A 132038-nucleotide genomic window follows, 5' to 3' on the forward strand; every position below is an offset into this window, starting at 1 on the left:
TTCTCACATTGCTGAGTCATTGTGATCGCTGTTATTTTTCATTGGATTTTCTTTTCTAGGTTCGGTGCTGAACCAGTTGAGCACAAATGGCCTCTGTGCATGCGCGGAGGCCATGTGTGTGCCGGTGCCATGTGCAGGCTGTTGGGGGCGTACACCGTCACAGGAGGAAGCTGCATGGGGCAGCAGAGGGCAGGTAAGGACCCTGTTTCCCTGAAAGTAAGACCTACCCCGAAAGTAAGACCTAGCAGTAATTTCTGATGTACCGCTAATTGCCCTAGTGCATTTTTTGGGGCTAAAATTAATATAAGACACTGTCTTATTTTCGGGGAAACACGGGATCTGCTGTCCTCCCTTCTAAAAGTGCTGCTTGCCACTCTCCCCCGCCAGCAGTGCCGAACCCTCGCCCGAACCGCTTTGGCACCAAACCTGTGCACAAGTCTTGGATCATGCACATCCCTAGCCTAGATCTACTTTCTTATTTCAACTCCCTTAAGAAAATGCCAGATATATAAGCATGAAGAGACTGAAAATCTGAGATGCTTTTGAAAGGGGGCTGGTCCCACCAGGGCTATGGGGCAAGGCAGCATTTGGCACCTCGCCTCAGGCGCCTCAATACTGCAGTTGTGCAAGGCTAAGATAAACACTCCTGGCTGCTACTAGCACCTGCCTCCCTGCCACTGTTGACTGAAGCACGTGATGCAGGCAGTCGAACCCAAACACCAGTCGGAAAGGTTTTCCAGTGTAGGAGACCTGAACCTAGAATCTCTTTGTTAACTTCAATGAGAACTGAATCTCCAAATGCAAAAAATGGCCACAAGTTCAAAATAAGGAGTTCTACAATCCGGCAGTCAGTTTGTAATTATATTATTGTTCCTAGTGCTGCAGCTTCCTGTATGGTTATATTACGCTTGTTTTTAAATCAGATCTGTATTTTTATATTCTAGCTGATATTTTAATTGTGTAAATTTTGTAGTCTTGTTTTAACTTTTGTGCGAACCGCCCTGAGATTGTTGTAATGAAAGGCGGTATAGAAATTTAACAATAAATAAAATAACAAAAAAAAATTATACAATGAATGGCTTATTTTCCTGGTTTCTTCTCGGCCATGCATCTCTCATTTCTTTAAAAAAAAAAACCCCAAAAAACAGAAATAAGTTAAATAATAAAGTTAGGGCCTGAAACGGAGAGTTAAAAAATAAATAAAATACTGATGAAGCTGAACTGGAAGAGAACCCAAATTTGTAATGCTTCAAATAGTTGGTGTGAAAGAAGAACGCATCACACCCCTCTTCATCTGCCATTTGGGACCCAGGAGATGGTTTAAAGGCATAGGATATTGCCACTTTATTGAAGCTAAGCAGGTCTAGGTCTGGTTAGCACCTGGAGGGGTGACTGCCTTGGAACCTCATGCACATTGCCTTGAATTCCATGATGGAAGAAAAGCTGTGTGTGTGTGTGTGTGTGTGTGTGTGTGTGTGTGTGTGTATGTGTACATGCATTTACACACTCATGGCAGACAGCTTAGCCCTGACAGTTAATGTCATTCAGACATTTTTTTTTAAAAAGGGGAAGATGCTGGAGAGTCCCAAGAAAGCGTTGGCAAGCTCTGCCCTGGCACTAACACACTGAGAAGTCTCATGCAGACATGCTCCTCATACTTATGACATTAGCCTGAAAAGGCAAACACCATAATTGGTGTTACTTCCATGATCAGAAGCCTATGGTAACCCAGTCTTCCATTCACAGAAGCAACCACCATTAGGAGTATGCATGGAACTGGCTGGTCCGGTCCGAGTCCAAACCGGACCAATTTGGCACGACCCAGGCCACGCAGAGGTCCATTGCACAGGCATGGTGATCTCCAAAATGGCCGCTGCGCCAGGGGGAAAGGCGAAGAATGGAACAGGCTGGTTTTGAACAGACGGGAGGCTGGCAGGGGGAGGAGGAGAGGTAGCCTCCGCGGGGACACACACACACACCCTGCCGCCATCACAGAGAACACCCCTGGAGGGGTAAGTTTTAAAAAAACAACTTAAAACACAAACAAGCTCGTGAACCCCCCCGAACAGGCAGGGGGTGGTGGTTTTTGAGATCGGACCAAACAGAGTGTGGTTTGATGTAGAACCCATTTGCACATTCCCTAACCATCATCAAGCTTATAGTGGTTGCCTCTAACAAGCTTATAGTGGTTGCCTCTAACAAATGCCGCAAGTGTGGAGGATGCAGTGGGTGGCGGGGCAGGACATCTCTGAGACTCCTCTGGGTGGTGGGGCAGGACATCAAAGTACACTTTCAAGACACTGGATATGTTTCATCAGGGCTCCTGATGAACAAGAGTTTCTGAAAGTACATGTCTCAAAATATCTACTGTTCAAAAATTTGCTGGAGTGTTTGACCTCTTATGAGGTAAGCTTCACATCCTGAATTTTGAACAGCAGATCAAAACAAAATAGAGATACACTTTCAGAAATCCCTATTAAATTGAGGTGTCTTGATGTGAGAGCATGTAATTTCAGCTTTCTAGCAGGTGTAAGTATCTGAACCATTTGGGGGCACACTTGGCATGCCCTGTTTTGAGGAAGATACATACTACAATGGTCACATTTCCAGATATTCCTAGTGATCAGGATGAGTATCCAATTATGCGCGCATCAAAACTGCAGTTTTCTAGGCAGTGTGGAAGTACCCTAGTAGTTTTGCTAGCACAGGTCTGTCCGTTTTTCAACACTTTCCCTCCTGGTGGGTGCTCTGATGCCGAACAAGAAGTGATCTGTCACTGAAAATTTTACCACAGTCCGAACATCGATACGGCTTCTCTCCTGTGTGGATTCTCATATGCACCCTCAAGTTTGAATTCCCGCCAAAGCTTTTCCCACAGTCGGTGCATGTATACGGTTTCTCTCGCGTGTGGGTTCTCTCATGTACTAGAAGGCCCGAGCTCTGACTGAAGCTTTTCCCACAGTCCCGACACTTATATGGTTTTTCTCCTGTGTGGATTCTCTGGTGCCTGATGAGGACCGGCCTTTCTCTGAAGCTCTTCCCACAGTCTGTGCACTTGTATGGCCTCTCTCCTGTGTGGGTCCTCTTGTGGACTATCAGGTTGGAATTATCGCAGAAGCTTTTCCCGCAGTCGGAGCACTGGTACGGCTTCTCGCCGGTGTGAATCCTCTCGTGAGTGATCAGGTAAGCTCGCGTACTAAACCCTTTCCCACACACAGAGCACTTGTACGGTTTCTCTCCGGTGTGGGTTCTTTCGTGGGCCTGGAGGTTACACTTCAGCTGAAAGTCTTTCCCACAATGAACGCATGACTTTTCTCTCTCATTGCCTGGCTTCTGCATCTCACCCACTGGGAGTGTTAGCTGGACCACATTTCTATCCAGTTCCACGTACCTCCCCTGAGAATTAATGAACTTGTCCCCTTCCTTCTCAGAGTGTGCTACTTCCTGGTTTGCAGAGGCTTCCCCTGAATTCGGCTGTGAGGAAGCATTCTGCCCGAGTCTTCCTGACAACATCCAACGCGGCTCTAGCTTCCTAGAGTTCTCTGGCTGATTTTGCTTCTTCTCATCTCCTGCTGGAATAAGGAGAGAGAAACCCAAGGTGAGTCTTGCTCCAAGTTAGTAAATAGCTACATCTCTTTTTATGGACTTAGCAACTTCTGTGGACATATGTGCAAGAACATTGTTCCCCTTTTGTGCCATGCGGGAAGGAAAGGGAGCCTCAAATCTGATTACACCCTAGGGGGATTACAGGCTGGTTTGCACATCATGCAGAACCCATGGTTTATTTTGTCTAACTGTGGTTAATCTGCATGTTTACTCTCCTTTGGAAGGAGAGGTGGTCTTGTGGTAGCAAGTGTGAACTGTCCCTTTTGGGACACCCTGTTTTGCATTTAAGAACATAAGAACAGACTTGCTGGATCAGGCCCAAGGCCCATCTAGTCCAGCATCCTGTTTTGCACAGTAGCCCACCAGATGCCGCTGGAAGCCACAGGCAGGAGTTGAGGGCATGCCCTCTCCTGCTGTTACTCCCCTGCAACTGGTACAACTGGTCATCTTGCCTTTGAGACTGGAGGTGGTCTTTAGCCATTTGAATGGGAGACTACATGTGTGGGCACTGTAAGATATTCCCCTTAGGGGATGGAGCCACTTTGGGAAGAGCATCTGCCTGCTTGCATGCTGAAGGTTCCAAGTTCCCTCCCTGGCATCTCCAGATTGGGCTGAGAGAGACTCCTGCCTGCAGCCTAGAAGAAGCTGCTGCCGGTAGTGTAGACAATACTGAGCTAGATGGACCAATGGTCTGACTCAGTATATGGCAGCAGTCTATGTAGTCAAACCATGATCTGTACCCAAGGTTTGAAGTTAGTTTGAGTGTCCTAACCATGGGCTCCTGTGATGTCTGAATCCACAATTGTGGCTTGATTTTTGTTTGATCCAATACCTCTCTTTTCACAAGGCTCTCATACAGAGAGAGGCAAGCCTAGATCATGGGAGGCACAGAGAAGAGCAAGGATCCAAACAATCCACAATATGGCAAAACAAACCAAGATCTGGTGATTATCTGTTTCATCAGTCCAGGTCCTATCCATCCCCAGCACAGCATCCCTCTAGTGGCTGTTGCTGTTGTCTATCTTAAGTTTCTTTTTTAGATTGTGAGCCCTTTGAGGACAGGGAGTCATTCTATTTTATGTATATGTAAACCACTCTGGGGACCTTTTGTTGAAAAGCAGTACATAAATATGCATCGTATTAGTTTGCTAAATAAATCTTAGTTAAAATAAGCTGCAGTTGTGTGATGCCTATATCTGTCCGTTTACAGAAAAATTGATTCATTGCAACCAGCATACATTTGTTTACATATCTTTACCATGTTTTGTCAGAAGTTTGTTTGATGTGACTTCATGGTGAATAGCTCTATCATCAGCTATTAACCATAAAAGTAAACGGAACCTCCAGAGTCAGAAGCAGTCTCTCTGAATACCAGCCACTCAGGGAACAAGCAAGAAGGGAGGGTTTTTGTTTTTAAGCCAGGGCTGCACAACTTCAGCCTTCCAGCTGTTTTTTAGATTACAAGTCCCATCATCCTTAGCCACACTGGCCAATAGTGAGGGATGATAGGAGTAGTCGTCCAATAACAACTGGAGGGCTGAAGTTGTGTAGCTCTGCTTTAAGCCCTGCTTGTTGGACTTCCCAAGAGCATCTGATCGGACCAGGATCCTGAAGCAGATAAGACCATAAATCAATTATTCTCAAACGTGGGTCTCCAAATGTTGCTGGACTGCAACTCTCATCATCCCTATTGTTGAAGGCTGGGGGTGATGGGAGTTGTAGTCCAACAACAGATGTGGACCCATATTTGAGAACACCCAACCTACAGTCTTGAAGATCGAAGCAGGGATCTTCTTCGTTATTTTAAATCCAGACCAACAAAACAAAGGTGCTACTTGAGATGCGATGCTGCTACCAAGTTCCTGTTTCGTTTGTTTATTATTAATTTATTACATTTCTATACTGTCCTATCCAAAGGCTGTGTGCGGTGTACAACAACATGATTAAACACTGTCCTGGCACTATTAAAAATATACCCCTGTTTAATTAGGCTTTTAATTATCATCCTTTAATTTTTTATTTTATTTTTAGAGTTTTTATCAATATTTAAAAGTTGTTTTAATTGTGTTAATATTTTGGACTGTTGTGTTTTAGATTGTAAACCACCCAGAGATTTGTATAGCAGGCAGTACAGAAATGTGCTAAAAAAAATGTTCTCCAGATCCAAGGATGGTCCTTTCATGAGGCATGGTGAGGCAGTTGCCTCAATAGTGGATTACTAGGAGAGGAGAGCTGTTCTTTTCTTAGCAAGCATGACTTGTCTCCTTAGCTAAGCAAGGTCTGCCCTGGTTGTATATGAATGGGAGACTAGAAGTGTGAGCACTGTAAGATATTCCCCTCAGGGGATGGAGCCGCTCTGGGAAGAGCATCTAGGTTCCAGGTTCCCTCCCCAGCTTCTCCAAGAGAGGGCTGAGAGATATTCCTGCCTGCAACCTTGGAGAAGCCGCTGCCAGTCTGGGTAGACAATGCTGAGCTAGATAGACTAAGGGTCTGACTCAGTATATGGCAGCTTCCCATGTTTCTATGGTGCTCCAGCAAGGTGGCAAGATACCTTCTGCCATTGGAGGAGCTCTTTGGGACCAACCTAATCCTTGCAAGGGGGCTTCTCCCCACACTTAAAGCTTATCAGGATTGGTTCTGAAAGGAGACTGGCCCCCACCATGGGTGTGGGGGAAGGCAGCATTTGGCCTGCTACAGTACCTTGGGGCACTGTGTCTAAATCCAATTGCTTTCCTGTCCTCCATACCTGTCATGCCATACCAGCTCTCATAACTGCACTCTCTGCTCCATACAGTACAGAACCCTTTGCTAGTGGCAAATCGGAAGTTAATAGCAGAACCCCTTTTGGGCGATGGTTAGAACTCTGTCACAAGGAAGTCTTACCCTGCAAAGTTGCAGCTCCGTCGTTCTCCAGTTTGATCTCCCTGAACAGAGACCTCTGCCAAGTATCGGAAGGAGGTCTCTCCATCTCAGGGAAGCTAGCAGCCCCCTCCTTGAAGACCCCTGGCACCTGAATCAGAAGGACAGATCACATTCAGTGTGGCATGAACACTCAGGGCAAGCAGTACTCAGAACTGGACTTCATCATTCCCTGCCCCTCCTCACTTGGGTTCAATTTGCACATGGCAGGTGAGCAAGAGAGACTTACCTGTGTAATGCTGCAGGCACCTGGCATCTCATTTAAAACTGGGTCCTTAGCAGCACTTGCATACCTGTGCAGTGCAGCCAACCCTACAAGACTGGCCTGGAGACGGCAAAAACATTTAGTCTGTGAGCTCTTTGAGGGACAAGGAACCATCCTGTTTATTTGTTTATATTTTCTGTGTAAACTGCTTTGGCCACCTTAAGTGGCGCAGCGGGGAAATGCTTGACTAACAACCCCTGCTAACTTGGCAAAGAGGCACTTTTTAACTTGGTGATTCTCTTTTATTTAGCAGGGGGAGAGTAACTGGCCCTATCCACCCCCAGCACAGTACCTCCAGTGACTGTTGCTGGTGTCTCTTATGTTTATTTTTAGATTGTGAACCCTTTGGGGACAGGGAGCCATTTTATCTTATTTATTCAGTATTTCTCTGTGTAAACCGCCCTGAGCCATTTTTGGAAGGGCAGTATAGAAATCAACTAACTAACTAAATAAATAAATAACAAGCAGAAAGGTGCCAGTTCAAATCCCCGCTGGTACTATATCGGGCAGCAGCAATATAGGAAGATGCTGAAAGGCATCATCTCACACTGTGTGGGAGGAGGCAATGGTAAACCCCTCCTGTATTCTACCAAAGACAACCACAGGGCTCTGTGGGCGCCAGGAGTCGAAATCGACTTGATGACACACGTTACCGTTACCTAAACATAAAGTTTAGGTATGTTCTTTATCAACAACCTAGATGGCTTTAAGTAGGGTTTGGATAACTTCATGGAGGAGAGGTCTATCAACGGCTACTAGTCGGAGGGCTGTGGGCCACCTCTAGCCTCAAAGGCAGGATGCCTCTGAGTACTAGTTGCAGGGGAGAAACAGCAGGAGAGAGGGCACGCCCTCACTTCCTGCCTGTAGGCTTCCAGAGGCATTTGGTGGGCCACTGTGTGAAAGAGGATGCTGGACTAGATGGGCCTCCTTGGGCCTGATCCAGCAGGGCTGTTCTTATGTTCTTAAACTGCTTTGAGAACTTTTGTTGAACAGTGGTATATAAATATTCCTAGCAGTAGAAATTGGCATCCATTTCCAGGTGACTCTTGAAAGCAATCCTGGAGATCTGAATGGCTTGAGAGGATGAAAAATACTGGGTGGAGGGAAACTCTCCCAGAATGGCTTTGGTCAGATTTGGCAACCCTATTGCAGCGCCTGCTCAGGCTATGGATTCCTGGTGTGCCAAGAGGATGCTCCCCACAACCAAGAGCCCATGTGAAATAGGACACCCCTGCATGGAATGATGCTCACTGCATGGAATGATGACCTTCCCTGGCTGCCTCCTGTTTAAACTGAGCCTCACACTAAGCAGCTCCAGTTTCTAAGAGCAACTTATCCCACCCTTCCTCAAGCTTAATGAGTAGGATAACTATTTGGGCCAAGTGTCTTTCTTTTTTAATTATGTAGTTTTAATTACAGATTTACAACACATACAAATAAGAGGAAGAATAAAAGTCAACGTCAATGCACACCAGACCACTTAACCTTGGGTCCTCAAATGTTGTTAGAATACAGCTCCCATCCAGTGTTCCCTCTAATAGGGATTCCCGGATGCTGTTGACTACAACTCCCATAATACCCAAGCAAAAGCCATGGTAGCTGGGGATTTTGGGAGTTGTAGTCAACAACATCTGGGAATCCCTGTTAGAAGGAACACTGCTCCCATCATCCCCAGTCAGAATGGCTTTTGTGTGAGGATGACAAGAGTTCTAGTCCAACAACATCTAGGAATCCAAGCTTGGGAAACTTTCTATACCGCCCTTCCAGAAGTGGCTCAGGGCGGTTTACACAGAAAAATAATAAATAAATAAGTTGGACTATTATGTAGTCTAGCATGCCCCAATGTTAACTTTATTATTCCTCTCTCTTTTAATTTAGGGGGAAACTCCAACATAACCACTAGGAATCATTAATATTAATTATCTATATATTTATTCCTCTAAAATGTACCCGTGGCTAATCCCATATGTGGCAGCTCTCATGAGAGTTCGTGAGCAGCTGCTGATTAGCCATGGGGATGGGGGAGAAAATGGTGGTGGTGCCGGCCGGGGCGGGGAACAGTGGTGGAGGTTGGCTAGCAGAGAAAACAGCGGCTGGAGAGGGCAAGCGGCAGCCAGGCCAGCTGGCCGCGGAGAGAGAATGAGCTGGGGGGTGGTGGTGGAATGAAATGGGGCTGAAGTGGGTGGGGAGACAGGGAGAACTAGGGGCGCAGATGCTCTGCACCAGGTCAGCTAGTTAAGAATATTTGTACCACATTTCAACCCAAGATGTTCAAAGTGGCTTACAAAGCAGAGAATTGAAAAATGTTTTCCGGCCCCTATTGCATCCTGATTAACAACTAGCTAGCCATTTAATAAAGGTGACCACCAATTTTCTATTATACCTGTGGGGGTGGGGTGGGAGGGATCTCAATTTCAAACATTAGTTCATCATACAAATATGTGCAACTCCATCATAGCCCACAAATCATTAAGTACATGTTAAAATGTCTGAGATGCACGTATGGGCTCAGTTTTGTGTGTAAGCGCCACAGCAGCAATAGGCTGATGGGAAAGCATCCAAATACAGCATCTCCCACCTGCAGCCTGAAATGGCACCATTCACTCTGTAATCTGTCACCTCATTCTCCTGCATGGGTTCAGTTCCAAGTCCATTAGGATTGAGAGGACTCACCTGTTCATCCTGTTTCTCCGCAGGATGCTGTTTAAGCAGGAAGTCTTCAGCCAGGGCCACTGCTTGGGAGCAGGTCTCTGGGCCACCTTTTCGTACCCAAGTCTGCATTTCCTGGGGCAGGACAGTCAGGAACTGCTCCAAGATCACCAGCTCCAGCACCTGCTCCTTGGTGTGCCTCTCTGGCTTCAGCCACCGAAGGCAAAGATCCCAGAGGCGGCTGCAAACTTCTCGGGGCCCCTCCATCACTTGGTAGTGGTACGTCCTGAAGCGCTGGCGTTGCACCTCCATGCTGATGGCTTCCTCCTCCTCCAGGATCTCTTCCTTCACTTTCCTATGTCCTTCCTTGTCTTTGGCCAACAGGCTGTTCTCCATTTGTTGGGTTTCTCTGCTTGGGCCTGGCAGATTCTGAGTCATCCTCTGTACTCTTGGATGTTGTTTGGCATCAGCTGCTCCCGCAAAATAGGGTGGAAAGGCCTGCATATCATCCTTCAACCCCAATCCCAGCTGGGGCAGATTTCTTCCTTCTGAATGGGAAGACTCCATTGCTTTCAGGAACTCCTGCAGTTGGGTTTCCCAAGGCTTTGGCAGTCCCTTCTGTGGCTCACGTTTAACATGATCTGTGGTGTTTATTCCCCATAATTCCCTCATACCCCCAGCCTGCATGAGGTGAGGGTCTTTTCCCACCCCTGGTCCAAATACGGCTAGGTCTGTCTTCTCTGTCTTCACCCCCCGCTGTACACCAGCATCCCACTGGAGTCCCAGAGGCGATGCATTGCTTTGTTCGGCGGCCATTTTATTTTTCAGGCGAAGGTCAGCCTGAATGGATGTTAGCAATTACTCCCACAGATCCAGCAGGTTTTCGTCACCACACTGCAGGATGTCCAGACATGCAAGTGGTTGACAGGAGATGCTTAATATTTGTTCTGATCTCCTAAGAGAAGCTTTTCCCTGGGGAGGAACCAATGACATAAATCAGAGAGAATCCAGAGATCAGAATGGCCAGTATTCTGGAAACCAGAGATGTGGGGTTGGAATTTTTCTGTGTAAAGTTTTCCAAAACAGAATATTTCCTGATATTTTATATTTCTGTGGAAAAATTTCCATTTCTAAACATTCGCTGTTTCATAAGATGTGTTAATTACAGGGAATTGATGCCAAAGCAATATTAGGCAAGCTTGGCAATTTCAAAGCTGTAATTAATGTTTTGCAGATGATTATTCTTAGGAAATGTGTGTGAGTGTGTACATCTTCTATGCTGTGTTGATTTATTCCAAAGATTACTCCCATTGTTGATGATTGTATATGGACTTGGCAACTTTGGCAATTAATGAAAAGATCTATATCCAGGAATATGAAAGGATGGGGAAATTTGAAAGTATTTGGAACGTCATTTTAGCTTTCCAGCCCAAGTGTACAGTTCCAAAAGAACATTTGTGCAGTTCAAAATTCAAGTGATGCAAAAGTTAGACTATGTTAGAGGATGTAAAAAGTGACTGATAGCAATAAGAAAAGGCAAGTAAGTAGTCCAGCCTCCTCTAGAACTCAGACCCTGATTAAATACCCCAGTTTCTGCTCCCCCTGCCAAAGACACTTCCTGCAGATTTTACTGCTACTCCCCAATGAGTGAATACAACACTCTTCTGCAATCGTGCAGAATATCCAGTTCTGAAGATTTTTCTTCCACTCTGTGTAGGCTTCTAAATGTTATGGGATGACGGGATTCTAGGCAACAAAGAATGGGGCACAAAATGAAGATGTACTGGTGCCTGTTTGTAGCAGCACACCCTACACACACAAATTACATTCACTGACTCACATTGTGCAGTTCGAGTTTTCTTTCCCAGCTCAACCTGGAGATATCAAAGATTGGAAATGGGGCCTTCTGCATGCAACACATGTGCTCTGGCACTGAGCTAGGGATGTTCCCAATGAACACAAGGAGCTGCCTTATCCCAGCTCAGTCTGTCTCAGCATTGCCAAGTCTTACAGGCAGATGCTCTCCCAGATGGACAGGGGTCTTTCCCAACCAAGAGATTGAACCTATGGCTCTTCTGCATACAAAACAAATATTCAGACACTGAGCTATGATGTTTTCCTCTAGCCAAGTACTACTGTCTCTTCCTCCTACCTGTCTTTTTTTCTTCTATGCCACCACTATTTGTACAGCAGCATCATTAGTCACAGCTCTTTATGAGCAATACAGGACTCCTTGATCCAAGGTAGGACAAAAGGAAGGGCTGCCACTTTTACACCACAGGCACAGAATCAACTAATACAGCTTTCCCTAGCACAGAAATGCAGGAAAGTGTCACCTGTTTAACTACTACCTGTCACACCGCTACTATACGTCCAACCAATGAAACAAAATTAGCAGTCTTCTTTAGTAGAACGATCTCCTTCGCAACCTTGGCACAAACACACTTCCCCCCACTCACCAAATCCCTCTTTAAAGCACAGAAAATCACTGCAGCCTCTCCTACTACACCGCCTGGGAAATTTAAACCCTACTTTCCCACGATAGGCGGAGCAGGAAGTGAGTTACACTATTCGCGTCCCTCCTTTCCCAAAGCTTCTCTAGGATGGAATGACTCAATGAGATTAACCCCTTACTTAATTGAACAGCAAAGAAGCCGGAAAACCTCCCTGATCTCAGGAACACTGCAATATACATCATTATGGCCATGTGGTGGTGGTGGTGGTGGGTGTCGTTGCGATCCGGAAGGCTTTCTTAGATTCTTACAATCTTATAAAAATGCATGGGGAATAGGTCTAACAACGGCCAACCATTATAACTAAATTGAACTTTATTTAGTTCCATTTGCAGTATTTATTTTTATTTTATTTTTTAATTGTTAAATTTATATACCGCCTTTCATTAAAAGCAATCCCGAGGCAGTTCACAAAAGTTAAAAAACATACAATAAAAATGACAATATAAAAACATTAAGCTAAAAATATAAAACAAATCTAATGTAAAATCTATAAAATACAAACATAAAAACTATACACGAATAAAACACACAGAAGCAGCAATCAAACAATAATGTAAAGGCCTGGATAAAAAGCCAAGATTTAACAAGCTTTCTAAAAACTGTGATGGAGTCCGAGGCGCAAATGGCCACTGGGAGAGCATTCCAAAGTCTGGGGGCAGCAACAGAGAAGGCCCTGTCCTGAGTGCACGATAGCCAAACCTCCCTCATTGTCAGCAGCCGGAGCAGAACCCGCTCAGATGACCTCATCAAGCAGGCAGCAACCCTTGGGAGCAGGCAGTCCCTCAAGTACCACGGGCCCAAATTGTTAAGGGCTTTAAAGGTCAAAACCAGCACCTTGAATTGGACCTGGAAACGAACTGGCAGCCAGTGCAACTCTTTAAGAATGGGTGTGATGTGCTCCCAACGGGCAGCTCCAGATAGAACCCTAGCTTCCGTGTTTTGTACTAGCTGCAGTTTCCAGATAATCTTCGAGGGCAGCCCCACGTAGAGTGCGTTACAGTAATCCAGCTGTGACATGACTATGGCATGGGTAACTGTGGTCAGATCTGCCTTCTTGAGAAAGAGACGCAGCTGGCACACTAGCTGAAGCCGTGCAAAGGTACCCCTGGCCGCCGCCTCCACCTGAGCTTCCAAAAGCAGAGCCGGGTCCAGTAGTACCCCCAAGCTGCGTACTTGCTCCCTCAAGGGGAGTGCAACCCCATCCAGAACCTGTAAAATCTCCTCATCCCAATTGGCTCTCCTACTGACCAACAGTACTTCCGTCTTGTCTGGATTCAATTTCAGTTTATTAGCCCATATCCAACCCATCACGGCCTCCAGCCCCCGATTCAGGACATCCACCGCCTCCCTGGGATCAGGTGACAAGGAGAGATAGAGCTGAGTGTCATCCACATATTGCTGACAACTCAGTCCAAGTCCCCGGATGACCTCTCCCAGAGGTTTCATGTAGATGTTAAACAGCATGGGGGACAAGACCCAACCCTACGGGACCCCAATGGCCACGGGGCCGAGCAGTAGTCCCCCAGCACCACTTTCTGGACCCTCCCCCCAAGAAAGGACTGGAACCACTGCAACACAGTACCTCCGATTCCCATACTCGAGAGGCAATGTTTTTGCCACACGAAACAGCTCTGTCTGCACTGAGCAGATGCAATGGAGGTGGAGAAAAAACATCTCTTCGCCGCCCCCACCGCCACAGAGTAGTCCCTAGGCTCTAGCCCGTGTTTGGTCGGATTTGTCACGACTCTTCCTCCAGCTTCGTTCCAGCTATTGCCCGAGTTGCTTCATCGCCCTAAGCTCCGAGGAAAACCAAGGAGCAGATCGGGCACCACCAAGCTGGAGAGGGTGTGTCAACAGCCCGCGCTGTCTCTCCATTCCAGAGATCAACCAGGGCCTCAACAGGGTCACCAGCTCTGGAGACTGGAAACTCCCCAAGGGCTGTCTGGAATCCAGGTGGCCCCAAGGTGAGCAGCTTCTTATTTCTGAGAAGTTTTTGGTTGAAAAGTAGTATAACTTGAATATGTTCTAAATAATAACAATGCTGGCATTATTCAAGAACATATAATTCAATTACATATACGTCAATGATACTCAGGCTCCTCAGAATACCAGTTGTATGGGACGAGCAACGGGAGAAAAGAGAAATAATAAATAATCCCTGTCCCCAAAGGGCTCACCATCTTTTTACCCTTCTCCTGGCTTCCCAGAAGCATCTGGCTGGACACTTTTGGAGATAAGATATTGAACTAGTTCAGAGGTTCTCAGCCTTGGGTCACCAGATGTTGTTGGTTGGACTACATTGTCAATTCCCATCACCCCCCAGTATAGGGTCTGGGGACCAAATGTTAGGAACTCAACTCCTGGACTAGTGAGTTCATGTCAGAGGCCAGACTTGAAACAGGGAGTCAGACGTTGCCCTAGTCGATGCAAAATGAGTGTCCACACATATATTTGCCATTTGCTATAATTCTCCTTCCATTGCTCATGGGAGGTAGGCAGAGAGCTTTGGAAAGGGCAGAAAAGAGGCACCTTTTACCGTGGTGATTCTCTTTATTTAGCAGGGGGAGAGTAACTGGCCCTATCCACCCCCAGCACAGTACTTCCAGTGACTGTTGCTGGTGTGTGTCTTGTTTCTTTTTAGAATGTGAGCCCTTTGGGGACAGGGAGCCATCTTATTTGTTTGTTATTTCTCTTTGTAAACTGCCCTGAGCCATTTTTGGAAGGGTGGTATAGAAATCAAATTATTATTAATAATAATAATAATAATAATAATAATAATAATAATAATAATAAGTCGTCCAGCCCTTGAGTGCTGGAAATCCTACCAGTTCTTCTCTACTCCCCAGGTTCTTGAGATTTGTGGAAGATTGACCCTGCACTTCCAAACATATATCTGCAGCCTTAAGGGCTAGAAACTTGCCTTAACCTTTCTTAAAAGATACTTTAAAATCTGGAATGCTGAGCCTAGATCAAGTCCAATACAAAAATAATCATAAGATGTGTTATTTCTTAAGCACTTAAAAACAGGGTGCTGCAGCTGTACATACATAAATTGACATATAATGGCCTTTGGCTGAGGATGTTGGGAGTTGTAGTCCAACAGCATCCGGGAACCCAAGTTTGGGAACTTCTGCTCTAAAGGCACACTGAGGCACTGCTCTATTACCTTAATTTGGGCTCTTAAGTAATAGTCCTCTGACAAAAACAGTGCCTGATGTGGGACACTCAAAATACCTTCACAGCCATTAAGCCCCCTGTATGATTTTGGACTAGTCACTGACATTCATTCTAACCTACCATACAGGGTTGTTGTGAGGATATGGAAGGAGGGAGAACAAAGTACACTGCCCTGCGTTTCTTGGGAGAAGGGACAGGTTAAAAATGTAATCATAATCCTCTGTCAGTAGAGCTTGTTTTGTTTTCGGTGGTGAGGCAGGGTGTTGTAGGGGTTTGAGTGTGTGATTATGTTCAAAGAGCCCTTAGTTCAAATTCTCATTCAGCAATTAATCTCATTGGGTGACCTTGGGCCAAGCACTATCTCTCAGCTTTTCCTACCTCACAGGATTTTTGTGAGGGGGAAAACCAGGTATGTTGCCACATTGGTGGGGAAGGGAGGGATAAAAATATAACCCCCCAAAAGAATAATAGAGGCTGAGTGCCTTTAATAGCAGGATTCAGCAGGTGGGTGAAACTTCCTCTAGCATGGAATTGCAGCTGGGGGTGAGAGCTTCCCCTGTTGAATTTCAGCATGCCATGCTGCTTTTAAAGGAAGAGGCAGCTTTAACAACCAGACTGTTAGGCGTGGCTTGGCTAAGTCTCATTGCCATTAATGGGACTTAACTTAGTCAGGAGGACTAATTTGTCTCATTGTTTTCCATGCTCATGACTAGCTTAGTTCGAAAGTTTTTTCAAATCCCTTTAACCAGCCACCTTCTGCCTTATTTTAATTTCCCGAACGCGCTGTACTTCACGGGTGGCCAGCTGATGTCAAACTACAACTCTCAGCATACCCAGCCATAATACGTTGCTGCTGGGAATGCTGGGAGTTGTAGTCCGACAACTGGAGCGCCTCGGACTGACCATCCCTGCTCCGTTTAATGGTTAAGGTGGGTGAGCTCTGAGGCCTAGAGAGACCCGGAAACTTGACAAGGCTTATGTCAACAATGCTACCATATCCGGTGTCCCTTTTGCCCTGTTTTGGAGCTTCCTAGTTTGGGTGGGAGACCCTGGGAGTTATTTCCTGCAAAGCGTTCCCAGAGATTGCAGCTGCAAGGAACTGCAAGGAGTTCGGTGAGTTTAGAGAAGGGACAGAACTGGTTGCAAAGACCTCTTCACTTTCATGTTAGGAGCGGGGAGGTGGAAATAGCAGGAGAAGAAAGGCTCTCCAAGGTTACAGCCAGGAACATCTACCAGCCGTACCTGGAGGTGCCAGGAAGTGAGCTTGGGACCTCCTCAGCAGTTCTTCCACTGAGGCCCCATTCCCTAAGGCAAATCTCTTGCAGCGCTCACATGTGGTCACCCATCCAGATGGAAACCACAGTGGACCTGCTTAGCAAAGGGGACAATTCATGCGGGCTACCACTGAGAGACCTAAAAGGCCAAGCTGAAGACAGATCATCCTGGAGAGAATCTATCTATGTGGTCGCTAAGAGTCGACACCGACTTGACGGCACTTAAACAACCAAACAACCAACCACAAGACCAGCTTTCCTCTCCAAAAGTGGAGTTTGTTACACTGTGGTGTCTCTTGCTGGCAGTGTCAAACATGATTTTAAAATAAAATAAAGGGCATACTGTATTTTATTATAAATTTTGATTTTGAGGTGCTGCCTTTAGTTATGTATTTAATTTTCCAAAAACCACCTGGGTCTATCCATAAACACCAGGTTGTGGTGTTGATGGATAGGCAGCTGAAAGGGGAAGTCAGGAGGGTCAAATCACTCCAGAAAACATATTTTAAACCACGCTAATAGAAGCTCAGTTGGAATGTATACCAAGAAGGAGGAAAGGTACCACCAAGTTCAGGAGGACTCCAGTGTGGCTAACAAGTAGAGTCAGGGAAGCTATAAAAGGGGAAAAGACTTCCTTCAGGAAATGGAAGTCATGCCCAAATGAAGAGAACAGGAAGGAACACAAACTCTGGCAAAAGAAATGCATGGTGACAGTAAGGGAGGTGAAAAGAGAGTTTGAGCAATGTTTAGCTAAAAGCATCAAAGGGAATAACAAAAACTTCTTTAAATATATCAGAGGCAGAAAACCTGCCAGGGAGGTAGCTGGACCCTTAGATGATGAGGGTGTGAAAGAGATCGGAGGATAAGGAGACTGCAGAGAAGCTGAATGAGTTATTTGCATCTGTCCTCTTGGTGGAAGATACTGACCATATTCTTTCCCTGGAACTGAGCTTCTCAGGCTTGGAAGCTGAAGAACTGGGCCAATTTGAGGTGACAAGGGAAGATGTCCTAAACTGTCTTGAAAAACTCAACATTAACAAATCGCCAGGCCAAGATGGCATCCACTGAAGAGTTCTGAAGGAACTCAAATGTGAAATTGCTGATCTCCTAGCAAAATTATGTAACTTGTCCCTACAATCAGGCTCTGTACCAGAGGACTGGAAAGTAGCTTATTTATTTATCATAATTTTATACTGCCTGATATGTACATCTCTAGGTGGTGTACAAAATTTAAAACAATATTTAAAAATCAACACAGATTAAAATACAACACAATTAAAACAGCATAAAAATAATAATATAAAACAATTATTAAAACAAATTATTAAAATTAATTCTAATTAAAAGCCTGTGAGAACAGGTGAGTCCTGAGGGTCTTCCTGAACGGAGAAGGAGATGCTCTTAGTTCAGCAAGGAGCATATTCCAAAGCCTTAAGGCAGCCACAGAGAAAGCCCGGTCCCGGGTGGCCACCAAACGAACCGGTGGCAACCGTAACCAGACCTCTCCAGAAGATTGTAACAATTGGCAAGGTTCATGACAAAGGAGACGCTCTCTTAAATACCCTGGCTATTAAGGGTTTTATAGGTAATAACCAGCACTTTGTATTTCACCTGAAAACATATCGGTAGCCAGTGCAGTTCCCTTAAAATCGGTGTTATGTAGTCCCTTCGAGTTGTCCCAGAGACCAATCTGGCTGCCGCATTCTGTACCAGAGTTAGTTAATGTAACTCTGATTTTCAAAAAGGGATCCAGGGGTATCCAGGAAACTATATGCTGGTTAGCTTAACTTCTGTGCTGGATAAATTGATTGAAAGCATACTTAAGAACAAAATGGTTAAACATATAGAAGAACAGGCCTTGCTGAAAGAGAACCAACAGTTCTGGTCATTATGTCTTAAGGAGGACACTGTAGAACTGGAAAAGGTGCAGAAGAGGGCAACCAAAATGGTCAGAGGCCTGGAGCACCTTCCTTATGAGGCAAGGCTACAACATCTGGGGCTTTTTAGTTTGGAAAAGAGGCAACAATGGGGAGAAATAATCAAGATGTATAAAATTATGCATGGAGTAGAGACAGTGGAAAAAAAATTTTAGGGATGGGACCGGAACTGCTCCTCTGCATTTCGGAGGCGGCAGGGGTGCTCCCTTAAGGGGAGGAGAGGGTGCACTTACCCCTCCCACCACATTTCCCCCCGCCGGCGCTCCGTCCGTTGTAGCAAAGCCCCTCGGGGTGGCAGCATACCTCTCTGCCGCCCCGTTACTGCCCTCGGCCAGAAGTGGCCGGAAGTACTGGGCACACATCCTTAGGGAAGTGCCAAACCGGCTTGGGCGCTGCATCCAAACCAGTTTAGCGGGGCGAGGATCGGTTCCTTAAAAACCAGGGAAGCAGGGCCTTCCCTGCTCCTCTGCCGCCCCACTGCTTTTCCAGGTGTGGTGCTTGCTTTCCAAAAGCCATGCGTGGCAGCCATGTGCATGCTGACACTGGGCGCAGGCTACTGGGAGCAGCGCTGCTGCCACATGCGACTTCCTGGAAAGGGAGCACCGCACCCAAAAAGCGGTGAGCTGGCGGAGGAGCAGGTAAGGCCCTGCTTCCCTGGTTTTTAAAGGAAGCCCTGCTTCCCTGGTTTTTAAAGGAGCTGATCCCTGCCCCCACCCACCTGCAGCTGCTTGAGCCAATTCAGGCACATTCCTAGACTCAAGGTGGTTTACATAAAAAACCAACAAGTATAACCAAGCAATTCATGACACATTTAAGATAGACTTTTATATGAATTATGTGCTCTGATTTGTAAAAGAAAAGATAGTTGATTAAGTGATCCAAGCAATTTTCAAGTGCTCTGAGAAGAAAAAAAGATTGAGATTCTCTGGTTAGGCTGAAAGAGGATCACCTAGGGAGCTTCAAGGCTGAGTTGGGATTTTCCTACCCACAAGTCTGTGTGCTCATCTAGAACTGTTACACAATTAAAAATATTAAATTTGAATATAAAATACAACTCTTACAAAAGTTTAAAAAACATACACAAAAAGACCATAAAAAATACAGAGCAGCAACAACAAAAACAATACTCGTATCAAAGCCTGGGTAAAAACTGTGATAGAGACTGAGGAGCAGATGCCCACCAGCAGAGCATTCCAAAGTCTGGGGCCAGTAACGAAGAAGGCCCTGTCCTGCGTGCTCGACAACCAAGCCTCCCTCTTTGTCAGTGTCTGCATTCAGAGCAGAGCCCCAAACCATTTAAGGGCTTTAAATGGCCCCATTTAAATCTATTATTTATTTATTTATTTATTTATTTATTTATTTATTTATTTTAAAAATATTTTTATACTGCCCAAAACTTACGTCTCTGGGCGGTTTACAATAAATCTATGGGGGCTGTATTCCAAGATCCCCTCGTCAGCTGCATTTGGATGGACTGTGACTGTAGAAAAGGCTCTTTTGGTCATGCCCAGTATTTGGAATGATGCCGCCCCCAGCCCCCGCCCCCCCCCCCCCAAAGCTCACCAGCACCAACTTTGTTGTCTTTTGAGCACCAGGCAACAACTTCCTATTTTCCTAGGCCTATAACTGATTTTTAGTGGGGGGGTTTTAAGGTTCTGCTGGATTATATCACCTGGGGATAGCTGCGCTGCTTCTGTGATTTTATAATGCTTACAGAATGTGTGATTTGCATTGTATTTCTCAGTACAGTATTTATTTTATTTTTTGTCTTTCACCATATGTCATCCTGAAAGTATGATTCTGAAGAGTGGCATCACATTTTCATGATGCTATATAGTGAAAGAAAAAAAATTGCTGAAAGCTTGCTGAAGAGTAGCTGGCAAGCTTTCCCTCATTAAATAAATAGGGTATATAAGGGCTCTTCCGGACACTGATATATTCCAACATCAGCTCAAATTGCTACGAAAAATAAAACCTTGAATTCATGCAAGGAAGAAGGTTGTGTTATAGTGCCATCTGCTGACATTAAATGAAAACAACCTTTCCCCTCCATACAGTATTTCTTTTTTTTCTAACTTGAAAGAGGGTGGTTCTTTTACAGTCATTTTACTGATTGCTGCTGATTGCCAGCAGATGGTACTCAGAATATAGCAAGACCAGGGGCATAAGGTGACAAAACATTTTCTGCCATGTGGCTCAAAACCAATAATTTTGAGATGCTCCCAGGGCATCTGTTGTTGTTTTTATTATTTGATTTAGATACTGCCCTTCATAAAGTGGCTCAGGGAGGTTTACACTAAAATCGTATACATAACAATTCCAATCAGAAACCAATTAAAAGCAGATTAAAACTGCAATTAAAACTAAGAGTCAGGCTAAAATGATGGGTCTTTAAGGGTCTCCTGAAGGCTTCCAAGGAAGATAACCCCCTTATATCAACAGGGAGTGTCTTCCACCACCCAGGGGCGACAACAGAGAAGGCCCAATCCCAGGTCACCACCAGATTAATTGGTGTGGCACCTGAAGACGGACCCCTCCTGATGATCTCAGTGAGCGGTGGGGAGGACCCAGGTCTCACATCCAAAAAATGGTTCAATATTTGAAATGATCCGATTGATCATTTTTATTCAAGGCAGTAAATATAATCATGTAACTCTTGACCCTGGAATTATATTTTATTTCAGTATTTTGGGTTATCACACTGACAAAGGATGCAGTGATTGATATACTGCGCAGCAATATGCATGCAGTGGGACATTTGCACAATCTTGCAAGACCACTGTTGCGCAAGTGTAAAAAAATACACAAATGGATATCCCAATATAACACTGTTGCACAACTCCATTTGTGTCTTTTTTACACTTGCACAGCAGTGTTACTATAAATATATAGGGTTATATATAATGGCTGAACTGTTGTTCAGTCCCATTTGCACAGTGGCTGCGCATGCACAACAGTGGTTTTGTGCCACTGTGCAAATGTTCCATCCTGTATGTAACGTTGCGCAGTATGTCAGAGCGTTTAAAGTGAGGAGAGCTCAAATGAACATTCTGCCCCCAGGCCTCTCGGGGTCTTAAAAAAGGGTCCTAGATGCTCCACATATTTGGTACCTGCAATGGCTGTTCTTCAGACTGGGGACATTGATGTTCTGATGATACATCGTTCTCGCCATAAGAACTCATTGCTAACAAAGCCATCCAAACCTTGCTGCTTTTTTGAAGCCATTTCTTGACTGTCTTTCTGTGACTCTGTTCCTCACCTTTATAGACCCTAAATAAAAATTATGCCCAAAAAGTGTTTTATACCACTTGAGACCAGAGGACGAGGGGAGTTCCTGGTGTGCATTGATAGTGCACAATAACGGAATGGCTGAGGCTTGTAGTGCGTGTAGCACTACTGTAACTACGCCCAGGAACACCACTACCGCTACTTTATTTATAGACCTCTTTTCAACAAAAGTGCTCAAAGTGGTTTTCATAGAAAAATAAATAATAAATGATGGCTCCCTGTCCCTCAAACCGCCTTGGGATTGCTTTAATGAAAGGCGGTATACAAATGTAACAATAAAGTAAATATTGCTTATTATTTTGTAATCTCTTTGTATTCCTTCTTATATCTGTTGGTCTGCCTATCAGCCCAGGCTTAGGACTGTTTGTTATTAGCTTAGTGCCACTGTATATACTTGTCACCACACACACACACACACACACTTCCCCCACTCCCCCCACCAAAAAAAGGGCATTTCTGTTAAATAAACTGATTTAGTGTTAAATTCTGGTTATGCTGTATTTATTTGGTTGTAATAAATTTGTTGGGTTGTACCTCATGTTAGTCCTGTTTAGAGTAGACTCTTTGAAATAATAGTTCTTAGAGTGCAATCCTATGCTGAGAAGTAAGTCTTATTGAATTCAATGGGGTTTACTGCCAAGTTATTATTGGTAGGCTGCATATAGGATTGCAGCCTTTGCCATGACTAACTTGCAGTTATTTCAATGGGTCTACTCTAAGCAGGATTAACATCAGATACATCTTGTTGATTTCTATTGACATCTTTGATTTCTGTTGGCATGCTTTGTGTTCTGAGCCAATTTTGGAAGGGCAGTATAAAAATTTAATAAATAAATAAATAACCCAAATAGGTCCTGGCCTATTCCTAGGAGATCAAATCAGTAGCCATTTTCCCGCTGAATATTTACTTAGGATCTCTAACGGGGATCATCGTAGGGCTCTTTCAGCGGCTAGACTTAACGCCCTTCATACGGCAGTATTGGAAGGACGTTTTGGGAAGGTGCCCTATGATCAAAGATTATGCCCCTGCCAGAACGGTGAAGTGGAGATTACGGAACATCTGATGCTGAAGTGCAGATTTTATACTGAATTAAGGGGAAAGCCTCTCTCCCCACTGCTGACTCATTACAATTCTAATGGCCGTTCTGGCAAGGACAAGGTTCTTTTCCTCGTTGCTGCTAAGTCAGAGTATGCTTACAGGAGGGTAGCAAAATTTTTATTCATAGCAAGCAAGATTTGGTTTAGAATGATTGAGGCACGAGATGCTGGGTTATGTCCTTCAGATTAACTGGTTTTATTTGAATGAAATTAGCTATGTATACGGTATCTGAAGGTATTAATGTTTTATGTATTTTATGTTTTATGTATTTTATCTATTTTATGTATTTACTCCTGTTGTTTCTTTTTCTTTTTGTATTTATGCTGGCCTTGGGCCAAAATAAACACATACATACATACTTACATACATACATACATAAAATAATAAATATCTTTTGCCCCATCACCACCAAAAAAACAACAACCTGCAGAACTCCCATCATCCCCAGCCATAATGGCCAAAAGCAGGGGTTCCCAATCTTAGATCTCCAGATGTTGTTGGACTGCAGCTTCCATCATCCTAAAGGCCGTTGGGGCTGTGGATGATGAGAACTGTAGTCCACCAACATCTGGGTACCCAAAGCTGGGACCCCTTGGGTTAATGGTTGTGATTTGTCTTTCTCACTCTGATTTTTTCGATTCCTTTTGTCTCAGGGAGAAGCCCCTTCTGTTACTTGGGAACATTGCTCTGGTCTCCATGTCACCCTCCTTTTCCAGTTAGAGACCTTGGTGAGAGACTGAGGTTCCGCTTGCATTTGCTGAACCCACGCAGATCTGTGTCCAGCAGCTTCTGAAGGGACAAAATGGCAGCCGAACAGAGGCACAAAATGGCTGCCCCAGAGAGGAGAGATGCGAGAATGGGTTTTCATCACCAGGCTGCCCTTGATCCGAGTGTGCAATCAAGGCTGAAGGCTGAAGAGCCAGTCCTATTCCCCCCTGAAATGGGGGAGTCATCTCAAAGTACTCCTCTTGTTTCTGAAATGGGGAGTATAAGGGACTTATTGAAATGGGCAACACCACAGCAAGTTAAAGAGGAACCACATGAGGGATTGTCTCAGTGTTGGGAAGCCCAATGGCAGGAGTTCCTGAAAGCTGTACAGTCTCCTAATTCAGGGTGGGGGTATCACTTGCCACTCTCCAGTCCAACAGATGAGCCAAAGTTTTTTCCAAAGGGCCCTTCTGAAGAGGGGACCGATCCCAACCACTGGACTAAAGCAACATGGGTAAGCCAACTCCAGTCAGGCCTCAGTGGAGGCCTGGATGTCGCAGACAAGGAGGATTCTGGGAAAATGAAGAAAGAAATCCTGGAGGCTGAGGCTATCAGCTCAGATGCAGAGCGCCAGCACTTCAGGCAGTTTACCTACCAGGAGGCTGAGGGACCCCAAGATGTCTGCAGCCGACTCCAGGAACTTTGCCATCAGTGGCTGAAGCCAGAGAGACACACCAAAGAACAGATCTTAGAGCTGGTGATCTTGGAGCAGTTTTTGGCCATCCTACCCCTGGATATGCAGAGCTGGGTCAAAGAAATTGGTCCAGAGACCTGTGTCCAGGCAGTGTCCATGGCAGAGGATTTCTTGCACAGGCAGCAAAACACTGAGAGACGGGAAGAGCAGGTGAGAAGGAGCTTCCGTTATTTAGGGGTGGGGGTATAGCTCAGTGCCTGAACACTGGCTTTGTGTGCAAAAAGTCCCATATTCAATTCACAGCATGTCCAGCTGAAAAGAGGCTGTTGGGTAAGATGTGTTCATCCACACCTCAAAATCTTGGAGAGTCACCAGCAGTGTTCAGTGTTCCCTCTAAGAGGGATTTCCAGCTGTTGTTGACTACAGTTCCCATAATCCCCAAGCAAAAGCCATTGTAGCTGGTGATTCTGGGAGTTGTAGTCAACAACATTTGGGAATCTCTGTTAGAGGAGTGTTCCCTCTAAGGTATGCACATGCTCACACGTTTTCCTAATGTCCGCACAGTTAATTTTAGATCCTGCTCAGGTTGAATCAGGAAGGTCTCACTCTGAATGCATGTGTCTCCTGCATTCACTGCCTTGATACTGCCACCCAGTATCACAAAACTCATTCCGCACACGGATGAAAAAAAAATTAGAGAGAACACTGGTCACTGGTGGTCAGAGTAAACAGTGTCAAGCTAGATGGGCCAATGGTTTGACTCATTAGATGCCAGCTTCCTAAGTTTGTTTGAGGGAAAGGGCTTTTGCTCAGCAGAAGGGCTCAAGTCCTGTGTACACAAAGTCCTAGGTTCAGTCTGCAGCCTCTTCACTGAAATAAATCTCGGGTGGCAGGGCTGCAGAGGACCCCTCAAACCAGAGTTTTTGGCTTGCTGCTGCCAATCATTGTAACTGGGTTAGACAGGTGAATGATCTAACTTGGTCTAAGGCAACGGTATATTTTTCAGAAATTGAGAGAAGTTATTTCCCGCAGCAGGTTTATTTTATTATTGTTATTATTTTATTTTTTACATTTTATATTCTGCTCTTCCTCCAAGGAGCCCAGAGCGCTGTACTACATACTTAAATTTCTCCTCACAACCACCCTGTGAAGTAGGTTAGGCTGAGAGAGAAGTGACTGGCCCAGAGTCACCCAGCAAGTCTCATGGCTGAATGGGGATTTGAACCCGGGTCTCCTCAGTCCTTGTTCAGCACTCTAACCACTAGCCTTAACTGCTCTGATAGGTGCACAGAAGGCTGCCTTTTACCAAGCCAGACCCTTGGTCCTCTCACTGGCAGCAGCTCTGTAGGGTTTCAGGCAGGAGTCTTTTTCAGCCCTACCCTGGGAATAGTCCGGGATGGAACCTGGGACCTTCCGCATGCAAGGCAGATGCTCTGCCCCTGAGCCATAGTTCTCTTCTCACTGGATAAACTGCACTTAGGGCCAGTAACATTCCCATCCCACCTTTCCTCCAAAGAGTTCGAGATGACATGCAATGTTCTTGCCCCAATTTGCCTCTCGCAACAGCCCCCTGAGATCAGCTTACATTCTGATGTACTCTTAGTCAAGCTCGTCCACCAAAGAGATTCTGATGGTCTTAGCGTAGTGTTCTTTCTTTTCATTTTCAGATACCGATACCGAGGCCTTTAGATAACACAGCTGTGGCCGAGCAGATTCCATCAAGAGCCCAGCTGGGTCAATTTTGCAGTGGAGCCAAGCAGGAGAACGGTTTGCAGGGTAAATTCACCAGATGAATGCAGGTTATTGGATCATCGCAGGGGTTCCCAACCTTGGGTCCCCAGATGTCGTTGGACTACAACCCCCATCATCCCACACCACAACGGTTGCTGTAGCAAGGAGTGATGGGAGTTGTAGTCCAGCAACATCTGGGGACCCAAGGTTGGGAACCCCTGAATTATACTTTTTTCAACTACTTTTGCAGCAGGTTCTGGATGCTCTGGAGTGAGTTCTGCTCAAGCCATTTCCCACTCTGTGGACTGCAAGTTGGCAGCAGTGCTGCCTACATATCTGTGAGCCATAAGGACAAACGTCACTGTTGCAGGATCAGACCAATAGCTCATCCTGTTTCTGATGGTGGCCAATCTGATGTTTCTGGGAAGCCCACAACAACAACAACTGTTTAGTTCCAACTCCAACTTCCACTCGGCAGAGTTTAGTTCCAACTCTGAACTATGTGCTGTACAGAAGAGACAGAAGGTAGGAAACCTGTGTCTAGGCTGGACCATTTCAAACTTCAGGTGTGGCCTTGTGGAGTATTTTTGGTCCTCCAGACAAAAAAAAAAAAAAATCCTCATAGTAAACTAGATACCATGGATTATGGTCCTCCCCATTCTTGGCGTTTTTCCTGACATGCTAATTTTCTATACACAGGGAATTTGTTTGAAATGGAGTCCCATTCACTCATATGGGGCCTCACCTGGATTCCTTCCAGGTGACCAAGCAGTAAAGATATGCAAACTGGAAAATAACGTCCCTGCCGTTTTTTTGGATCATTGATGAGCTATTAATATTATGTACTGTATATACTAAGCCACCTAATGGCACAGTGGGGAAATGACTTGACTAGCAAGCCAGAGGTTGAATCCCTGCTGGTATGTTTCCCAAACGATGGGAAACACCATATATCGGGCAGCAAACGATATAGGAAGATGCTGAAAGGCATAATCTCATACTGTGTGGGAGGAGGCAATGGTAAACCCCTCCTGTATTCTACCAAAGACAACCACATGGCTCTGTGGTCGCCAGGAGTCAACACTAACTCAACGGCACACTTTACCTTTACTGTATATACGATTTTTCAGCAAACAAGTTCTCAAAACAATGTACATAGCAAAAGGAATGAGAAAATCATTCCCTGTCCCCAAAGGGCTCACAATCCAAAAAGAAACACATGGGGGACACTGGTAATAGCCATGGGGAGGGAAGCTATGCTGGGCTGAATAGGGACAGTTGCTTGCTTGCTTGTTCTCTCTCTCTGAATATAAGAGTTTCAGGCAATTCATTCCCTGTCCCAAAGGTGCTCACAATCTTCTACGTCTGCTTTTGCTATTACTATTACTACTTCTATATTGCTGTTCAACAGAAATTCTCGAAGCAGTTTTTATGGAAAAAATAAATAATACACAATAAAATAGTTCTCTGTCCCAAGGGGCTTACATTCTCAAAAGAAGCTCAGGGGAGAAACCAGCAACAGCCAGTGGGAGGGATGCTGTGTTGAGTGAGGTTTAACAGGGCCAGTTGCCCTCCCCCTGCTAAATATGAGAATCACGACTTTCTCTTGGCCCCGTGATCAGGTGCTCAGTTCAACTACAATGACTAGTAGAAGTATGTAGGAACCAGTGAGCACCACAAAGGAGAAAACCCATCAAAATGTGGTCTAGTAACACTAATGGAGTTATTTGCAAGATGGTAGTGTTAAATGACTGTCATCTTGGCTGCAAACTCTCCCTCCATGGTTTATTTCTTTCTGTTCCTGTCAGGTGATGACAGGTGGTTGCCTGAGAACAAGGAAGAAAGATGTCGGCCTCAAGGATCTGCAGGAGTAGAATTAGGCAGCATTTCTTTGGAAAGGAGAGAAGAGAAAATCCCCCAGAATCACAAGAAGGGAGAATCCTCTGAGGATCGGCAGAGGCTGGTCAAGGAGCCTGGAAGTTGTGCTGGTAAAAGTGGGGATGGTTTTGAGGGGATGAATTTAGCTGCAGATTCCTTCCCCCAAAGGACCCACACGGGAGAGAGAGAAAATACACCTTCTGAGCAAGGGAAGAATTTCGGTTCAAACTCAGACGAGAGAGCTGCTGATGAGAAAACCAGCACAGGAGAGAAACCGTATAAATGCCCAGACTGCGGAAAGTGCTTCAGTCAGAGTTCTTCTGTGGTTAATCATCAAAGAATCCACACAGGAGAGAAACCATATTTATGCTTAGAGTGTGGGAAAAGTTTCCGGGTTAGCTCGGACCTTATCAGACATCAGAAAATCCATACCGGCGAGCGCCCTTACAGGTGCTCTGACTGTGGGAAAAGCTTCTGCCGGAGCTCGCACCTGGTTAGGCACCAGAGAATCCACACAGGAGAAAAGCCATATAAGTGCCCACGCTGTGGCAAAAGCTTCAGTGACAGCTCCTATCTCATTACACACGAGAGAATTCACACGGGAGAGAAGCCCTATAAATGCTCAGAATGCGGGAAGAGGTTCAGCAACAACTCAAACCTTACCGTTCATGAGAGAACGCACCTTACGGAAAAACCATTCAAATGCCTGGAGTGTGGGAAAAGATTTAGCAACACCGCTGAGCTCGCAGGGCATGAGAGGATGCATCTGATGGAGAAACCGTATAAATGCTCTGAATGTGGGAAGAGCTTTAATTGGAGCTCAGACCTTACAGTTCATCAGAGAATCCACACACCTGTAGGGGAAATGGTACTCAGTTGATTTGTTGAGAAATATATGATTATATATCTCTCTCTTTCTTTTTAATGGATAATTTTGAGCCCTCCAGTGATTTGCTCTCCTCATTGATTGGATTTTTGTTTCCTTTTTACAAATAAATTAAGATGCTTCTGTTTTAAATTTTTAATTTATCATTGTAATAAAATACATCAAAGCATGAAGGTCTTTTTCTTTACCCGTCGAAGAGTGAATTATTGCAAATGCAAGTGCGTTATTGCTGCCCAGCTGCCTATAGACCAGTATTTTGTACTATTCCCTCATCCAATTAGAGAAGCAAAGACTTGCTCTCTTACATAGAAGGAGGGGGTGTGGCTCAATGATAGAACATCTGCTTTGCATGCACAAGGTCCCAGGATCAATCCCTGGCAGCTCCAGGAAGAGCTGGGAAATATCCCTCTGAAACGATACAAGGAAAATAGGGCAGGGAATAACCCCTGTCTAGAAGTCTGCAGAACTGCTGCCAGTCAGTGCTGACATTACTGAAATAGAGGGATGAATAGTCTTACTCAGTATAAGGCAGCTTTGCATATTTTGGGGAGCAGGCTGAAGCTCTTTTTAGGGCACCTCGTTTGTATGAAGCAGGTCCCAAGTGTGATTCCTGATAGCATGTCCAGGCAGGCATAGGAAAGGCTCCTGTCTGGTGTGCTGCAGACAAGTCAGTGTAGACAGTAATGAGTTAGATGGGCCAAGGATCTGACTCAGTATAAGTCATGGAAACACAGGAAACTGCCTTATACTGAGTCAGACCATTGGGATAGCTAGCTCAGTATGGTCTTACAGGCCTGCTCAACTTAGGCCCCTCGGCTGTTTTTGGACTACAACTCCCATAATCCTCAGCCACAGTGGCCAATAGCCCAGGATTATGGGAGTTGTAGGCCAGCATCTGCAGGAGGGCCAAAGTTGAGCAGCCCTGGTTCTACAGGGACTAGCTGCAGCTCTCCAGGGTTTCAGACAAAGGTTTCCCCCAGCTCTACCTACGGATGGCAAGGATTGAGCCATTTTCAGTGCAAATATTCCTGAATAATTTTGCTATTCTTCAGATGGATTGTGATCTGATTTGGCTTGTTATTTGACCTATACATTTAATTTTTAAACGTCCACAATATTACCCTCCTGTGTACAAATCATTAAAACATATATGTACTCTCTCACATATTGCCTAGGGATAATCACCTGAAAAATCGTAATTACAACTTCGAAACTGACAAGCTTGTCTTATATTGCATTGTCATCCATTCATTGTTATAAATGGATTTTCTGAATCAATGAACTTTTAGAAATGGAAAACTTTCCACAGAAAAATTAAATATGGGATCCCCCCCATTTTCTATGGAAAATGTTCAGCCTCACATTTCTGGCTTTTATATCAGGTTTGGCATGAACCAGAAGCAGGACCTTTTTAGCCTACTTTCCAGTAGGTTTATGAGATCATGCAGCAGTCTGTGTGTGTGTGTGTCCCATCATCTTTGCAACGCCTGGACCAATATGAACCAAATCAGGTACAGTTTTAGGGACACCTCAATGGCATAGTTTGTGATGATGTCCCACCCTGATTCAAGATGGCAGACACAAACTTTTGAGGTGCAAGTGGGCTAACTTGTGAACAGTCTAACCAATCTGAACAAAATTAGGTACAGTTGTAGTGAGTGATACACAAGGACACCTCAGTGGTGTAGTTTGTGATGATGTCATCCACCCCAGTTCGAGATGGCGGACACAAACATTTGAGGTGTATTGGGCTAACTTGTGAACTGCTGAACCAATCTGAACCAAATTTGCTAAGCTGTAGGGTAACATGGGGAAACCACAATGGCATATTCTGTGATGATGTCATCCACCGCAATTAAAGATGTTGGACGCATGAACTTTTGAGGCGCAAGTAGGCTAACTTGTGGACTCTCTAACCGATTTGAACCAAATGAGGTACAGTTGTAGTGAGTGACACACAGGCACACCTCAATGGCATCATTTGTGATGATGTCATCTACCCCAATTCAAGACGGCAGACAAGTAAACTTTTTAGCCACAAGTGGTCTAACTTGTGAACTGCCTAACTGATTTGAACCAAATTTGCTACAGCTGTATGCACACATAGGGATGCCCCAATTGTCTAGTTTGTGATGATGTCATCTACCCCAATTCAAGATGGTGGACACGTGAACATTTGAGTCGCAAGTGATCTAACTTGTAGACCTCGATTTCAACCAAATTTAGCCCAACTGTAGAGATATTGAAGGGCAAGTAGGCAGATTAGTTCTTACAAGAACAACTTGTTTTATTATGGCACTGTGGTTGTGAAATATAAACCATGTCCTTATGTCTTTTTTTTTAAAGTGGGCCTTGAGAATGTTTCCATTTCCCTTGCCTGGTGATAATGAATTTAACCTATGTAGATTCTGGTCTCTGATGTGCTATTAGTGATGGTTTAATATTGTGTTTAATCGTGGCGTGCTTTATTCTGATTTATTAGCTGCCTTTTGAGGTTGATTGTTTTAAAAATGGGATATAAATCCGCTTATCAAAACATATAATGAGATATAGTGGTGCTTGGTGGACACAGGAAGTGGCACCTGGAAGGTCAGGTGAAGATAGCTGTGACTGGTTCCTCCAAGGGAATCCAGATGAATATACATTTATTTGTTTGTTTGTTTGTTTGTTTGTTTACATTTCTATCCTGCTCTTCCTCCAAGGAGCCCAGAGCGGTGTACTACATACTTAGGTTTCTCCTCACAACAACCCTGTGAATTAGGTTAGGCTGAGAGAGAAGTGCTTGGCCCAGAGTCACCCAGCTAGTCTCATGGCTGAATGGGGATTTGAACTCTGGTCTCCTCAGTCCTAGTCCAGCACTCTAACCACTACATACGAACAGCACAAGCTTCCATCAAGTACGGCAAGAAAATAGCTTGCCTCTCCAAGATTCTGGCTCTTGAGGCTTAACGCAGTGGCAGCCCTTCCATGAGGCCTGGTGAGGCAGTTGCCACAAGCAGTGAATTTTTGGGAAACCAGCAGGGCAGCAAGATGGCCTCCACTGCCCGCCCCCCTCACCTGCCTTCCTTTGATGCCCCCTGAGCAGCTCTTTGCTGAGGGTTGGCAAAACCACTCCTTGGCAAACAGCCATCCACCACCACCACTACAACCTTCCCTCATTGCTTCTGCCACCTTCCCTTGTCACTGGCCTGAGAATGAGAAGGGAGAGGAAGCAAAAGAGGAAATCAATAAAGGATAGTGACACAAGACTCACTCAGTGTCTCTCCTAGCCTGTAGGAGATGGGGCAAACAAACTGAACCGTCCCTTTCATGCTGCCTCAGGACTTCCCCATGGAAAAAAAGAACAGAGGCCTTATTGGAGCAGCGGGCCTCCCTTGGCCAGTTCCAGGGCCCCCAGCAAACACACAATCTTGGCACCCTCTCCCTTCTCATTCTCAGGACAGCGGTATATACTGGAACACCTCTTGTACTCTCAGTATCCTTTCGTCATTTCCTCTTCTGTTTCCTCTCCCTTCTCATTCTCAGTCCAGCAGTGAGGGAAGAAGGAGGCAGAGGAAGGTGTGCAGGAGGAAGAGGCAGCTGCAGAACTGAGTGTGTGTGCTTTCACAGAAAACCATACCATGGCAGTGTAGCAGGCAACCCCTCAACAGACCCAGACACTGGTAGGAGGGAGAATTCTGCAAAAGAAAGGTAGTCTGTGATCTGGTGTTTCTGTGGAAGTCCTGCTAAGGACCCAATACCCAAATGCCACTGTGTACTCCCAGCTGGAAACAGCTGTGATGCTGTGCTCAGAGCTTTGACAGGAGTCTTGTTGCACTGTTTGGAGTTGCAGTACAGGGGAAGTTTCAGTAGGGGAAAAGAAAAGTGACTCCCGCCACCGCCTTTTAACCATTCTGGAAATTTCCAGCACTGTGGTTATATAGTGCTATAGGATCTTGATTTAAGGCTTGCTATCAGACCTGAAACTGAGCACTTTAGTTGGGGCAGGAAGAAGATTTCTGAAGAGAGGGAAGGAGGGAAAATGTGTTTTTTATTATTCATTCATTCTTTCATTCATTCATTCATCATATTTCTATACCACCTGATATAGACGTCTCTAGGTGATGTACAAAGTTAAGACATAGTGAATGTAAAACAATATACAAAAGTTAATATTCACAAAACAAGTAAAGAACTAAAAAAAACAAACCAATCTCAACAGATAAAAACATATTATTATTATTTTTAATTTCAGTTAAAAGCCTGGGAAAACAGGTACGTTTTGAGGTTCTTCCTAAAAGCAAGCAGAGAAGGAGATGCTCTTATTTCAAGAGGGAGCATATTCCAGAGTCCCGGGGCAACCACAGAGAAGGCCTGGTCATAAATCATCACCAAATGAACTGGCAACTACTGTAACCAGACCTTCCTAGGTTATCTTTTTAAGTGGCAGGGTTCATGACAGAGAAAGTGCTTTCTTAAGTACCCTGGACCCAAGCAATTAAGGTTTATAGGTAACTAGTATTTTTAAGCCCGTTAAAATAACGGGCGCTAGTAGGGTGCTGCCGTCGCCATTGCCTTCCTTGCGGCTGGGCCGGATCCGCTGCTGCCGCCTCTGGCCTTCCTGTGGGCCAGCCGGACCCGACACCGCCTCCTCTGGCCTCCCGGCTGGGCCAGGCACGTAACAATGATAGGGCAAGGGGAGACAGTTGTCTGGGGGCCCCACTGCCTGGAGGGGCACCCCAGAGGCACCTCATGTGACTCCCCATTGCCCCCTGCCCAGCCCCATAGCCTCTCAGCCACTTGCCCTCTTCGCCCTCTCTCCTGCTTGTTCTGCTGGCCGCAATCGAAGCAGCAGGCAAGCTGCCAAGAGCTCCTTTTCTCCCGCCTCTCAGCTGATCGGCGGGTGGGCGGGGCTTCCACGGAGGCCTCCCTGTAGGCCTCTGTGAAGCCTGAACTCGAGTAGGGCCCAAGCAAGCCAGGAAGGAGGAGGCAGCCAGAGTGTTCTCTGCAGCAGAAGACCTCTTGCTGCCCTGCTTAACCCAGACCAGCATTTGCCAGGTAGAGTGTGAACTCCTTTTTGTGGTTACCTTTCCCGCCCCGCCCCCCATATATAGGGATCTGCTTGCCATAGGGCTTGGATATGGGGGGTGGGGGGTGGGGAGGGACCGAGAAGTCTCTGAATATTTATTTTGAAACAGCTTGGAAAATTTGCTGACTTAAAAAAAACTATCTAAAAATTCCTATAAGTGGCTTGTTTCATGGCAGAAAATTGCAAAAACTTCCGGAACAGTATTTTATTAATTTTATTTATTCATTCATTCATTTATAAATGCACTTATGTTCAAGTTGTTTTGCAACCCAGAAGGTCTGAGTGAGAACTGTGAAGCATGTGTGGTGCTTTTATTTTATTTTTCTTGTGTGTGAACTGCTCCCCAATAACTTGCAGGGACTTCAGGGTAAATCTGGCCAACATGTGAATGCAGCACCTCCATTCCAGAGGAGATGTGTCTTAAAGGGCTTTAAAAGCCTCCTGTGAAAAACCTCCTGCAATCAAACTTGACTGAATTTGTTCAGAATTCTGAAAAAACTAACATAGGTTCACCCTGCATGGTTGAAAGTCTCCTTTGCTAATCTGCAGCGAGGGTCCCATTTTAATAATTCATCTTTCTAGTGTGTTCTAGGCATTAAAAGTAATACAAATGTATAGTACTCAATGTATATCACTATATATTGTGACGTGTGTGTGTGTATTCAGTGAAATGTATTTGCAGGCAGCATACTTATTTTGGAATATCAGACTTAAATCCTTGGGGGCCTGGGGTGTGCGGAGGCCCTGGACTTTGGGGGGGGGCCCATTTTAAAATCTTGTCTCTGGGCCCACTCCAACCTTGCTACACCCCTGGGCTGGGCGGAGAGTTCCGCCGACGCCGCCAAGAGTGCTGCCTGCCGACGCCGCCTTTGGCCTTCTGGCCAGGCAGAGAGTTACGCCGCCGCTGCCTAGAGTGGCGCCTGCTGCCGCCGCCTCTGTTCTCCTTGCGGCTGGGCGGAGAGTTCCGCCGCCGCCGCCAAGAATGCCTTCCACCCCTGCCGTCTTTCCCCTCCCCGTGGCTGGTCCGGACCCGCCACCGCCTCTGTTCTCCTTGCGGCCGGGCCGGACCCGCCACCGCCACCCCTGTCCTTTTTGGCAGGCGGGCCAGACCCGCCACCACCTCTCCTCTCCCCGCGGCCGGGCTGGACCGGCCGCCACCTCTGCCCTCCCCGTGGCTGCCTCTGGCCCTTCTGTGGCCGGGCCAGCCATCCGGCCAACATGGCCGCCTGGTGCCTGCGGCCAAGGGAGACACGGGCGCAGACACCGGAGGACACGGGCGCACACCCAGGTACTTTATTATAGAGGATAACCAGCACTTCATATTTTGTTTGGCAACATAGCAGCAGCCAGTACAATTCTTTCAAAATCAGTGTTATATGGTCCCTTTGGGCTGACCCAGAGACCAGTCTGGCTGCCATATTCTGTACCAGTAGTAGTTTCCAGACTACGTACAAAGGTAGCCCCACATAGAGTGCATAATAGTAATCAAGCCTAGAGTTGACCAGCATATGTACCACTGTTTTAAGGCAATTTGCCTCCAGAAATGGATGTAGCTGTGGTGTAGGCCTGAACCAGACCGAAGCCATGTTACCTTTGATATTCTGTCTGTGTAAGGGGGGCCTAGGGGAATCCTTATAAAGAGTTGCTTTTCTGTACCAAGGAGGGCCAGGAGAGACTAGATAAGAAGGTGATGAGGTATTCACCTAAAAGAGTACATGCGCAGAAGTTAGCTGGAAATTTACTGAGAGTCCAGACAAAGGAAAGGGGCAGTATCTCCTAGGTTATAAATATGTCATGCTTGTAAATGAACGGCAACTTGAGCGAGAGCTATCCAAGACCTTTGCTACTATAGACCAAAATAAAGCCTTTTACATCCTTCTCGGCTGGTGAAGTGTTTGGCTACTGACCCAGAAAAGAACCTCTCTTTCTTGGGGTACAGCAATCTTGGTGCCATTGCGACTCGGATTGGGGCCACATTCCCTACACGGGAGTAGGGCACTACTGGCTCCCACTGGGCGGAAGGATCCCCGGCGAATCCGGACCGAATCGACGCAAGCCGGCTACACCTGCATCTTGCGGGACGTCGCATCGTGTCCGGACCGCCTGAGCTCCTCCACAAGCAGTGTGCCAGACAAAAGAGAAGGAAGGCATTGGTGAGGAAGAAGCGTGCAAGGGTTAGAGTCCCAAGGAGCGGGTGAGTGTTGTGCAAGCCTGGACACTAGATGGACCAATGGTCTGACAGGCTCACTTTGAAAATGTACACATATATAGCCATTCCTGGAAAAACATATACTTACTGTATGTACAGACATCTCTATGTACATAAAACATAATGTTTAAATAGGGCTTCTGCCTTTAAATAAAAAGCTTCCTCCTTGCAGCTTCAGTCCTTGTGGTTGTTTCCTGCTGAGGCAGCAACCTACCTCTGAATATCAGCTGCTAGGGAGAAACTGGGAGGCTAATTATTGTAATTTATTTTATTTAACAAATTTAAATACTGCCCACTACCAAAGTCTCTAGGCGGTTTATAACAACAAAACAGACACAAAATTTAACACATTTAAAACATATATAAAATGTGAAGTTAAAACAATCAATAAAATTCAACTAATAAACCTCAACTAAAAAGCCGAGCTGGAGGGCTGCACTGGGGGTCAGACAAATGAAAAGAGAAGAAGACTATTGGTAGTAATTAGTAATTATGGGTAAATGGAACCTCCAGTTTCAAAGGCAGTGTACCTTTGAATATTAGTTGCTGGGTGACAACACTGGGGAAGGGCTGTTGTCTTTATGTACTATTTGTGGGCTTCCTCAAAACATCGGACTGTCCAGAATGTTGGACCAGATGGACTCATTTGATCCAGCAGAGGTGTTCTGATGTTCTGATGTGTGAAAGTGTGAGTGGAGTGTAAACTCCATAGTACCAACATGTGTTTTTAGTGATGGTATGGTAATACCAATATCTTCGAAACTTGCTTCAAAACAAAACAAAACAAAACAAAACAAAACATTGAGCTGCATTTGTTGAGTGTGATCAATCAATGGAGATGTGGGCAAGTCTTAATTTTTAAGAAGATGCCAGCCAGATTATTCTGGGAAGCCTATGAGCAAGATACGCTGGCAATAGCATCCTATAACAAGCAAGATATGATGGCAATTTAAGAGAACACCTTCTTTGTTATGAACCCTGCCGCCTATTAAGATCATCAGGGGAGGTTTGTCTGAGGGTGCCACCGCTCTGTCTGGTGGTGACTCAGAGGCAAACCTTCTCCTGCCCCAGGGCTGTGGAATGCACTTCCTGCTGAGATTAGAGCTGCTCCAGCCATGGTAGCAGGCGCGTAACAATGATAGGGCAAGGGGAGACAGTTGTCTGGGGGCCCCACTGCCTGGAGGGGCACCCCAGGGGCACCTCATGTGACTCCCCATTGCCCCCTGCCCAGCCCCATAGCCTCTCAGCCACTTGCCCTCTTCGCCGTCTCTCCTGCTTGTTCTGCTGGCCCGCAATCAAAGCAGCAGGCAAGCTGCAAAGAGCTCCTTTTCTCCCGCCTCTCAGCTGATCGGCGGGTGGGCGGGGCTTCCACGGAGGCCTCCCTGTAGGCCTCTGTGAAGCCTGAACTCCAGTAGGGCCCAAGCCAGCCAGGAAGGAGGAGGCAGCCAGAGTGTTCTCTGCAGCAGAAGACCTCTTGCTGCCCTGCTTAACCCAGACCAGCATTTGCCAGGTAGAGTGTGAACTCCTTTTTGTGGTTACCTTTCCCGCCCGCCCCCATATATAGGGATCTGCTTGCCATAGGGCTTGGATATGGGGGGGGGGGAGGGACCGAGAAGTCTCTGAATATTTATTTTGAAACAGCTTGGAAAATTTGCTGACTTAAAAAAAACTATCTAAAAAGTCCTATAAGTGGCTTGTTTCATGGCAGAAAATTGCAAAAACTTCTGGAACAGTATTTTATTAATTTTATTTATTCATTCATTCATTTATAAATGCACTTATGTTCAAGTTGTTTTGCAACCCAGAAGGTCTGAGTGAGAACTGTGAAGCATGTCTTGTGCTTTTATTTTATTTTTCTTGTGTGTGAACTGCTCCCCAATAACTTGCAGGGACTTCAGGGTCAATCTGGCCAACATGTGAATGCAGCACCTCCATTCCAGAGGAGATGTGTCTTAAAGGGCTTTAAAAGCCTCCTGTGAAAAACCTCCTGCAATCAAACTTGACTGAATTTGTTCAGAATTCTGAGAAAACAAACATAGGTTCACCCTGCATGGTTGAAAGTCTCCTTTGCTAATCTGCAGCGAGGGGCCCATTTTAATAATTCATCTTTCTAGTGTGTTCTAGGCATTAAAAGTAATACAAATGTATAGTACTCAATGTATATCACTATATATTGTGACGTGTGTGTGTGTATTCAGTGAAATGTATTTGCAGGCAGCATACTTATTTTGGAATATCAGACTTAAATCCTTGGGGGCCTGGGGTGTGCGGAGGCCCTGGACTTTGGGGGGGGGCCCATTTTAAAATCTTGTCTCTGGGCCCACTCCAACCTTGCTACGCCCCTGCCTGGTAGATTTTAGGAAACAACTGAAGCCACCTCTCTTCAACTTATTGTGGCTGTGGCTGATGGGAGTTGTAGTTCAGCAACATTTGGAGGGCCGCAGGTTGGGGGACCCCTGCCCTAGAGTCATCAAAGCTAGAGGCCATAACCTCTTAGAGTGGTCTGGAAACCAAGTCCTATGACACAGGAGTTCTCAGCCTTGAATCCCTGGATATTGGACTACAAGTTCCATCATCCAATCTGGCTATTGTGGCTGCGGGTGATGGGAGTTGGGAGTATGTAGGAGCCAGCGTGGAGTAGTGGTTAGAGTGCTGGACTAGGACCGGGGAGACCCAAGTTCAAATCCCCATTCAGCCATGAAGCTAGCTGGGTGACTCTGGGCCAGTCACTTCTCTCTCAGCCTAACCTACTTCACAGGGTTGTTGTGAGGAGAAACTTTATTACATTTATATCCCACTCTTCCTCCAAGGAGCCCAGAGAGGTTGTTGTGAGAAGAAACCTCTCTGGGCTCCTTGGAGGAAGAGCGGGATATAAATGTAATAAATAAAATAAATAATATCATCATCCGGGAATCTAAGGTTGAAAACCCCTGCTCTGTGAAAAACGGTAGAAAGGGCTGAGGATGTTTAGCCTGGAGAAGAGAAGACTAAAGGGAGACATGATAGCTGTCTTTAAATATCTCAGTGGCTGCCACAATGTGACATTTCTTTGTCAGAATGAGGGACACAAGTTTTTTTTGGGGGGGGGGGCTGGCGGGGGGGGAGGAGGTGTATGCAGTGGTAATCAAGAGCCTGAGTATCCCTGACGTATATGTAATTGAATTATATGATATTGAATAAATGAGGGACAAATGCTATCCCTACAGGGACCAACATTTCATCCCTGAAATGAGGGATATCCTGCATAATGAGGGACAGTTGGCAACCCTATGCCACATAGAAGGAGGGGAATGATTGTTCTCTTGAGGGCAGAATCAAATTATATGGAAGCCGATTCAGGCTAGCTATTAGGAGGAATTTCCTAACTGTCAGAGCTGCTGAGTCAGCGGAACAGGCTGCCTCATGCTGGGGTGTGATTCTTCTCCCTCACTGGAGGCTTTCAGACAGAGACTGGTCAGCCGTCTGTAAAGGATGCTGTTGCAGTTTCTGCCCTGAGCTGGACTAAAAGATCTCCAAGGTCCCTTCCCACTTCAATATTCTCTGTCTCGATGCACTGAGTTCCATTAGGTAATTATGTGCTGTGTGAAGAAGTTCCTTTCTTTTGTCACGAATCTCCTGCCAGTCAACTGCATTTGGTGACCTGCGTTCTTGCATTGTGAGAGAAGAACCTTTCTCTTTTGCCACTTTCTCCACACTGCTCGTTATCTTAGAAAACGCCTCTATAGTCCAAGGAAAGAAAGGTTTATGAAGAGGAAGTGGGAATAAACACAACATTTGAGAGAGGTTAGAGTGCTGGACTAGGACCGGGGAGACCTGAGTTCAAATCCCCATTCAGCCATGAGACTTGCTGGGTGACTCTGGGCCAGTCACTTCTCTCTCAGACTAACCTACTTCACAAGGTTGTTGTGAAAGAGAAACTTAAGTATGTAGTACACCGCTCTGAGCTCCTTGGAGGAAGAGCGGGATATAAAATGTTAATTATTAATAATAATGATGATGATGATGATGATACCAGCATTTTAAAAACTGTACATAAACATCTGTTGAATGTGTTATGGGTGGGATGAGCAGCTCGGGGCTGGACTGAGGGCATGTTGCTTGGTTACTCCCCTTGGTTCCATGCTTTCCCCCCTAAGCTGAATGTGGATGATCCATTGTTCTGTAATCACAATGTTCCTTGCTTTTCTCCTCCATTATCCAAGACCAATCTTATTAGGGGCAATCCCAGATAAGGATGAGGTTATAGCTCAGTGTAGAACATCCACTTAGCATGCTGAAGAGCCTAAATTCAATCCCTGCCATCCCCAGCATTCCCAGATGGCAATTTTACCACGGAAACAAGGCAAGTGTGCATTCACATATTGTCTAAATTTACATCAAAGTCCCTGCGAGCTATTGGGGAGCACTCCACACACTATTTGGGTTTTTAATTACACGTTGGAACATTTCTCAACTTACGTCCGAGGTAAAAAAAGAATCAACTTTTTTGCATCTGTGTTTTTTGGCAAATTTGAACTTGCAGTAAAACCTCACTTTATACCTGCAGTAAAGCCTGCTGTCTGGGAAAGCTCCAGGTCTGGCTTGGAAAGACCCTTGCCTGAAACATGGGAGAACTGCTGCCAGCCAGTGTATGTAATACTGATCTAGATGGACCAATGATCTGACTCAGTAGATGGCAACTTTCTATGTTCCTATAAATAAGGCCTCTAAATCTTAGAACTGGCTTCTTTTCTGGAATAATAGCTCCTGAATTCTTTTAACTGTGTGCATAAATGTATTTTCTACTCAAATTTACACATAGCAGAGAGAAGCTCCCTAAATTAGGCAGAACATTTCATTCTGTACAAAGAGACCACTTCCCACTGACATTGCTAGAGAAAGATATATGTACATGTTATGTCATTACAAATCTTGATTTAGCATTATTGATTGTTATAAAAGGGGGTTTCGGTCACGTGGATTCTCTGATGTCTTCAATCAAGTAGATTCTTAGTGGTGTGCACAGAGGAAGCAGGTGAGAGAACAGTGGAGGAGAAAAAGGAGTCCAGTGTACCACTCCTAGACTGATTAAGGCTAGACTCTGAGAGGGAGCTCAATAAGATGCAGCTGAATGAAGTGAGTTTTCCTTCTTGCTAAATTTTGTTCTTTCCTCTTTAATTTCCAAGCCTAATGTTTTCAAATAAACAAATGTGTACACAGTTTTATTCTAGATCTAGCTAGATGGCAGGTTATTCCAATGTGAACACAAACTGCAATGGACGATTTTATGGGGCTTCGACTTAAACTTAAACAACTTAAAGCACACTATGTAATTTTTTAGTGCCATCTGCTGACAATCCATGAAAAACCAAGACCATTTCAATACTACTATTTTTAGGGCCCTTTGAGATACTTATATATTCCAAGATCAGTGTTAATTGCCATGAAAAAAATCACAGGGGATCCACACTAAGAAGAAGGAGGTCACATTATACCACATTTACCCAAATCCAAGATGACAAAATTTAAGATGATCCCCGTATATATGGTTTACCTGTATTTATCCAAAAGAAAGAGGACCCTGAATTTAAGACAACTCTGCTTCTTCAAAAAAGGGAAACTTATACTGGACACAAAAAGCTTTTTATTACATACAGTAACTGTAATAAGTATACAATAAAGATATAAATGTTTCAGTAATGATTTGCCTGGTTAACCAATTTTCTTATCTGGAGGTTTTTTTACTATAGGCCTTTCAGTTTTTCCATTTCACACCTCTTCATCATTTCCACTGTCTTCTTCATCTTCAACTTCTTCCTCACTTTTACAGTCTTCACTATTCTCTACTTTTTCTTCAAATGCAAACAAATCATCTTTGGTTCTACCCATAACATTTGAAAGTAAGCCTTTAGTAAACCCTTTAACTATAAGTTCTGGTGTTATCCCCTCCCAGGCTGTATTTATCCACTGGCAAAGCAGTGTCACACTGCTCTTTCTTTATTTTCCCTGAAGGGGATAGAGCAAGAGTCCTGCCAAGAGTCATGAATCTAAATATTTCAAGCAGTCTTTAAAGAGATGCCACTTCTCCTGAATGACCACAATATCAGTATTCATTTCTCTGATGGGATCCTGCACTTCTGGTGTTAGGTATCCTTTTAATGCATCTAGGACAAGCAGTCCTCTTTTCCCTTTTCTTAGCTGCACACCTGGTCTCCTATTCCAAACGAGGTTCATCTAATCCTTCATTAAGTCTATAGACATCCATTGTTTGCTTTGACACCTAACAATTATTTCAGTAAGCGGCTGTTCCTTTGGCATTGTTTTACACTTCAGAATCACATAGGGTGGCAATTTTGTACCACTGGCGAATACTGCTGCCATTATTGTAATGTGCAGGGATGAAGAAATGTTGGGTCTCTTTACCAGCCAGACAAAAATTTTACTCGTTGAGCTATGTTGGTACATTACTCGTCAGGATTTTTTTCACTTGTCAGGCATCATTTTTCACTTGTCACAGACAAGTAGACTAGTGGATTTCCTCAATGCACATTGTTTCATTCCCTGATGTTTTTTAGAATGACAGGTGTCACACCTTTTTCTGCAACTGTGTAACTAGATGGCATGTCAAAGTTAACTGGTGTCTCGTTTGCATTACCCACTTGGCTCAGCAGATAATTGTGATCTTGGAGTAATCCAATCACGTATTTCTAGAAGGCAATCAGTTTCTCGGTGTAGTCAGAAGGAAGATGCTGGCAAAGAGAAGTTCTTTGCCGGAGGCAAAAACCGAAACGGCGCATCATTCTTACGCACCAGCCATTACTGGCCTTGAAATCTTGCTGTGAAATGTTTTGTGCTCGCGCTATTTCTTGAGCTTTCAGTTTAATGATTTGCCGTGTGACTGGTTTCCCATCTCTTCTCTGAGTGCGCACAAATTCTACAACTTGTTCTTCTATGCCATGAAAACGCCCTATTTTGGGCCCACTGAATGATTTCCGCGTTGAGGCAGCATGTGCAAGTTTCTGTTTTGACTGTCTCCATCTTCGCACATTTGCCTCCGTCACATGGTACTTCCGCCCGGCCTCACAATTGTTAGTTTCTTCTGCATACAGTGCCACCATGAGTTTAAAATGTGCATCGTAAGTTCTTCGTATACCTTGGGTTACTTTCCCTTTTGCATTTGTGCCTTTTTTCTCCACATGATCTGCCATCTCAAAATTCATTGGTCCGCTTTGCAGCTCTCTGTGAACTATGGTACTGGGCCACAAACTTCCTTCATGGGAGGTAAACATGAACACAACAGAATCAGATATATTAGATCTAGTGGACAATTGTATTCAGCACAAGAGCTACTTAAATAAAGGCACTGCCATCATTCCTTTACTTCGGCCTTACTGCAACTTGAGATCTTTTCAATCACAGGCTAACCCAATTATGGTACCTAAAGTCTCCCTATAAAGTCCCATGCCTGTGTGATTGACAGTGCTTTCAAGAAGCATAAATGCTTCTCATGCTGCATCTCACTGGTTCCCTGTGTGAGATGGGAATGTGTGTTCACGAGTACCTTTCTAATTTTTTTTTTAAAGAGCTACTTTAACTAACTTATGTTAGCTCTATTTGTGTGGTACTGGTATGTTGCAGCATTTGCAGTACATAACTCAGTGGTAGAGCATCTGCTTCGCATGCAGAAAGTACCAGGTTCAGTCCCTGGCATGTCTAGGTAGGGCTGGGAAAGGCTCCTGCCTGAAACCTTAGAGAGCCGCTGCCAGTCAGTGTAGACCAGGAGTTCCCAGTCTGTGGTACTCCAATAAATTGGAGCTGGAGGTGATGGGAGTTATAGTTCAGCAAGACCTGGAGTACCACAGGTTGGGAGCCCCTGATGTAGACAATACTGAGCTACAGATGGACCAATGGTTTGACTCAGCAAAAGGCAGCTTCCTATATGTTCCTCTGTTATTGATCAAGATCATCTCTACAGTTACAATCACTGCACCAGTGACGCTTGGAATAGCATGCGGACTGTGGCAGGTGGTGTGAGCACTAGGAAGCTACACTGTGAGCTTCTGGTCATGGGGGCAGGGAGTCCTTAAAGGGAGGCCAAGCCTCATACTGGTCCTTCCCTGGAGATGGTTGGGATGGTGGGACATGTGTGAGGTGAGCGCTGAGAGGGATGCTGAGTGCTTCAGGTGCGGGACCCCTCACAGGTTGTTAAAGGGAAGCCCATAAAGGGTTGCCCATACTTCTCTGGCAACAGCTGTGGCAGGCAGGGTATAGCAGGAGAGGCGTGAGGTGAGCACTGAGAGGAATTCTGAGTGCTTCAGGTGCAGGGCCCCTCACGGACTGTTAAAGGGAAGCAGAGGCCCATCCTTCTCTGGCCATGGCTGTGGCTGGCATGGCAGGAGGAAGATGTGTGAGGCGAGTTTTGGGAGGCACAGCGAGCGTTTCACTGACCGCTGAAAATGCACTCACTGCCCACACTGCCTGCCACCCCAACTGTTGCCAGAGCAGTAAGGGATGTGGCTTCCTTTAAAGCCAAGCTTCCCCCAGTGACTGCCGAGGGAGTGGGTGATGTGTGCGGGGAACCCCTCTCGGCGCTCACCGTGCCATCCCACCTGCCGTCTCAATAGTTGCTGAGGAACGTTTGGCCTTAAGGGAAGCCAAGTCCCGTACTTCTCTGGCAACCACTGGGGTGGCGGGAGGCATGTGTGCAGTGAGCACTGGTAAGGGGATTCCTTCCCAGTGTTCACCTCCCACCATATCCTGACTGATCCCAACATCCCAGCCATTGCCAGAGAAGCACAGGGCTTGGCTTCCTTTAAAGTCGAGCTTTTCCCAGTGACTGTTGAGACGGAGGGGCCGGGGTGGGGATGTTGCCTGTGAGTGAATTGCCAGGTAAATGTGGGGTTTGGCTTCCCTATAAGCAGCTGCAGAGGGTGGGGGCACCAGTACCGCACAGGCTGCAAGCATCTCTGTGTAACCACATGCTATCAGCCACTGCCCGAGTTTAAGATGATCTCCGGCTTATGTTGTTAAAGAGCTTGGGTGGCGGGGTGGGGGCGGGGTCATCTTGGATTCAGGTAACTATGATATTCTTAGTGAAGTCTGCAGGCAAAATGCAGCAATCTGTGAAACAACTGTCTCCCCAGCCCCAGTATAAAGAACATGGGGTGAGGGGAAATCACCAGCAGGAGATACTAAGAATATAGTGCAACCTCCTTTTTCTAAGTGTGGATTCCCCACATGGTAATTTGTGCTGATGTTGGAATACATACGCATCTGGAAGGGTCTTGAAAAGGGCATGGGTCTTTCACAGATTGTCAGAAGCTGGCCAGTAAATGGCACTAAGAAATTACACAACCTGTTTAAATATTATATAGATGCCTCATAACATCTCCCCTCATAATTTGTGCGCTTGTTGGAATTTAGTACATTAGTACTAATTCCAACAACAGTGTTGGAATTAGTAGCTGGGGTGATTGGTAGCACTTGCGGGGATGAATGCTCATTGTGATTTTTGACTACAGCCCTATAGATGGAAAATAGGTGATAGAATTGCAATATTTTCAGCTTTCTGTGTGTTATGCTTTTATTTTCCTGACCATCGGGCCTGCAACAGCCAAATTTGCAATGGGTGTTTGAAAACTTTTTTAAAAAACGCACACTTCTATTGATGTTGTCAGAGGAATGGAAATGCAAATTGGCAGGAATGTCCTGCAAAGATTACTCCATGGAGAGAGTATAACAATTTGTTCATTGTTACCCTAACCTTGACCCTACCCTACCCCTTTCCTCTGTGCAAAAACAACTTCAACCTAATTGTCTGAGAGCAGGGATAAAGAAGGGCTGATAACACAGAGAAAGAAGTAAGTGCCACACTGCTATCACCTATTCCCCACCCTAGAGGGGTAGGCGTTGCCAGAAATCACGATGGGCATTCATCCTCTGGGATGGTACCACTGATCAAAATCTGAGGGCCTCGCTCAATAGATTAAATACATTGCCGCCTAGATAGACTTTAACCTCTTAATATGTCCTGCAAAGTGAACTTGAACTTTACTCTGGGCAAATTAGCCATTGATCAGGGGGACCCCAGCCAACAGGAAATTTAAACATGTGTGACCATGCCGAGGAAGCAGCAAACCTATCACAGACCCTCCACTCTGTTCTCGGCAGACTCAGAGGCAATCCTGTCATGAGGCGAGGCGGAGCAGTCAGCTCAAGTGGCATATTACTGGATGCCAGCAGGGCAGCAAGGGACCTCACATGGGCAGTTCTTTGGGGCCAAGCTGACCCTGGCAAGCTTTGCAAGGAGCACCTATCCTCACACGCCTTGCCAAGCTTGCAAGAAGCTTGAGGCGGGAAGAGGAGGCTGCTGGCAAGCTTCCCTCCTCCCTGCACCACTTCCAAAGGTTACAAATGTCTGTTTTGAAAAGGGGCTGCCCCCCAGCAGGGGTGTGGGGCAAGGCAGCCTTTGGTGCCTTGCTTCAGGTACCGTAGCACCCTGGGCCGCCCTGGACAGACCAATCATAGGATTCCATCATTCATGTGGATTCTCTGATGTTTGGTGAAGTTTGAAATGTAATGGAAGATTCTGCCACAGTCCTGGCACTCAAAGGATCGGTCTCCTGTGTGGACGCGCTGGTGTTTGGCGAGGCTCTGCTTGCTACAGAAGCGCCTCCGACACTCCAGGCACTCAAACGGCTTCTCCCCCGTGTGGATCCGGTGGTGGGAGACCAAGTGGGCTTTGCTAATAAAGGTTTTCCTGCAGTGGCAGCATTCGTAAGGTCTTTCCCCCGTGTGGATTCTCAGGTGTTTAACAAACTCTTCTTTCCACCGGTAGGTTTTCTCACACACTGGGCAGGTGTAGGGCTTCTCACCTGTGTGAATTCTCTGGTGGTTGATCAGCTTGCCTCTCTCGCGGAAGCGTTTCCCGCACTCTGGGCATTCGTGGGGTTTCTGCCCTGTGTGTATTCTCTGGTGTCTAATCAGTTTATCCCTCCGCCGGAAGGTTTTCCCACACTCCAGGCACACGTGGGGCTTTTCCCCAGTGTGCATCTTCTGGTGTCTAATTAAAGTTGATTTGTGCTGGAAATTCCTCCCACACTCGGGGCATAGGTGCTTGATCTCTTTCCCATGAAGCACTGCTTCTGTCACAGCCTCATTACCTTCCGCATGCATCACGGCTTCATCCCATATCATCACTGGCGGCTGATCCTGCTGACTCTTTGATCCGCAACCTTCCTCAAAGCTCTCGCTCTGTAATGGGAGGGGCCCTTGGGATCTCCTGGGGAAGATCTGGCACAATTCCGATGGCTCCGAACCGCCCCCTCGCTGCTCCTCTTCCGCGTTCTCAGACTCTCTGCTGCCACCTGGAGGAGAAGACAGGCAATGCATGGAGGAGTCATGACGGAAAGAGGTGGCAGGAAAACTGAAGGAGAAGCCGGGGAGAGAACACACACATGCACATATGCCCCCCCAAAATAAGGACAATGGACAGTTCCTTAGGAACATTATTCTCTACCTCAGGGGTGGGCATTAGGTAGTTCCCTGGCTAAGCTGAAGTAGCTCTTCACGCATTTGGGCCTGCTCTAATGGGCGACAGAACTAGCTGGGCAAAGAGGCGCCTGTCAAAATGGGTAGCTCTTACATTTAGCAGGCAGGGAGCAACCAGTCCTATTCCACCCCAGCATAGCATCCTTCCAGCGGCTGTTGCTGGTGTCTCCCTGGGGTTTCTGTTTAGACAGTGAGCTTTTGGGGGACAGGGAACCATCACCAAAATTCTTTCCCCATGTACATGGCTTTGCGAACTTTTTATTGAAAAGTGGCGTATAAATAATAGTGGTAGTAGAAGGAGGTGGAGGACAACTTGCCACCTCATGGAGGGCCCCCCCCCCAAATCCGCCACTTAAGGAGACTGCCCCATCTGACCTCATGGGAGAATCACCCCTGGGGTGGGGGGCTGGGCTGGGCTACCTGAAGTCACCCCACCCCCGCCACCCCACTCTCTGATTCTAAGATCCAAAGACCACATTTGGAAAGTGAGATTTATGAGTTGGACGCCAATGCCTATGTAGACCTTTTCTGCTCACAGTCCTTCTCTTGATTTCTTGCATCGGGCACAGGATTGGCAATGGCGACCAAAGACCTTGGTGGGTCAGAGGCAGGTTGCCAAATGCTTCTCACCCTGGGCTCCTCTTCTTTCTTGTTGCAAGACAAACACCCCCAACCACCTCCTCCACCGTTTCTTTATCCTCCTTTGCATCAAGAATTCCTCTCAGTTGCACTTCCCTACCTCTCTCACATGCCGCTGGCAAGATAGTATAAAACAAGGGAAGCTGAAGAGTAATTGCTGTAAGGGCAGTAGAGTACAGGAGCTGCTCTATCGAGGGTCACTGTACTCTACTGCCCTTTCATCATTTCCTCTTCTGCTTCGCTTCCTTCTGGTTTTTTACTAGCCTGGGGAGGGAAGCTGGAAGGTGTATGCTGGGCTCAGAGGAGGTGGGTCCAGCAGAAGACTTCTTTGGGAAGTGCCCTTGCTCCGCAAAGAGACACTCAGAGACAAACAGAAGGAGTGGGGAGAGCAGGGGATTCCTTACCTCTCCCATGGTGCCCCCCAAATGCCCCCTCCCACCTCACAAGAGATCCCTAACACTCCAACTCTATGATTCTAAGGGATGTGATTGATGAATTGGATGCTGGCGCCAAATTAGACCTTTTCTACTTGCAGTACGTCTCTCAGGGGCTTAGTCTGTTTAAAACAGATGGTTGCAAGCAAGAGGGCATTTGTGATTTAACACGGTCTGCTTTTAGGTGGCCTTGACTGGAGAGATTCCAAACAAAAGAAAAATGAAAAACACGCCCGCCTGCCCTGCCCCCCCCCCCGCTAAAGTGGTATATCTTAGGAAATGTTTTCTCGCTTGATTCTGCTGAACATACAAACTGGCCTTGAGTCACTGAGAAGCTAGTTGCTAACATGATGAAGGAAAATTATGCAAAGCAGTCCTGATGAAATTAAAAAAGACAAGTTAGGCAACACAGCTTTATATTGTATTCAGATGCATGTTTCGTTGGGGGTAAGTCCCACTGAACTCAGCGGGACTTGCTTCTGAGTAAACAGGCACAGGATTGAGCAGTCAATTACTCCAGCAGAATGACTCCCTACCTATGGAACCTGCGTCTCCATTCTCTTCCTGCTTGATTTCCTTGGAGAGTGGCCCCTGCCAGGTATCTGATGGAACATGTTCTCCCTCAGGGGAATCCACTGTTACCTCCACGAAGGTCCCCGGCGCCTACAATGAGAGCAAGGTAGTTCCATTCAGAGCAGAGGCAGAAAGAGGTTGGCAGAATGGACTGTACCTTTTCAGACTGCAGATGGGAGATACCAATTGGAAATGCCTCTCCATTAAAACAAAACACTCGCTACAAACAGGAACATGGGAAGCTGCCTTATACTGAGTCAGACCCTTGGTCCATCTGGCTTAGTATTGTTGACACTGCCTGGCAGCAGCTCTCCAAGTTTTCAGGCAGGAGTTTCTCCCAGTCCTACCTGGAGATGCCAGAGATTGAACCTGGAAGCTTCTGCATGCAAGCATACCCTCTTTATTGAGCTATACTCAGTACATTATTATTATTGTTGTTGTTGTTTTATTTTTTATTACTGAACTATAGCTCGATCCCCTAAGGCAGGCCTGCTCAACTTAGGCCCCCCCAGCTGTTTTTGAACTACAACTCCCACAATTCCCAGCCACAGTGGCCAATAGCCAGGGATTATGGGAATTGTAGGCCAACATCTGCAGGAAGGCCGAAGTTGAGCAGCCCTGCCCTAAAGGGAATATTTTACAGCAGCTAGTGCTCACATGTAATCACTCATCCAAATGCAAACCATGGCAAACCCTGCTTAGCAAAGGGGACAATTAATGTTCACTACCACAAGACCGGCACTCCACCCCTAAAGACAGCTAGCTCATCCAGGAGAAAGGTTCCAGCCCATGGCTGTCAGGGATGCATCGCTCTGGGGTAGAGCATCTGCTTTGCATGCAGAAGGACCCATTTTCAATCCCTAGTATCGCCAGGCAGCGTTAGGAAAGAGCCACTGCCAGTTGGAGTAGACAGTACTGAGCTAGATGGACCCTGGGTCTGACCCAGTAGAAGGCCGCTTCCTCTGTTCAATAGTGGATGTTTAATAGCTCTTTGCCTACTGCTGACCTACGAACCTAGGAAGCTGCTATATACTGAGTCCATCTAGCTCAGTATTGTCTACCCAGTGAGTGAGAGAGAGAGCAAAGTTTCAGGAAATCTGAAAGGATAGGAACATAGGAAGCTGCCCTATACTGAGTCAGACCATTGGTCTATCTAGCTCAGTATGATCTACCCAGACTGGCAGCGGCATCTCCAAGGTTGCAGGCAGGAATCTCTCTCAGTCCTATCTTGGAGATGCTGCCAGGGAGGGAACTTGGAACCTTCTGCTCTTCCCAGAGCAGTTCCATCCCCTGAGGGCAATCTCCTCCAGTGCTCACACTTCTAGTCTCCCTTTCATATGCAACCAGGGTGGACCCTGCTTAGCTAAGGGGACAAGTCATGCTTGCTACCACAAGACCAGCTCTCCTCTCCTTTTGAAGAGGAGCTAGCTTTTGAAGACCTAGCCTTCTATTTGCACCAAGCTTTGAGATGAGACCATAGCTCAGTGATAGAGCATCTGCTCTGCATGCAGAAGGTCCCAGGTTCAATCCCTGGCCTATCCAGGTAGGGCTGGGAGAGACTCCTGCCTGCAACCTTGGAGAGCTGCTTCCAGTCAGCGTAGACAATACTGAGCTAGATAGACCAAGAGTTGATTCAGTATAAGGCAGCTTCCTATATTCCTACATGGGGAGGAGCATTCAAAAAACAGCATTCATGATTTAACCTCATGGTTTCTCAGCAGAGTTGGGCATTCCACACACACCCCGCCAACTCCCCTCTGAACCCCAAGACTTCCTGGCTGGAATCTGGTCACCTCTTGCTCCCAGTGCTCTGCCTCTTGTTGCCTCATCAGGAAATCTTCAGCCAGCGCAATCACGTGGGCACAAGTTTCCGGGTCCCGTTCCCGGACCCAGCTCTGCACCTCCTGGGGCAGGACAGTCATAAACTGCTCCAGGATCACCAGTTCCAGAATCTCCTCCTTGCTGCGTCTCTCAGGCTGCAGCCACTGGTGGCAAAGTTCCCGGAGTCGGCTGTAGACTTGACGCAACCCTCTGGTCTCAGGGAAGCAGAAATGGCGGAACTGCTGGCGCTGGGCCTCCGCTCCGACCCCTTCCTTCAGAAGAATGGCATTCTTCCCTCTTCTGCGGCCTTTCCCGGCGCTGCTGCTCTTGGGCCTACCAGAGGGCTGCTGAGCTCCCCCGTCGAAGACCGACGTCTGCTGAGTCGCCCACTCGCCTGTCAGCCATTTGGAAGAATTATCTGCTCCCTCAAAGGAAGCGGGGAAAGCCTTGGTATCGTCCCACAGTATGGCCTCTCTGAACGGCGAGTGTCCCCACCCTGAGTGAGGGAGCTGTGCTACCTTCAGGAGCTCCCGCTTCTGTTGGGCCTCCCAATGCTCCTCTTCTGGCTCCTGCTTGATATGTGCTGAGGCTGCCCATGCCAGGGGCTCTCCAATGCACACCGCCTGGATATCATGAGTGTCAGTGAGGTCCCCGGCCTCCATTTTTATCCCCCTCTGCTGTTTGAGGGCAGCCTGGAACTGAAATCCCAGAGATGGCAAGGTTGTGCTGTCCTCAGCAGCCATTTTGTCACAAAGTTGACCTGACTCCTGGTATGGCTCTCAGGCTCATATTCTTTAGCACAACCTGAAGAAAACACCACGTCCCTTTTTGTGAGCAGAAATCAGTAAAAAAGACAGATCAATGGAGTGTTCTCAGCAGCAAGATAGGAGTCTTTGGCCACAGCAGGGACAACTGAGCCTTCTCCCTGAAACAGAAAGAGACAAATGTTTTGAAGGCCTTGCTAGCCACTAGGCTGAAGATTGGCCTCCCCAACCAAGTCCCTTTCATTATGGATGTCACAGCATCTTGTACCCTACCATAATTCTGCTCAGCGTTTCCAACTTGTAATGTGGGTGGACACATTTACAATATGATGGGGGCAAATCACATGATGGGTAGTTGCCAGTCTTGGGGCTGGGATGGAGCTGGTTTGCAACACGGAGGCCATCACCAGGAGTCGACACCTCGATGGCGCAACCTTTACCTTTACACAACACAGAGGCTATTTTGAACTCTCTCCTTGTTTGCAACATGGAAACCATTTTTGAAGGCATTGTCATTCAGATTTGCAAACAGATATTTGGTCGCTTGTGGCAAACAAAATTGCTTCTAGGTCACCAGGCCTAGATGTGTGTTTTTAAAAAATGTTTTTTTTTCCTTCCCCATTTAGACTACAAACAAAACTTTGTTCTTGGTAACTTTTTTCTCTTTTGAGAAAGAGATAGCTAACTGGGTAAAGAGTCAAAGTTGCAATTGTCTTTATATTTATTTATATTTATATTTCTTCTTCATGAACCCCACTGCCTATGGATCATCGGTAAAGGTCAAGTTGCAGTTGCCACCAGCTCGCTCATTGGTGACCCATAACCGGGCCTTTTTTAGGGTTTTCTGGGGCTCGGGAACACACTCCCAAATGACATCAGAATCTCCCCATGTCTGATGGCTTTTGAAAACTTTTTTGATAAATTTTGATAACTTTTTTGATAACACACCAGTTCTATCAGGCCTTTAGCTTAAGAAGTTTCATTTATGGTAATTTTAACCTGTTTTATAAGATGTTTAGGTTTTACTTGCTGTTTGTTTAAATTGTAAACCCAGAGGCACTCTGAGCTGAGGTCCAGGGCCTCCACACCCCCTGGGGGCCCCCGAATCCTTTTTAGTCTCTCCTGGGTGATGTGGTCAAGCTAAAAATGTGTTAAAAATACTGGGAGGGTGGGTGGGGAGCCTCCAAAATCCTATAGGTCCAGCCTACAAAATTACCTAGGTGCACCTCTGTGTAAACTGCCCTGAGATTTTATATAGGGCAGTATATAAATGTGACAAGTAATTAAGTAAACAAACAAACAGTGGCTGTTGCTGGTCTCGTGTGTGTGTGTGTGTGTGTGTGTGTGTGTGTGTGTGTGTGTGTGTGTGTGTGTGTTTAAATTGTGAACCCTTTGCGGACGGGATCATTTTATTATTATTGCTATTTTTTTCAATGTAAACCATTCTGAGAAATTTTTGCGCTGAAAAGTGGTATAACTAATCATAGCAATGTTTGTAAAGGACTGAGAATCAGGAGGAAACCCCACCTCCCCACAAAAAGCTCACTTTTAGTAGAGTTAAGTGTATGAAATGAAGGAATCTATCCAACAAGATGGAGCAGAGAAAGCAGAAGAGATTGGGACAAAAGAGGAAAGAGAAAGATCAGGGAAATATTGATAAGAGATTGCATGAAGAGAGTATTATTGAAAACCAATTGAATAATAATACAAATATGTTACTGATCTCCAGTAGGGGTTTTCAAGGACCATGGTTTGGGTCATGGTCTGAATTTGGATCGGTCCGTGGTCTGGCCGAACTGCGAACCGGTCCAGTGATTCGAGGTAGCACCGGTGGGGGTGGCAAGTGGCACTTTTAAAAGTCTTTGCAGGTCCTTACAGTGTGACTGCCACTCCAGGCAGCTTCCTGCTGCTGCGGAACAACCCCCAGGCCAGTAGCCCATGCAGTGGTGGTGCGGCTCCGTCACTCACCTGGCCTCCGCGTATGCGCAGAGGCCAGGTGAGTGATAGAGCCATGTCACCATCATGCTGGTAAGGCCCAGCAGCTTTACTTTTAAAGGTTCCACTGGCCGCCACCCCTCCCCTGGCACCACCTCGAACCACTGGACTGGTTCGCGGGTCGGCCGAACTGGGTCAAACTGGTCCACTGGACCATGGAACAATCCAAATTCGGACCATGACCCAAACTACAGTCTGTGCACACCCCTAATCTTTCAGCTACCCTCTTTTAAAAAGAGAGAGAATTGTTCAAAGTTATACAAGCTGGTGGCATGGCTAAAAGACTGAGCTGTGAACTGGAACTTCACTTCGGCCACAAACCTACTGCATGGGCATACACTAGCCACTCCCTCTCAGCGGCAATTTGGGGAAAATAATACTGTCCTACCTTACATGGCTCTTTTAAGGATTACAAGATGATACATTCTGAACATCTCAAAATACTATGTACATACCAAGTAATTATTATTGCATAAGAGCAATATCATATCATCTTATCAATTGAGAAAAATTGAAGTTGCATATTAAAAAAATGTTTAGCCAGAGGTTGGGGGGAAAATATGAACTCTTTTTAAAATTGTTAATGAGAGTATTCTATTTCACCTTTCTTTCCCAACATGGAATCCACAAATAAGCATCACTACAGCAGCAACACTTCAGCACTGATGCAATTCTATGCATGTATACTAGAAGCCCCACTGTGTCCAACAGGGCTTGCTCCCAGGTAAATATGTATTGGAACACAGACTGATGATTGTCATTTTCTCTTTGGATTAAGACAAGAGCAACAATTTAATCTGGAATTCTGGAAGATAATTCTCTCAGTCTACCCTACTTCCTTGCAAGAAAGCAATCCCCGTTTCTACTGATAAAATCTGAATTAGGATCATTTTAGTTGCTCCTAATAAAATGTTTCCCAGTCTGGGGCTTTTGGATTTTAACAGACCAATAAGGATCTTCTCCTTGAAAGAAAGCAATTCCCATTTCTACGGATAAAACCTGAATTAGGACATTTTAGTTGCTCCTAATAAAGGTGTTTACCAGAACTGGGGTTTTGGGACATTAACAGATCAATAAGGATCTCTACAATCGATCTCCCCTTTTGATGCTTCTTTCTCCTCCACCCCTTGCAACTCCCCCCCCTTTTCTTAAATGCCATCTTCATCAGTCATCTCCTCCTCCTCCTCCTCCTCCTCCAAGTCACTCACGTATCCAGCTTCTGCTCCGCAAGCCCGTGAGACTTTTCTGCAAACCTCCGTTTATCTCTTAAACCGGGAGAAATCCAGGAACCACTTTCAAAGAAAGGAAGCAGAGGCCTTCCCCTTCCTGCGTCTTATATTTCCAGACCTCTCTAGGAAGTCGAGAATGATGCGGTGTTTTTTTTCTTTCTTAACCCTTATAGTCATTTGTATCTACGCTTATAGCAGGGGTGGGCAACCCGATACTCCAGAGCTGTTGAACTACCATCGCTCCCAGCTGTCATTTATTATGGCAGTGGATGATGGGTTTTTTTTAGTCCAACCACGGCTGGAGCGCCTCAGGTTGGTCATCCCTGGCTTATAGCACCACAGAAGTGAAACCATCATTACCCGTTGGAGAGGAATGATACTTTTATTTTCCCTGGGCCACAAATAGAAGCTTTGCAGCTAGCCACACAACTGGACTGCCATGCCAGAGTTACTGCGGGTTTTCTGCAAGGCTTTATTGTGACCTTGAAGTTGCCCCTAAAAAGGGATGCAAAAAGGCGCGGGCGGGGGGGGGGTTTAACCCCAGATATAAATTGGGCTACACTCTAACGTGCAGTGAGAAACCCGAATTGTGTGTGAACTGCTCCCCGATAGCTCGCAGGGAGTTCCGGGTAAATCTGCCCGATATGTGAACGCACCCCCTCAGTTCTGGAGGAGATGCGAGCTAAAGGGCTTTAAAAGCCTTGTGTGTTAAAAGCCCTGAATTTCTCACTGTCATAAATGCACAAGAGTCCCACTAGGAGCAGGGGGTGGGGGAATGGTGGCAGCCAGCCCCCATAAAGAGCCTTGAATTATGTGGATGTTCTCTCAGTTTTTTTCTGCTAGTGCAGGGCTGGGTAAACCTGGCCCTCCAGATGTTGTTGTTGTTAGGAACATAGGAAACTGCCATATACTGAGTCAGACCATTGGTCTATCTAGCTCAGTATTGTCTTCACAGACTGGCAGCTGCTTCTCCAAGGTTGCAGGCAGGAATCTCTCTCAGCCCTTTCTTGGAGAAGCCAGGGAGGGAACTTGAAACCTTCTGCTCTTCCCAGAGTGGCTTCATCCCCTGAGGGGAAGATTGTTGTGGCTGTTGTTGCTGGTGTCTATCTTGTTTCTTTTTTAGATTGTGAGCCCTTTGGGGAGAGGGAGCCATCTTTATTATTTGTTTATATCTATGTAAACTCCCATCATCTCCAGCCATAGGGATGATGGGCGTTGTAGTTCAAGAACATCTGGAGAGCCAAGTTTGCCCAGCCCTGCCCTAGTGGGACTTATGTGCATCATAACAGCTGGAATTCAGCGGGTGAAGCTTTTCTCCAGGAGTGGCAATATGGTGGTGTGGCTAGCTGACACATCAGCATTTTATACATGTTTGGTTTTTTTTAATCATGTTTTTATACCACCTGATATGTACATGTTGGTTTTCTACATAGATAACCCAATTCCATTTGGCGGGGGGGGGGGGACACGGCCCTGCATGATACACCTTCATATGAAGTTGCCCCATATGAGTCAGACCATTGGTCCATCTAAATCAGAATTGCCTACTCTGACTGGCAGCAGCTCTCCAGGGTGGGTCTCAAGCTGAGGGAAATCTTTCCCAGCTTCACTACAAAAGATCATTTTAATGGGACGTGGCAGGAAGTGAACCTGGGACATCCTTTATGTAAAGCACCCTCTTCTCTATTGAGAGATGACATCCACACATGTTCAGAAACTACTGCCAACTGAGGTTTGCTGCATATACATAGAGCAGCATAGTTTACATGTATGTGCTCATCATGTTTGATGATATGTACATATCTGATGTACAGATGGTTTAACTACACAGAAAAAGGAAGGTGTGTGGGGGGGTGTCATGAGATGTAGATGCATCTTAAGACATGGGTCTACAAGGTGAGGGTTGTATTCTGGTGGCTTAGCATTTTTCTGCAATGAGCAGGGGGTTGGGCTTGCAAAAGCACCAAGATTCTTTGCTAATTGAGCAAGGAGGTACCTCTTAAAAGTGATGATTCTCTTTATTGAGCAGGGGGAGAGCAACTGGCCCTATCCATCCCCAGCACAGCATCCCTCCAGTGGCTGTTGTTGCTGGTGTCTATTTTGTTTCTTTTTTTTAGATTGTGAGCCCTTTGGGGAGAGGGAGCCATCTTTATTTATATGTTTGTATCTATGTAAACTGTTTTGGAAACTTTTGTTGAAAAGTGGTATATAAATATTCATCATACATATTTGTAACTCTAAAATTCTATATTTCTGTACAATAAAGTGTTTATGTGCACTTAGAATACTGTGTCCAGTTTGTGTGTACACCGTATTAAGATTGTACAGGCATTGAATATAATGTGGGTGACCAGGGCTGTAGTCCCACTCTGTACTGCAATAGTCAGACCTCACTTGAGTACTGCAATAGTCAGACCTCACTTACTGTACCCCACATTTGTTAAGGATGTTGATAAACTGGAATAGCTTTAGAGGAAGGCAACAAAGATGATGAAAGCAGGGGCGTAACTAGTATTAGGCAAGGGGAGGCAGTATTAGGCAAGGGGAGGCAGCTAGTAACTAGTATTAGGCAAGGGGAGGCTGCTGCCTGCAGGCCCCCACGCCTCAAGGGAACCCCCAGAGGCAAGTTACATAATAATAATAATCTTTATTACGGTCGTTGACCAGCACAGGCAAGTTACATGTGAAGTGTGTGTGTGTATCAGCGAGGGGCCCATTTTAAAATTTTGTCTCTGGGCCCACTCCAGCCTTGTTACGCCCCTGGATGAAAGGTCTGGAAACTAAGTCCTAGGAGGAACGGTTGAGGAAGTGAAGTATGTTTAAGCTAGAGAAGGGAAGACTAAGTGAAGATCAGGGGACAGGGGCGGAGCTACTGTTGGGCAAACGGGTTCAAAGAACCCGGGCCACCACCCCTCAGGGGCAGTGCCTCGTGGCCCCAGACATGCTCCCTGTACCTGACGTCAGACGCGGGTGTGTGTGTGTGATTTCGCTCCCAAATGGGGCCATGCAGCCCCGTTTGGGAGTTAGATTGACCAGCACTGCATTCGCAGCATAGCCAGAGCTGCCTTTAAAAGGCAGGGAGAGTCGCTCCGGCTGTGCTGCAAATGCAGCACTGGCCGACTGAGCTCTAAATGGGGCCGTGCGGCCCCGTTTGCGAGTGATACCATGCTTCCGTGTCAGACACCAGACGCAGGAGGCATGGCTAAATGCTCCCTGTGTCTGATGTCAGATGCAGGTGTTGGGGTGAGGGTGGGCACGGTGGAGGCAGCACCTGGGCCGCCACGGGCCTTGCTCCGTGCCTGGCGAAGATAGGATAGCCGGCATCTTCAAAGAACTGAAAGGCTGTCGCACTGGAATGGGCTTGTTCTGTGTTGCTCCTGAGGGCAGGACTAGAACTAATGGAAATGATCAGGATGCAGATAAAGGCTAGTCATTTGGAAGAATTTCCTAATCATAGGAGTTTCTGGTTTGACAGTGGAACAGTCTGCCTTGAGCAGTGGTGGGCTCTCTTTATCGGTTTTCAAGCAGAGGCTGTGTGCCCATTTCTCAGGGAGAGGGAGAATGTAGCAGTTTCTTGTACAGAGAGTGGGAGGCTCCTATGATCCTGTAATGAAAGTGGGCAGCATTTGCAGTGTCCCCACCATAAAGGTAAAGTTGTACCATCCAGTCGACGTCAACTCCTGGCAACCACAGAGCCCTGTGGTTGTCTTTGGTAGAATGCAGGAGGGGTTTACCATTGCCATCATGAGATGATGCCTTTCAGCACCTTCCTATATTGCTGCTGCCTGATATAGGAGTTTCCCATAGTCTGGGAAACATACCAGTGGGGATTCGAACCAGCAACCTCTTGCTCCCTAGGCAAGTTACTTCCCCACTGCATCATACAGAGACAGAAAAGGACAGAAAAGGACTCGAATGCCCCACAGCCTGAATTTCTACTAAATTTCTACTAAATACTGCACTGAACCTTGGCACTGACTATAATTCTCTCCGACAGGGGTTCCCACTCTTGGGCCCCCAGCTGTTATTTGGACTACAACTCTCGTCATTCATGGCCACAGTGACTGCCATACTGCCAACGTTTTGCGGAGGAAAAAAGGGGTAGACTTGTAGCAACCACTTCTCATGCCAAAGATTACTGCTCAAGTCCACCACCCATTATTCTGCATTGCTGGATTCCATCCAACAGATGCTGTGCATTGCAGAATGCCTTCCTCTTGTGTACCCATCTACAAGCAGGTCCACTGGAGACAAGATGCATTCACCTACTCACCTGGAGACTGAATTTCTAGAGATTCTGAGGCGGGAGCTCAATCCTGACCAACAGCAACTCTAGCAACGTGTGTGTACGCGCAGGGGGTGGGATTAAACAAGGTCTCCCCAAGAGGCAAAAATAAGGACGGTGATTGCTGTATGGTGGGCAGCAATTCTTCAGGTGAAGCTTTCCTCATTCCTCACATCCATGCAGATGGTTCTTGCACTTCTTGAGTGTCCAGAATAAACTCTGTGTGTGTGTGAGAGAGAGAGAGAGGGGCGGGGTCTGGATTGCAAACAGCGTTGCATACCTTTTGTGCTTTAGAAGCTGCGTGACAGGCAAAAAATCAGTAAGTGAAGCTTTTCCTGGCATGGAGTTAAGTAAGGGACAAGGTAGGCAATAGGGTTGCTACTTTCCTGCTGTTACAGGAGGTATCTCGTGCTGCATGACAAGCAGAAGATAGCAGGTGAAACTCTCCTCCATGCTTTGTCTCTCTACAAGTCAGAACAAGACTCAGCAAGACCAGGAACTTGGGGGCAGGCACGTATCTCCAGAAGGCAGCTCCAGCAGGCTTTGGCATCTGTTATAAAGACTCTCGATACCTCCAAAGAGTTAAATCAATAGAGCTTCGGGTTGCCAGAGGGGGCCGGAAATCTCAGAATGGGAATGGGAAGCCATGCAAGTCGCTTTCCTGCTCCACCTTCCCCAGGAGGGAATCTGCCTTTTGAATTTTTTTTTTCCCCAGCCGTAGAGACGGCAGGAATTGGTAAACCTGCAAAAGTGTTTTCTCTGCTCCCCTGTTTTGGTTTTTGCTGCAGCTGTCAGGTGGAGGTGAGTTAAAAAGAGGGTCTTGCAGCAGGTGAGAAGGAGGGCAAGAAAGGCGGGTGGGGGGGAGAAAGAGAGGGGTTTGCAGTACCCCGTCGCCCCGCCAATGCCAGATGCGGGGCGGGGGGGGGGCGGGGTGAGAGGGGGCTTCCTGCAGTGTCCCCACAACCAAATTTCCTTGGCTTATCGTTCCCCCTTTGCAATCATTTTAGGTCTTTTAATTTGGACAGTAGATACTCAGAACGAAGTAATCCTCAATTTACTCACAAGTAAACACGTGTATGTATTTGCTAGCTGGTCGAACATTCTTTGGACGCTGTGCTAGGTTTCGAAATACCTAAAAGGCATAGCGTACGATCTAATCCATGCTCTCTATGTGTACAACACAATCCCAAGCAAAATCATGTGTTTTGATTTTTTGTGGTGTGTTTTTTTTAAGTCCCCCAAAACCCCCAATATTTGCTCAAAAGCAATCCTCAGTAAGTTCAATTTGCTCACAAGGAAGCATGGGTAAAAGTAATACAACTGCAGTAAAATTTCTTATCGGACCAGGTGTAGAAGTCAGAAGCCGAAATTTCCTGCTTTATATAATCTAGACTTCTGTTATGCTAATGACTGTTAATAAAGACTCTGTGTGTGAGTGTGATTAACTATTTCTCTTGTGTGTGTGTGTGTGTCTATAGCAGAACTGCTTTATGTAAAACTGCATTTAAATTAAGGATATTTATATTCTACCATTCAAGAAAAGCTTCCCAAAGTGGTTTTCATAGAATAAACCTAAACTGTATATTGATCTAGGAGCCAGCCCAAAAATGTAGGAGCCAGACAATGGACACTTGACAAAATTACCAGAATTCGTGATGGACATGGTGGAGGGGGAGGGTACATGGGCTGCCTGGGACAAATCAACATTTTAAATTAAATAATTCTATCTCTGAATATCCTAGTCTAGGCACCATGACTCCCTGGCACTTGGGATTTGTCAAGGTCTGTAACAGAAAAATAAGATGGTTCCGTTTTCCAAAAGGACTCACAATTTAGCAAATAGACCGACAAGAGGAAGCACCTTTTCACACAAGATGTGGTGATGGCCACTAGTTTGAATGGTTTTAAAAGAGACTTAGACAAAGTCATGGAGGACAGGTCTATCAATGGCTACTAGTCTGGTGGCTTTGGCCACCTCCAGCCTCAGAGGCAAGGTGCCACTAAATACCAGTTGCAGTGGAGCAACAATAGGAGAGAAGGCATGCCCTCACCCCCTGCCTGTGGGCTTCTCAGAGGCATCTGGGGGGCCACTGTATGAAACAGGATGCTGGACTAGATAGGCCTTGGGCCTGATCCAGCAGGGTTGTTCTTATGTTCTTAGTTCCAAGTTTAACTAATGAAGCCTACTTCTTGATCCTACTTCATGATGGCTCTTACCTAGGACCCCTCCTGTGTGCTGTGAATTTGCCTTATGTCTAATTGTCTGGACATGGGGTACAGAGGGGTGTGGCCTATTATTTGAGTGGCTGCCATCTTGAACCAACATGGCATATTGCGTGTGTGTATGTGTGGAAATGAGGTGCCTTAGAATGCCCTTCCATGTGCTGTGAATTTGGTTTATATCTAATCAGTGCTTACTCTAACAGGGATTCCCAGATATTGTTGACTACAGCTCCCATAATCCCCAAGCAAAAGCTATTTCAGCTGGGGATTCTGGGAGTTGTAGTCAACAACATCCGGGAATCTCTGTTGGAAGGAACACTGCATCTCACTATAAATACAAAAGTTATTAGCGGGACGGAGACACAGTTGCAGACATATACATGAAGATCATATAAGCCTTCTTTCATTCAAGAAGCAGACTAAAAATAAATACAATGGAGACATCAGCAACTGCCACTGAAGAGATACTGTGCTGGGGTTGGGCAAGGACAGTTGTTCACCCCTGACTAAATATCAGCCAACCACCACTTTAAAAGTGGCGCCCAGTTATCAGGTGCTGCTTCAAAGGGTGCAGATCTCTCTCTAAACATCTTTGAGGAGTTCCTCCTCTCACCACTCAACCTATCCTTAGCTTCAGTCCCCAAAACATATTTTTCTTTCCTCCCCTCATGAAAAAATTGCAGTTGCTCCTCAAGCTTTCCCTCTGTCTGCACCCCACTGCTTCTTTGCCCGTTTGTGTTCTGCAGGATGTTCCCTGCTGTCAAGCATGGTGTGATTAGCTCCCGAGGTCCACAGAGCTCATGTGCAGAATGACTGCTGCATCTGGGTTCAGAAAGGAATTGAGTATATCTTCCTTTCCAGCACGTGGCTTGGCTCATTTGCACAGTCTGGAGGTATATTGATCTGTAATTGTCTTCCTCCGCGGCATCTTTCCTCTGCTTGTGGCATATAAGGATTTGCATTGCCTGGGCTGATCAGGGAGAGAAGTTTTTTTGGGATTCCCTCCGTTTTCATAATACAGTAGTTTAATTCAATTTCTGTGTTCTCTTCTCCAGAAAGGCCTCAGGCATCCCTAGGAGGACCGTGTCGGTTCCCAGACCAACCTGTTTGAAGAACCCGCCCCAAGGCTGAAAGCTGCAGAGAAGACTGCACGTTTGTGGTTAAGGAGAAGAATTGTGGAGACGGCCTGGATAAGAGCGTCCCTTAGTCTGGGAAAGAAAATGGCTGACAAGCAAAGGATTGTGGGAGGCCAGGTTTCTGTGGATCAAGGGGAACAGCCAGGAGAACAAATGGACAAGCACAGCCCAGCAAGCCCCAAACAAGAAGAGGGATTGGAAAGCGTGGGGAAAGTACCTCATAAAACCCTCCATTCAGGGAGTGTGAGGAGAATTCTGAAAAGGGTAACAGCCTCGCAGGTCAAAGAGGAACCAAAGGAGAGTCGGCCCCAGAGTCAGGAACCCCTGTCTCAGGCGCCTCCAACGAGAAAGCAGGCAACCCATTCAAGCTGGAGCAACCCAGAGCTGACAGAGCCCACCGTGCCATGGGGGGATATTAAGGCCTTTCTGGCCCATTTTGAGGGGGCTGATGAGGCCAGCCATTGGGTAACGCGCCTGGGCCCTGGCCTTGGGGAAGCCGAGGAGGCCTTAGGCAGCCTTGACATCCGAGATAGCTATGGGAAAATGAAAGCCGCCATCTTGCGAGGGGAAGCCAGCTGTCGAGAGTGGCAGCGCCAGCGTTTCAGGCTCTTCTGTTACGAGGAGGCTGAAGGGCCCCGAGAGGCTTGCGGCCAGCTCCGGGAATTTTGCCACCAGTGGCTGAAGCCAGAGAGACGCACCAAGGAGCAGATCCTGGAGTTGGTGATCCTGGAGCAGTTCCAGGCCATCCTGCCTCAGGAAATGCAGAGCTGGGTCAGGGAAGTGGGACCGGAGACCTGTGGCCAAGCAGTGGCCCTAGCAGAGGAGTTCCTGCTGAGGCAGGGAGAGGATGAGAGGCAGGAGGAGCAGGTGAGACTTATGTGTGGGCAAATGGAGGTGTAAGCAGGGCTGAATTAAAAAAACCAAAAAACCCACTAATGTGCGTATACACACACACACACACACACACACACACACACACACACACCCCTGAATTGTGCACTGGGGAAAGCTGAATAGAATTGCATTGGAAGCTGCCTTGTACTGAGTCAGATCTTTGGTCTACACTGACTGGTAGCACCTTTTGAAAGTTTCAGATGGGTCTTTCCCAGCCCTACATGGAGATGCTGAGGATTTAACTTGAGACCTTCGGCATGCAAAGCAGATGCTCTTCCACTGAGCTATGGTCCTCCTCCCCCCACCAGTAGTGTATTCCTTGTTGTGACCTGTGTACATGCTTTATTAATGTAACAAATTCTTATCCCGACCTTCCTCCAAGGAACTTGTGACCTGTGTACATTATTTACTAACTAGCTGGGCCAGGCACAGAGCATCTGCACCTCTAGTTCGTTGCCTATTGCTGCACGCCCCCTGCTGTCGCTGTTTTGTCGCCTGCCTGTTTCCGCCTCCTTCTTCTCCCCCGCCTGTTGCTGCCTCCTCCTTCCCCCACCCATCTGTTGCTGCCTCCTTCTTCCCCTGTCCCCGCCGCCGCCACTGCCATTTTCTTGTTGCTGCCCCCCCAACCCTGGCCGGCCAACTGGCCGGTTGCTACCACTGCCGCCATTTCCCCCTCTCCCATGTCCCACCCGTCCTGTGGCTAGCTTATCCAGCAGCTCTCTAAACTCTCGCAGGAGCTGCCACGCATGGGATTAGCCATGTGTATGCCTTAGAGGATTAAATATATAGAAGATGTAACAAACTCTTATCCTGCCCTTCCTCCAAGGAACTAGGGATGGTGTGCATAACTGCTCCCCATTTTATCCTCACAGCAACCCTGCAAGATAAGTTAGGCTGAGAGAGAGTGACTGGCCCATGGTAACCCAAACTGTGTTTATGACTGTGTGAGAATTGGAACTTGGGTCCCACAAGCCCTAGTGGGGCATGCTAGCCATTACACCTTTACTATAATTTCTCTCCTTTCTCTCATAATTTCTCTTACCCAGTTAAAATAATTAAGGAATGTGAACAATTATAATAAAAACAAACCACAGCACAGAGCAGCAACCAATACATATGAAAGTATGGCTGCCTTATACTCAGGTGCTTTGGACCCAAGCCGTTTAAGGTTGGGGTGGCCTGTAGCCCTCAAGACAAATAGCCAGTGATAGATTTGTCCTTCATGGATTTGTCTAAGCCCCACTTAAAGCTATCCAAGCTGGTGGCCACTACTACTACATCCTGTGGCAAAGAATTCCATAGTTTAATGACGCACTGTGTGAAAAAGTACTTCCTTTTGTCATTCCTAAATTTCCTGACAATCAGTTGCAGGGATGACCCCTGGTTATAGTGTTGTGGGGAGATTCTGACTATTGGAGCCCTCCTCAGACATTTTAAAAAAAAATGTGGTAGGGGGAGGAACACTGTACTCATATACAGCATCTCAGAGCGCACCCAGAAGCCCTGCCCTGACACTGATATACTTAGAAACCTCTCCAGTTATGCCATTTGTCTGAAGAGGTACATGCCATAAACATGATGGCATCCGTTTCAGTGATCAGAAGCCTAAAGTGCCCCAGCCTTCAGATCACGGAACCAATCACCCTCACACTTATGGGGCTGGACTTCTGCGTGTGCACTGAGACACTGTACACAAGATCAGTGTCTGGTCTTTCCTGTAACAGGGATTCCCAGATGTTGTTGACTACAGTTCCCATCATCCCCAGCCAAAGGCCATTGCAACAGAGGAGGATGGGAGCTGTAGTTAACAATATCTGGGAATCCCTGTTACAGGAACCCTGGCTGTGCCCCTCTGTGCCCTCGCCCTTGTCTTTAAACAGGACTTGGGAAGACACCTATAGTTGAATTTAAGATCTGGTTCGTTCTCTCTCTCTCTCTCTCTGTTCAGTCGTGTCCGACTCTCGGTCACGCCGTGGATCACTGCACTCCATGCCGTCTGCCATGGTCATTCTAGTGTCATTTTTCATAATATCCAGCCACTGAGTACAAGGCTGTCCCTGTCTCCTTCTCCCGCTGATCATCCCCAGCATAATTGTCTTTTCGAGTGAGTCAGCTCGCATGACATGACGAAAATATGTCAGTCTATGTCTGGTAATCTTAGCTTCTAGAGATATTATTTGTTTAACTCGATCTAAAACGTCCTTATTTGTAATTCTTGCTGTCCATGGGATACGCAACAGTCACCTCCAACACCACATCTCAAAAGCCTCCATCCTTCTCCTATCTGCCTTCTTCAAAGTCCAAGTTTCACAGCCATATGTGGCTATTGGAAATATTATTGTATTAACCAATCTGCATTTGGTTAGGAGACTAATATCTTTGCTCTTCCAAATTTTACTCATGCTGATCATTGCGGTTCTTCCAGATGTTATGTGCCTTCTGATCTCAGGGCTACAGTCACCACATTGATTGATTTTAGAGCCAAGAAAAATAAATTCCTTTACTACCTCAATTATCTCATTATTGATCTTCACTCTGACTTGTGTATTCTCTGCAGTCGTCACTATCTTTGTTTTCTTGATATTAAGGTGCAATCCAAATTTTTCACTTTCTTCTTTAACTTTTAAAATTAACCATTCTAGATCTTTCTTGCTTTCCGTGAGCAATGTCGTATCATCTGCGTAATGAAGGTTGTTAATATTCCTACCACCAATTTTCACTCCAATAGCAGATTCTTCAAAATGTGCATTTCTCATAACCATTTCTGCGTACATATTAAATAGTATGGGAGACAGGATTCAACCTTGACGAGTGCCTTTCCCAATCTTGAACCACTCCGTATCTCCATATGCCGTTCTTACCGTGACTTCTTGATCAGAGTACGGCGACTGTACAAGCTGGATGAGATGTGATGATCTTCCCATTTCTCTGAGGCAATTCCAGAGCTTATCATGATCAACACAATCAAAAGCCTTTGTATAGTTGATGTAGATCTGGTTCTAACAGCAGATTTATACAGGAAATCAATGATGTCTTACTAAATGGAGACATTGCTACAATGCCATCATATAAGTGATCTCTTGGCAGTATTGCAACATCAGCAGAGGGGTGAGATGATCATAGTCAACCTACTCTCTGGCCTGTAGTGTCCACCTTCTCAAGTGTTCCTTGTCCTTATAGTGGGGTCCTTGTTGTTTCAGGTGCTGGGGCTGTTTGAGGAGGGAGCTGTGAATTCTTCCAAAGATGAGCAGATTCTCTTGGATTCCAGACAGACGCAACTTAACAGAGGAGCTGAGCAAGCAAGCTACAGAGAAAACTGCATGATTGGTAAGTTGGGAAAGAGGGGGAATGCTCCTTTCTGAATAGGGGAGGGACTGTAGCTCAGTGGAAAAACATCTGCTTTGCATGCAGAAGGTCCCAGTTTCAATCCCAGGCATTTCCAGGTAGGGCTGGGAAAGACCATTGTGACAAAACGGGGGTGACTCTGTGCTTTCCAGGGATCTACCCTCAGTAGAGAGATTGCTCTGATCCCAAATCTAGGAGCAATGCCGCTCCTTCGAGGTAAACTGCCACCAGTTGAAGATTGATCTAAAGCCACTGACCAGGCTTAGATGCGGCTTCAACAACCTAGAACTCTCTGGCTTGGGACTTACAGACACTGTACAGCCAGAGTCCACACAACCCAGTTCTAGACAATATATTATTCAGAAACAACTCAATATTAGCAAACATTCCTTACAAGCACATGGGGAAGAGTTTTGCAAGTAACCCTCCAGAACCTGTTAAATCAGACTGAAGCCAATTCGAAGTATATGAACTTTATTAAGAAAGAGGCATTTATTTTATTTATTTGTTTATTCTGGGTTATACAAAATATATATATATACTAGCTGACCCGTGCGGCCGCCGCTGCCCTGCGGGGGCCGAGTGCGGCCGCTGCCGCCTCGCCTCCGCGGCCGGGCCCAGCCAGTCCCGCCGCCTCGCCTCCGCGGCCCGGCCAGTCCCGCCGCCTTGCTTCCGCAGCCGGGCCCGGCCAGGCCAGGCTACCTCTCTCTCTCCTCCCGCCCCCCGTCTCCGGCGGGGCAGAGTGCAGCCGCCGCCGCCAGCGGGCCTGGCCGGCCCCAGAGTGCCGCCGCCGATGCCGCGGCCGGCCCCAGAGTGCCGCCATTAGGCCCGCCGCCTTGCCTCCGCGGCCGGGCCCAGCCTGGCCAGTCCCGCCGCCTCGCCTCCGTGGCCCGGCCAGTCCCGCCGCCTCGCTTCCGTGGCCGGGCCCGGCCCCGCCACCTCGCTGGGCCCGCCGCTCGCTGGGCCCCGCCACCACGGCCTGGCCCGCCGCCATCGCGCTGGGCCCGCCGCCTCGCCCCGCCTCACGGCCGGGGCCGCCACCACCTTGCTGGGCCCACCGCCTCGCTGGGCTCCGCCGCCGCGGCCCTGGGCCCGCCGCCTTGCCTCCGCAGCCACCCAGCAAGCGAATTCTCCTGGGTGTGCTGCCAGCCAATCAGGCGCCCCCTGCAGCCCAGCCAATCAGCTGGGCTGCCGGGACGCATTTCTCCTGGGCACACCCAGGAGAATTTTTAATATATATATATATATATATTAGAGCTGAGAAAGACTTCTGTCTGCCTGAGATGTTAAAAGAGAGGCTGCCAGTCATTGTGAATATGGACTCAGAGGTGGCAGTTGAGTTCAGACTGATAATTAATTAATTTGGGCAGGGGAGGAGCCATAACTCCATGGGCAAGCTTTGATTGCCCACAGAGAAAGCCAACAATTCTAGGGGTTCGCATATCTGGGTCCTCAGATGATGTTGGACTACAACTCCCATCATCCTTGGCCACAGTGGCTTTTGGTCCAACATATGTAGTCTGGGAGTGTTCCTGCACCCACAACTCTCTCGTTTCTCAGGTTGAGGCAGTGGCCAGGAGTGCTTTTTATCAGCTTCGGCTGATAGCCAGCTGCATCCATTTCTGGAGGTAAATGACCTCAGTACAGTGGTACATATGCTGGTCACCTCTAGGCTTGACTACTGTAATGCACTCTATATGGGGCTGCCCTTGCACATAGTTTGGAAACTACAACTGGTACAGATAGCAGCAGCCAGATTGGTTCCTGGGTCAACCCAAAGGGACCATATAACACCAATTTTAAAAGAATTGCACTGGCTTCTGATATGTTTCCGTACAAAATATGAAGTGCTGGTTATTACCCACAAAGCTCTCAACAGCTTGGGTCCAGAGTATTTAAGAGAGCGCCTTCTCTGTCATGAACCCTGCCGCCCATTAAGATCATTGGGAGAGGTCCAGTTATCTGGAGAACGCTGGCTCATTTGGTAGTGACCTGGGACTGGGCCTTCTTTGTGGCTGCCCCAGGGCTCAGGGATATGCTCCCTGTTGAAATAAGAGCATCTCCTCTGCTTGCTTTTAGGAAGATCCTCAAGACTCACCTCTTTTCCCAGGCTTTTAACTGATTTTTTAAAAAAATTCATATGTTTTTATCTACTGAAATTGTTTTTACTTGTTTTGTGAATTTCAGCTGTTTTACATGTGTTATGTTTTAACTTTGTACACTGCTTAGAGATGTCTATATCAGGTGGTATAGAGATATGATAAATAAATAAACAAAAAACATCTGGGCACCTGCAGAAGCATGGAAAGGGACAACAATCAGATGAGTGGCAAAGATGCTCCTCATCAGCCATCTGGCTTTTGGGACTGGTAGTGCTCTGTGTAAGTTCATTAGGATAGGGAGCACCATGCTCAGTCATGGCACAATGTTAGTAAAACAGGATAGATAGATTTTCTACTGGTAAGCAGAAAGGGTCCCAGCAGGCCATGACCCTCACTTATCCCTCTCTCATTGTTTGCGTTTTTACAGATCATGATGAGGGACCAAGTGAAAATGAGGAGGCTTCTTTGCTAGGAAATTCTAAGCCAGCAGACACTGATGGACAAAAAAGAACAAAAAGCACACCTCTGTGTCTGAAGCTGGGAAGAGTCTCCAAGAAGCAGCACAAGCCAAAGAGGAAGCAGGAAAGCAAAAGAGTAGGGAAGCCTATCTTGGGAGAGAGTGGGGCAGTCGAACCCGACAACGTGTTGGCCGGACCCCCGTTGGAGAGCCCCCGACCCTGTGAAGAGGATGGGAGCGATTTCGAAGATGACTCGGAGTTCTTAATCGATGCAGAGGGTAAACCTCATAAACGTACGGACTCTGGGGAAACATCCAGCCGGAGTGCTGACCTTGCTGGGACCTTGCACGGAGCCCACGTGGGTGAGCAGTTGTGCCGCTGTTTGAGCTGTGGAAAAAGCTTCCGTCGTGGCACAAGCCCCGCTGAGGGTGAGCAGAGCTACGCAGGGGAGGAGCTTTACAAATGCTCCGATTGTGGAGAAAACGCTGATGAAGAGCCGAAACGCAAAAAAACATGTGCAGCAGAGCAGCTTTACACCTGTTTAACCTGTGGGGAGGCCTTCAGTCTTTACTCGAGTCTTATGAAACATGAGCGAACCCACACTGGAGAGGAGCTGTATATGCCCTTCGAGTGTGGGAAAAGATTCCGCCAGGGCTGCAGCCCTCCCGCCCCGGAACAGAGAACCCACCCCCCGGAGAAGCCTCATCAGTGCCCGACCTGTGGGAAGACCTTTAGTAAGAGCTCGGGCCTTCGCTTCCACAAGAGAATCCACACAGGCGAGAGGCCGTACGAGTGTGCAGACTGTGGGAAAAGCTTCAGCCAGAGGTCCAACCTTATCCTGCACGAGAGAACCCACACTGGAGTGAAGCCGTTCCGGTGCTCCAACTGCGGGAAGAGCTTCCTTCGCAGCTCGGACCTTGTGAGGCACGAAATCACTCATACGGGAGAGAAACCGTACACCTGTTCAGAATGCGGGAGGTCCTTCGGCCACAACTCAACTCTCATTGCACATGAGAGAACTCACACGGGCGAGAAGCCTTACAAGTGCTCGGTTTGTGGGAGAAGTTTCAGGCACCACTCGGGCCTTATCAAGCACGAGAGGACCCACACTGGAGAGAGGCCTTACGCTTGTCCAGCCTGTGGGAAAGGCTTCAGTCAGAGTTCGGGGCTAACATTACATATGAGAACTCACACTGGAGAGAAGCCATACCAGTGCTCAGCGTGTGGGAAAAGCTACAGTCAGAGATCAAAGCTCACGAAGCATGAGAGAACCCATATGGCTGAAAAACTTTAACTTTTCTAATTGGAAGAGGTTAAACCTTAACTTCTGGTTTTCAGGTTTCCCCTTAGAAACAGAAAAAATACAGAGGCAGCAGAACGTTGGATTCGATTAACCAAACTTGTTTGTTTTTCTCAGGGCTTGACCAAGGATCACAGACAGTCCCCTTACCACAGACAGCAAAGTGTTTCCCAGCTGAAAATTTGTTTCACAATATGATATGTTGTTTTGTGAGCTTTTTTTGTTCCGGAAATCGGAGTGTTTGGTTTGTATTCTGATTTTGTGTGTTCTGAATTTCCCCTCTATCTCACACCCTGCTACCCGGTGTGTATATAGATCACCCATACTTTCTTGGAATCCAATCCTATGTAGGGTTTACTCCAGAAGTCATTCCCACTTTGTTCAATAGGACTTCCTTGCAAAGTACTTGGAAAGCGCATCGCCTTTTAGCCTGAACCTCTGCATGTTTACTCAGAAATAACTCCTGCTGTGTTCAATGGGACTTACTCCCAAGTAAAAATGCATAGGTTTGCAGCTGACATCCATAATCCCTGACATTGAACAGGGATTTTCAACTAGGAGTACTAGAATCCCTGGGGGTTCTTTGAAGCCTCGTAAGGGGTTTTGCAGAGTCCTCCCACCTCCCTTATTAAGCATTCTATGCTGTTGGCTTCCAATCAGAGGATTCTTCTCTCAGGCTGAGACCTCTCCAGGAAGAGAGGGAGAGGCATGTCAATCAGCACCCCTGCCTCCTCCATGTGACTGCCTGGCTGTGTGCTCAAACCTGGCTCAGCCAGGCTCAGTCAGGCTCAGTAGTGTCAGTCAGACTCGGTGTCGGCCTTGCCCTTGCTGCTGAGCCTATCAGCCAGGCTGAATCTGAGCACCTAGCCAGCCAATCATGTGGAGAGGAACGGGGAGAGGCCAGGTCAGGTCAGGCGTATGCTATAGAATACAGGCCATGAAGTTCCAGATGATGGGAGGAGGAAGGAAGCCACACTGTAGAGTTGCGGGAAGAGTTGCCTGATTTCAGGGTAAATTCACTTAGCTTGTATTTTATTTCCCACCAACTTTGGGAAGATTTACTTCCGGGGAGTCACAGTTCTTGGCTGCTTATATGGGGTCCTGGAGCTAGTGCTACGAGACAGAATGGGTACACTTGTGTGCTTGTTTTTAAAGGTTGACAACCGTCGTCCTAGAGCAGGGCTGCTCAACTTTGGCCCTCTTGCAGATGTTGACCTACAACTCCCATAATCCCTGGCTATTGGCCAGTGTGGATGGCTGGGGACAAAAACAGCTCGGGAACCCAAAGCTGAGCAGGTCTGTCCTAGAGGAAGCAGTTGCTTGTCCATGAGCAGGAATATATCTATACTTTGCACTTACAAGGAATACCTTTTCTAATTCCAAAAAGGAGTATGTCACCAAAGCATGCTGAATTCTGGGCCTAGGATACATTATGCAAGTGAGCACAGTTGCAAAATTGTCTTAATTTGCTTAATACATTCTGGTTTTACTAATCATAGGAAGGGAAAAGACACTGTGCCCTCACCCCATTCATTGAAAATCTTATACCACTCAGTCTGGCTTCTGAAACTCAAGCAGGCATTTCCTTATGCTTTCAAGTTTAGTTTCACACAATATAGGCTAGAAACTTTGGTGGTGTTTTTACAAAACAAAACTAAAGCAGAACTTTGCAGGAAGCTGATTTTTATGCCCTCTACCACAGTCTGAGCTCCTGCTAACTCAGAATACACACACACACACACACACACACACACACACACACACACACACACACAGAGCCCTCTGAATATAGCAGGGCTCTTGACCAATTTAAAAAATCTTATCAATTAAATGACTTCTAATCTGTATACATTTGTATATAGATAAAACAATAGTTTTTCGGGGGGGGGGGATACTTGGTTTTCAGCTGATGTATGCCTATGTTGGAGCAGGAGCCATCTTAGAAGAAGCATTCCGAAGAGGCATCCCCTCCATGGGAGAGGGAAGGGGTAATGACTCTTCTAAACTGGTACCCCCTCATCTATAGTTTTCATAAGCACCACTGTTAGAAACAATAATGGTGTTCACACGACCTCAGCACATGGCTCAGGAAGGCTGCGGGGAAGACAGGAGCTTGGGTGCCTTCCACTGCAAACGAGTGGTGGCTGTCTCGGTCTCAGCTGCTCGCCCACATGAGTGGTGCCATGGCGGAATCCAGAGCTCAGATCGGGAGGAGGAAGTCCTCCCACATCCCAGTGTGCTCCGCGCCAGCAGTGGAGCAGCTGCTTTCAGTAGAACAGCTGTTCTGCTCGGCATGGCCACTCCTCCCACCAGCCTGGCTTGCTGCCCCAAATGGCAGCAGGCTGGGTGGAAGCCCAGCTACCCACTGGCGATCACACACACAACCGGCAGGAGCTTCCCCAGACAGCAGGCTTTACTGCGAGGCTTTACTTTGAGTTTGAAGTTGCCCAAAAAGACCGACGCAAAAAGTGGATTTTTTTGCCCCTGATATAAATTGGGCTGCATTCTAATGCACAATAAAACACCCGAATCGTCTGGAGTGCTCCCTGATAGCTCGCGGGGACTTCAGGGTAAATTGGGTCGATATGTGAACGTACATCCTCCATTCCGAAGCAGTGTCCCCTCTAACAGGGATTCCCAGATGTTGACGATAACTCCCATAATCTTCAAACAAAAGCCATTGTAGCTGGGGATTCTGGGAGATGTAGTCAACAACATCCGGGAATCCCTGTTAGAGCGAGGACTGTTCCGGAGGAGATGCAAACCAAATGCCGGGTGTGAAAAACTTCCTGCCGAGGTAGAATGAAGCCAGAATTCATTCTACCTCGGTAAACTGCCAGGTAAAAAAAGTCGGGCTCTGTAGGAAGTTGCGTTTCTAGTCTATGCTGTGTGCTTTTAAAACAAGGAGTTGCAAAACTCTGCCAAATCATGCACCAGGCCAAGTTGAATTCTGTGACCAGCATAAATCCTGCAAACAGGTGTACATCTGCTTAGTTCTGCATGGCTTTACTATGCTCCTGCTATTTTTTCTAAAATGTTTTTATTAAAAACAAAAACATGTTCATACAATTTTTAGAAGAAAAGGGACAATGTACAGGAATGGGACAGCATAATCATGGTGGAAAAGATACAAAGGGCAGGTTCAGTTGACCCATGGAAAGTATGTAGGAGGGAACTGGAAGTTCCCATTGAGTGCACGTTCTCGGTGGGAGCCAGCCCTTCTGGTCATTTCTGTGTCATATAAACCTAGAAATGTCCGGTAGACGATGTTGGGTTCCCTCTGCTGCCCATCACGCAACATTCACCCGACACATGTAAGCAAAAGTTGAAGTTAAGAACACAAGAACAGCCCTGCTTGATCAGGCCCAAGGCCCATCTAGTCCAGCATCCTGTTTCGCATAGTGGCCCACCAGATGCCGCTGGAAGCCTACAGGCAGGAGTTGAGGGCATGCCCTCTCTCCTGCTGTTACTCCCCTGCAACTGGTACTCGGAGGTATCCTGCCTTTGAGGCTGGAGGTGGCCTATATAGCCCTCTGACTAGTAGCCATTGATAGACCTCTCCTCCATGAAGTTATCTAAACCCTTCTTAAAGCCATCCACATTGTTAGCTGTCACCACATCTTGTGGCAAAGAATTCCACAAGTTGATTATGCGTTAACTGAAAAAGTACCTCCGTTTGCTGGTTCTAAATTTCCCAGCATTCAATTTCATGGGATGACCCCTGGTTCTAGTGTTATCTGAGAGGGAGAAGAATTTCTCTCTCTCCACTTTCTCCACACCATGCATGATTTTATAGACCTCTATCATGTCTCACCGCAGTCGTCTTTTTTCTAAACTATATAGCCCCAGGTCTTGTAGCCTTGCCTCATAAGGAAGGTGCTCTAGGCCCCTGATCATCTTGGGCACAGAATGTCAGAGTTGGGCAGAGAATTTCAGGCAGCAGAGGGAACCCAACACTGTCCACCTGACATGGAAATGGCTGGAGGTGCTGACTTGCGCCAGGAGCATGCACTCGCTGGGAACCCCAGATTCCCATCTACTTACTTTTTGCAGGTTGTCTGACCCTACCTAGAGTTGGCATATTTACCTTATTGGGGTTTCATGTAAAAATCAGTCCTGTAACACTAACAAGGGGTACTACACTGGAATCAAATCTGACCAGATAGGTGTTTCTCTGAAAGGCACGTGAAATTATTTACAAGTAAGATGAATGGGTGCTGATAAAATAGGCTAAGTTGTCTTGGTTATTACAACCATGTGTTTCTTTTGTTAGTGCACAACTTTGGCCCTCCTGCAGATGTTGGACTATAACTCCCATCACTCCTGACTATTGACCACTGTGACTGGAAACAATGGGAGTTGCAGTTCAACACAGCTGGAGGGCCAAAGTTGTGCAGCTCCTGAGTTAATGTTTCCATTCATGCCAAGGACCATAGCTCTTGATACCAATGCTCTAATGTGGGGGGATCCTGACTTTTCCACTTGCATGTTATTTCTAATCTTTTGCTGGCAGCAAGAGAAAGGGAAGAAGCTTCTTCGAATGACGGTTAGGAGTGCACACAGCTCCTGAAGGTCACACGCCTTTGGGAGCTGTGCACACTCCTGATTTAGCATAACATAAGAACAGCCCAGCTGGATCAGGCCCAAGGCCCATCTAGTCCAGCATCCTGTTTCACACAGTGGCCCACCAGATGCTCCAGTCATATCAAGGTAGGAGCTGGGGAGCAGTGTTCCCTGTAACAGAGATTCCCAGATGTTGCTGACAACTCCCTTAATCCCCAAGCAAAGGCTATTGCAGCTGGGGATGCTGGGAGTTGTAGTCAACAGCTCCTGGGAATCCCTGTTAGAGGGAACACGAGTTGGGAGCATGCTCACCTGCTAAGCCTCAGCTAGCTAGGCTGAGCATGCCCTGCCCAGATTCCATCCCCAGCTTCTGAATGGGGTGGGAGGAAAAACCTTCCTACCAAGCTGAGGCTTAGGAGGACACTGGCTTTCCAAAACAATCGAACCATTCACGAGCCCTGTAGAGTGCAAGGTTATGTAGCCACATTTCAAAGCAACGACTCCCAACACTTGACGCAATGTGGCTTAGCTTCCACGTGCCATGACACCACTGTCTTCTTCCATAGCCTTGCTGCTTTCCATCACAGCTACCAATAAAAATAAAATCATTATTTTATGTGAGATGTGTGGCTTTTTATTTTAAATATTATAGATACAAAGCAGAGGCAGAGAAGGTCTTTATGGATATCCGCAGCCACGTGGATTGTTTTCACTGGAATGTATCACATGGGCTCATAGCTCACTGGTAGAGCATCTGCTCTGCATGCAGAAGAACCTAGTTTCAATCCCTGACATCTCCAGGTAGGGCTAGGAAACACCCACTTGAAATGCGGGAGAACTGCAGACACACTGTCGAAAAACTAGATAGACCAAGGGTCTGACCTGCATAAGGCAACGTGCTATGAACCTACCATCATTGCCCAGAAGGACTGTGGCTTGAAATCTGAAGCTGCCTTCTACTGGGCATGCCCAGGCGCCATGCAGAATCAGTGTTTTTTATTTAGCAAACCTGGATTGGCTCTACTGACAATAACCAAATCTTGGTTTGTTTCACCTTGATGTGGTTTATTTGGTACCTGCCTCTTCTTACGTCCCATGATCAAGGCTTGCCTCTCTCCATGGGTACAGAGCTACTGAAAGAAACCAAGATTAAACCACAATTGCAGGTTCAGACATCACATGAAGTAATTGTTTGTTTAACTACAGATAAAAACAAAAGGAAAGCCCTGCTGGACCAGGCCTCAGGTCTATGTAGCCTTGTGTTCTGCCCCAGCAATGGTCAGTGTTATGCTTCCAGGTTGCTCGCAAGCCCTCCCTTGCTGTTGCCCCTAGGGATGTGCATGGAACCAGGTGGGGGCGTTTTGATGGCGCTGGGGATGCTGCTTTAAGAGCAGGGGAGGGTGCACTCACCCCTCCCTCCGCTCTTTCCCTGCTGGCACGCCTTTATTTTGAAGTTAATCGGGGTGGCACAGTACCTCCCTGCTGCCCCGTTGTCCAGATATAACCGGAAGTATCCACTGTGCCCATGCCAGTGTGTGCAGGTGCAGCGGATACTCCCAGTTGTATCTGGGCAATGGGGCAGCAGGGAGGTACTCTGCTGCCCCGCTTAACTTCGGAATAAAGGAGCGCCAGGAGGGGAAGAGCGGAGGGAGGAGGAAGGGCATCCTCCCCCATTCTTAAAGCAGCACCCACGGCGCCATCGAACTGGCAGAACCTGCCACCTTTCGAACCACTTTGCAGGCCCATAAAGGGCCTTCGAACCGGTTCTGTGCACATCCCTAGTTGCCCCCCAGCAACAGATATTCAGAGGTTTCCTGCTCTGAACATGGGCGTTCCATAAAGCCATCATGATTAGCATCCATCAGTAGAACGATGGCATGTGTCATTCCATGGCTCTGCCCATCCTTACAGTTCTGCTCTCCTGTCCCAACACATCCCTTCCTGTATAACCTTTATTGCTTCATCACCTTCAGTCACGGGGACGTTTTTTGCTCAGGGGTGTGCAAATGTCCCTGAGGGAAGGGCCTGCTGACTTGATGACGGCTTGCTCTTTGCTCTCTCCTCTCATGGGGGGCAAAGGGAAAGGGGCTCGTATTCATTTTTTGTCCCAGGGCCCGCTACAACCTTGCTTCTGCTCCTCCAAACTAAACTCTTGCTCCCTTATGGTCACCATGCCTGGAACTCCCTCCCAGATGCCTCATCTTCTACCTCCTTCATATCTATCTATCTGTCTGTCTTATCTATCTATACCTCCTGATATATACATCTCTAGGTGGTGTACAAATTAGAAAATACAACAGAATTTTTTTTTAAAGTTAAAATTCACAAAACACATAAAACAAGATCACAGATAAAAACACATTAAATAGGTTTAAAAAAAAATCCAGTTAGAAGCCTGAGAGAACAAGTATGTCTTGAGAGTCCTCCTGAAAGCAGACAAAGAGATGCTCTTATTTAAACGGGGAGCATATTCCAAAGCCTCAGAATATCCCTCCTCAAGACCTGACTCTTCTGTACAGCCTTGGCCCAACTCTTGGTCTGTACTGTAATTAAGCCCAAGTAAGCCACCTAATGGCACAGCGGGGAAATGACTTGACTAGCAAGCCAGAGGTTGCCAGTTCATATCCCCGCTGGTATGTTTCGTAAACTATGGAAAACACCTATATCAGGCGGCAGCAATAGAGGAAGATGCTGAAAGGCATCATCTCATACTGCGCAAGAGATGGCAATGGTAAAACCCTCCTGTATTCTACCAAAGACAACAACAGGGCTCTGTGGTCGCCAGGAGTCGACATTGACTCGACAGCACACTTTACTGCTGCCTTGCAGTCCTTGCAGTCTAAATTTTAGGCTCCTCAAGGCAGTGACTAATACTCTTAAAGTGCTATGCAGATCGATGGGTACACACACATGCATACATATGCATACTGATAAACTAACCGCATGATGAGTTTATCAGTGTTTCTCTCTCTCTCAAGTTCAGTGAAGGCAGTACATTCAACTAACAGCAAGTCACCAAGCTCAGCTCGGCACCCTCCTCATATAGTCACACTCAGGGGTGTAGTTATAACTGAGCAAAATGGTTCAAGGAACCCAGGGCCCCCCAGCTCCAGCCCTCCCTATATTCTTCATTATCTCCCTCACACCACTGGAGACATAGGACATAGGAAGCTGCCGTATATTGAGTCAGACCACTGGTCTATCTAGCTCAGTATTGTCTTCACAGACTGGGAGCAGCTTCTCCAAGGTTGCAGGCAGGAATCTCTCTCAGCCCGATCTTGGAGATGCTGCCAGGGAGGGAACTTGGAACCTTCTTCTCTTCCCAGAGTGGCTTCATCCCCTGAGGGGAATATCTGACAGTGCTCACACATCAAGTCTCCCATTCATATGCAACCAGGGCGGACCCTGCTTAGCTATGGGGACAAGTCATGCTTGCTACCACAAGACCAGCTCTCCTCTGGGGTGAACACAGCTCCCCCCTTTCCTTTAGCTATAGCCCTGTACCCTGATCTGCCTCATCCACCCCTATGGCTAGATCTGTATGTACACATAAAAGAAGAAGCAGCCAGGACAATAGCATGTAATGTCTTACATACTGTGCAGGGAACATGGGCAGCTTGAGCACTGCCCCAGTGAGTGTGTAAGCCAGGACTGCTCAACTTTGGACCTCCTGCAAATGTTGGCCTACAACTCCCATCATCCCTGACTCCTGGCCACAGTGTCTGGGGATGCTGGGAGCTGTAGTCCAAAAACATCTGGAGGGACGCAAGTGCAGCAACACTGGTGTAAGCACTGAAGATGGGAGGGTGGCAGCACTCCCTCCTAAGGGCTTCGTTCGTTGTGTGAGATCTTGGAAATTGGTGCAGGTGGTGCTCAAGCCACCCACAATCCCCTGAGCAGTATGTAAGCCATTGCATGCCAATGACTATTATCAATATTTAAAACCATTTCTAAAAAACCCAACATTAAAATATTAAAACTATAAATCTAATTAAAAGCCTGGGTGAATAAATATGTCTACAGTGCCTTTTAAAAAATTGCCAGAGATGGAGAGGCTCTTATTTCAATAGGGAGCATATTCCAAAGTCCAGGAGAAGGCCCGTTCCCAAGAAGCCACCAAATGAGTTGGTGGCAACCACAAACGAACCTCTCCAGATGATCTTAACAGGCGTTGGGGCTCATGATGAAGAAGATGTTCTTTTAAATACCCAGGGCCTAAGCTGTTTAGGGCTTGATAGGTAATAACCAGCACCTTGTATTTTGCCCGTAAACGTATCAACAGCCAGTGTAGTTCTTTCAACACAGGAGTAATATGCTCTCCTCTAGATGACCCAGAGACCAACCTGGCCGCTGCATTCTGGACCAACTACAGTTTCTGGACTACATACAAAGGCAGCCCCAGATAGAGTGCATTGCAGTAATCCAGCTTGGAGGTTACCAGCATATGTACCACTGTTTTGAGGTCATTCATCTCAAGAAACGGGCGCAGCTGGTGTATCAGTCAAAGCTGATAAAAAGCATCTCTGGCCACCGCCTCAACCTGGGACACCAGGGAGAGGTTCAGATCCAGAAGCACCCCAGACTGCGTACCTGCTCCTTCTGGGGGAGCTTGACCCCATCCAGAACTGGCAGATCAAAATCGTCTCCCGAGTTCTGACCTCACACAATAAGTACCTCCGTCTTATCTGGATTCAGCCTCAGTTTGTTATCCCTCATCCAGCCGATTACTGCTTCCAGGCAGGCATTTAGGGAGGTTATGCCTTCTCCTGATGATATTGACATGGAGAAATAGATGTGGGTGTCATCAGTATATTGATAACATCCCACACCAAATCTTTTGATGATTCCTCCCAGAAGTTCCATGTAGATGTTAAACAATATCGGAGACAATATGGAGCCCTGAGGGACACCATAAGAGAGTTCAGATTTATTTATTTTTTAAACATTTTCTATCCCGCTCTTCCTCCAAGGAGCCCAGAGCACTGTGCTACATACTTAAGTTCCTCCTCACAACAACCCTGTGAAGTAGGTTAGGCTGAGAGAGAAGTGACTGGCCAAGAGTCATCCAGCAAGTACCATGGCTGAATGGGGATTTGAACTCGGGTCTCCCTGGTCCTAGTCCGGCACTCTAACCACCATCTGGAATCTTCCTGTGAGGTAGGATCAGAGCCACTGCAAAGCAATGCCTCCCAATCCCAATTCTCTCTAACATTCCAGAAGGATACCATGGTCAATAGTATCGAAGGCCACTGAAAGATCCAAAAGGACCAACAGAGTCACACTCCCTCTGTCAGTTCCCAATTGGAGATCATCCATCAAGCTGACCAAGGCAGTCTTCACTCCATAGCCCATCTGAAAGCCAGTTTGAAATGGGTCTAGAATAGATTATCAGTTTCCTCCAAGACCGCCTGGAGATGGGAGGCCACCACCTTCTCAATCACCTTGCCCAGCCATGGAAGGTTGGAGACAGGCCTGTAGTTGCTTAACTCTGAGGGATCCAAGGCAGGTTTCTTCAGAAGCGGTCTAATGATTGCCTCCTTAAGACAAGAAGACAATATTTAATGATTTTCAACAACAAAAAATCCTCAAAGTTGATGTGAATTTGGTTCATCCCTGGGTCCGCCTTTTAGCCAATCAAACAGACTCAGTGGGAATATTTAGAGGCTTTTATTGCACTGCAGTTGCAACAGGTAATGAGTGGGCTTTACGCTCTCAAACTGATTACAGTTTGGTTACAGGTGCATCTTACATTTATACAAACAATCTGAATGATGCTGACACCCTAGACATAGTATACGTGGCAATAAAATGGTGGACTAAGTATCTAGTACGCATGCGAATGATTCATTGTTCATCTGGTAATTACTCCTTATTTGGTTACATCCTGTTTTCTTTAACTGTCAGCAAAGAACAGTGAGAATCCTGTAAAAACCAAGTTTCCTTAGATACAATTTAGTGGAGAGAGATAAGACGTTGATCATGAGAGGCCATGATGGCCCTGAGCTGGGCTGGGGTTACTTTAAGTCAGACTGAGGTTTTCTAAGTAAAATGGAGTCACTTTGGTTTTCTAAAACACATCAAAGTGACTTACACAGCAAAATGATGTGGGGTGTGGGCAAGAAAGAAAATGGTTTATAGAAAGCACACGTTTATAATATCTTTGCCTGGCAGAAATAAATAAACAAACAGACAGATAAATAGATTAAATAATATTTAAAAACATACTTCTGTTCATAACATATTTGTCTGGTTTCTTCTTTGCTTTAGAAACCAGGTGAAAACTAATATATCAAAGCCTTTGGTGAATTTTAATTGTGGCTGTCCATTTGGTTGTTTTTCTTTTATTTTCATCTGTTTATAGCGCTGTGGGGGAGGGTTGCTTTATGTTTTGTACTTGTGTGACATGTGCAGCATTAATAGAAAGCTGCTTTGTAATTGCTTTGTAGAAAGTGTGTTTGAAATTCAGTGCCTCTGTGAGATGGAGAAGTACAGGCCAGAGAAAGTGATAAGTTGGCTATCTGCCCAGAGCAGAACAAGTGGGGGTTTGCAGCAGCGGGGAGAGATAGGCTCCCCTGAATAGTAACTGCATTGTTCTAGGAATGTGAAGGCTTCTCCTATTAATTAATTATCTCTCTGCTGTGAAATAGAAACTCAGAAACTTAGAGCGCAAAGTCCAGCCTCTATGCAAGCATATGTACAAATGTAATGAACTGATTGGTTCTTTGGGGCTGAATGTTGATGCCTAGGGGTGGAGGAAAATCTTTATAAACTCTTGTTAGTCTGTAAGAGGTACGCTCCTTGGACTTTTGCCAAAAGGCACCAGGGGTCGTCCTCAGCGCTGAGAAATAAACCTTTGTCTCTTTCACTATCCGTGTCAATGGTCATTTGCTCAGGTAACACTTGCATTGGCATCTGCGATATGTTTTGATTTCGGTGTTAATCCTTTGCTTCATATTCATGTTCAGTTTTTGTTAGGATCCTCAGACTTCACTTCGATGGAAAAGGAGAGTAAATATTTTTAAAATAAATAAAATAAGCTGGTTTTTTTTTTTAAGTACAGTAAATTAAAAGCGACATGAACAAATCACATTTTCATACCTGAAAGAGTTAACTAGAGAGAGTCTTCCTTCCTAGAGAGGGCTGGGGAATGAGTGTGTATCGACTCTGCAAATTGTGCTGAAGGTTCCTTCCTGTCCCACCTTTCTCTCTCTCCCCCCACCACCATGCCAAGGTGGGAAAGTGGCATCGGGAGATTAGGTCCTCGCCATCACAGGAGGTAAGGAGGTCACTTTTGTTGAGTTAGGAAAATGATCTGGGAATACTCAGGCCTGGGGAAATGAGGGTTGCAGGTACCCATTCTATGAGGCTCCAAAAGATTTGCAGATGTGCGCTATTTTCCTTGCTTGATAGCCAGAAGAAATAAGAAGTTATAAAAACGGGAAGAAAACAAGAGTGGTTACTATTAGGAGACCTGTGAAGCGCGTGGTTTCCTCTCCCACTGCTTTTGAGCTCATATAGAAGAGAAAAGTATGGAGGGAGAGCAAACCTCTGATACCACATTTGCAAAGGGAATCATATCCATAGTGCGATTCTAAGAATGTTTATCCAAAAGTAAATCTTATTGAGCCTGTTCCCTAGTACAGGAGTTCCCAACCTTGGGTCCCCAGCTGTTGTGGGACTACAGTTCCCATCATCCCCAGCCTAAATGGTAGGGGATGATGGCAGTTGTAATCCAACAACAGCTGGAGACCTAAGGTCAGGAACCCTCACACTACTAAAGTGCTTGTTACCTGTTACTAGTGGGGCTGTCAGATCTGTTTTAAAAATACTGCTGGATCTTAAGCATATTTATTGTGGGGATGCATAACTCAGTGGTAGGGCACATATTTTGGATGGGGTATGTTTTAGATTCGATCCCTGACGTTGCCTATAGTTAGTGGTGGGAAAGATCCCCTTTCACAAGCTTCATGTGCTCACAGTGAAGCCTCCCTGTACTGAGTGAGCATGCTTAAGAATGTTTTGTGGAAGCAGTTATGAATTGTCCCCTTTGCTAAGCAGGGTCCACCCTGATTTGCATTTGAATGGGAGACTCTGTGTGAACACTGTAAGATATTCTCCTCAGGGGATGGGGCCACTCTGGGAAGAGCACCTTCATGCTTGCATGTAGAAGGTTCCAAGTTCCCTCCCTGGCATCTCCAAGATCCGGCTGGAAGAGATTCCTGCCTGTAACCTTGGAGAAGCCGCTGCCTGTCTGTGTAGACAACACTGAGCTAGATGGACCAATGGTGTGACTTGGTAGAGGGCAGCTTCCTATGTTCCTAAGAAGGGAGCAGTGCAACTTTTAAAATTTCCACTATTGCTTTCATCAAAATGTAGATATATAATTATATACATACTCTTGGAAAAGATGTTTACCTTTTTGTATTTATCAGCTTTTAAATCTCGAGTGTATGATTCCATGTCGTAACTGATTTGCAGTACAACAATCTGCACAGTATACACTACAGTTTTAGTAAATAAGCAGCTGTTTATTGTTTAGGCCAGAGTTGCACAGCTCTAGCCTCCTGCAGATGTTGGACTACAACTCCCATCATCCCTGACTTTTGGCCACCGTGGCAGGGGAAGATGAGAGTTGCAGCCCAACAGCAGCTGGAGCACCAAAGTTATGCAGCCCTGGTTTAGACCACTGATCATCAAAAGGTTTGATTGGCATGACAAATAATAAATAATAAAAACATTTTAATTTGACAAATATTTATAATTAAAATAATCTGCCGCATTCTTCTCAAATAATTGTTGCTGTGCTCTCTCTGCAACAGAAGCAAACAAGGCCACCTTTTCACTGATTTGTCTGTTTCTTTTAGGAAAAAAATAAATTTTTACAAAAGCAATGAGCAGTTTTCTCTGTCGTATTTTGGGAAACTTCTAAAGCTGTGATTAGAAGGGCTTTCATACAGAAAGCTCCATTTATGAAGAAGAGGGACAGGAATATACAAGAATTAACCATTCAGATAAGATAATTAGGTAATTAACCATTCAGATGTGGTAATTAAAATAAAATTAATTTGTCAAGCTGCGAGAAATCTTGAAAGTTTATATTTTATAGTTATTTACTATATATATATATATATATATATATATATATATATATATATTCTCTGTGTAAACAACAGATTGAAACAGGAACTTAACATTTATCATGTATGAGTCTATATCTTACACTATAAATGAAAAGATGTTTAAAATGTGAGAGGGGGAAAATGGTTGTGCTTCTTGTCAACAGAACTGATCTCATGACGGGGTGAAGATCTTGCTACAGCATTCCTTCCTTCCTTTAGTCTCCAAACCCCAGCACTGTGGAACATTTTATCAACTGCACAGGATCCCTGTTGAACAGATTAAATAATAAGTATCAGTCAAATGGAATGTGGGATATGTAGCCAGGTTGTTTGGTCTGCCAGGTGAAGTTTTGGGAGCTGAGGTTTGGAAATTGTAAACAAGACCCATAATGAATGGATAAGAAATGCCTCGTCTTGCAAAGGAAAAGATGGCATCGGAATAGGGCTTGACAGGAGGACAGATTCAGGCGGTGACTGGAAAGGAGACAGGGCTAGGAGCTGAAATGGAGGAGCTGCATTCAAAAGGTCATGGCTCAGGAGATGGACTGAAGGTAGAGGAGGAGGAAGACGAAAACTCTCAGGTTGCCCAGTGTGGAGCTACTGAGGACTTGCGAAGATGGTCAGCGTCTCCTCAGGTGAAACAGGAACCAGACGATGAACTGGGGGATCATTGGGAAGCCCAGTGGCAAGAATTCTTGAAAGCCACACCATCCCTTCGCTTGAGACTTGAAGACTCACCAACCCCAGACCGCCCACTGTGGAGTGACACAAAAGCCTTGCTAGCCTCATTTGAAGGAGCAGCTGACGCCTGCCGGTGGAGTCGAGGAGAGTGGGTGACTCATCTTATGCCAGCCTTTGGCAGAGGAGCAGAGCGGGCCATGAGCAATGCCGATACCTGTGAGATGGGGTCCTCCAGGAAGGCCAGAGAAGACTCTGTTGGTACAGAAAGGCAGGACCAGCAGCTGTGCTCCCAGAAGGCCGAGGGACCCCATGAGGTATGCTGCAGGCTCCGGGAACTTTGCCACCAGTGGCTGAAGCCAAAGACACCCATGGAGGAGCAGGTCTTGGAGTTGGTGATTTTGGAGCAGTTCTTGACCATCCTACCACTGGATATGCAGAGCTGGATCAGAGAGCACCATCCAGAGACATGTACCCAAGCTGTATCCCTGGCAGAGGACTTCCTGTTGAGGTGGCAGGAAGCTGAGAGACGGGACTTGGAGGTAGGAGAGTTGGGCCCAGAGGAGAGACACCCAGAGTTAGTAACGGGCTACTGCAGAGGTTCCCAACCTGTGCTACTCCAAATGTTGCTGAACTACAACTCCCATCATCCTCAGCCACATCATCCTCAGCCACAATAAATTGTAGCTGGGGATGATGGGGGTTATAGTTCTGCAACATCTGGAATATCACAGGTTGGGCACTCTAGACTACTGTGTAGGTCAGAAACCAGGCTACCCAATGTGACAGGCAAAGAGCAAGGATTTGTATCCCCACTGCAATCATATTCACCTTTCTCCATGCAACACTCTTCTTTTTCAGTAAGAGTGAATGGCAGCCATTCAGTTTTATGAGGTGAAGATGAAGCCTGTCCTACACAACCCCATTTGCTTGTGTGTAGTCTGTTGATTTTGCCCCATTTTGCTTAATTAGAACCATAGAGCAATCAAGCTCACTGCCTGGATGCATAGCCCTCCCTCCATTGGTTTTTGGTCTCATGGTCACGCTAATATGTGACAAAGCAGAAATTGAGGGATTGGCCTTTATAGGTGAATTAGCAAAGGGGCAGGGAAATTTTGAAGTGGAACACCAGCCCCTTGCCCCATGCTTTTTGTTGTCCCAACCCTCCCCTCCAGCTTTCCTTCTACACTCTCATTTCTCCCCAGGAAATGGGAGCAGTTGCCATGTGGCTTGGTCACAAGATGGACTGCTTTGTTTACTCTAGGGTGGTGCCACTATATTTCCGGATGGCACCCTAGAATGCTGCTGCTCTGGCCACTCAATGACATCTCTACTGCTCTGCCTTATTGCAGTGCTAGAGATGATGGGGCAGACGCCACTGTTCTGTTTAGCATTGTTAACTTGAAATATTTCTGGTCTTGGACCTGGGTGAGTGGGGCTATGCAGATGAAGAGGTGGGGCTGTGCAGACAGCCACTGGCTCCTCCTGCAACCAGAGCCGTTGAAGAAGGGAGCCCACAGTTATCTGCATAGCTTCCCTCTCCATTTGCATAGCCCCCCACCCACCACAGGTTTCTCTCTCTCTCTCTCTCTCTCTCTCTGTACAGTGTTATGATAGAGCATGATTCTATATCTATCTATTTATCTATATCTATCTATTTATTTATTTATTTATTGCATTTATTTATTTATTGCATTTATATGCTGCTTTTCAGGCGAACCTCCCAAAGCGGTCTACAAAAACTTGAATAAAGAACAATAGCTCAAGCCACACGTTGACATCTTTACATGGGCCTTGGTCTTACTCCTCCCCTCCCCTCCGAGCAAGATAGTCCCTGGTTGCTCTGTGGTGGCAGTTGGGGTGGAGGAGGAGCCACCAGCTGTTGTTGGACTACAGCTCCCGTCATCCCTAGCTATTGGCCAGTGTGGCTGGGGATGATGGGAGCTGTCGTCTAGCAACATCTGGAGGGCTGAAGTTGTGCGACCCTGTCCTATGGCAAAGAACACATTCTTGCTCAATACTTGGCAGCGGGGTTGCTTGTAAAGGCCCTGCGGTGGGCAGATGTGGAAAATGACAGGAAGGGGGTGCAGAATCCCGCCCTGGTCTGTAGTTTTTACCTTTTCAGCCCCGCCACCCTGCCCTGAACGCGATCCTCACTGCTGCTGTTGCAGGTCCCAGGGCTCTTGGGGATGATGGCCGCCAACTTCCCCACAGTGGAGTGGACACTCTCCAACATCTGGCAGAGGCATCTCAGCAGAAGGGGCAAGCAGGAGGTCGGCGGGAGTGACAGTTTGCTCGGTAAGGATACATGTACAAAATCTGCCACCAGGCGCAGCATGTGGCTTCATAAGAATTTCAGTTTTATTCAGAAACACACATTTTTGGTGGTAGATGAATGCGCCAATTACACACACACACACACACACACACACACACACTGACTGCTGCCAGTCCAAGAGGGAGGTTTGCTTGCTGCTTCAGAGCCACTCTGCACCCCGCTGGTGCTGTTTGCGAAGACGGGGCTGTTCTGTGGTACTAAGGAGTACACCATTGCACTTGCAATGCTACTGCCATCATTTGCAATGGGAGCACTGTCACTAGTGCATTTACACACTCTTCAGGAATATAGGAAGCTGCCTTCTACTGAGTCAGACCATTCTTCCATCTAGCTCAGTATTGTCTACCAGTGTTCCCTGTAACAGGGATTCCCAGATGTTGTTGACTACAACTCCCAGCAATCCCAGCTGCAGTGGCCTTTGGCTGAGGATTCTGGGGGTTGTAGTCGACAACATCTGGGAATCCCTGTTATAGGGAATACTGTTGTCTACACAAGTTACTGGAAAGTTCCAAGGTTACTGGAAGGAGTCTCTTCCCATCTGGAGATGCCAGGGAGGTAACTTGGAGCCGTCTGCAGACAAGCACGCAGATGCTCTTCCCAGAGTGGCCCAGTCCTCTAAGGGGAATCTCTTACAGGGCTCGCATGTAGATTTTATTCACACGAGCAGGCTTACCTGGGCTTGCACAGCCTTACCTGTGTAGGGCTGCTCGCGTGGAGCACCAGGATCAGTCCTGATCTTGGCGATCTTCATCGGGGTAGCCCTTTAAAAGAAATCCAGGCTTAAACTGGGGTTGAAGGGTGCAAGCACATCTGCAGCCGGAGCATTCATAGAGTCAGGTGGCTAGAGTGCCTGGCAGTAGGGAAATCTACCAGTGCACCATGCTCCTCACATGGTGCATTGTGGGATTTCTGGAGGCCAGGCTGTGTTTCCCTGGCCTCTAGATGGCTGCGCTGCTTGCTGTAGCACAGCTTGTGTGGGCGCGCAAGCAGTGCGGCTGAAGAAGATGGCTGGATCGTCTGGAGGGAATGTAGGTGAGATCCTGCCTCCCCCCCACCAGTGTTTCCTCTAACAGGGATTTCCAGATGTTGCTGACGACAACTCCCATAATCCCAAGTCAAAGGCCATTGCAGCTGGGAATGCTGAGAGTTGTAGTGAACATCTGGAAATCCCTCTTAGAGGGAACACTGTCTCCCACCCTCCTCAGCCCCCAGCAATTAGCAATAGCACTTACATTTATATACCGTTCTATAGCTGGAAGCTCTCTAAGCAGTTTACAATGATTTAGCATATTGTCCCCCAACATTCTGGGTACTCATTTTACCGACCTCGGAAGGATGGAAGGCTGAGTCAACCTTGAGCCCCTGGTCAGGATCGAACTTGCAACCTTCTGGTTACAGGGCGGCAGTTTTACCACTGCACCACCAGGGGCTCAATTAGGTTGTGTGAATGACCTTACTATCTCCCATTCACATGCAAGGCACAGCGGATCCTGCTTAGCAAAGGGGACAAGTCATTGTCCATTTTGATCGACGTGGGGTTGTTTTGTTCCAAGCTCAAAACAGGCCCTTTAATTTTACAGGGTGTATTATTTTGAGCTTGAAACACTTGAAACGACCTGTTTCGAGTCGAAAAGTTTTGCCGTTGAAATGTTCTGCACATTCAGACTGTTTGAAGACAAGTTTGAAAATGTCCAGTGACTTCTCAGACTATAGAAGGATGAAGGAGGAGGAGCAGGTTTTCGCAGTGGCCATCAGTGCCCTGCATAACTTTTGATTTGCTAGGAGTGGCAAAAAGCCAAATTCATTCATTTATTTAAAAGATTTATAATCCACGTTTCCTTTGATGGGGTTAGCTCCAAGTGGCTTACATCAATAATCTTGAATAGTTATTGTATTTATTTTAGAGTTTCATTGCAAGCAGAATATTAGAGTAATAGTTTTAAAGTTTAAAGTTTTAATCTATATTTTAAATTATTTTAATTGTGTTAATGTTTTAATTGTTCTTGTGTTTAAATTGTAAGCCACCCAGAGGTTTGTATATGGGGTGGCAGATTCTCTGTAGCTGCCCCAGGGCTTTGGAACATGCTCCCTGCTGAAATAAGAGCATCTCCTTCTCTGTTTGTTTTCAGGAAGACCCTCAAGATCCTCCTGTTCTCACAAGCTTTTAATTAGAATTAATTTTAACAATTTTAATTTTTTTATACTATTGTTTTTATTGTGTTTCACGTATTTTAATCTGTGATTTTTAATATCTTAAATTTTGTACACCGCCTAGAGATGTACATATCAGGCGGTATAAAACTATGATAATAAATAAATAAATAAATATATGCCAACTATTATATTAAAAAGAGTTTTCTATTGTTCTATAATTATTCTATAATATGAAATGTATCTAAACCATTTCAAAACCACTTCAGAGGCTCAGAACTAGTTACTGAATTACATTTTAAAGTTAGCATCTGAACTGGAGATTTTAAAAATACTGATGAACCTGAACTGGAATTGAACCCAATTTTTTAATGGTTCTACTCATGATTGGACTCACCTAGTGAGTTTCATGGCTGAATGGGAATTTGAACTTGGGTCTTCCTGGCTCTAGTCCGGCACTCTAACCACTACACCACTCTTCTTCTGTTTAATTTGAACCCTGAAATTGCCTTTGAAAAAGTATATTATCTGAAACATGTTGGGCTCAATAAAGAATTATGTGAGGCACCTGAGGATCTCCTCTCTTGTGTTTTGATGGTGCCCACTTTTTTTGGTCTGGTGACCTTTCCCATGGTACAAAGAATAATTAATGTGATGACTCTGTTTTGTTCTAGATGGGTGGAGAAGTGAGAATGAGAAGAATTCCACACTCAAAATAAGCGAGCTAGTGTCATCACTGAGGCAATCCAAGGAGAACGTGATCCAGGGTTGTAATAGCAAGGGGGAGCCCTCTAAGAATCTGGGTAGATCAGAGAGGAAGCAGGAATCCCACAGAGAGATAAGACTGAATACATTGGCCAATTGTGCAGGAGGTAACAACGCTGCTGACCTTGGCTCATCCATGGTTCAGAGGAGACTTTGTGATGATGAGAGGGAAGGAATCTTGGATACGTTTTCTGACCTGGCTGTGCATGAGGGAATGAGTCCTGGCATTAAACTGTATGATTGCTCGGACTGTGGGAAAAGCTTCTCCCGGAGTTCGAACCTTATTAGCCACCAGAGGACCCACGCAGGTGAGAAGCCGTACAAATGCTCAGAATGTGGGAAAGGCTTCACCCGCAGCTCAAACCTCATCAACCACCAGAGAACCCACACAGGAGAGAAACCGTACAAATGTTTAGACTGTGGGGAGAGCTTCTCCCGCAGCTCGCAGCTCATCAGCCACCGGCGAATCCACACAGGGGAGAAGCCGTACCAGTGCCCTGAGTGTTGGAAATCCTTCAGCTTGCGCTCGCTCCTGATTAGGCATCAGAAAATCCACACTGGGGAGAAGCCCTACCAATGTGCCGAGTGTGGGAAACGGTTCATCGAGAGCTCTGAACTCATTACGCACGAGAGGACCCACACGGGCGAAAAGCCATACAAATGCGGCGTCTGTGGGATCAGCTTCTGTCAGAGTTCTAATCTCCTTGCACATACCAGAACCCACACTGGAGAAAAGCCCTACCGGTGCGCCAGCTGTGGGAAGAGTTTCAGTCGGAGCTCAAACCTCATCGTGCATGAGCGGACGCACACAGGGGAGAAACCGTACGAGTGCTCCTTCTGTGGGAAAGGCTTCAGCCAGAACTCACGCCTTATTAGTCACAAGAGAATCCACACCAGAGAAAGCATGTGATCTACCTCAGCAAAGATTCCTGCAGTCAGCTAGGGAAGGGGGCATGGCCATCAAGGCAAGATGGCAGCCTAATCTAATAATTAGATTAACAAGGCACCTACAAAAACATCCAACATTGTACCAAACAGGCAGATTTTAGCAAATAATACAAAATTCACCCAGGGGAATGGCCCTTGATGTACAAGTAGTCGGCCAGTAATGCAGTTCTGAGAATGAAGCTGTGTGTGCTTTTGGCAAGTGGAGAAGCTGCACATGAGAGTATAAATATAGAAGAACATTTTAAAAAGACTTCATGGGGTGAAGTGAGTGGTCTGGGAGCCCCTAGTATGGCCATGAAGTTTGAAATTAAGCAGGCATGGGCCTGGTCAGTTCCTTGGATGGGAGACCACAGCAAGCTCCATGTGAGAATAGGATAGTAGGGTTTTTTGTTTTTTGTTTACATCAATAAATTTTAAAAGAGGCTTCTGAAATTGTAGGCCTCTATCAAAGTTGGCCTCTTTCTCCTTCTCCTCACCTAGATAGGTTTATCTGTACCCCAAGTTAAGTGTACATTAAGGTGGAAGTTCTACAGATGTTCTGGTTATTCATTTTAGCTAGTTAACTGTTCTTCGATAGAGTAACTTTTTCTTTACAGAGCAGTGGCGACGTTATCCTGCTTTCCACTCCACTCCCTTCATTGCTAGATTTTATAAGCCTTGTTTCAACACTTGTACAAATGTACAGTATACAGATGTACATCTGTACACAGGTACAGATTTGGGCACAGGTACAGTTATTCACACATTATGTCAAACACAAGTACAGCAGGACATTTCCTGTCTGAATCATGCATTTGAGAGACCTATACACAGGTTCACTTTCAAAATGAATGCAGGTATAGTCATTCACACAAGAACATGGATGAGTGTACAGAATGTAGTTGAATAACATAATGTCTGAAGCTAGAATTGGATCCCTGCATAGCAAAAAGGAGCAATCACTGGCATTGCTACAGCTGTCTTTTTCCTTACTTCCGCTGAGAAATGTGAGAGAGGAGAAAGGTTATTTGTGCCGGACAAGTTGGAGAAGAAGGCTAGATTGGAATGGCTGAGAGGAACTGTGTTTCCTTTGGCTTTCATTATGGCTCAGCTCAGGGCCATAATGTTTCCCAATCTGTGGTACTCCAGATGCTGTTAAACTACAACTTCCATCATTCCCAGCCACCATAAATTATAGCTGAGGATGATGGGAATCGTAGTTCAGTAACATCTGGAGTACCTGGATTGGCTGATCTGGTCTCAAGAGCTCCCAGAATCCTCTGCAAAAGGAAGCAGGAAGTAAAATCAGTTGCCATGCTGATTTTTCTGGCCTGTTTGGTTTTTTCCTGACAGGAGTCTTGTGATTAGATTTTTTTTTTCTTTTAGCCCCTGTATGGTAGGTTTCCTCAGCTATGAAGATACAATTTCCAGTGCTCCCCAGCCCCATGGGGAAAGCAGCCCTGACTTAGAGGGAAAGAGAGCCATTAACACCAGTGTGAAACCAGTTGTGATAAGTACTTTGGGTCATTGATCTTAAGCTACTAGTTTGTGGCTTGGCCTAAAGTGGGCCATACTATGGCACCAAAATATGGGGACGGGATCAGCTTATTCCTTTTTCTATGTAAACCACTATGAGAACTTTTTTTTTTGGAGAAGCAGTATATAAATATCCTTATTACTACTCTAAAATATTTGCCTTTTTGAAAAGAAAAGAAGGAAGATTCCAGTGAGGGCGGGGATTATGTCTACACTACAAATCGATACCACATCTATACTAGTTCAACTGTTATGCTCATCCACCTAAATCTTGGGAACGATAGTTTGATAGGGCTGCTAAGAATTCTCTTTTGGAGATCTGTAGCACAGACCTACAGTTCCCAGAATTCTCTAGCAAAAAAGCCCGTTAAGCCTCTATGTTTGCAGTGCCGATGTACCCTGAGAAAGACAGAGGCTTTCTCAGGGTACAGAGACAGAGAAATTTGGAAGGAGAAAGAGGGACACAGCCGTTTACAATTAAAACGAAGTCATGTGTTGCAGGTCAAGTTAGGGCCCCCAAATCTGATAAAGTTGAAAAATATTGGTGTAGATAACCTTTTGATTAATCCAGGGGTTGCCAACCTTGAGTCCCCAAATTTTGGCCTACAACTCCTATCATCCCCACCATGTTGTGGAGAGTTGCAGTCCAACAACTTCTGGGGATCTCTGGATTGGGAATATCTGGATTAATCCATTGTGACCTGTGAGGCTGCAAACTACCCTGATTCAAACAACTATATGGATAAATAAATTCTTAACTACTTCAAGGGAACTTGCTTTCACAAAAGACAAATAGGAAGATGAAACATAATGAGTCTGGTTGGAAAAGTCACAAACGAATATTGTGAACTCTGTTAGCAGATTCCGCCCTCTTCTGAGTTGTTTGTGGAATTGGTTTTCAGTTTTTCAAACATTGCCTTTATTGATGATTTCATAGGACCTACTGGGACTACTTGAAAAATCCCATCATGACTTTGGGTTTTTGTTTTGTTTTGTTTTTGCTTCTTCCATGTGTTCACTTGTTTGGAAAAAGAATGGAAAGAGAATTTCTTATCATAATCTAATAAATTGCCAATGGTCAATAAAGTAAGTAATGAGGGTTCAAAACCATCAGGAGAAAGAGAGACTTCTAATAATTAAATTATGTCTTGTTCTGAACTTGGGCCTCTCTGAAATGATTGAAAAACAGCTTTCAATCAAATAAGGAGACGGAAGAAGATAAAATGGAAACAAGAGGTGGCAACAGAGTGGAAATATGCTCCTGATAAATTGGAATTGGCTGGGAAATGAAAAACAGATAATTGGTCCATCTACTCATATGGTCTTCGGGCTCACTAGGATTTCAGGCAGGGCTTTCTGGTGTGCTCCAAGAACTGGCAATTTGCCATTTCCTGTGTAGTGTGAGCCCACCCACAATCTCATGTTATTGCCCATAAGGATCTTTTCACACCAAATGGTTGACATGGAGCAGGGAGGTATGGAACTTTGTCCAGAAGGAACATTTCAATGTTCTGAGTTCAGCCCATTTGATAAATATTGCCCATACCTAGCCCAGTACCGGCCCAATCCTAATGCTGGATTAGCCCACCAGTGTGGAGAAACCCAAGCAAGCATACAGGAAGTGTGCAAAGGTCAGCAAGAGGAGGAGAGGTGAATCCAACCAGCACTGGTGTTGGAATATGCTTCCGGGCCAGGGGCTCTCAATCTCGTGGCCTCAGATGTTGTTGGACTACATAGGAAGCTGCCTTATACTGAGTCAGGCCACTGGTCCATCTAGCTCAGTATTGTCTACCCTGACTAGCAGTAACTCTCCACATTTTCAGGCAAGAATCTTTCCCAGTCCTACTTAGATATGCCAGGGATTGAAACTGGGAACTTCTGCATGCAAAGCAGATGCTGTACCTTTGAGTTATGGCTGCATCTCCACAATGGTCTTTGGGATCTTTGGCCATTGTGGCTGGGAATGTTAGGAGTTGTAGTCTAACAACATCTGGAGACCCAGCTGCCTGTTCTTGGCAGTTTTCACATGTGAACATTCCTCAATGTGATGACTTGCATCTATGTGAACAAAGCAACCTTGCAGGGTGAGATTGAAGGTTGATTTAGTCCAGCATCCTATTTCTCAGGGTGACCAACCAGACACTTCCAAGAAACCCAAAACCAGGACATGAAGGCAAGAGCTCAGTACCGTTGTTCTCCCCCAGTGACTGGTCTTTACAGGTAAACTGCTGCTGAATCTGGAAGTTCCAGTTAGCCATCAAGGCAGAAACCTGCTGATAGACCACTCCTTTGCTGCTTACTCTGTGGTTCTCATTCTTGTGTAAAGGGGCCATAAAAGAAAGGAAACACACACACTTTGCATGCAGAAAGTCATAAGTTCAATTTTGGCCTCTTAAATTGAAACAGGGATTCCCCAGCTTGGGTCCCCAGATATTAGACTACAACACCCATCATCCCCAGCCACAATGACCTGTGGTTGAGGATGACTGGTGTTGTAGTGCAACATCTGGGGATACACACTTGGAAACTCCTGAGTTTAAAGAATCTCAGAGTACACACAAATATATTAAGATGCCTCTTTGTCTTATGGAGGCTATTATTAGACCACCGTTGAAGAAAACGACACTGGATCCCTCAGAGTTAGCTAATTATAGATCTGTTTCTAATCTTCCATGGTTAGGCAAGGTGGTTGAGCGGGTGGTGGCCTCTCAGCTCCAGGCAGTTTTGGATGATGCAGATTATCTAGACCAGTGATTCTCAAACTTGGGTCCTCAGGTGTTATTGGACTTCAACTCCCATAATCCTCAAGCAAAGGCCACTGAGGCTGGGGATTATGGGAGTTGAAGTCCAATAACACCTGAGGACCCAAGTTTGAGAATCCCTGATCTAGACTCATTTCAAAGTGGCTTTCATGTGGGCTATGGGGTTGAAACTGCCTTGATCGGCCTGATGGATGATCTCAAACTGACAGAGGGAGTGTGACTCTGCTGATCCTTTTGGATCTCTCTGCAGTTTTCAGTACTATCAACCATGTTATCCTTCTGGACTGCCTGAGGGAGGTGGGATTGGGTGGCACTGTTTTCCAGTAGTTCCATTAATACCTCTCTGGCAGCTTCCAGATGGTGTCGCTTGGATATTGTTCTGCTTAGCGACAAATGAGGTGTGGAGTTCCACAAGGCTCCATAATGTCTCCAATGTGCTTTAACATCTACGTGAAACCACTGGGAAAGATCATCAGGAGGTTTGGTGCTGGGTGTCATCAATATGCTGTTGACACCCAGATCTACTTCTCCATGCCAACCACATCAGGAAATGGCATATCTTTGCCAAATGCCTGCCTGGAGGCAGTAATGGGCTGGATGAGGGATAACAAACTGAAGTTGAATCCAAATAAGACAGAGGTACTGACTTTGCGGGGACAGGACCTGAGAGATGGTTTAGATCTGCCTGTTCTGGATGGGGTTACACTCCCCCTTGAAGATCAGGTACATAGCTTGGGAGTGCTCTTGGACCCAAAGCCTGGTTTCTCAGGTTGAGGCAGTGGCCAGGAGCACTTTTTATCAGCTTTGGCTGATACGTCAGCTATGTCAATTTCTAGAGGCAAATGACCTTAAAACAGTGGTACATATGCTGTTTAACCTCCAGACTTGACTGCTGTAATGCGCACTACGTGGGGCTGCCTTTGTACATAATCCAGAAACTACAATTGGTACAGAATGCGGTAGCCAGATTGGTCTATGGGACAACACGAAGGGACCACATAACACCAGTTTTGAAAGAACTGCACTGGCTGCTGATATTTTTCCAGGTGAAATACAAAGTACTGGTTCTTACCTATAAAGCCCTTAACAGCTTGGTTCCAGGCTATGTAGGAGAGCACCTCCTTTGTCATAAGCCCGGCCGCCTGTTAGGATCTTCTGGAGAGGTCTGGTTATGGATGCCACCGGCCCATTTGGTGGCAACCCATGACCAGGTTTTCTCTGTGGCTGCCCCAGGGCTTTGGAATATACTCCCTGCTGAAATAAGAGCATCTCCTTCTCTTTGTTTTCAGGAAGAACCTCAAGGCTCTCCTGTTTCCACAGGCTTTTAATTAGAATTAATTTTAATAATTAAAAAATCTTATTTTAATATCTATTTTATTATATTGTTTTTATTGTCATGTATTTTAATTTGTAACTTGTAAATTTTAAATTTTGTACACCGCCTAGAGATGTACATATGACGTGGTATAGAAATATCATAAATAAACTAAATAAAACATCTAATCAGCTAATTAGCAATGAGGCCTCTTATCACCCCTGGCCACAGCAGTCAAATGTCATGTAGGGGTACCAAGTTCCAGGACTGGCCTAAAGCCTCTGTTTTTGGCTGGGGATGCTGGGAGTTGTAGCCCAACATCTGGGAACCCGAGGTTTGAAATCTCTGTCCTAGATGGACCAATGGTCTGGCTCTGTACAAAACAGCTTCATATGAGCTATGTTGCCACACACACACGGAGAGCTCCTGTGCCCCCCCCCCCCAGCTTCTTAACTGCTTAAAGAACAAAAGGTCCTTCTGGATTAGAAGAAGGGCCCCTTATTGTCCAGCATCCTATTAATAACTGTCACTGGTGAGATGGCTCAGGGAAGTCCATAAGTAGGACATGAAATCACTATCCTTTCACAGTTTCCCAGCACCTAGTATTCGGAAGGTATAGAGCACCTAGTATTCGGAAGGTATAGAGCTTTTCAACATGGAAGTACCGTCCAACTATCGTGGTTAATAGCCATGGCAAACAGATCTATCCCCTTTTAAATCCCTCTTTGCCAGTGAATTAGCTCCACTTAAAAGCACCAGCTGACATCCAGACATGTGCTTGAGCAATGAATAAAATTGCACTCATGCAAGATGGTGCCGCTATGCAAAGTCATAGGAACATAGGAAGCTGCTGTATACTGAGTCAGACCATTGGTCTATCTTGCTCAGTATTATCTACACAGACTAGCAGCAGCTTCTCCAAGGTTGCAGGCAGGAATCTCTCTCAGTCCTATCTGGAAATGCCAAGGAGGGAACTTGAAACCTTCTGCTCTTTCCAGAGCGGCTCCATCCCCTGCGGGGAATATCTTACAGAGCACACACATCAAGTCTCCCATTCCAATGCAACCATGGTGGACCCTGCTTAGCTAGGGGGACAAGTCATGCTTGCTACCACAAGACCGGCTCTCCTCTCCCATCCCCAGTCACGGGGATGCTCGAAACTGATCTTGCACAAAAGCTCCCTGCAAAACATATGGGGTGTGCCAAGGGTTGGGCATTCCCCTGCGTAAATGCAAACATGTTTATGCATGTGCCCCTTTAATTTCCTGACTCTGGCAACAAAATGTCACAACCTGGTGTGTGTTTTTTTGGAGCCAAGTTCACACATTCTGCTATAAGTTCTCAAATGTTTTGTGTTGTGAACCATCTCTTAGACCAGTGATTCCCAGCCTGAGCACCACTGGAAGAGGAGTGCAGCATTGATCTACTTGGGCAGTGACATCATCATGAGGGAATCCCCAACACAACCCCTCTTACAGCTGAACTGTGGGGAAATCCTGGAAGCATCTCTATTGGTGGGAAAACACAATCCTATTCCTGGGCCCTGGCTAGCAAGGGTTTTTGGTCAGTCATTATTTGGACATCAACATCATTTTGAGCCATGGAAAGGAGCGGGGATAGTAGCCCAGTTCATATGTCACGAGTAACCATGGTTAAAGTCTGGTTTCACATACTGTCCCCAAACCTTGAGAGCACACTTCTGCCTGCATGAGCCTCCCGGAAATCCCACTTCCAAGACAGGTCAGAAAGAAATCAAGATCAGCCACTTCAGATGTGACGTGAGCTTCCCAGAAATTCTACTTCCAATAAAGGCTAGGAATAAACCAAGATTGGTCATTTCAAACATCACAACGAATCTTGATTTATTTGTAACCTAAACTGGAAATAGAATTTGAGGGAGGCTTGTGTGATACCCAAACCAACCAACTGTGTTTTTTTCTGACCAACTTGCTTGAAATAAACCTAGATAAGTAAGCCACTTCGAACCTTGGGTTCATTAGGTTTATTTTGAGCAAACCATTTAGAGCAAACCAAACTTGGTTGGTTCAGATGTCACAGCATTTTTGGTTTTTCCCTAACCTAAATTGGAGGTAGAATTCTTCGGAGGTTCTCTCAGGCAGAGGAAGAGAGTGTGCACTTTCAAGGTTCTGGACATAGTGCAGAGTCAGGCTTTAAACTGTGAAGATAAGAACAGCCTGCTGGATCAGTCCCAAGGCCTGTCTAGTCCAGCATCTTGTTTCACACTAAATGCCTCTGGGAAGCCCACCAGTGGCCCACTGGATGCCTCTGGGAAGGCTTTCTCCTGCTGTTGCTCGCTTGCAACTGGTTATTCGGATGCATTCTGCCTCTGAGTCTGGAGGTAGCCTCTAGTCATTGACTAGTAGCCAGGATAGACCTGTTCTCTATAAATTTGTCTGAGCCCCTTTTAAGGCCACCCAAGCTGGTGGCCATCACCACATCCCATGGTAGGGCCTCCAGATCTGGAACTACATCATCCCCTTCCACAATGATCTTTGGTCATTGTGGTTGGGGATGATGGGATGGGAGTCATAGTCCAAATATATCTGTGGACTTAAGGCTGCTAATCCCTGCTTTAGAATGTTTATTTATTGCTTTTCAAGGGGGGGTGGGTAATCAAAGCAGAGAGAGAGAGAGAGAGAGAGAGAGAGAGAGAGAGAGAGAGAGAGAATGATTACTTGCTCCTGGGAGGCGAGCTATGCTGTTTTGATTAGGGACAGCAGCTCTTCTCCTGCTAAATATAAGAGATTCACCACTCGAAAAGATGCCTCCTTGCTCAATAGAAGGGAGAACTGATTCCCTGTCACCAAAGGGATCACAATCTAAAAGGAACATGAGGAAGACACCACCAAGAACCACAGGAGAGTGACTTCAATTACCCTCACAGACTGGCCAAATTCATGCATGGGTATTGACAGGCCAAATTTTTAGACATGCTAAATGACTGTGCCTCAGAACAGTTAGTTGTGGAACCAACCAGAGAGAAGGTGACCTTGGACTTAATCCTGAGTGGTGCCCAGGACCTGTTGCGAGATGTCAGAGTTGCAGAACCATTGAGGAACAGTGACCATAATGTGACCCAATTCAGCTTATATGCGAGTGGAGCATTGTCAAGGAAGTCTAACATAGATCCGTTGGACTTCAGAAGAGCAAACTTCTAAAAAATGAGGGGACTGGGGGAAAAGAAGCTGAAAGAGAAAGTCAGGAAGGTCAAATCACTCCAGAAAGCATGGAACTAATTTAAAACCACAATCATAGAAGCTCAGTTGGAATGTGTACCAAAAAGGAGGAAAGGTACCACCAAGTTCAGGAGGACGCCAGCATGGCTAACAAGTAGAGTCAGGGAAGCTCTAAAAGGGAAGAAGAACTTCAGGAAAAGAAAGTCATACCCAAATGTGGAAAACAGAAACTCTGGCAAAAGAAATGCAGGGAGACAATAAGGGATGCAAAAAGAGAGTTTGAGGAGCACATAGCTAGGAGTGTAAAGAGGAATAACAAAAACTTATTTAAATATATCAGAAGCACAAAACCTGTCAGGGAGACAGTTGGGCCCTTAGATGATGAGGGCATGAAAGGGATTATTAGGGAGGATAAGGAGATTGCAGAGAAGCCGAATGAGTTCTTTGCATCTGTCTTCACAGTGGAGGATACTGACCATATACCCATTCAGGAACTGAGCTTCTTAGGCTAGGAGGCCAAAGAAGTGTGCCAATTTGAGGTGAGGAGAGAGGATGTTCTGAACTGTCAGAAAAAACTAAAAATTAACAAATCAACAGGGCCCAAGAGTTCTGAAGGAACTCACATGTGAAATTGCTGATCTCCTAGCAAAACTATGTAACGTGTCCCTACAATCAGGCTCTGTACCAGAGGACTGGAAAGTAGCCAATGCTTTTCTATTTCCGGTTCTCAAAAAGGGATTGCGGGATGTGGGAAATTACAGGCCGTTTAGCTTCTGTGCCGAGTAAATTGATGGAAAGCATACTTAAGGACAAAATTATTAAACATATAGAAGAACAGGCCTTGCTGAAGGAGAACCAGCATGGCTTCTTCAAGGGCAAGTCTTGCCTCACTAACCTTTTGGAGTTCTTTGGGAGTGTCAACAGGCATGTGGATAAAGGTGATCTGGCTGAGATAGTATACTTGGACTTCTAAAAGGCTTTTGACAAAGTTCCTCATCAAAAACTCTTGAGTAAACTTAGCAATCATGGGATAAGGGGACAGGTTTATGTGTAGATTGGTAACTGGTTGAAGGACAGAAAACAGAAGGTAGGCATAAATGGGCAGTTCTCTAAACAGAGGGAAGTAAGAAGTGGGGTACCTCTGGGATCTGAACTTGGACCAGTGCTTTTAACTTGTTCATAAATGATCTAGAAATGGGGGTAAGCAGTGAAGTGGCAACATTTGCAGATGATACTAAACTATTTAGGGTAGTAAAATCCAAAACAGATTGTGAGCAGTTCCAACAGGATCTCTCCAAACTGAGGGAGTGGGTGACAAAATGGAAAAATGTGATTCAGTGTAAGCAAGTGTCAAGTGATGCAGATTGGAGCAAAAAAACCCAATATGGGATCACATATTCACATATACACTGATGGGATCTGAGCTGTCAGTGACTGACCAGGAGAGATGTCTTGGGATCATGGTGGACAGCTCATTGAAACTGTTGGCAGTGCACGGTAGCTGTGAAAAAAGCAAATTCCATGCTAGAGATCAATAAGAAGGGGAATGAAAATAAAAATACTCATATTATAACGCCCTTATACAAATTTATGGTGTGGCCACTTCTGGAGTACTCATACAGTTCTGGTCACCATATCTTAAGAAGGACACTGCAGAACTGGAAAAGGTACAGAAGTGGGCGATCAAGAGGATCAGGGGCCTGGAGCACCTTCTTTATGAGGCAAGGCTACAACATCTGGGGCTTTTTAGTTTGGAAAAGAGGTGACTATGGGGAGACATGATTGAGGTGTATAAAATTATGCATGGAGTAGAGAGTGGACAGAGAGAAATTTTTCTCCCTCTCTCACACTAGAACCCGGGATCAGGAACCGAAGAGCAGGAAATTTAGAACCGACAAAAAAAAGAGAACTTTTTCAAGTACTTTTTCACAATTCATAGAGGACAGGTCTATCAATGGCTACAAGTCTGGTGGCTATAGGCCACTTCCAGCCTCAGAGGCAGGATGCCTCTAAATACCAGTTGCAGTGGAGCAACAGCAGGATAGAAGGCATGTCCTCACTTCTTGCCTGTGGGCTTCTCAGAGGCATCTGGTGGGCCACTGTGTGAAACAGGATACTGGACCAGATGCGCCTTGGGCCTGATCCAGCAGGGCTGTTCTTATATTCTTTTAGTATGCTGGGTTGAATAGGGATAGTTGTTCTCCTCCTGCTAAACGTAAGACAGCCACCACTTTCAAAGGTGCTTCTTTGCCCAGTTACCAGGGCTAATTCCCAAACTCTGTGCCATAAGAGGGCCTGAAGATGGTTTCCTGTCCCCAAAGGGGCTCACAGATTAAAAATAAACCCAAAGGAGCCACTAGCAACAGCCACTGAAAAGACGCTTTTCTGAGCAGAATAGGGACAGTTGCTCTCCCCTTCCTAAATAAGAGAGAGCCACTACAGTACTTTTAAAGATGCCTTTGCCCAGTTATCAGGGTATGTATGTACATGTGTGCACAAAAATCTAAAAACATGCATTTTTCTTCAGGAATATTGCCTGTTCCTATGCAGAAGCAATCAGCTGATTGATTAAAAGACAATTACATGACTCAGATTTCTTTAATTGGGTGACAGTCCTAGAAAATATATATGTATTTTTGTCTCCAATTTTAATATCCAGAAAAAACAAAAACAAACAAAAAAACAAAACACACCCTTTTGATGTCCCTGGCATCCAAAATTTGGGAAACACTGCCATCTTGTGTTTTGCTTTGTCCCTCACAAAAGGTGACTTAGGACTTTTCCAGGCATGAATTTATTGTGGTGTTTTTTTAAGCTTCCACAGTCGGTTGTCGCACACAGTCCACATGCTTGCATTGTCTTCTGTAGATTCTTGTGCCTCCTCATAGCCACGCTCTGGCCACACTCTGACCACAGTTCTTCTGCTATTTTCACAGCACCAGCTGCTGGCCAAGGCGTACGAATCCACACACATGAAAGCCAGTGTGGTGTAGTGGCTGGAGTAGGACTGGCGGGACCCAAGTTCAAATCCCCATTCAGCCATGAAACTCATTGGGTGACTGGGCCAGTCACTTACCTCTTAGCCTAACATACCTCACAAGGTTGTTGTGAGGATAAACATAACCATGTTTCACCATTCAGCGAGACTGATGTGCAAATAAATAAATACCCTTTATTACAACTTAAAGTAATAATAAAGTAATGCAAAGGGACAGATTTGCAAGTGCTGGCCAGCAGATGGCGCTGTAAAAATAGCAGGAGGGCCATGGTTAGAGTGTGGCCCAAGTGCTGAAATCCGCTAGGAGGGAGCACAAGAATCTACAGAAGGTGATGAAAAGGACTGGACTGTGCGTGAGGTCCCATAACTACTGCAGAGGCTTTAAAAAGTCTGCAATATACTTCACTCCTTGAATTTATGTTTTTAAAACAAACCATTCCCTTTAGTACAAGAGGTGACTCGGTTTCTCCTCTGGCTGATAGCAGGAAAGAAAGCAGTCAGAGAGTCTCTTCTTCGACAACACAGGAGAGGATATCGAAGCTCGTCCCATAGTCTGGGCCTTCATGTGGTTTCTCTTTCCGGTGGGTTCTCTCGTGTTTGAGAACGCCGGTCCTGTTACTGAAGCGCTTCCCACAATCGGAGCACTGATACGGCTTCTCTCCAGTGTGGACCCGTTCATGCTTAATGAGGACTGACCTGTTGCTGAAGCTTTTTTCACAAACTGAGCATTTGTATGGCTTCTCCCCCGTATGAGTCCTCTTGTGCGCGATGAACGTCGAGTGGTGGGCGAAGCTCTTCCCACATGCCAGGCAGATGTAGGGTTTCTCCCCTGTATGGGTTCTCTGGTGCCCAAGGAGTTGAGACCTCTGGCAGAAGCTTTTCCCACAGTCAAAGCATTTGTGCGGCTTCTCACCTGTGTGGATCCTCTGATGCCTAATAAGGTCTGATCTCCGGCTGAAGCTTTTCCCACACTCAGAGCATATATGCAGTTTCTCTCCCATTTCCATTCTCTTGTGCTTAATCAAATCTGACCCAGGCCCAAAGTTCTCTCTGCTCTCAGCGTAGATTTCCAAGGTGGTTTCCCTAGGGATTTTTCGCCAGATTGCAGTTTCGTCCTGATTTGCACCAAAAATAAATCCACCTACCATCGACTCCGAGTTCATTTCTTGAGGTATCTCTGCTCCTTGCTGATTTCCAGAGAGTCGTTTCAGCGCCTGGCACTGGCAGAGTTTCTTCTGTCTTTCCAGGAGCATCCCAGGTCGTTCTGTGGACTCAGGATTTTCCAAATGTGAAATCTTTTCAGCATCTCCCACCTGCACATCATTTGCTGGGGGGATGGGGGGGGGGAGGACAAATTCCAAGATAAAGTGTTTGTTTTAACTCAGGCTGTCACCCAGTTCAAGAAATCTTAGTCACTTAAGCCTGATTCAAACATTATGCTGTGTGAGTGTACAGATGTCTGCACACTCGTACATGTGTTTGTGTGAATGACTATGTTCATTTTAAAAGTGAACAAGAAACAGTAAGATCCCCACCATACTATGCATAAACCATGCGATAAAGAGCGTGCAACAACTTGGTCCCGTATAATTTTATAATCAAAGATATTCTCAACTTAAGATAAAACAAAAGATAACAATTAGAAATCACATAGATGAAACTGAATATATTACATTGGAGAAGTGATGAAGTCCATTGTGTGGAGAGTAATGTGGTCTGTTACAAACAAATCTACAAATCCACAACGGTGACACGGTGACCTCTGCTTCAATGTTAGTCTTTGTCAAGTGGAAAATATTCTTAGAAAAGTGACAACACTGGTCCAAATGCTCCAAATTCAATAATGTGTACAGCCACCTCGGTTACCTCTAGAAGATTCACTAAGAGAACAACATTATTGTAACACAAGTGATTTTAGGCCCGTTAAATAACGGGCGCTAGTAAGCGCTCCGGTCCCCCTCCCTCCGCCGCCAGCCTCCATGCCGCGGCCGGTCTCCCCGGCCAGGCAAGGGCCCCAAAGTCTCCCCCCGGCCCGGCTTCGGCGGCGCTGCCAGGCCTCGGCGGCAGCTCCACCACCACCTCGGCCAGCTTCCCCCGCCGCCTCTTCCCCCCGCCTGGCTTCGGCGGCGCGGCCAGGCTTCGGCCATGGCTCCACCGCCACCTTGGCCGCGCCGCGTTCTCGGCCGCTGGGTCCGGGGCCATGTGGGGCAGGGAGCCGCCGCCACCAGCAGCACCACCATCCCGGGGTGGCAGCGGCAGGGGGCTCCGGGCCTGAGTCGGCAGCAGCGGCGGTGTCCGGGCCGAGGCGAGGCGGCAGCGCTCTCGGGTTGTTCCCCGCATGGCAGCTGGGGAGGCACGTCACTGAGCGGCCCGCAGGAGCTGGGGAGCTGGCGGCGTCGGGCATGGCATCGGGCGTCAGCTACTCGCCGCCCTAGTGGGTGAGCCTCCTGCACCGCCTGCCCCACTTCAGCCTGCACTGGGAGGCCGTGGCCGACGACTTCCGACCCGAGGAGTCCCAGTACCAGCAGGTGAGGCTCGCTGGCTCGCTTGCAGGCTGGGGGGCTTCTCCAGGAGGTGCGCGCGCCCCCTGCGCTCTCCATCTCTCCGGCTGCATTTCTCTCTCTCCCACCCCGACAATCTCCCCCGCCGCCTCTTCCCCGGCTTCGCGGCGGCCACTTCTGGCCTTTCCGTGGCCGGGCAAGCCACTGCGCAACATGGCCGCCTGGTGTCGGCGGTCGTGTCTCCCTTGGACTGTTCTGGGCCTGCGCTTCGCGCAGGCCCAGAAGAACCCATGGAGACATGGCCACAGATCCCCAATGTTCAAAAGGCACGGACACTCACTTAGCTCTTTATTATAGAGGATTCCAATAAGGTACAATGTTACAATAACTTGGTTAGTGAATTTTCTAGAAGTAACAGAGGTGTTTGTATACATTATAGAATTTGGTTCACCGTTATGGATGTGTAGCCTTGTTTGTAACAGATTACATTACATTACTCTCCACACAGTAGATTTCATCATTTCTCCAATGCAATATATTTAGTTCCATCTATATGCTTTCAAATTGTTATCTTTTGTTTTATCTTAGAGTGAGAATAACTTTGATTCTAAAATTATATTGGACCAAGTTGTTGCATGCTTTTTATAGTATGCTTTGTGCATAATTGTAATTGTTTTGTTTTAATGTAAACCACCCTGAGCCATTTTTGGAAGGGCGGTATAGAAATCGAATTAATTAATATGGTGAGGATCTTATTGTTTCTTGTTTGCTTGATTTAAGAGATCCCAGTACGCAGTATTTATCTTTCATTTAAAAAGTGAACCTGGCTTTTCAAATACAGGCGCCTGGCCCTTCAAATGCATGGTACTGATAGAAAGTGTACTTCTGTACCTGCGTTCAGCATAACATGTGAATGACTGTGTACAGATCTATACCTGGGTACACTGTCAATGTTCCCTCTAATAGGGATTCCCAGATGTTGTTGACTACAACTCCCAGAATCCTCAAGCAAAGCTATTGCAGCTGGGGGATTCTGGAAGTCAACAACTTCCCTGTTAGAGGGAACACAGTAAACACCAGTTGTACGAGTGTTGAACATAATGTGTGAATGGGGCTTTAGTCACATGAATTTTAATCAACTAATCCGGGGGTTTCAACCTTTTTAAACAAGTGTACCCTTTCTGACTCAAAGCCTTAGTTCAGGTATGCCATATAAGCAGCCAAGAATCGTGACCCCCAGAAGTAAATTTTGCCAAAGTTGCTGAGAAATAAAACACAAGTGAGGTGAATCTGCCCTGGAATCAGGCAGCTGTCCCTCCCCAACTCCTAACTCCATACTGTGGCTTCTTTCCTCTTCCTGCCCTCGAGAGTCTCCTGGCCAGGGCTCTACTGCCCAGCCCTGACCTGGCCCCACTCCTTCTCCTCTCCATGTTACTGGCTGGCCTCCATGCTGAGGCTCAGCCTGGGCAGACTGTTCCACTTCTGAACAGCCGTTGTGGTTAGGAGATTCTGATTTCTAGCCTAAATCTGCTTCCTTGCCATTTCAACCTATCTATCTATATAATTATCCTGGGTGTGCCTTTCGAACGTGCATCCCGGCAGCCCAGCTGATTGGCTGGGCTGCGGAGGCGCCTGATTGGCTAAGGCGCACCCAGGAGAATTGACTGGCTGGGCAGATGCGAGGCGGTGGCTGGTGGGCCCGGCCAGGCCGCTGGCGGCCGCCGCACTTGGCCCGCTGGCGGCGGCAGCTGCACTCGGCCCCGCAGGAGACGGGGGGGTGGAGAGAGAGAGGGGTAGCCGGCCCCAAAGAGCGAACAGATGCTCTGTGCGGGGTTGGCTTGTTGGTTCTAATCCTGCCCTCTGGAGCAACAGAGAACCAGTCTACTCCTCCTTCTATGTGAAGCCCTTCAGATATTTGACGATGGCAATCAAATGATCTCTTAGTCTTCTCTTCCAGTTCCTCTTAGGACTTGATTTCTAGACCCCACACCATCTTTGTTGCTCTCCTCTGAATTCCAGTTCCAGTTTATCAATGTCATTCTTAAAATGTAGGGCTCAGAATTAGACACAGTCCTCCAGTATTCCCAGTGAGTTCTGACCAGTGCAGAACAGAATGGAACAATTAGAATGTAACAATCTTGTGAACTGGACATTACGCTTCTGTTCATTCAGCCTAAAACTGCAGTAGCGTATATTGCATACCAATGTGTTTCGAGCAAATTAAATAGCTCTAGATGGAGGGAATCTACTGTAATTTCTTACAAAATGAATTGCTCCAAAATGAAACAATAACTGATTGCTTATAACCCTCCCTAGCATGGCCTCTTCCGCCAACCCCACCCAACATGAGAACCATAGGGGAATACTACCAGATCTATCAGAAATCTCTCCACAAACATCAAGGCACCCAAGAAATCCAGGGAAGTCTTACTTAGCAAGCCAACATCCCCACAAACTTCTAGCATGGGCTCTGATGGCCTCCGCTCTGTCGTGTGGGAATTTGGAGCTAACTCTGCAGATGGGTCCAGCACCTGAAACAGCAAAGGATCTTAGTCAGGTCAAGAAAAAACGGGCAAGGAAGGAGACTACTAGAGATAACGATTTCCAGTGTTAGTCGGTTCCAGCAAAAACAAAGAGTCTTGGGCAGGGCTTGACAAATTCCAGATGCCAGGAAGTCTCGAAATTTAACCGGGGCGCTTAGACCAGCTATTCAGAGGTAGAGTTATTTAATAAAATCTTGATTTGTCCCAGGCAGACCAGTTTCTGTTCTAAGGATGTTACTTGTAAAAGGGATAAAATGCAGCCCATCTATCTCCCCACTCCACAATGTCCGTCACTGAGTCTTGGTAATTTTGTCAAGTGTCCATTTTCTGGCTCTTACATTTCTGGATTGGAAAATGTGTCAAGACCTGTTCTTAGGGTATCTGAAAGACTAATACATATGAACCCTGCTTGATAAGAACCATCCTTCTGAAAACAAACCTAGATATCTTAGTGGCAGGTCAGTTATGCCTGCGTGCTTGGAGGCTTCATTCGTGTGTGTGTGTTGTGTGTGTGTGTGTATGGTGTAGGGGTGATGAAGGACCATTCACAAGTGTCTTGTACTTACTGACAGACAGGTCCTCCTCCATGAATTTATGGGAGCCCTTTAAAAAAAAAGTAATCTATGCTAGTGACCACCACCACACTGGGGCAGTGATTCCATAAGTTCATCATGCGTTGTGTGAAGCAGTACTGGCCGATATCCAGAATAACACTGCGCTTGCACAAATATGTTAGGCAAATGCAAGGATATAGCTGGTTACACTACTGTGGGAGCTTGCATTCCAGACTAGTGTTGCACTAGCACAGACTTCCTTGCACAACAAGGTGCGCAACCCGTGGTGTGCTTCCTGCTGAGAAACCGCTTCCTCCGTCCTTTAACACTGCAAGGAATGTTTGTGCATGGGCACACCTTTGGGATTTGCACAGTGATAATCTGAATGTTGGCCACTTTCTTTTGTCTGTCCTGAATCTACTGCCAATTAATTGCACTGGGTGATCTTAAGGTCTCGTGTGATGAGGGAAAGCCAGCATAGCATAGTGGTTAGAGTGTTGGACTAGGACTGGGAAGACCCGAGTTCGAATCCCCCTTCAACCATGAAACTCACTGGGTGACTCTGGGCCAGTCATGTATCTCTCAGCCTACCTACCTCACAGGGTTGTTGTGAGGATAAAAATAACCATGTCCACCACTCTGAGCTCCTCGGAGGAAGGGCGGAATATAAGTGTAGGAAGAAAAAAAACATCTTTGGCCACTCTCTTGTAACATGACAAGTGTGTGTGTGTGTGGGGGGGCATCGTATTTCCGTGGCTTCCTAAACCCTCCCTCCAGCCAGCAGCATCAGGATAAATTGTGTGCAAAAACAGTGCAAAAGTAAGACTGTTCTCCTGAATACTCCTTACTGCAGGAGTTATCTAACTTGGGTTCCTGGGTGTTTTTGGACCACAACTACCATCATGCAGAAGGTCCCAGGTTCAATCCCTGGCATCTCCAGGTAGGGCTAAAAAAGATTTCCTATATGAAACCTTGGAGAAGTCGCTGCCAGTCAGTACAAATAATACTGAGCTAGATGGATCAATGATCTGACTTGTTATAAGGCTGCTTCCTATGATCACCAGCCAGAATGGCCAAGGGTCATTGTGGCTGGGGATCATGGGATCTGTAGTCCAACAACATCTGGGGACCCAAATATGAGAATCCCCACCTTACTGAAATACCAAAGAGTGTTTCCTCTTAGCTTTGTGAAAACTGACTCTATCAGATCACTGACTACAGGAATAATTCACTGGAATTATTCAGAGAGGTAGGATTGAAATTCTTCTTGAATTTCCTCTTTACTTTATTTTTCTGTGAAAAAATTTCTATTTCTAAATTTCTTTCCACATAAATCTTTGAATTTGGTTCAGTATGACATTTAAATCACATTAAGTGTATTTACTGACCCCTGCAGCCCGCAACCAAATATTTTTTGAACTACTTGGCTACCCAAAAAGCTTTAATGTGGTGGGGTGTTCTTATTAAATATTATTAAAAATATGGGCCAAATAACATGCCAAATCAGATGACAATTTATGTAGGGCATCTGGAAAATTTGCACAGTAACGTTTTCTGAGGAAAAACATTATGCAATATCTATGCAAAAAAAAATTGCATATGGAAATTCCCCTCAGAAACTTTGCCTTTTTTTTTCTGGAAAAGCCCCATCTCTGGAATTAATTATGTCTGTCACCTGCTTTTCTGGTCTCTCTGGCTGCCTCAACTGGAAATCCTCAGCCAGGGCCACCGCCTGGGTGCATGTCTCTGGGCCCCGTTCCCTAACCCAGCTCTGCATTCCCCGAGGTAGGATGGTCAGGAACTGCTCCAAGATCACCAGCTCCAAGATCTGCTCCTTGGTGTGTCTCTCCGGCTTCAGCCACTGATGACAGAGCTTCCAGAGTTGGTAACAAACCTCTTGGGGCCCCTCAGCCTCCTGGTAGCGGAACTCCCTGAAACGTTGGCATTGCCTCTCTGCAGTGGCAGGAACTTTGCCAAAGTTTTCTTCTTTCACCTTCCTGTCTTCTTCTCCATCCTCCTCTGCTCCATGGAGGCCTTCCAACCGTTTCACTTCCTCCTCTTCTTGAATGGACTGGCCAGCATGGGCCTCTTCCTTGCTGGGGACTGGAAATATCTTTGTATCTCCCCACAATGTGGGCTCTGGCAGCCGTGGGTTGCCCCACTCTGAACGGGGACACTCCACCGCTCTCAGGAACTCCTGCCATTGGGCTTCCCAGCGCTGTGGCAAAACCTCCTCTGGTTCCTGCTTCACCTGAGGTGGTGTCATCCGCTGGATAAATTCCTGGATGCTCCCAGCTTGGACAACATGCGGAGATTTTCTGCTTGTCTCCAATTCTTCCCCTCCTTCAGGGAATGCTGGATCCTGCTCCTCCAGTTTGATCCCGGGAGAAAGCCCAGGTTCAGGTATAGCCTGTAACTCTGTGGCCATCACACTAAAATGAGTTCAGGTGTAACCCTGAGCTCTGTGGCCATCACACTAACATTGGTTCACTTCAGCTCAGGCCTATGGCCTACCACTCAGTTCACTTGTATATGTCTGGAGAATGAGCTGTCTCAATAGGTCCACCTCACAGCCTTACATTCCACAATGGCGCCATCCCATAATGATACTTCAACTTGCCAGCATTTCCAGACTGTCAGTCATTTTGTGGAAGCTTACCATACTGTTTACAGAGAAAGTCTTTGCCCTGGGGGTGTGGGTGGAGAGAGAGAGAGAGAGAGAGAGAGAGAGAGAGAGAGAGAGAGAGATGATCAAATGCCAAAGAAAATAAATAGGAATTAAGAAGAATATCATGAACTGCCATAGACTGAATCAAGCCATTAATTAATCATCATTACTCTGATGGGCAACACCCTGCTCTGGAGGGCAGAACTTACAGTTGAAACTAGACCCTATGGTTGAAATTATAAGGAAGCAGATTCAGGCGAGACATCTTGGAGGAAAGGCCTTTGTAGATTTCATTGGAACGTCACTTCCATTTAAGTGCAGTAAGACCACAGCCTGACTGAGCAAGTTCACCTGTTTTGAACGGCCTTGTCAGACTGTTGGTCCATGCAGGCCAGGATGTCTACTTGGCTCACAGTGGCTGCCCAGCAGGAGTCTTTCCCTGATCAGCTGCTGGAGCACCTTTCAATAGGAGATGCTAGGCATTAAAAATGCAATCTTCTACTTGCAATGCATGTAGTTTCCCAAGGAGCGGTTGACTGTACTCACGGGAAGAGAAGGCTCAGATGCAATTTTGCAAGTATGATATTCTACGTTTCCCTTGTCAGGGGCAAGAGAGAGAAAAGAATATTCTACATTTTCACTCCCTAAATGTTTCCCTCTCTTCTGTGAGTTTTTAGCTTTAAGAACATAAGAACAGCCCTGCTGGCTCAGGCCCAAGGCCCATCCAGTCCAGCATCCTGTTTCACACAGTGGTCCACCAGATACCTCTGAGAAATGCCTTTGCGTTTCTAAATAGCCTGCTCCATGTTGAAGGTGAACACATGAAGCTGCCTTCTGCTGAGTCAGACTCTTGGTTCGTCTAGCTGAGTAATGCCTACACTGGCTGGCAGCAGCTGTCCAGGGGGCAGATTTCCCAGCCCCTGGAGACTGATGCAGAGAGCATGCACTCTCTGCATGCTTAGCAGGCTCTACCACTGAGCTACGGATGCTCCTGATGAACATGTGATGCTGCCTTCTACTGAGTCAGCACCTTGATCCATCTGAGTACTGCCTACTCAGTGGCAGCAGCTCTTCAGGGTTTCAGGCAGTTGTTCTTCCCAGCTATACTTGGAGATGCCAGGGCCTGAGCCTAGAACATACTGTCTGCAAAGCAGGTACTCTACCAGTGAACTACAAATGGACATATGAAGCTGCCATCTGAGTCAGACCACTGGTCTAGCTAGTTCAGTATCGCCGGCTCTGACTGGCAGCAGCTCTCCAAGGTATCCAACAGAGGTCTTTCCTAGCCCTACCTGAAGATGCCAGGGATTGAACCTGCAAAGCAGGTGCTCCAACACTAAGCAAAGTTCCCATCCAAATGGTATTCCACTGGGATCAGCTACCCTGCCCTCCTTGACTCTGATGGAATTAAGTTAGGGAGGGTGCCGTGCTCCTCACCTTTTTCCTCACTTCCCTGCCACTCCTCCCTGCCCTGTGAGGTTTCCCCCTCCCTGTCACCAAAAAGCCCCTTGAAACTGACCTCCACTGGAGAGCTTCAGCAAAGACTCCGCAAGACTGCACCAAGCAGCTCTTACACACACGCCTGGGAAATTCAAAAGGCAGATGCTCTGAACAGAGAGGGAGGAGCAGGAAGGGAACTGCAATCATAGTTTCCCCCACCTTGCCCAAGGGCCTCTCTGGGAACCACTTTGCTGTCACTTTAACCCTTCCATCACAGGATTAGATATGCCTGCCACTTCTCATTTATCACATCCTTCCTCCATGAAGATTACCATGGAATGGTTTTTCCCTAGAGTTGCCAACTCTGACTGAAGCCGTTTTAAGGGATTCTCTCCTCACCACACACACACACACACACACACACACACACACACACACACACACTTCCCCCCCAATAATGTGGGTATTGTTCACAATACCCATCCATTAAAATCTCCAGGATTGTTTTCAAGAGTCACCTAAAGATTGATGCCAATTTCTAGAGACTCTCTAGGCTAATTCTTGAGAGTTGGAAACCCTACCTCCTCCCTCACCCGACCCGCACCCACACACCCCATTTCATCCTCATGCCAATCCTGTGAGGTAGGTTAGACTGAACTATCTTGACTGTCTAGGGTTGCCAACCCTTATAGGATTAATCTGGAGTCTCCAGAAAATGGCTGGATGACTTGTGAAAGCAATCCTGCAGAACTGAATGGCTCAATATCGTGAAAAATTGTATGTGTGTGTGTGTGTGTAAATCTCTAGGAATACCTTCAGTCAAGAGCTGGCAACCCTTTGCATATAGCAAGCTGTCTTCTACTGAGTCAGATTCTTAGTCCATCTAGCTCAGTATTATCGACTCAGTCTGGTAGCAGGTTTCAGGCAGAGCTCTTTCTCAGCCTTACCTGGAGATGGCAGAGATTGAATCCGGGACCTTCTGCATGCAAAGGAGATGCTGTACTACCGAACTATGGATATGCTTGATGTGAACAGATGAAGCTTTCTTTTACTGAGTTAGACCCTCGGTCTGTCAAGCTCAGAATTGTCTGCTTTCACTGGCAGTGACTCTACAAGGTTTCAGATGGGTATCTTCTACCTGGAGATACCAGGGATTGGACCGGGGGCCTTCTCCATGCAAAGCATGCACTCTGCCAATGCGCTCCGGATGAAAGCATGACATTGCTAGCTTTGTACTGAGTCAAACCCTTGGTCCATTTAGCTCAGGATAGTCTACTCTGATGGGCAGCAACCCTCCAGGATTTCAGGAAAGAGTCCTTCTTAGCCCTACCTGGAGATACCAGGTACTGAACCTGGGATCTTCTGCATGCAAAGCATAAGAAAAGCCCGGCTGGATCAGGCCCAAGGTCAATCTAGCCCAGCATCCTGTTTCCCACAGTGGCCTGCCAGATCTTCTAGTAAGCCCACAAGCAGGAGATGAAGGCAGTCCCCTTCTCCTGCTCTAGCTTCCTTGAAACTGGTATCCAGAGGCATACTGCAAGAAGCATAAAGCCGGTGTTCCATTGGTGAGCTTTGCAGCCCTTCTAGAAGGGATTTGAAATCAGGACCTAGGGACCATGGAAGTCTTCTAATCCAACCCTCTGCTCAGTGCAGGAAACTACTACACCATCTCTGAGAGATGGCTGTCCAGCCTCCATATGAAAACCTCACAGGAACATAGGAAGCTGCTACCTTCTACTGAGTCACACCATTGGTCCATCTAGCTCAGTATTGTCTACACTGACTGGCAGCAGCTTCTCCAAGGTTGTAGGCAGGAATCTCTCTCGGCCCTATCTTGGAGATGCCTGGGAAGGAACTTGGAACCTTGTATGCACTGCAAGCAAGCAAATGCTCTTCCCAGAGCAGCCCCATTCCCTAAGGGGAATCTCTTACAGTGCTCACATACATCTTCTCCCATTCAAAGGCAAACCAGGGTGGACCCTGCTTAGCAAAGGGGGCAATCCATGCTGGCCACCACAGGCCCAGCTCTCCTCTCCTCCAGTAAAGCAGAGCTTGCCAGAGTGCATGAGGCAGACAGTTCCAAGGTTGAACAGCTTTTACCGTTAGGAAAGTCTTCCTATTGCAGGGGCGTGGCTATAATTGCACGGGGAGGGAGCGAATGTCCCTGGGCTCCTGAGGGAGGGGGCCCACAAGCTGAGCTTCGCTCTCCCCACTTCTGCCTCTCTGGGTGGGGAGGGCAGGGGTCCGTCTTCATTTTTTGTCCCAAGAGGCAGACTAACCTGGCTATCCCTCTGTCCAAATGCCTAGCCTAAAGCTGCTTCCTTATAATCTCAAAAACAGCAGTGCCAAATGATGAGAAGTTTTCGTGTGTCTTGATGAAGTGGATTCTCGTCCGCACAGAGACTGCTGCAAGAGATCTGTTGATCCTTCCGGTTTCACAGGACTCTGCTGTTTTCCCTTTTCCCCTTTTTTTGAGGATGGTTCTGAAGAGTTAAAGCCATAGAGCGTGGATTCTTAGACAGGCCCCTTGAAGGGATCGGACTGTAAATAGTGCAAAGTCCCTTCCTGCTCTAGTTCCCTGATATAAGCTTGTGCAGTGCTTCTATTGTTGCATCCGACTTGGAAGCCTTTGCTGCCGGCGGGGGTGAGTTTAAAGGGGTTACAATGTAAAGAGTTAGCAGGCAGGCTGTTTTGCGTTCTCGAGGGAAAAGAGCAGGATTTGAGGGTGTGGAGGTGGAATCCTGGCAATGGGTTCGAGAAGAGCCCCTCCACTCGCGCGAGTATTTGAGGGGCACTGAACTATTCGTAGGTAGGGTTGCCAGCTCTGACTGAAGGTATTCCTGGAGACCTTTTGACCGTCCACACTCTTTGCGATATTTTTCACAATGTCAGGCCATTAAAAAGCTCCAGGAATGCTTTTCAGCTGATTCTTGGAAAGGCTGGGCAAACTCCCTGCTAGCTGGGCAAAGAGGCACCTTTTCAAGTTGTCGCTGACTAATATTAAGCAGGTGGAAAACAGCTGGCCATCCCATCCCAGCATCTTTCCAGTGGTTGTTTCTGGCATCTATCTTACGTTTCTTTTTCTACTGTGAGCTCTTCGGAGACAGAAAGGGAACCATCTTTTTCTTACTATACTTTTTTTTCTATGTAGACTACTTTGAGAGCTGCTTTGTTGAAATGTGATATATTCTTCATCATCATCATCATCATCATCATCATCATCTGGGACTGTTGGCAACCTTACTAACCACGTGTTCTTTAAATAGCTCTCTTTCCATGCTGCTCACAGTTACAGACACAAATGCTGCTATAGTGTTGATGAGCATTTCCATGGGGCTCACCAGCCACCCAATCATAGAAACGCCTGCCATCATTCTCTTACAACATTCTCTTCTTGAATACTGCTGTAACTGTGAACAGTGAGTGATGCACTGGAGTGGGGCTTCTGGGCCCGCTTTTGGCCCCATGCACAATTACAGCAGGGAGTGGGTGGGTTGTTATATCTGAATAGGACCTCAATAGGTAGGATATGAAGAGGTTACAATATGATTCTGATATCTAGTCACAAAATTTAGCTTCTCCAGATGCTGAATTTGGTTTACCTTAATGCAATAAGAATAATATATTTTAGTACAGTTTGCCAAAGGTTTGGTTCTGTAATTTCTCTGTCACTTAGACCTGTATTTGTGTCTTTTCCTCCCCTCTACAGAGAGGCATCACTCACACCAGTCTCCTACATTAAAAGTTTTTTAATCTAATCTAATCACTCCTGTGAAATCTTTTGGCAGATTTAGCCTGTGTGAAGACTGCAAGTCAGAACAGAAGTAAGATACTCCCCAAAGGCTCGAGTGGGAAAGAGAGAAGAAAAAGGGCAAGCTTGGAGAAGGCCATTCTTGGAGAAAATGGCTGCTGAGAAAGGGATTGTGAGAGAGCCTTTTCCCCTGTTCCAAGCTGGAGGGCAAAGAGAAGAACAGGGCCTAATAAGCCCCAAAGCAGAGGAAGAATTGGAGGAGACGAGAGAAACTCCTCCCAGCATCCAGACTGGGAGTACTGGGGAATTTCCAAAAAGGCTAGCATCTTCACAGATCAAAGAAGAGACAGATGATGGACTGACAGATTCCTGGGATCCTCAGTGGCAGGCTTTCCCAAAAGAACTGCAATCCTTTCACTCGGGATGGGGGAACTCACAGTTCACAGAGCCTTCCCCCTGGGACAATCCTGAGGCCTTCCCACCATCTTTTGTGGGAGCAGCGAACTCCAGCCATCAGCCTAGAGGAGAGCGGGTGGGCCAGCTCCTGCCTAGCCCTAACCACGATGCCCAAGAGACAGACGGCAGACTGTTTGCTAAAACTGAAGCAGACTGTGGGAAGGTTGAGAAGATCCCGGATGAGGAGGCCATTGGCACAGAGATGCACCGCCAGCACTTCAGGCAGTTTCGCTACCTGGAAGCGGAGGGTCCCCGCGAGGTTTGCAGTCGGCTCTGGTTCCTTTGCTATCAGTGGCTGAAACCAGAGAAGCGCAGCAAGGAGCAGATCCTGGAGCTGCTGATCCTGGAGCAGTTCCTGACCGTCCTGCCACCAGATATCCAGAGCTGGGTGAAGGAACGAGGCCCTGAGACGTGTGCCCAAGCGGTGGCCCTGGCAGAGGATTTCCTGCAGAGGCAGGAAGAGCCCCTGAGAATACACTGTGAGGCCTCCGAGCCTCTTGGGGCAGGAGAGAGAAACTTCGGGTCATTGTTACCTCTGCAACATATGGAAAAAGTGGTAAGAGTTGCATCGCCACCACCACTGCTGCACGTGCCACCATCTTGATTCAGCCAGTTGATCTCTCCCTCTTGGCTGACTGCCATTTTATTATTTTATTTATTTGATTTCCATTGACCCACTCCTTTCCATTGATTTCTATTGATCTACTTTACATTGAAATTCCATTGTTTTCGATTGATCCACACTTTTTCCATTGATCCACTCCTCCAAAAAAGTACTTCTTCATACAACACGTTAACCACTTGCAGAATTCACTGCCAGAAACCCTATTCACATGTTGCGTTCAATGCACATATTGTCTCTGTACAGTGTATGCACATGCAGATCTGTACCAGTGTTCCCTGTAACAGAGGTTCCCAGATGTTGTTGACCACAACTCCCAACATCCCCAGCCGCAGTGGGAATTCACTATACATGCGCGTGCGCACACACGCACACTACAGGGGACACTGATCCGTACACATGTACAGTTATTCACACATTATATTCAGCGCATCTAGAGCAGTGAATTTCCTGTCCGTGTCCTGCATTTGAGAGGCTCTGAATCTAGGTTCATTTTTGAAATGAACACACATACAGTTCACACAAACACATGCACCTGTGTACTGATGTCTATATGCACATACAACATAAAGTCTGAATGGGGCTTCTGTATATACATACAGATATGTATATACAGTGTATATACTATATACATACAGTGTATATACATACAGATCTGTACGCATTTGGAGTTATTCACCCATTATAGCCCTATTCGGACATTACGCTATATGTGTGTTTAGGTGTCTGTACACATTTATGTGTGTTTGTATGAATGACGGGACATCAGTGTCCCCTCTAACAGAGATTCCCAGATATTGTTGACTACAACTCCCATAATTCCCTGTCAGAGGCCACTGCAGCTGGGAATGCTGGGAGCTGTAGTCAACAACATCTGGGAATCCCTGTTAAAGGGAATGGTGCTGGACCTGTGTTCATTTAGTAGCAAACCTGGGCATAGAAACTGCAACTAATGGTACAATTAGGAGGTCTACTGCTGTATGTGCATTGAACTTCATATGTGAACATACGTATGAGTCTCTACATGTGTACAGGGTATGCAGATTATACGTGCATTAAACATAGTGGGAATAGGGCTCATGTTCTACACACATCCAATAGTACACTTCCTGTCTGTACACTGCATTTGAGGGAGCCTGTATCCAGGTTTACTTTTAAAACACACACATGTATTGTTATTTACACAGAACCATATACATGTGTACAGACACCTGTTTGCTCATAAAACATAATGTCTGAATAGGACTTTTGTGAAGAGTATATGCGCACAGAGATCTGTATACACATACAACAGTGTTTCCTGTAAGAGGGATTCCCAGATGTTGACAACTCCCATCATCTCTAGCTGCAGTGGCTTTTGGCTGGGGTTGATGGGAGCTGTAGTCAAAAACATCAGATGGGAAGCCCTGTGACAGGGGACATAGAGTTATTCAATGGATATCATTCACAGAAATATACTGAGTCACACCATTGGTCCACCCAGCCCAGTATTTTCTTCTCTGACTTTCAGGGGCTCTCCATGGTTCTTTCCCAGCCCTGCAACCTGAAATCCTTCTAACTAGAGATTCTGGAGGTTGAATCTGGGGTCATCTCCATCATGTGTTTGAATCCTGAGCTATAGCCCTCTTCCTGATGCTCTCATCCTGTCTTAATTAAACTCTTCACCACGTTTCAGGTATCTGGGCTGTTGGCTGAAGTGGGCCTGTATTCATCCAAAACAAAGGGAACTCCCCAGGGTGCTTGCAGACGGGACAAGCAGGAAGGCAACAAGGACGTTGCTTCACTGGGTAAGCCTTCAGTGTCCTGGCATCATTGGCATGGCCGTGGGAATCCTGGGATTTTGTGGGAACACAGAAGGACAGAATTCGGCTTCTCAAGGATTCTTGAGCTCAGTTGGCTCATTTGAACCTCTGCTCTGACCATCCTATCAGGCTTGAAGTGAACCACTCTCCTAGTCACCTGTGGTGAGTTAAGCATTGCCTGCTGGGCGCTTTCCAGATTAAACCCTGCAACAGGGGTAAAATAGGAACATAGGAAGCTGCCATATACTGAGTCAGACCATAGGTCTATCTAGCTCAGTATTGTCTACACAGACTGGCAGCGGCTTCTCCAAGGTTGCAGGCAGGAATCTCTCTCAGCCCTATCCTGGAGATGCCAGGGAAGGAACTTGGAACCTAGATGCTCTTCCCAGATTGGCTCCATGCCTTAAAGGGAAAATCTTACAGTGCTCACACATCAAGTCTCCCATTCATATGCAACCAGGGTGGACCCTGCTTAGCTAAGGGGACAAGTCATGCTTGCTTGCTACCACAAGACCAGCTCTCCTCTTGCTTCAGCTTGGCAGGATCGTATTGAAAACGAACCCCAGAATCGCAAACTCCTACAACGGGAAAATACAGCTACTTTTTTGCGATGCACATGCAACATTGTAGCACTATATCACAAAGATAAAACCCAAAAGAAGGCATCGGAAATGTAAACGGCACCTTACTGTCAGCGCAGGGACTGTGGTGTCAGAACACAGCAAGTATGGAAGCACACTAGGGGTGTGCATGGTCCAGATTCCCCCCCGGTCTGGCACGGGGGGGACTGTTACTTTAAGCGGGGCGTGGTAGTACTTACCCCCCGCCGCCGCTCTTCCCCCTCCGGCGCTGGTCGTTTTAAACATCTTCTTGGGGCGGCAGAGTTCCTCCCTGCCGCCTCTGCCCCCGTCGTTGTTCCTTAAGGATTAAAAGAGACTAGTGCTAGCGGCACGCATGCGCCCTGCTCGGTGCGCGCGCCCGTCTCTGACGCTGGCGTGCGCGCGCTGCATGCGCTAGTCTCTTTTAAGCCTTAAGGAACAACGACGGGGGCAGGGGCGGCAGGGAGGAACTCTGCCTCCCCAAGAAGATGTTTAAAAGGACCAGCGCCGGAGGGGGAAGAGCAGCCGCGGGGGGTAAGTACTACCACCCCCCCACTTAAAGCTACATGCCCCCGCCCATCCGAACCTCTGGACTGCCGGACTGCCGAATCGGTCCGGAGGTCTGTAACAGTGTGCCCGAACCGAACCATGCACACTACTACAGCACACTTAGCAGATCTGTAGTGACACTGTTGTAAGGTTTAATTCGGAGAGCGCCCAGGCGGCCAAAGTGGGAAGGAAGCATTTGCTTTCTTTTATATTTATCAAAGGGAAAGCAACTGGCCCTGATCAGCCCCAGCACAGCATATCTCCAGTGGCTGTTGCTGATTTCATTTTTGACTGTGAGCTTTTTTGAGGACAGGGAATTGTTGTCTTTTCCTGTGTAAACCACTTTGAGAACTTTTTGTTGAAAAGTGGTATATAAATAATAGTAAGTTTGCAAACTGGAAACAATTGGCATTTTTCTGTGTGTGTGTGTGTCTATGTGTCTATTTATATATGTGTGTGTGTGTGTGTGTATATATATATAAATACATATATACACACACACACTCCCTTGACAAGGGATCCTCACCCTTGGGTCCCCAGATGCTGTTGGACTACAACTCCCATCATCCCTTTAACTCTTGATTTAACTTGGTAGGGAATTGCCCATCCTTCCCTGTTTTATTTTTGTTCCTCTTTCTTCACAGCTTTTTCTTAGTATTGAAATTTATATGTATATGTGATGGATAAGGTAAAGGGTACACATCCAGACTGGTGCAAGCATGTTGCACTAGCTAGTTATGTTGATATGAAGCTTGAGTTCCAGACTAGTGTTGCACTGGTGCAACAGGGGGCAGTCCTGCAACCTGTGGCATGTCTCCTGCTGTGAAATCTCTTTCTCAGTTCCTATATGTTCCATAGAATGATGCAAAGCTCTTCACTCTCCTTGTTGCACAAGCAGAGCAAGAGACTGAGCAACTCTGAACATCCACTCAGCTACACCCTCTTCTTTTGGGGGTGCATTTTTGTTCAATGCACTAGCGCTGTTAAAGTCTGGATGTCAGCCATAGTATTTTAAAGATAGTTACCTTTTTATTTTTATTTTTCTTAACTTGCTTTTGGCTGTGTTTAGACAGTCACAAAGATCCTGGTTAAACCGTTAATCAGGATTAGTGAGGAATCCTGGTTATCTGTCCTGGTTAAATCCTGGTTAACTGGAGCAGTTTGACCAGTATTGCCCTGAAGTTCTTCATTCACACAATCAGCTCTGTTAGGCTCACTAATCCTGATTAACTTTTTAACCAGGATCCTTGTGATTGTGTGAATGCAGCCTTCAAGTTACTGAATGTAAGTAAAGATAGCCTTTCAATCTTGATTTTTTAAAAAAAGTGATATCTGTACAACGTTTTTCCTGTAAGTCTTTGAGATATGGCTTTTAAAAATCTTTATGTAACTCTGTGGAAATGATTATTTAAGTTTGTTTTAATTTTGCAGTGTCATAGTACATCTTAAATTCTTTTATTCATTTAACTGTGCTAATATTTCACAATTTTATTAGCATAGTCTTAAAATGGCTTAAAATTGGCTTAATAATTATAATTTTGGCTTATTTTGTTTGTGCCCCATGACTTTGTTAATTTAAAAAACTGGGGAGGAGGGGGAGGTTGGAGATGGATAATGTTTTTGTTTTGTTTTGTTTTAGAAAGTTAAAGGTCTTTTGAAAGGTCATTTGAAAGGTCTTGTTGCTTGTGGTGTGTGCATTTATCTCACTTCTACTCCAGTCAAACAGCATTGCAGAGTTTTGTAGTTCTCCAAAGACAGCCAGATCTCTTTGGCCAGAAACAACAGTGGGACACAAGAAATATATCTGTGCATTGTGAGAAGTGCAACACCCCTCAATCCCTTTTCAGCTCTTTAAAACTATTGTCTGTCTCTGACTTTAAAAAATTATCAGAATTTGTTAGAATTCAACTGCAAACCCAGTTAAGTTCAGTTTGTCACTTTATTCCTGCAGATAATGGACAGATGAGAGAGAACACAGCAGGTTCTCAGCTGGAAAGTTCTAAAAAAGATGAGCCATCAGAAGATCAAGGGAAAGACTTTGGTACTAGTTCAGAAGTTGCTGAATGTGAAAAAACACCCCCAGGCTTGAAACCTCATAAATGCTCAGAGTGTGGGAAACGGTTCCATCAGATTTCACACCTTAATAGGCACTTGAGAATCCACACTGGAGAGAAACCTTACAAGTGTTTGGATTGTGGGAAAAGCTTCACCCAAGGGTCTTGCCTCCTGGGGCACCAAAGAATCCACACAGGGGAGAAAGCGTATTCGTGCTCCTACTGCGACAAGAGCTTCATCTGGAGCTCCGGTCTACACCAGCATGAAAAGATCCACTTGGGAGAGAAACCCTACAAGTGCCTTGAGTGCGGGAAAAGCTTCCACCGCAGCTCGGCCCTCACTGACCACGTGCGATCTCACACGGGAGAGAAACCATACACCTGCTCTGACTGTGGGAAAGGCTTCAGCCAGCACTCAAACCTCATTGTGCACCGGAGGGTTCACACCGGAGAGAAGCCATACACATGTTCCATCTGTGGGAAAAGCTTCACCCGTACTGCGTTACTGATGGCGCACCTGAGGATCCACACAGGGGAGAAACCTTACAAATGTCTGGTCTGTGAAAGGAGCTTCAGGGAGAGACCAGCACTCACTAAACATAAGAAAATCCACATGAGAGAAAATCTGTAGCAGGCATGGACTTGAGGGAAAGCCTCTTGTGTTTGTTCCTCTTTTATAGCTATAATTGGCTGCTGTTTGTTTATCATCAGTTTATGTACTTATGATTGGCTATTATTTGAAAGTCCCTCACACTGCCATAGGCTGGAACCGACATGATGTCATTGTGCATGCTAACATTCCGAGTGTTCGGGGGGAAGTGGTCAGCGACTGACAAGTGTAGCCCCGTTGAAAGGAAGAGACTAGTATGACTGTAGGGGGAAGTCACACAGGGCCAGAAAACCAGTGGGCATGAGCAAGAGAACTTTTGGGGTTGAGTTGGGGAAAAGGTGGGCCCGGGAGTCATGGGGCAGTGAGGCCAAATTGTTAGGGGTGGGAACTTAATTTCACATAACTGGTGGTAAAATAACTTGTCACTAATTTGGATGCAGGTCTCCTGGGCAAGAACAGAAAATCTAACACTGAAGAGGCTAGTCTTTTTTCCATTTGAATAGCCCATGTGCCTTGTTTCCCAGCAAGAACACCCAGCCCCTGTGGAAATGATTCTTTTGGACCTCCCTTTCACATTCCACCCTGCTTGTCAACTGTTGCCTAGCAACCATTGCCTGGGCTTTTCTTCCTTCCTTCCTAGCATTCCATTTCCCCAGGTAACCGTTGTCATTGTCCATACTCCCAGCCCTGGAATCAGACACAGTTGTTGCACAGCTAGCTCACAGCACTTAATATAGAGCGGTATTATGCAGCGATGCCATTTCCCATGGCTTTACAATGTCTACTGACAAGTACCACTGAATAAAGATCCTTTCCAATGTTAACTGAAAACTTCTTGTTTGCAGGTCCTAGCTGATTTATTGCAGATCTTGTTCATTGCAGCTCGGGAATTAGTGATGAATTTGCCCTTATTGATTAGCTTCTGGGGAAGGGGCTTTAATTACTGTCTTCCTTGGATTATTTATTATTATTATTTTGTTCTGTTTTGTAGCAAAATAGAGCTATTTTGATTTGAAATAACAATTCAAGGAAAGCAGTGAAAATGCCCCCCCCCCAAACAAAACAAAACAAAACAAAAAACAGAAGGTAGAAACTGCTGGGAGAGAAGAAAAGCAGAGCTGGTCTTGTGGTAGCAAGCATGAATTGTCCCCTTTGCTAAGCAGGGTCTGCCCTGGTTGCATTTGAATGGGAGACTACATGTGAGCACTGTAAGATATTCCCCTTAGGGGATGGGGCTGCTCTAGGAAGAGCACCTGCATGCTTGCATGCAGAAGGTTTCAGGTTCCCTTCTTGGCATCTCCGAGATAGGGTTGAGAGAGACTCCGGCCTGTAACCTTGGAGAAGCCACTGCCAGACTGTGCAGATGATACTGAGCTAGATGGACCAGTGGTCTGACTCAGTATGGCAGCTCTTCCTATATTCCTAACTGACTCTAACTCTACCACTGTTCCAAGGCCTCCTGCTATCTCAAAAGACGCCACCTTTTCTTTCTTGCTGCCCCTTATTCCTAGAGTGACTTCCTTGACCACTTTATCATGTTAACACCCTGGGGGCATCATCAGGACTGAATTGGGCCCTGGCCAAAGGCCTGCAGCCGATTGTGAGGCCTCAGGGCCTATGTGTGGAGTGGGGGGGGGGGCGTGCTGAGAAGAGAGAGTGGCCTGCTCAGGGGCATTCCTGTTTGTGGTTGGTGAGCAGGTGGGCAAAGGCCTTGATAACCCAAGAGACTTGTGGTGGCACTGCTTCCTTCCGTTCCCTCTTGGCAAAGGGACTTCCTCCCAGATTTCTCTGCAATGACACAAGATATATGGGACGAAGACCCACTTGCCAAGGGGGAGGGAGGAGGAAGAGCCAGTGCTGGCTGACTCCTTTTCTCTCCCACCGACCTCCTTGGCCAACATGGGAGGGGAATCTGGCAGTGGTGGCAGCTCCTCTTTCTCTCACCCTCCAGTGCTGAAAAAGAGTCTCACAGAGCGCCCACCCCAACCCATTGTTCCTCCATCCGCCCAGAGGGAGAGTGGGAGGAGCCATCTACTACCTATTCTCCATCTCTTCCCATTCAGGTAAGCTGGGGGGGGGACACACACCAGGGACTGGAGAAACAAGGGCTGGGGTGGGGAGTCTGGTGCAGGGCTTTACCCAAGGAGCCCTTCAGCTTGGGGCTGCCCCTGTGTTGCAACCTCCCTTATTTCCTTCAAAACTCACCTTTGCCCCAAAGCCTGAGGCTTACATCCTATCAGTCTTCTGCCCACTGCTTTTGCAAACATTCAGAAACGGCCAAGCTTACTGAAGTGTTAAGGTTTAAAGAAGGGAGACTGAAGAGGTTGGCCGTTGTTTATCACTGAATTTTGGAGGGGTAATGACTATGTTGATTTGTAAATGAACAGTGTTTTTGGTTTGTTTTTGTAAAACATTTTGTTTGTTCTTTCTGCCTTTTTGTTGTGGAAGGAAGCAATGGTTCATCATGTTGGTTTTTAATGGTATAAGTCAATAACAAGATTTAAAATGAAATTTGAATTGTATGCGGGGACCTGTTTGGGGTTGCCTTTTTTGTACATTGATGGCACAATATTAATAATAATTTAAAACCATGCTGAAGAACATTGGCTGATTAATAGAATTTTTAAAAGCGGAGAGAGAACACACAATGTTCTCTAGTTCTCTCAGAAATCAACATTTTGCAAAATGTTTTGTTTTTATTTTAGATATTTATATCCCACCTTTCCATCACAAAAGCACAATGTCTGAAGCAGCAGGCAACAATGAAAGCCACAACATACAAGCAACAAATTAAGAATGTGTGAGCATTATTAGCTGCTTTTCAGATTTTCTGGAAACAATCATGATGGCTGTTCTTTTTTCAAAGAGAAAATCTCTGCTTTCCCCCTAAATTTGTATTACACTTGCATAGGCAGGGCAGGGAAGATCTCTGGCAGCGTGGTATAGTGGCTAGAGTGCTGGACTAGGACCGGGGAGACCCGAGTTCAAATCCCCATTCAGCCATGAAACTAGCTGGGTGACTCTGGGCCAGTCACTTCTCTCTCAGCCTAACCTACTTCACAGGGTTGTTGTGAGGAGAAACCTAAGTATGTAGTACAGCGCTCTGGGCTCCTTGGAGGAAGAGCGGGATATAAAATGGAAATAAATAAATAAAAATCTCCAAGTTGGGCTGGGCAAGAAATCGCTGCCTGAATTCATTCATTCATTCGTTCGTTCGTTCGATTTCTATTCCACCCATCCGAAAATGGCTCAGGGTGCTTTACACAGAGAAATAATAAATAAATAAGATGGAAATCCTGGAAAGCTGCTGCCAGTCAGTGTAAGAAACACTAAACCAGATGGACCAAGAATCTGTCTTGCTATAAAGCAGCTTCCTATGCACCTCTGTGCTCATAGCATTTTAAAGTATGGGGCTGTAGCTCAGTGGCAGAGCATCTGCTTTGCATGCAGAAGGTCCCAGGTTCAATCCTTGGCGTCTCCAGGCAGGGCTGGGAAAGACCCTTGCCTAAAACCCTGGACAGCTGTTGCCAGCAGTGGCTGACATTCTGTGCAAGAGTACCTCAGCCTTGTAACTGCTGCAGTCGCACAATAGCATGAAATTTGCACAAACTGTTACACAAGGGTAAGCCTTATGAGGATATTTGCCCCAATCTGCAACAGTTTACATCAGGTCTGCACAACCTTGGCCCTCCTGCAGATGTTGAGACTACAATTTCCATATTCCCTGAATAGTGGCCACTGTGGTTGGACATGATGGGAGAATTTAAAAAAAAAACAGCCAGGGGGTCAAAGTTGTGCAGCCCTGGTTTACACATATATTGAAACTCATTTGCTAGCTTGCTGTCCAGTGACCGACCCCATTGGAGAGATCCTTTTGCATCTCTTTGACGTTTGCTTGGGTTTTTTGCCAACCTGAAACATTTGGTGTCATCTGCAAATGTCACCAACACACTGCTGCCTAACATAGTGCCCCAATAGTGTCCCATACCTCTCCTCACCTTTGTTTTCTATTAAGATCTTCTCCAGTTCTTTTAGTCTTTCAAATCTCTATCCCTCCCTTCCTTTTTATAAATATATATTTACATTTATATCCCATTCTTTCTCCAAGAAGCCCAGAGCAGTGTACATGGTTATGTTTATCTCCACAACAACCCTGTGAGGTAGGTTAAGCTGAGAAAGATGGCTGGCCTAGAGTCACCCAGTGAGTTTCATGGTTTGAATGGGGATTTGCACTCGGGTCTCCCTGATCCTAGTTCAACACTCTAACCACTGCAGCATGCTGGCTTACTTTTCCATTGGGAAGAAAAGAGGAATAACAGCATGGTATCATTTCACCTTTTGTCCTCTGCTGGCCATCTACAGGTGTGGGTGGGCTGCCATGCTGCCCCACCCCGGCAAACTTGTCCAGTCTGTAGGGTGAAGCAGCCTGCTTTGCTCTGCTTCACGGTAGGGCTGGCCCTGTTACATAGCACTGGTCTTGGCAGATATCCTTGGGAGACCCCACTTCCTGTTTCCTGCTCCATTGTGAGAACTGTACTGGTAGTGCATGTTTAGGGGCCTTTCAGAGGAGCGGGCCCTACACACAATCAAAAGATATGCTAGGAGGATGTCAAGATGCCTGTGAATGATGTCCTGATCAGCATGCTCTTGGTCCCACCACTCTTCATGTTTGCTGGGCTGGTATTGATGTGAATACCGGTTCGTCCCTGGGTCCGCCTTTTAGCCAATCAAACAGACTCAGTGGGGATCAATTAGAGGCAATTTTATTTGCTGCTGCAGCCAGCAAGGTAAATCAATGGGCTATTGCTCTGCATTGAAATACAAATTGGTTATAGGTGCATCTTACATTTATACAGACAATCTGAATGATGTTGACACCCTAGACATAGTATACTTGGCAACAAATTGGTGGACTAAGTATCTAGTACGCATGCGAAAGAGTCATTGTTCATCTGGTGATCACCCCTTATTTGGTTACATCCTGTTTTCTTTAACTGTCAGCAAAGAACGGTGAGAACCAAGTTTCTTTAGAAACATTTTAGTGGAGAGAGATAATTACGTTGATCATGAGAGGCCTTGTCCTTGAGCTGGCCTGAGCTGGGCTGGGGTTACTTTAAGTTAGAGTGAGGTATTCTAAGTAAAATGGAGTTACTTTGGTTTTCTAAAACACATCAGTATCATTTGAACCAGCCCTTCGCATCTCTGATTAGGGCTATTGTCTGAATAAACATACATGTGTACAGATCTGTACGATTCTACACTGCACACAGAAGCCTTATTCATACATTATGTTGTAGATGTGTTCAGGTGTCTATACACATGCGCATGTGTATGTGTGTACATTTCCGCAGTGAACCTGGGTACAGACCCTCTCAAATGCAAGCACAGATCGGATGCCTACTGCTCTATGTGCATCTGATATAATATGTGAATAACTCAGACTATAGGAAACACCTATATCGGGCAGCAGCGATATAGGAAGATGCTGAAAGGCATAATCTCTTACAGCGTGGGAGATGGCAATGGTAAACCCCTCCTGTATTCTACCAAAGACAACCACAGGGCTCTCTGGTTGCCAGGAGTCGGCACCGATTCAACGGCACACTTTACCTTTACTTTGTACACTTTACCTTTGTACTTTGTACACAGACTGTATGTGTGCCCAATTTAACGTGCAACTAGGATAAGACTGTACATGCATTGAAAGTAACGAGCGAATGGGGCTTATGTTATTACCAAAAACCATGGATTTGTCCCATTAAAAATATGGGCTCATTTTTGGTTCAAGTTAATCAGTTTTATTTAATTCTCCAATTCAGTTCCAGTTCAGAGAATAACTTTAAAAAGTGATTTAGTAAGTGGCTCAGATGCTGTGAACAGTTTTTGAACCAGTTTCAATACAGTTTCTGCAGAGTAAAATCAAACTCTTTTGCTTGCCATGTAACTCTATATAATAAATACAATGATAACAATTTAGCTTGAGAAAAACTATGTATTTGTTTTCTTTAAAAGGCAAACAAACAAAATCCATACAAGATTTAAAACAAAAACAAAAAACCAACCACACAGCAGGACAACAAACCATTAATCCTACAACTGAGCGCTGAATGTCTGATTATTTGAGATTGACAAAAGGGCCAGCCAATCAATGATGTGGAAACCTTGCATCTGCTCAAAGGACGTAATTGGGTCCTCCCTTGTGTTCAGCCCAGGGAAGAAAATGCTTCATGCATGTAGCCTGTGCAAACACACTACCCACTCCTGAAACTGTATATGTTTCACAGCACCCCAAAACTGCCGCTCATCATTTGAAGGGAAAAGCTATCCTTTTTCATTCTCCATTATCAGACCAGAACCAAAATGGGCTAATAAATAAACATGCACATGAACTTGACCTTAACTTGCATGTCCACCGATTGACAGTGGCCTCCAGCAACTAACCAAACGCCGCAGGGACAGACGTTAGGGAGCTCAAGCAGGGGCATAGCAAGGTTGAAGTGGGCTCTGAGGCATGAAATGAAGATGGGCCCATGTGGGCCCTCTGTATTCCTTTCCCCCCACCCCCATTATACACCCTGAGGAAATTCTCACAACCCACCAAAAGTGGGCTCCCGGCACCAATCCCCCTAATTCCCCCTCCCCTTAGATGAGGTGAGTGGAGCCAGCGCTCCACTAACCCCGTCTATTTGATCGTGTATTGCTGCGGCTCCGTGCCACAGCAAAACACGAGGAGACCCCCGCCGGGAGGCTGAAACAAGCCTCCCAGCCCTGGGGGTCTCTTCAGGATGCCCTGTTCACTCACGCAGGGCATCCTGGAATTTTTTTTTTTAAAATTAAAAAATTCACGGGTGGGGGCCGGACCGAACTTGGCTGGTCTGGTTTGAGTCCAGTCTGGACTTAAACCGAACCAGGCCAGCCGGTTCCGTGCACACCCCTACTGCTGGATCAGGCCCAAGGCTATCTAGTCCAGCATCTTGTTTCACACAGTGACCCACCAGATGCCTCTGAGAAGCCCACAGGAAAGAGCTGAGGGCATGCACAAAAGCAAGTACCTTTTCATGCAGCACATAACTAATTTATGGAATTTTCTGCCATAGGAGTGGTGATGCCCCATTGCTTGGGTGGCTTTAAAAGGGGCTCAGACAGATTCATGGAGGTCAGGTCTATCAATGGCGACTAGTCTGCTGTTGCCCCCCTGCAACTGCTATTTAAAGGTCTCTTGCCTCTGAGGCTGGAGGTGGCCAAAGCCACCAGACTAGTAGCCACTGATAGACTTGACCTCCATGAATCTGTCTGAGCCCCTTTTAAAGCCATCCAAGCAAAGGGGCATCACCACTCCTATGGCAGAAAATTCCATAAATTGGTTATGTGCTGCATGAAAAGGTACTTGCTTTTGTTGGTCCTTAATTTTTCTGGCATTCAGTTGGTCCCAGTATTACAAAAGAGCAAGAAAACTTTCTCTCTGTCCACACTCTCTACCCCATGCATAATTTTAAACAGTTTAAAAGGGGTTAATTTCACATGTCGGCGGTACTGGGGTGGCTGGAAATGATCTCCAAGGTTATTTCTGGCCACCATTTTGTGGCTCATTTTTAAAGAAAAAAAACTTTCCCCCACAATTTTCCATGGAAAAATGTGGTACTTGGGGGGCATTCCTGGATAGCTGAGACCCACAGAGCATGGTAGGGCACTCCCACCCCACCCCCCAATTTTTGCCCCTTTTCCAGCTTCCAGGAACCTAAACCCCACCTCCCATTGCCTTAATGCCCCATTATGTGCAGTTCTGTTATCCACGGTTGTAGCTGATATTGGAACCCGCGTGGATAATAGGGTTCATCTGTATACTTGCTTACACTGAACCACATTTGCCATTTTTTCACCCACTCAGACAGTTTGGAGATCCTTTTGGAGCCCCTCACAATCTGTTGTGGATTTCACTACCCTAAATAATTTAGTGTCATGTACAAATTTGGCCACTTCGCTGCTCACCCCAACTTCTACATCATTTATGAGCAAGTTAAAGAGCACTGGTCCCAGTACAGTTCCTTGGGGGACACCACTTCTTACTTCTCTCCATTGTGAAAACTGTCCTATCCTCTGTTTCCTGTCTTTCAACCAGTTACTAATCCACACATGAACCTGTCCCCTTATCCCATGACTGACTTTGGTGGGGAACTTTGTCAAAAATCATAAGAACATAGGAACAGCCCTGCTGGATCAGGCCAAAGGCCCATCTAGTCCAGCATCCTGTTTCACACAGTGGCCCACCAGATGTCGCTGGAAGCCCACAGGCAGGAGTTGAGGGCATGCCCTCCCTCCTGCTGTTACTCCCCTGCAACTAGTACTCAGAGGCAATCCTGCCTTTGACGCTGGAGGTGGCCTGTAGCCCTCTGACTAGTAGCCGATGACAGACCTCTCCTCCCTGAAGTTTTCCAAACACCTCTTAAAGCCATCCAGGTTGTTGGCTGTCACCACATCTTGCGGCAGAGAATTCCACAAGTTGATTATGCGTTCTGTGAAAAAATACTTCCGTTTGTTGGTCCTAGATTTCCTGGCAATCAATTTCATGGAATGACCCCTGATTCTAGTGTTGTGAGAGGGAGAAGAATTTCTCTCTTTCTCACTTTCTCACTTTCTCCACACCATGCATGATTTTATAGACCTCTATCATGTCTCCCCGCAGTCGTCTTTTTTTCTAAACTAACAAGCCCCAGGTGTTGTAGCCTTGCCTTATAAGAAAGGTGCTCCATGCCCCTGATCATCTTGGTTGCCCTCTTCTGCACCTTTTCCAGTTCTACAATGTCCTTTAAAAAATGTGACCAGAATTGTACACAGTACTCCAAATGTGGCTGCACCATAGTTTTGTATAAGAGCACTAGAGTATTAGCCTTTTATTTTCAATCCTCTTC

The 132038-nt window shown here is 46.3% G+C and overlaps 6 protein-coding genes across 19 annotated transcripts; 3 read left to right on the forward strand and 3 right to left on the reverse strand.

Moving 5' to 3' along the window:
- Positions 1-1989: 1989 nt before the first annotated feature.
- Positions 1990-14908, reverse strand: LOC128342643 (zinc finger and SCAN domain-containing protein 21-like). 5 transcript variants are annotated; one of them, XM_053290254.1, is made up of 4 exons: positions 14781-14908; positions 9464-10411; positions 6490-6616; positions 1990-3572 (listed from the first exon to the last, which is right to left on the reverse strand). In XM_053290254.1, exons 2-4 carry the CDS (start codon positions 10253-10255, stop codon positions 2722-2724), a joined length of 1770 nt encoding a protein of 589 aa, XP_053146229.1. In that variant the 5' UTR covers positions 10256-10411; positions 14781-14908; the 3' UTR covers positions 1990-2721. The 5 variants fall into 5 exon arrangements, with proteins under 5 accessions (XP_053146229.1, XP_053146227.1, XP_053146230.1 ...); XM_053290252.1 differs by lacking the exon at positions 14781-14908 and adding an exon at positions 11899-12031; XM_053290255.1 differs by lacking the exon at positions 14781-14908 and adding an exon at positions 11791-11959 and having other exon boundaries at positions 1990-3569.
- A 1200-nt stretch (positions 14909-16108) lies between these two features.
- Positions 16109-28796, forward strand: LOC128342639 (zinc finger protein 397-like). The gene is made up of 4 exons (XM_053290243.1): positions 16109-16245; positions 23384-24342; positions 25800-25908; positions 27672-28796. Exons 2-4 carry the CDS (start codon positions 23533-23535, stop codon positions 28619-28621), a joined length of 1869 nt encoding a protein of 622 aa, XP_053146218.1. The 5' UTR covers positions 16109-16245; positions 23384-23532; the 3' UTR covers positions 28622-28796.
- An 8496-nt stretch (positions 28797-37292) lies between these two features.
- Positions 37293-70882, forward strand: LOC128342602 (zinc finger and SCAN domain-containing protein 2-like). Of its 3 annotated transcripts, XM_053290090.1 has the most exons (5): positions 37293-37414; positions 40846-41019; positions 62452-63399; positions 66627-66753; positions 69301-70882. In XM_053290090.1, the coding sequence occupies exons 3-5, from the start codon at positions 62617-62619 to the stop codon at positions 70623-70625; spliced, it is 2235 nt and encodes a 744-aa protein (XP_053146065.1). In that variant the 5' UTR covers positions 37293-37414; positions 40846-41019; positions 62452-62616; the 3' UTR covers positions 70626-70882. The 3 variants fall into 3 exon arrangements, with proteins under 3 accessions (XP_053146065.1, XP_053146066.1, XP_053146064.1); XM_053290091.1 differs by lacking the exons at positions 37293-37414; positions 40846-41019 and adding an exon at positions 59746-60002; XM_053290089.1 differs by lacking the exons at positions 37293-37414; positions 40846-41019 and adding an exon at positions 59746-59974.
- LOC128342625 (zinc finger and SCAN domain-containing protein 31-like) lies at positions 41511-59826 on the reverse strand. 4 transcript variants are annotated; one of them, XM_053290182.1, is made up of 5 exons: positions 59162-59826; positions 50873-51825; positions 49043-49169; positions 46758-47249; positions 41511-43153 (listed from the first exon to the last, which is right to left on the reverse strand). In XM_053290182.1, the coding sequence occupies exons 2-5, from the start codon at positions 51641-51643 to the stop codon at positions 42591-42593; spliced, it is 1953 nt and encodes a 650-aa protein (XP_053146157.1). In that variant the 5' UTR covers positions 51644-51825; positions 59162-59826; the 3' UTR covers positions 41511-42590. The 4 variants fall into 4 exon arrangements, with proteins under 4 accessions (XP_053146157.1, XP_053146156.1, XP_053146159.1 ...); XM_053290181.1 differs by lacking the exon at positions 59162-59826 and adding an exon at positions 54868-55129; XM_053290184.1 differs by lacking the exon at positions 59162-59826 and adding an exon at positions 54868-55120 and having other exon boundaries at positions 47046-47249.
- Positions 70883-81668: 10786 nt separating the features above from the next.
- LOC128343930 (uncharacterized) lies at positions 81669-125732 on the forward strand. Its single transcript, XM_053293362.1, has 8 exons — positions 81669-82087; positions 84478-85533; positions 87163-87289; positions 90155-91154; positions 105451-105508; positions 116490-117449; positions 119191-119302; positions 122417-125732. The coding sequence occupies exons 2-8, from the start codon at positions 84817-84819 to the stop codon at positions 123148-123150; spliced, it is 3708 nt and encodes a 1235-aa protein (XP_053149337.1). The 5' UTR covers positions 81669-82087; positions 84478-84816; the 3' UTR covers positions 123151-125732.
- Positions 102562-115157, reverse strand: LOC128342649 (zinc finger and SCAN domain-containing protein 23-like). 5 transcript variants are annotated; one of them, XM_053290271.1, is made up of 4 exons: positions 114966-115157; positions 110254-111265; positions 107913-108012; positions 102562-104307 (listed from the first exon to the last, which is right to left on the reverse strand). In XM_053290271.1, the coding sequence occupies exons 2-4, from the start codon at positions 111004-111006 to the stop codon at positions 103478-103480; spliced, it is 1683 nt and encodes a 560-aa protein (XP_053146246.1). In that variant the 5' UTR covers positions 111007-111265; positions 114966-115157; the 3' UTR covers positions 102562-103477. The 5 variants fall into 5 exon arrangements, with proteins under 5 accessions (XP_053146246.1, XP_053146244.1, XP_053146245.1 ...); XM_053290269.1 differs by having other exon boundaries at positions 113634-115157; XM_053290270.1 differs by lacking the exon at positions 114966-115157 and adding an exon at positions 112766-112863.
- Positions 125733-132038: the final 6306 nt, after the last annotated feature.

The sequence above is a fragment of the Hemicordylus capensis genome, chromosome 2, assembly GCF_027244095.1.
Source record: "Hemicordylus capensis ecotype Gifberg chromosome 2, rHemCap1.1.pri, whole genome shotgun sequence".
Taxonomy (NCBI): Eukaryota; Metazoa; Chordata; class Lepidosauria; order Squamata; family Cordylidae; genus Hemicordylus; species Hemicordylus capensis.

Excerpts from the sequence above, each read along its gene's own strand:
- LOC128342643 (XM_053290254.1), bottom strand. The coding sequence starts at position 10,255 with ATGGCCGCCGAACAAAGCAATGCATCGCCTCTGGGACTCCAGTGGGAT. Across the intron at positions 6,617-9,463 it reads CGGAGAAACAGGATGAACAG|GTGCCAGGGGTCTTCAAGGA; the intron begins GTGAGTCCTCTC and ends CTTCTGATTCAG. Across the intron at positions 3,573-6,489 it reads CGGAGCTGCAACTTTGCAGG|CAGGAGATGAGAAGAAGCAA; the intron begins GTAAGACTTCCT and ends TCCTTATTCCAG.
- LOC128343930 (XM_053293362.1), top strand. The coding sequence starts at position 84,817 with ATGGAGGAGCTGCATTCAAAAGGTCATGGCTCAGGAGATGGACTGAAG. Across the intron at positions 87,290-90,154 it reads CGGGAGTGACAGTTTGCTCG|ATGGGTGGAGAAGTGAGAAT; the intron begins GTAAGGATACAT and ends GTTTTGTTCTAG. Across the intron at positions 119,303-122,416 it reads CAAGGACGTTGCTTCACTGG|ATAATGGACAGATGAGAGAG; the intron begins GTAAGCCTTCAG and ends TTATTCCTGCAG.
- LOC128342649 (XM_053290271.1), bottom strand. The coding sequence starts at position 111,006 with ATGGCCACAGAGTTACAGGCTATACCTGAACCTGGGCTTTCTCCCGGG. Across the intron at positions 108,013-110,253 it reads CAGAGAGACCAGAAAAGCAG|GTGCTGGACCCATCTGCAGA; the intron begins GTGACAGACATA and ends TTGCTGTTTCAG. Across the intron at positions 104,308-107,912 it reads TGGGGATGTTGGCTTGCTAA|CAAATGATGTGCAGGTGGGA; the intron begins GTAAGACTTCCC and ends CCATCCCCCCAG.
- LOC128342639 (XM_053290243.1), top strand. The coding sequence starts at position 23,533 with ATGGCAGCCGAACAGAGGCACAAAATGGCTGCCCCAGAGAGGAGAGAT. Across the intron at positions 24,343-25,799 it reads CTGAGAGACGGGAAGAGCAG|ATACCGATACCGAGGCCTTT; the intron begins GTGAGAAGGAGC and ends TTTCATTTTCAG. Across the intron at positions 25,909-27,671 it reads GCAGGAGAACGGTTTGCAGG|GTGATGACAGGTGGTTGCCT; the intron begins GTAAATTCACCA and ends TGTTCCTGTCAG.
- LOC128342602 (XM_053290090.1), top strand. The coding sequence starts at position 62,617 with ATGGCTGACAAGCAAAGGATTGTGGGAGGCCAGGTTTCTGTGGATCAA. Across the intron at positions 63,400-66,626 it reads ATGAGAGGCAGGAGGAGCAG|GTGCTGGGGCTGTTTGAGGA; the intron begins GTGAGACTTATG and ends TTGTTGTTTCAG. Across the intron at positions 66,754-69,300 it reads CAGAGAAAACTGCATGATTG|ATCATGATGAGGGACCAAGT; the intron begins GTAAGTTGGGAA and ends GCGTTTTTACAG.
- LOC128342625 (XM_053290182.1), bottom strand. The coding sequence starts at position 51,643 with ATGGCTGCTGAGGACAGCACAACCTTGCCATCTCTGGGATTTCAGTTC. Across the intron at positions 49,170-50,872 it reads CAGAGCACTGGGAGCAAGAG|GCGCCGGGGACCTTCGTGGA; the intron begins GTGACCAGATTC and ends CTCTCATTGTAG. Across the intron at positions 43,154-46,757 it reads CCACCAGAGAATTCACACAG|GAAGTTTGTGGCCCAGTACC; the intron begins GTGAGAAGCCCT and ends CCTCCCATGAAG.